Source organism: Hippoglossus hippoglossus, chromosome 5 (genome assembly GCF_009819705.1).
Source record: "Hippoglossus hippoglossus isolate fHipHip1 chromosome 5, fHipHip1.pri, whole genome shotgun sequence".
Lineage (NCBI taxonomy): Eukaryota > Metazoa > Chordata > Actinopteri > Pleuronectiformes > Pleuronectidae > Hippoglossus > Hippoglossus hippoglossus.
This window is the reverse complement of record NC_047155.1, coordinates 18,110,490-18,254,038: the sequence shown is the minus strand read 5'-3', so window position 1 is coordinate 18,254,038 and position 143,549 is coordinate 18,110,490. Positions and strand designations below refer to the sequence as shown.

General features: G+C 40.0%; 8 protein-coding genes and 2 non-coding genes across 18 annotated transcripts in view; 6 read left to right on the top strand and 4 right to left on the bottom strand.

The window, feature by feature from the left end:
• The window catches only part of cpne5b (copine Vb), a 103,986-nt gene extending 80,927 nt beyond the window's left edge, over window positions 1-23,059 (top strand). For both annotated transcript variants that reach the window (XM_034585171.1, XM_034585170.1), the window contains 11 exons: window positions 2,262-2,303; window positions 2,531-2,606; window positions 4,127-4,180; window positions 4,729-4,790; window positions 8,073-8,119; window positions 9,637-9,818; window positions 10,066-10,193; window positions 11,734-11,836; window positions 17,422-17,479; window positions 18,014-18,087; window positions 19,009-23,059. In XM_034585171.1, the coding sequence (XP_034441062.1) occupies window positions 2,262-2,303; window positions 2,531-2,606; window positions 4,127-4,180; window positions 4,729-4,790; window positions 8,073-8,119; window positions 9,637-9,818; window positions 10,066-10,193; window positions 11,734-11,836; window positions 17,422-17,479; window positions 18,014-18,087; window positions 19,009-19,200 (1,018 nt within the window). In that variant the 3' untranslated portion in view covers window positions 19,201-23,059. The remainder of the gene's footprint in view (window positions 1-2,261; window positions 2,304-2,530; window positions 2,607-4,126; window positions 4,181-4,728; window positions 4,791-8,072; window positions 8,120-9,636; window positions 9,819-10,065; window positions 10,194-11,733; window positions 11,837-17,421; window positions 17,480-18,013; window positions 18,088-19,008) is intronic.
• A 23,479-nt stretch (window positions 23,060-46,538) lies between these two features.
• Window positions 46,539-54,347, bottom strand: LOC117761355 (adenosine receptor A1-like). 3 transcript variants are annotated; one of them, XM_034585166.1, is made up of 3 exons: window positions 53,595-54,345; window positions 48,090-48,384; window positions 46,539-47,953 (listed from the first exon to the last, which is right to left on the bottom strand). In XM_034585166.1, exons 1-3 carry the CDS (start codon window positions 53,933-53,935, stop codon window positions 47,570-47,572), a joined length of 1,020 nt encoding a protein of 339 aa, XP_034441057.1. In that variant the 5' UTR covers window positions 53,936-54,345; the 3' UTR covers window positions 46,539-47,569. The 3 variants fall into 3 exon arrangements, with proteins under 3 accessions (XP_034441057.1, XP_034441059.1, XP_034441060.1); XM_034585168.1 differs by lacking the exon at window positions 53,595-54,345 and adding an exon at window positions 51,270-52,919; XM_034585169.1 differs by lacking the exon at window positions 46,539-47,953 and having other exon boundaries at window positions 48,249-48,384; window positions 53,583-54,347.
• Window positions 54,348-75,270: 20,923 nt separating this feature from the next.
• LOC117761868 (zinc finger protein with KRAB and SCAN domains 1-like) lies at window positions 75,271-79,603 on the bottom strand. 2 transcript variants are annotated; one of them, XM_034586166.1, is made up of 2 exons: window positions 79,278-79,603; window positions 75,271-77,761 (listed from the first exon to the last, which is right to left on the bottom strand). In XM_034586166.1, the coding sequence occupies exons 1-2, from the start codon at window positions 79,456-79,458 to the stop codon at window positions 76,842-76,844; spliced, it is 1,101 nt and encodes a 366-aa protein (XP_034442057.1). In that variant the 5' UTR covers window positions 79,459-79,603; the 3' UTR covers window positions 75,271-76,841. The 2 variants fall into 2 exon arrangements, with proteins under 2 accessions (XP_034442057.1, XP_034442058.1); XM_034586167.1 differs by lacking the exon at window positions 79,278-79,603 and adding an exon at window positions 78,381-79,243.
• A 1,654-nt stretch (window positions 79,604-81,257) lies between these two features.
• Window positions 81,258-86,146, top strand: gnl3 (guanine nucleotide binding protein-like 3 (nucleolar)). Its single transcript, XM_034585950.1, has 15 exons — window positions 81,258-81,369; window positions 81,545-81,603; window positions 81,754-81,894; window positions 81,984-82,100; window positions 82,181-82,252; window positions 82,346-82,481; window positions 82,629-82,732; window positions 83,244-83,394; window positions 83,626-83,713; window positions 83,831-84,008; window positions 84,118-84,260; window positions 84,473-84,609; window positions 85,214-85,353; window positions 85,571-85,640; window positions 85,725-86,146. The coding sequence occupies exons 1-15, from the start codon at window positions 81,357-81,359 to the stop codon at window positions 85,805-85,807; spliced, it is 1,632 nt and encodes a 543-aa protein (XP_034441841.1). The 5' UTR covers window positions 81,258-81,356; the 3' UTR covers window positions 85,808-86,146.
• Window positions 83,038-83,167, top strand: LOC117762326. The gene has a single exon (XR_004614013.1). It is a non-coding gene; the product is annotated as a small nucleolar RNA SNORA47 (small nucleolar RNA).
• Window positions 84,318-84,392, top strand: LOC117762322. The gene has a single exon (XR_004614010.1). It is a non-coding gene; the product is annotated as a small nucleolar RNA SNORD19 (small nucleolar RNA).
• Window positions 86,147-87,579: 1,433 nt separating the features above from the next.
• Window positions 87,580-92,863, bottom strand: glt8d1 (glycosyltransferase 8 domain containing 1). Its single transcript, XM_034585607.1, has 8 exons — window positions 92,494-92,863; window positions 89,984-90,082; window positions 89,644-89,854; window positions 89,347-89,558; window positions 88,701-88,813; window positions 88,451-88,617; window positions 88,224-88,336; window positions 87,580-88,018 (listed from the first exon to the last, which is right to left on the bottom strand). The coding sequence occupies exons 1-8, from the start codon at window positions 92,507-92,509 to the stop codon at window positions 87,834-87,836; spliced, it is 1,116 nt and encodes a 371-aa protein (XP_034441498.1). The 5' UTR covers window positions 92,510-92,863; the 3' UTR covers window positions 87,580-87,833.
• Window positions 92,864-93,150: 287 nt separating this feature from the next.
• spcs1 (signal peptidase complex subunit 1) lies at window positions 93,151-94,729 on the top strand. Its single transcript, XM_034585608.1, has 4 exons — window positions 93,151-93,306; window positions 93,762-93,821; window positions 93,908-93,994; window positions 94,369-94,729. The coding sequence occupies exons 1-4, from the start codon at window positions 93,271-93,273 to the stop codon at window positions 94,492-94,494; spliced, it is 309 nt and encodes a 102-aa protein (XP_034441499.1). The 5' UTR covers window positions 93,151-93,270; the 3' UTR covers window positions 94,495-94,729.
• Window positions 94,730-95,685: 956 nt separating this feature from the next.
• Window positions 95,686-103,379, bottom strand: nek4 (NIMA-related kinase 4). 4 transcript variants are annotated; one of them, XM_034585603.1, is made up of 16 exons: window positions 102,862-103,379; window positions 101,602-101,868; window positions 101,317-101,514; window positions 101,126-101,233; window positions 100,825-100,979; window positions 100,494-100,638; window positions 99,439-100,092; window positions 99,312-99,362; window positions 99,111-99,197; window positions 98,755-98,913; window positions 97,895-97,961; window positions 97,540-97,655; window positions 97,283-97,374; window positions 96,980-97,197; window positions 96,773-96,909; window positions 95,686-96,333 (listed from the first exon to the last, which is right to left on the bottom strand). In XM_034585603.1, the coding sequence occupies exons 1-16, from the start codon at window positions 102,949-102,951 to the stop codon at window positions 96,235-96,237; spliced, it is 2,643 nt and encodes an 880-aa protein (XP_034441494.1). In that variant the 5' UTR covers window positions 102,952-103,379; the 3' UTR covers window positions 95,686-96,234. The 4 variants fall into 4 exon arrangements, with proteins under 4 accessions (XP_034441494.1, XP_034441497.1, XP_034441495.1 ...); XM_034585606.1 differs by having other exon boundaries at window positions 98,794-98,913; XM_034585604.1 differs by having other exon boundaries at window positions 98,749-98,913; window positions 100,503-100,638.
• A 1,709-nt stretch (window positions 103,380-105,088) lies between these two features.
• On the top strand, window positions 105,089-142,836 carry camk1b (calcium/calmodulin-dependent protein kinase Ib). Of its 2 annotated transcripts, XM_034585269.1 has the most exons (13): window positions 105,108-105,215; window positions 107,002-107,014; window positions 112,543-112,656; window positions 131,382-131,513; window positions 135,883-135,957; window positions 137,273-137,411; window positions 137,534-137,660; window positions 138,222-138,297; window positions 138,452-138,564; window positions 138,992-139,070; window positions 139,229-139,316; window positions 139,454-139,550; window positions 139,701-142,836. In XM_034585269.1, exons 2-13 carry the CDS (start codon window positions 107,004-107,006, stop codon window positions 139,796-139,798), a joined length of 1,149 nt encoding a protein of 382 aa, XP_034441160.1. In that variant the 5' UTR covers window positions 105,108-105,215; window positions 107,002-107,003; the 3' UTR covers window positions 139,799-142,836. The 2 variants fall into 2 exon arrangements, with proteins under 2 accessions (XP_034441161.1, XP_034441160.1); XM_034585270.1 differs by lacking the exon at window positions 107,002-107,014 and having other exon boundaries at window positions 105,089-105,215.
• Window positions 142,837-143,549: the final 713 nt, after the last annotated feature.

The following is a 143,549-nucleotide window of genomic DNA, read 5'->3' as shown; positions in this document are numbered from 1 at the left end:
TGTGCCGCTTGCTGCTATTTCCTTTGGATCTGGGCTGGTGTCAGTTCTTGTGTAAGAAGAAGTTGGAAGATAGGGGGAGACACAGGGTTGAGATCAATGTGACTCAGGAATGAAAGTGCCCAAAAAAAGTTTTTCACTCTCGCTCCCCACACTCTGCAGAGACGTTGTTTCTGCAGCATTTTATAGTCAGGATGATTTCCGTTTTTGCACAGACTGGTTTGAATCTACGTGAAACGGGCTGAACTGTCACGATGAAAGGTTCTGGCAAATTTAAAAACTAGCCTACATCAGCAACCTGTGCCCAGGGCGTCACTGCACTAAATCCCAGTTGTATTACGTTAGTAATAAGCAGACAACACAATCTACATAATAAGCCTAAGGATCTGTGTGTAGAAGGTTCAATAAGAGGAGAGACAGAGGGAAGATGTTGTTTGCTACAAAGTTCAGATCTTCTCTGTTGTGACAAGGAAAGAAGACGTGGCAGCTGGTTACATCCATACTACTGCATTTTCGTTTGAAAATTGCATTTTTAAGGCACGCATGTCCCGCCGGACATGGGTATTGCCGCAGATTGCTCGAGTAATAGCTTGTCTCAATTGCAGTTGTATCGTTGTGGAGAATGCTGGTTAATTCTTCCTGAAGGGGCCATGTGATAGGAGCCTGACAAATCAGGGAAGGCTGTTGTGACTGAAAAGACCCATTCCGCAAGCGGTCGTCAGTGTCTCTGTTTCTGCCTGTCCAGACTGAAAGGCTGCCCCAGAGTTTTCAAACTAAAACGAGACCAGCATTGTTTCAAAACTCCTCAGTTTTAGCGGCCCTAAATCGCCGGAGTAGTGTTGACGCCAGACGTATCCGTAGCAGAGTTGATGCTTTTGCAAACGAAAACGTAGTAATGTGGATGTAGCCTTGGCAATAGGTTGTATTCAAAGCCAAGAGAGTTGACTGTTGTTGTGAGAAATAAAACCATGATGTGTGGCTCAGTTGTCCTACAGACGAGGGTGCCACCTATCTGCATCTTGTTTTTATCCTGGCAAGTATTCCAGGTTTAAAACTGATTGAATTATATCAATGGACTCTAGAATAACATCTTTTGTGATTTGATTATGATACATTCAGTGAATCATTCAGTCATAATGGACTAAAACAGTGTGTACAAAGTGAGCCTTGAGTATTTAGCCATTAAACTCCAAGGTTTCTGTGGAGTTCCATGTCAGACTCCTGTTAATGCCGTCTGTCCTTGTTCATTCTGAGCTTTAACGAAGCTAATGAAGCTGTTGCTAATCATAGCACCTATTCACACATGCACTGAATTACTGAAATGCTCTGACAACCACACATTCGTCATGTGAAGGAACCCACGGTAAATGATTCTAAAACTTTGCTTTTATTGTCTATTTCTTAGCACAACATTGTCATGTGATCTGTTCTCATAGTGAGTAAGTCAATATTATAGAATGTTTAGAGGCAAACTGTGGAGCAGGGCCTGCAAGATGACCATGATGCTCCCACAAATGTGGTTAAAAGCAAGAATATCGGTGACCTTAACCTCTTTTTGTTTTTATACCATCCATACCGCCATGGTGGTGGCAAAAACGTACCAAATAAGGCAGTAAAGAAGCAGTTTTTCAAATATTTCTTAAATCAGCTTTGCAAAGGTTTTATGAAAGAGAAATTGCACGAACGCATTTGTTAGACCTCAAGGACACACACACACACACAATGTAGTTTCGACAATATACCCAACTCTTGTTTGTTTATAAAGAAAAACTCCAGAGGGCATCTGTTATTGCTGTTGTTTGAAGCAGCAGAGGACAGAACATTAGCAAGCAACACCTATTGGTTATTCATTATTACTTTACATCTGTTTCTGTGCTTACTTGAGTTTCCACTCTCACAGTCTTATAGGCAATAAGGAACTGTAAGTGAGAGGTGGACTGAAAGAGCAAACATACTTTCTCTCCATCTTGTTAAGATTAGTTCCTTTTTGATAGATGGCCATTGCATATTGTTTGTTCTCACCGGTACGTTCATTGGTCGCTGTCCTGGAGCTTTTAAAGATGTAGATGTTATAATTTCCATTTTTCTGAGGAACTATTTGAAGGCCTCTCATCCTTGTTGATTGGAGAATATTCATAGTTCTGTGTCAACTAGGAAAACTTGGCTGATAGGGATCATATGAGTTGATTGAGAGCTCCAGAACAAGCCCCTGTGGTGATATGTATTTGTTAGTTATCATGTGTGCTTGTTGCTTTTCATTTCAGAACAATCAAGGTGGAGGTGTATGACTGGGATCGGGATGGCAGGTGAGTCTGAAATCCAGCCATCACTGCTGGTACTGACATGAGGAAACGTACAATAACAATAACATCAACAATTGACAAAAAAATTGATGTGATTTGAGGAAAAACTTTTCCATATTTTCACCCAAGAAACATTTCCTGTCACAAAGTTCCATCTTGTTTTGTTTTCTGTGCCTGATATTTGTTTTTCTTACTCACTGGTGTTTCTCCGCCTTTATTCCATCTCCCAGCCATGACTTCATCGGGGATTATACGACCAGCTACCGAGAGCTAGCTCGAGGGCAGAGCCAGTTCAATGTGTACGAGGTGAGTAATTCCACTGATGCCCCTGTTCAAAACTGTGTCTGTTGATTCCCTGAACATCGGGTGGCTTGGTTCCCATTTCTGACACAAGTGACGTTTCTATCTTTGACACCGCTGTTTCCCATTTCTCTTGTGCATTCCTTCACATCGGTATCTTACACTCCTCCAACAAACAAGTGCATTTTTATAAAAGGAATCGCTCCAATATCAGGTGTTACAAAGTATTTCTGCAAGTTTCCTCACCTCCCCCAAGCAGATGTTTCCTCACCCGTGTTTTCCAAAAATCTAAAATTTGTTTCCCAACAATAATCACGCGGATGCCTAAACACATACAAATGGAGGTATTAGCAACAGAAGGTAACAGGATTAATAGCAGAACAATCCAGGGATTTCAAATGATTGCTATTTCTCAATATTTCCCATTACTATGTCTCTTGATAGCCAACAATACGGCTCTGAATGCAAACAGTCTAGCCTAAAAAATTGATAAATGTAATAAATGTGTCTTATTTTATCGAAATTACCCCATATTTTGTCCAGAAAAAATATTTATTTTGTAAATCTTTAAGGAAATGTGAGGAAATGTGGGCTTGAGTGTTCCCACATTTGAAACTTTAAATATAACTGTAAAGGAGGACATCTCAGTACCGTCAAGCCGCTGCGGTTGGATGGCCTTTGACTGAAAGACAAATACCTGTCTTTTAGATGTCAGCTCCATTATTCACCACTCTTGATTCCTTTCTTCTTCCCAGTGAAACTGAAAGGCCCTTTAGTTTTTGCATCAACAAATTGTTGAGTGTGTCAGATAAATTGCCATCTCTCCATGTTAAATTAGGGGCTGTCACTTTCATGCCTACCAGCCATACAGAATGGAGGTAATGAGCTGAGACGTCTTTGGTCTGTGGATTGACATTTCTCTCTTGTTCTTGAGCCGATACAATGCTGGTGAAGTGGATAAGTCCTGCACCTTAAGCTTGTCTCGCCCGTCAATTCTTGCCTGAGATTCATTTTCCAGGCCCCCCTGTCGAATAGTTTGCTTATAGTAAACCCATAAATAGGATTTTTTTCTACACTAAATGTTTTAAACAATCTTATGTGAGGTTTTTCCATTATACCTCTGTTATTCAGACATATAGCCCTTTCTTCCCTAATAGTTTTTCCATCAGTTAAATGGATAAACCCATTCTTCAGCCTCCAAACTATTCGTCTGCTTGATTTCTCCTCCTATCACCCATAAACACCTTTATCACATTGGATTATATTGAATTATAGAGTGTGAATGTGTGCAAAGGGGGTGAGACAAGACAAGGAATTTGAAAAAAAAATTATAAATTAGCTTAAAGAACAGGGTACAATTGGTTGGATGGATTAGAGGTTGGCTGTGTCACAGTTTGAATACAAATCTTTGCATGTAAAAGCCATAGTGTAGTACATAGTCTAACACACTTCATAATCATGCATCATACTTACATAAATATGTGAATGTATGTAAATAGTAGTTTGTCTCTCTGTATATTTTTTAGGTTATAAATACCAAGAAGAAAATGAAGAAAAAGAAATATGTCAACTCTGGAACAGTGAGTATGTCTCCAGCAGCTTATGAGGACTAACACTGTCTCTTTTCTGCTCCACATGTACCTCTACTCTATTTAATTAATTCCCTCTTTAATGACTTTAAGATTAGACAATTAATTAAATCATTTAGAAGCCAAAACATAATTCTTTTCTTTGTAGTTTTCAAATTCACCAACCATGTTATTAAAGATTTTGAAAGGAATTGTATGTAGAGGAATTAGGTAAAGATATAAAGCAGCAGTGAAATGTGTAAGTTAGACAGAAGGAAGGATGAAGAGTCTGCCGACCCTGAAGGTCACAAACTTTCACAGAACTTAGCCAGAAGTGTGGACTTGCCAGTAATGCATAAACATGTCTCATCCTCGCTTCAACTTTGTCCTGTGGCAATGTAAATAGATCAGTCATCAGAAAGCAGCCGGCTCACATCTTTTTCCAGAGGGAGAGCATCAAGTGCTGAACCAATTTGAGATGTTAAAGTTTATTTGTGTCTAAGAGGAAAAACATCAGGATCCCTATGTTTAATCAAATCTCTCCTTGTCTTTCATTTCAGGTGACCCTGCTCTCGTTCTCTGTGGAGTCCGAGTTTACATTCTTAGATTACATCAAAGGAGGGTGAGTGGACATGATCGTCTCTAGAGCTAAAGAAACCATTACTGGCCTCTTTACTTACTTGTGTGATGCAATTAAAAAATAATACGGTTAATGAGGTTTCCTTTTCAATAGTATATCAATGGAATTCAGTGAAGGAAAGAAATTGTTTGGTCAAATTGGGGAGTTAAAGGATATTGGATAGATTTTATGTTCACATTTACCTGTGCGGGATGATACAGATTGTGGCCTAGTATAGTGCACACTAATGGTGGGTGATCTTCCCAAACCAAATAATATGACGACCTTCTTACCACACTATCCCGATCCCTGACCTGAATCACTGCCTTTATTCCTACTTTTGGAACATCCTGTTGGTAATATTCAGACTTAAACCAGAAGTGTAATGCTACTTATTTAAGGATCGGAATGCACCAATGATACATGTGCACATGTCCATGTAATAATAATAATAATAATAATAATAATAATAATAATATTAATAATAATAACTTTATTTGTATAGCACTTATCTAAACAAGGTTACAAAGTGCTTCACAAAAAATCCATGGCAAAAAGAAGAATGAATTATAATAAAATGTATTCAATTCAGAGAGACCAGGAACAGTTGTTTAACCATCACATGTGAGCTCTGTAAGACTGGTGGTTGTAATGAAAATAATAATGATAGTCTTCAATCGTAACTTGGCGTCATCAGGTGTTTGGTGCTGTGGCTAATGTTGAAGGTAATGAAACCACTGTGTCTACAGTCACAAGTTTGCATACATTTGTACATTGTAACTGACCAATGAAAAGTTACTCTGACTTTATGAATAGAGAGAAATAGACCCTACGATAGAGACATGTATAATTTGGCCAATCAGCACATCTATTCATTGAGCAATCATTCTCCTGGTTTGTAACTGTAGGCTGGATCCACACTGTTAGGATATAGACTGAGTAGAGTTGGTAAAATGTCACAATCTCTATGGTTTGTTTAAGTAGTCTGTTTTCATCTTCAGGATTGATTAGATGTGTTTATCAGAATCTTTCTGCTGAAGCTATTCTGCTGTGTCTGGAAACAACACGATGAAGCAGTGGAACCAAACCTGATGTAAAGTTCTGTGCTGTAAACCTGCTTGTTTATATATAAATTGTTGATTATATAATTATTGCTTATAGCAGCATTTAAAGGATCATTCAGATTCTGAAGGCCAGACCTACTGCACTAGAATATCAATGAAATTATGAAAAAGGAAAATAATCTGATTAGTGACACATGTAAAGCTATTAGAAAGACATATTGATAGTTAATTACATGTAATGAGGATTATAAAATCAATGTAGTATTAATTAAAATGCATATATTTCTATCCCCTTATCTTAATAATGTAATGGCACAAGTACATTGTTCCACTGCAACTTTGTTGAGCTGATTTATAGTGTATGTTCTTAGAGGGAAGTGTCTGCTGAATACATTTGAAATGAGCTCTCTGAAGGTAAAGTGCCTTCAAAGGGGATATCAGTCCAGTGACCTGGGTTTAGTTTCAGAGCAGGAGGTTGTGAATATCAAGTAATTCTCAGGTGATGTGTGCCTTCCAGGCGAGATGGGCAGTGCTGTGATCTGCACTGTCCCATCACAGCGGGTAGGCTGTCAGGGGTTTTATGGGCTGTGGCAGAGCTGACAAGTGTGACAGATTCCACTGACAGTTCGGGGCTTTGGTTGATCTATGGTACAATGAGCTTAAGGTTTAGTGGCCTCACTTTAAAAATATCATCCTCATCAGTCGGCCCCCACCTGCTGAAAGACACATCAGAAACCTGCTTCTTACAAGCGTGGAGCCTCTTGCTATTTAGAAAATGGATGTAAGTCAAGAAAGTGTGTCACAATAACAGCCCGAGCCCTTGGCTGTTTGATGGTCTTCTCTATGCTTGATATTAAAGCTGTAACATTGGGCATTAGAGGGTTTTCATCTTTCATTTTTTAATCCAGCTTCCTGGCACCAGCCCTTATCAGCAAATCATCACGTGTGTTCTTGTAAACTATCGTATCACACTGCAGCTTATCGTACCCTATCATGTTGTGCCAAACTATTATAATACCATATTGCATCGTATCATACCATCGTATCCCCAGCGTTGCATACTATCATATTCTACTGTATCGTATTGTGTCATATCAAACCATGTTGTGTTGTGTCGTATCGTAATTGAAAACCGCTGTAATCAGAAGAGGATAAGAATGAATTGGATTGAACGTAACATCTTGTTTGTTGGAGTATAAGGACTGGGGCCATGTCTCGACACTGACACTGGTTCAGTGCTCTCACATTAGGTTAATAACTTGAACATTATCTTTTACTGACCTATACTCTATTGATTTGAAGTAGGATTAAGTGGTGGTGAATAAAGGGAAAACTAAAGCTGAGGCTTCATCCAAGTGACAAGAGTCGGAGATACACACACACACACACACACACACACACACACACACACACACACACACACACACACAGTAGATAGGGAATCCACACCTAAAAAAGGAGAATCACTTTTACCATTTCCTATAGCGCACATTAACAGTTTTCAAACCTCTGTTCCATGTGTTCCCATGAGATCTAATACTTTCCACAGGACTCATGAATTAATAAAATGGAGTTTAATTAATACTGAGGTCAGCAGGGTCAGGCTGTGGCATATTCTCCGTCCCCCACCCAAACCTAAAGGTTAATGTGAATCTTTAATTTGTTAATTTTATTATTATTCTCTAGACTTCCCCTCTGGTGGCTCTCGTGAGAGGCTGTGCTTTGGGCCCCTGAGGGCCTCGTCTCGTTGTCATTAATTAACAAGAAGAACGGAGTGCTTCATCAGCAGGGAAAATTGGATTATGATTTGCTCTTAAGTGCTCCCTCAGTCTAATTGCTTGTTACCAAGCTCAGGCTCTTCAGCACCTCCTGATACACCTCCTGGTGGAGCTGAAGATTAACTGAGGAGTGTAATTGTTTAAATCTGATCTAACAACTGAGCGCCTGCCGTCTTGTTGCAGATGAAGACAAAAAATTTAAATGAGATATTCAATCTTGATCTTTTTGTATCTATTTCCTCATAAGAAGTAATTCCCATATTTTATATATCGTGTTGCTCATCTTTAGTGATTAACCTGTCACGTTTTGTTGGTGTGAGAAAGTGTGTGTTTGTGTGTGTGTGCGATAGCCTGCGAGACCACTGGAATTTAATGAGGCTTGGCATGTTATTTGTTTTCTGTCGTTGAAGTTTTTTTCCATGTCCCCTCCATCCCTCTTCTAGGACGCAGATCAATTTCACTGTGGCCATCGATTTCACAGCATCTAATGGTGAGTGATAGTAACGGCAAAGTGTGTGTGTGCGTGTGTGCGTGTGTGCGTGTGTGCGTGCGTGCGTGCGTGCGTGCGTGCGTGTGTGTGTGTGTGTGTGTGTGTGTGTGTGTGTGTGTGTGGAGGGTTGGTAAGAACAGATAGGAGTGCTCTTTGTGGCATGTCTGAATTCAAAATCGATCACACCCACAAACACACACACAGATGGCGGATGGCACATTTACAAACACAATACAACCTAAATAAAGGTTATATTAGGTTGCCTACTTGTTATTAAACACTTAATTTAACATGAAGACTTTTTAGTGTGGGAAGGGACTGAACTCAAATCCAATCACGCTACTAACGCCATTAACTACCCCTGACTGCAGTCCTCGGAAAGATGTATCTACAAGGAGGAGTTCTTCAGTGTGAATCTATTAGAGGAAAGTCCAACTTTACCATTTCCCAAATGAACATTCGTTAAACCCTTACTCCACTCAGCAGATATCCAATCGCTGCTTGGGACCTGTAACTATAGCAGCTCTGTCCATCTTTAGATTTCCCAACATACTGAAGAATTTAGTTTTTATTTAGTAATTTATTTTTAGCCTTTCCAAAACCAAAAACACAACTAACAGATGAGTGGTCTGTGTTTTGGTCTGACAGCTGTCCCAGTGTCATTAAAAAAGAATGGAGCAGAAACACAAGGGAGGCACGGAGAACCTGCGAGAGAAAAGACGCCCCCCTATCCTGGGAGTTGTCCCTATAATTATCATTGCGAAGATAACTATACAATTTTCCATTGTGAAAGAAAATGCATTGAAAGCACTTGTGCTAATTAAAGATGCAACATAAAGTGTTTTTAAGTTTTGAAAGACCGAACCCACCTGTCATTTGCCTCACACTAGTTTGCCAGGGTCAATTGGTTTGTCCCAGTCCAGCCCTGTGGACAGGCTTAGTGACACTAAGACGCTTGGTGTGGATTAGCTGAACAGTCAATATATCCATTCTGTTTTCAACATGAGCTGTGGGTCAAGGAGACATAAAATCTGCTGTAACACTGTAACCTCTTGATAACATCACTTGTATTACATCTTGTCATATCTGAAACCTGACCTGGCAAACTGCAATAACAGCAATATTATCTGAATCACATCCGCAATCGCCAATCTGCGTGTTTGATATAGAAAAACAATCACCGTCGTCATTCTATCATAGAGAGGATATTTGTGAAGGTCACAGTGTCTGACAATCATTCTCAGTGCTCATCTTCATTTGTCATTGGGAGGTGTTCAGGATCTTTCCTCCCACTGTTTCTGATGGATGCCCCTGTGATACAAACAGCTAAATTAAAAGTTACGATTCATCATCTCCGGGGTTAGAAATTGACAACTGTGATCAGTGGCTGCAGCAAATATGAATTCCTTCTTTGATGTCATTTTATTGCAAAGAGTATAAGACCAACACATTGTATTGTTGGAGTCTTATCTTTGTACCCTCAACACAGACTTAATGATTGACTGATCGATCAACAGGCAACCCCTCTCAGTCTACATCGCTGCATTACATGAACCCCTACCAGCTGAACGCCTACGCCATGGCCCTGAAGGCTGTCGGGGAGATCATTCAGGACTACGACAGCGACAAGATGTTCCCCGCTCTGGGATTTGGAGCCAAACTGCCCCCTGATGGACGGGTGTCACACGAGTTCCCCCTGGTGAAGTCACCTTTAATTCATGGATTTTTATCAGCGTTTTATGTGTAGCTTAAAAAATTGTGTGTCCAATTTATTGTCTTTATTCTAATTCTAGGATTTTGTGAATGACCTTGTTATATGACACTATAAGTAAATGACGTCAGATTAAACCAGAAGACTTTGGTTAGGATCTTGTTGCTGCTTTGTTTTATGAATGGTGCTACCCAGACACTGTTATTGATTCACTGTCTGTGTTTCTCCTCTCCAGAACGGAAACATGGAAAATCCCTACTGCAATGGTATCGAAGGCATCTTAGAGGCGTACCACCAGAGTTTAAAGACAGTGCAGCTCTACGGGCCCACTAACTTTGCTCCTGTGGTGAACCATGTGGCCAGGTGAGACACTAATGCAAGCTGGTGGATAGGGTTTCACTTTTTTGGCCCCATTAAAGTCATATACGCTGTTTACTAGTAAATGTGCAGATGTATTTTCAGCTTTATTTTCTTTACAGCAGTCAGGAATCTGTAGGGGTTGCAGCAACTTTCTCGTTTTGGCTTCACACCTCTGTAGCCGTTTGATAATAAACTTTTTAACTCACAAGAGACAAAATGGCGTCATCACAACATCTCTTTTACAATTCATGGGGCCGTTACCATGGTTACCCCGCAGCGCCCTAAAGGAGCCAGTGACAGTGCAAAACAACATCAAATCAGTCCTATAACCTCACAATATGGCGCAAACCGCCAAACAAGCCATGTTGAATTGTGTTATTTTAGTGTCCGCTACAAATCCACCTCCTCTCATACTTCGATTTGTCATGTGTATTAATGTCATACACACAATAATAAAACAGTAAGAGTCAGGTGAAAATGTTTGCTTCTCGTGGTACTCTCATTATGATTTATGCATTATTCATATTTCTATTGAATACTAAAAACACTGTGATAAAAATGCTGAAACCTGCACTAATCCTCACCAATTTAATTTAAAAGTGTATAGAAAAGGAGCAGGTATTTACTGCTTTTTCAAAAGACCGGCAGACAGGGATGTAAATTGATCTATTTATCGTCAACATCAACAATTTAGAAATAATCTGTTTTTGTGCCAACACAAATTTCACATTGTGATCGTGATCTTCTAAAAGACTCAGGGAATGAAAGGACAAAATTAAACACAGCATTTGTCTTTGCTATTTTTTTGTGCCACTGCTTTTCTGACCCAGTGCACAGACAATATTTGTCAGCTGCAATAAACAGGATGTGACATGCTCGGATATGAATTTAGATTTTCGCTGACAGCTATCAAAAGAGTAGCGAACAGGCCTATAAACAATATACTGACATATCATTTGCAGTTAACCCAAAAAACCATGCACACTGTGCCATGATGTGAGTAGTTTCTCTCCCACCCCCACCTGTCATTGTCACTGCTCCCCTCAGCGTCTCATTCGTTGAGCCAAAGCCAAACAATTCTCCATCTGATTACTCCAAGGCTTTGTTGTAATTAAAAATTGTTATTCTGATAAGATGGAGTCACACGTTTTAAACTGTGGCAGGGAGCCACTGCAGGAATAACACACCGTTTGTATTTAGCATGTGAATAGGTGAAGTCAAGTTGGAAGAGATTTCAATAAAGGTGTTAATCTGTGAATCAAAGTGTGTAAACCAGCTTTGTTTTAACTCGATTGTTTGGTCTTATTAATCAGTAGGTTCTCATGAGGCATTTAATGAGTGTTAGCTCAAGTACAGCAATGACAAAGAGCATTTTTATTGGATTTGCATGTGATGAGACTGCATGACAAGTAATGTATTGTCATAGATTTATTTTCTGCATGAGTGTATAGAAATTAGATTTGTTTTAGTAATAGAAATTAAACAACTGCCCTAAATGTCTAAGTGTGTTTGTGTGCTTGTGTGTGTGTGTGTGTGTCTCCAGGTATGCGGCAGCAGTGCAGGACGGCTCTCAGTACTTTGTGCTCCTCATCATCACAGACGGTGTCATTTCCGACATGGCCCAGACCAAAGAGGCCATTGTGAATGTAAGAATGGGAAAGGCGAGAGGGCTAGACAGGGGGAATACCTTTGAAGTGAATGGTGCTGTGAAGCTGAGTACATACACTGACTGAATACAGCCTCTGTCCAGAGGTGACATCCCTGCTGGTTGCCTGGCAACCATATGGCATCAACCTTCAAAAGTTACTGCTCCGAACCTAGAACTAGTTTCTCGAGTTTGGCAATTTGACACTTTTCATATGAATTCTACAAATCATCATATAAAAGACCAATCAACATAAGACCAACTGGAGTTTTCTATATCAATATATTTTTCTGCATTTTATTTTCAATGAATCAATTAGCTCAAAGCACAGGTAATGCTTTTATCTTATTGTGAATCAAACTCTACTCTCTCAAACCGGTTCAAATGTGTTTTCAAAGTCAAATTAAACTTTATTGTCAATTCTGCTATGTACAGGACATAGACAGGATTGAAATGGTGTTTCTATCTGATCCCTGGTGTTTGCATCTATCTGAAAAAAATACATCAAAATTGTAGTGAACATAGTTTTGAACTATAGTATTTGGAAAGTTATTCCTGCCTCAGTAAATAAAAAAAACAATATTGTGCTTTATTTCTCAGAGCTTTTCCCAAAACTTGTCCTAACAATTTTTTTCTTGCGGCTTTGAATAACAAGGAGTGGGCCTCCTTTCTTTTCCCTGGTCTATTCCTCTTTTCTCCTCCTCAGCCCGCTACAGGCACAGAACACCCAGCAGACTGGATTTAAAGGGAATTTGCGACTGTTAGTCAAAACATTAGAACAGCCACACCTTCCTTTTAAGATCTTGCCTGCTGCTCTATCTCTCTACTGCCACTCTGACTGACGTTTACTGCCTGCGCTGCTTTTCCCTGCTACTCTCCACAGATCCCGGGCGAGGGAGGACCCAGTGCTGAGGTTATATAAGTCTTTCCTCATATTTATTCATTCTGAAGGATATCTTAAACAGAGTGTGCACAAATCTGTGCGGACATCTGGAGTGGGTTTACATTAGTGCATACGAGGGGATTTTTATGTGCATGAGTAAAAGTATTGGTATGTAGTGGGGAAGTCAAGATAGGGAGCATCTGCTGAACTGGAAAAATCAGTGTCATAAAAAAAAACACCTAAAATGACCATGTTTGAGTTTTTAAAAAATTGACGCGTACTTTCACTTATTAGTTTGCTCTATGTCCCATCCACTAACATGGAGTAGGTGGGATTTTATGGCCATTGCTGCAGCCAGCCCGCAGGTGGCGATCAAGCGGTTTGGTTTCCCTGTTGGGGAGCAGTCATGTCGTCCATCTTTATATACAGCCTATGAGTAATACATATAGCAATAATGTTGGCTAGTGAACTGTGAAAAATCCACAGAGGTTTTACCAGCCTCCTCATTGTGACTGTCATTTGTGGGGGGTGGGCTTGACTGCCATCTATCAAATTGGTCTGCCACCTACTAACACAGACCTATGTGGTAGAGCAGAGGGGGGGTTTTCAGTCATAACAGAATCTGCTATTCTACTGTCAATAACTCAGCATCCCCCTCCTCTGCTCACAGCCCGGGTCTATCCGCTGCCTCGCTCTCCTCGGTGCTGTGAGACTCTCACTCACAATACAAAGACGTTTGCTGTCTCTCTCCATCTCTTCCTTTTCTCTAAGATCTAAATCTCTTTGTCTCCATCTGCTCTCTCCACACTCCTCTGCTGCCTTTGATTTTTCTCTCCTTTTCATCTTCCACTTGTTATCTGTCAGCGGCTTAATGTCTTCTCTTTGTCAGTAGCAGGACCCACCAAAAAGCACTTCACAATTCTTCACTTTGTATTAGACGCTGAACTTTGTGGTATAAGAGGTAATGAAATACCCGGTGATGTGAAACCAAATTTTGGAAAGTGTCGTATCTATAATAGGATGTGTGCTGGTGAATATATCAGCCATTTGGTTTTCTACAGACTTTGTTTGTGTTGTTGTCGATTGCATGTAATAAAGTTAAGCATATTGTACAATGATTGACAGCTAACCACTCCCCACACCTTTCATCAATGTTACTATATCTGTCAAGATTTCTGTTATGCACACATGGCACAAAAGCAGTTGACTGTGATGGCAGCACACAGCTGACCATTAGAATCCTCTGATGACTGACTGATATCCCACAGTGGGCTGAAACTGTCACTGGCAAAGTTTATCACCTATAAACAGCTACCTAATTAAACTGATGTTAGCATCATGAGTTGGTTGAAAACACTGTTTCCTTTTTGAAACACGATTCCTGTGAAAAGTACTTATAAATATGCACATATGCATTCAGGATATGCTCAAAGTTGAAGTTAGAGCCACACACACAGGGTAAAAACGATGAGCTAATGTAATATCTGTTGTTGCTGAGGTTTGAGGCTTTGGTTGAAGACTAGAACACCTAAATGTGTACGCTGTACCTGGGATGGTGGTGAGAGTTTGCAGAAAACTTTAGTCTTTACTATTATTATTATGTTATAATATTATTATCTATATGAATTAACAGTATGCACTTTGTTTTTAATATTAGAACAATGTGGTTTGTTATCCTGTGTTTCTTTTTCTTTTTTCTTTTTTTTAAGAGTGATGTTGGGTCTGGACCCCCCCCCCCCCCGTCCCTTTTGCCTGGGGCCCCCAAAGTCCCTTCAATTGCTCCCGCTGGTCGCCTGGAACCATTTCACACTCGTGAAGCAGCGTAGCAACCCACATGAACATATAAATGGTTAAACGTCTGTCAGCATTAGACACTCCGTTAGCTCTGTTAGATTCTCAACTACTATTCAGTTCATTTTAATGACATCATGAATACAGAAGTATGATTCATTCAGGTTTACTCGCTTTTACACAGCAGAGACGCAGCAGGACACACACAGAGGAGACAACAAAGAGCAGGATTTATAGTTTTATTGGCATCGAAATTCTTAGTAGTATAATATTTCCAGTGTTTCACAAGAGAATAAATCATTTAGAAATGCTTTAAAGAGGTTTGGAGACTAGTGACACTACAAACCCTAAAGTCTGTAGCTCCCATAACGTTTGGCCTGGAGGTCTGAAATTGCATATAGGGGTGATTCACAAAATTTAGAAGGTATATGATGATTTCCATATCTCTTGCAGGTTGCGTGTGGATGAGATAGTCACATCTCCAAACATATATCCATAACATATCCTTTTAATGTGTCACTTATGCAGGGACACAGACCTATCAAAGCTTGCACATGCATGTTATGTGGGTTTAAGCAGCACATCCAGAGCAGGTTGCTGGAGTAATGAGTGTTGATTGACGCTTAGTTTTGTTGTCTCATTAGACTGGATCTCAGCTGTCTGTTAGGGTGACAGGAGGATGGCAAAAGTAGGGCATGGTGGATTGCCAGGTTATTTTTGGTGGCATTTGATGCTCTGATGTGTGGGTATGTCTCCGGATATGCACACGCACACATATGTCACACAAGTGTGTGTGTACGCGTGCATGCGCGTGGGAGGACATGCACTGACAGGAGCTGTGTTGAACACTGATAATCGCGCTGATGTGCTGCTGCTCTTATCCCTGTGGCAATAAGAGGTTGCCTGATTTGCCACAGTACATTTGTCTTGTGCCAGAGATAAAACTGCACTTGTTATGTGGGCTTTGTGGAAGTAGTGACTGCAGGAAACTCATTAAACATAATAGAAGCTTCTGCATTGAACATTTATGTTGCCGTCTATCTGGGAATTTCAACAACAGGCATGAACGTGGGCCGCCAGAGAGCAATGCATGTCTCTGTCACTCAAGCAGAATTAAAAGAAAATCCATTTAGCATTGCCAGTCCAACCCTTTTTAATCATAAGTAGAATTTTCTAATAAATCTGGATTTGCAGAAGTTAACAATTCCCCTTAAATGGAAAACCTTGCCCAGCATCAATGTTCTGCTACCAGCAAGACTCTAGTGATGCCATTGTTGATCTATTAGTCAGTGCAACCAGTCTCAACCACTGGATTCAGTTTTTTGCAGACATTATTGGTGAGGTTTAATTCAAATGAAGTCAGTGAAAGGTCAAAGTTTTCCCTTATGATCATAGGGTGATATTTTGGTTACAAACTGTATCCTTATGGATTTTGTGATCACCTCATTTTTCCTCTTGTGTACATTTTGTGTGAAATATCTCAATAAATATAAAGTTTGGTCATCCCTCATATTTTCATCTAATGTCACCAGGTCGAAATTTTATATTTGTCCATTTATAACCAAACAATTGTAAAATCGATAACTTTCCCATTGGACTCAGCTGTACTTAGTTTTTTACGCTAATTAGCAGATGATAGCATGCAAAATTAAAATGAGATGGTAAACATATCTGGTAAACATCAGCACAATGTGAGCATGTTAGCGTGGTAACATTACCATTTAACTAGTTATCAGCCTCACAGAGCTGCTAGCACGACCTCAGACTCTCAGGTTACAGTACACAGAATCATTTGTTTGGAAAATACATTGAGGAACATGGTGGTGGTAGGTCAGCTGGGGGGTGAGGAGGGAGGACATGCGGCAGGGTAACACAGCACGGTACAAGGTAGCCCGAGCCGCCGCTGCAAAATGAAAGGAGTGGAAACCAACAGTTTGTGAATGCATGTATTGGGGAAAGTATAAATCGACATGAGCAGGATTAAGTCGGTTAGAGATTATAAAGGTCAGTTTCGATATATATTCGGTTAGTTGCCCAGCCCTAATCCTCACAATGCAATTCCATCAAAAGGTATTATGCTATATTTGTCAAAAATATTTCCCAGCCCCCGCATGTTTTATATATGTTGGTACCTTCTGCAGTTTCCATTGATTAATTCTATAGATACTCTCACTCACTGTCTCTAAACAAGGGCGAACAGCTGTGTTATCTGACTCGAGGTGTGGCCAGGAGGGGCTGAGCTGGTGACAGAGGACGGTCGCTGTACTGACTGAAGCTGGCACCTCCTCCTCCACTACCTCCTCTCCTGGCTCACAAATGCCGTCTCTATGTCCGTAATCAGCCGACTGCACTTCATAATGTAAACATGATTTCTCTTTGTAGCTGGGAATTCTAAAGATAAATCTGATCATAACTTGTGAAATGTGTTTATATCAGTAATAAACTTGTCAAAAAAGCTTTACTGCTGATGTTGGCTCTGCCCTGTTGGCTCAGACTCTCAGAGGTGTCGTCAGTGAGTTTTATCTCCACTCTCCAGTCAGTGGGCAACGTGTCGTCTCTAGATACAAGCTAGGGCAGCGTTCACACGGTTGCTAATTGGATTCAGGAACATAAAATATCTGTGAAAAGCTGAGACAAAAAAACGTTTCTTCTGAAGATTCACATTTCGCCTTCCTGCCTTTTGATTTTTGATGTCTTGCCTCAATCTCACAATCTTGTCTCTCTCTCTGGAGAGAAAAGGTCATTCAGCTAGTTAAAGGGTGATACAGAGCGTTAGTGTGGTTGTTAAATTACCAGGGTGAGCAAGTAACTGCAGCGATGTCTGATTAACAATAATGAGCACAGCTTTCTACTTGCTGAATGATAGGTGTGTGAGAGTGTGTGCCTTCACTTCTATTTTGATTTGTGTGCAGGGTGCCAAGCTTCCCATGTCCATCATCATAGTTGGAGTGGGTCAAGCTGAGTTTGATGGTAAATACTTTGCTCATCACCTACACGATGTAATTTTACAAAAACACTCTAAAACTTTTTATACCATCTACATTAATAAAGTTAGTTAAACATCAGCGAATAATTGACAATTTAATTAATACACACAGCCAGTCCTCTGGTACTAATTCAGAAAAGTATCCACGAGGAAATATCTGAACAAACTCATATGAGTCAGGAGGGGAGGGAATGTGTAGGTGGATGTAGAAACAAATGGCTGAGGTTAATTGCTGGGTTCGCAGTGTTCAGTGGTGATTATTCTTAATTGCACTGAGACTACAATAAAGGATTTATTAGTTGATTATGCATGCAATAAAGACTCACTGCAACTGCACAGCTCAACACTCCTCTCTTTTAGTAATGCTATTGCTGAAGTCTAAGGCATTATTATGATATATAACAACATTTTTACATCAGTAGTAAATCTGTGTTGTCTCTTCTGCTAAAGGTACTAAAAAAATATGTTTCTATGTCATTGTGTTTTTCTGTGTCTGTGTGTGTGAACTTGTCTTCCAGCTATGGTGGAGCTGGATGGTGATGACATCAGGATCTCGTCCCGAGGGAAACCGGCAGAAAGAGACATTGTTCAGGTGACTGGCTGCCTTTCACAACTCTGACTGTAGATACAGGGAGACCTTAACAAGTGTTGGGTCAAAGGTCATAGAAACACAACCACATATAGATAGAATACTGGAAGAGGAATGTTGTAATATAAGTATGTGACAGTGTAGGAATCTTTGTATCATATTCACATGACTATCAAGCTGTTACAACCGACTCGTCACCCTTCTGTTTCTGTAGTGTCAAGAGTGCAGTGAGTGGTGATGCTTTGTAGTGTTTTATATTGGAGGGTGGGCCGATCCCAAATGTTCTGACCATTATCTACTAAACGTGTAAGGGTTTGGGTGGACAGCTAATGAATACAATTTTGACTTGATGTGACAAATAATCAAAAGATGGAAAACTCCAAAGCGCCGGATTAGTAAGGATGAGATCTAAAAATTATCCTTGAGCTAATTTTTCTTCATCACTCAATCCCAAGGGAAGCCTGAGCACAGGCTTAGTGACAGATCAGCCTCCTAAAGCTGGCAGGATCTGGAAAATGTTGAGTAAAATCAGGGCTTCAACATGAGCCTTTTGGATTTCTACATTTAGTACCATAAATCATACTGATCCATCCACCAAGAACGTTATGTTTTTGTCTGTGTTTGTTACTGGATGGATCACAATTAAACCTGGTGGATGGATGTGGTATTGTTCAGGAGAGAACCCATAACATTTTTGGTGCAGATGTGGATCAAGACATTTTTTTATTACGTTCTTTAAGCTTCGCATTTTTCAAATTTTTATTGATTTCTCCAAGAATAATCCATAGGTCTGTTTAGGGGACTCAATTTGTGCAATTTGATGCAGATCCCAATCAAAATCTGGATCTAGTGAAATGAAATGTGGTTTGATTAGGGAATGGTTGAGCCTTGCAGTGTGTCACAGTTTCTTTTCTGTTTCCTCAGTTTGTTCCCTTCAGAGATTATATGGACCGGACAGGTAACCACGTGTTAAGCATGGCGCGGCTCGCCAAAGACGTGCTAGCAGAGATCCCCGACCAGTTCATCTCCTACATGAAGAGCAGAGGGATCAAACCCAACCCGGCACCGCCTCCGTACACACCACCTGGACACACACACCACCACACACAGATATAAAACGCCGGCCCCTGGCTTCTCCCTAAGGACTGACAGCATGCAGCAGCCACTCAGAGTCCAGTGGAAACTCTCTACCTACTGTTTTTTGGTGCAAACAGGAGTCAACACTCCAGGAAATTGGGTGTTGAGTTTTGTGCCGTATCCTCAGAGTAATTGAGCAGCATTTTTTTATTCATTTTTTTCTGTGATATTTTGATTTGGCTGGTTTCTCTCGAGGAGAGGCTGCAGTCTTTACAGGACTCGTTGGTCAGATACTTCTATTCCACACCGAGGCAGTGACTGTTTCACGTCTAATTTGGCAGCGGGTTGGTTCAAAAAGGTCATGTTGTGGTTAAAACTCGTGCCTGTCTGTGGTTGTTTCTCTAAGTATATCAGGACATGTGAACTTTGACCTCAGCCTCGCTCGTCAGTCAGTTGTGTGCCTAATACAGTGACATTTTTAGGCACCTTTTTCCCCTCCTGTAATTAGTTTTTATATTTGGGGGATTATCTCAGAGTCTGCTAATGCCTCGGTAATGTTGGAGGAAAAACAACAGGTGTGTAGTTTACAGCGTATTACGTTAATCAGGCTTTTCATACCATGATGTATCTCCTCCTCCTCCTCTCTTCTTTATTAAGTCAATGTTTATAAGAGCATGTTGTATGAGAATTTTATTCCCCATATCCAGTATATTTATTCTCGAATGTTATTCAGAGTGGCATGGACATATGATAGATCTGTTTTGAATACCATAAACTTTATCAATTTTGAAGTGGTCAGCAATGATCCTAAAGTGATTGCATATACAAAGCACAAACTGTCTCACTAAGAATTATGATGATGCTATACCAGGTTTATCATATCTAATCATTCTGAGTGCTGCTCGTCATTGTCTCTGCAAGTCACATATCTTTGTACTGCAGCTGCATCTCAACGAGAAATATAATCTGAAACAGGCATGTTTAGGGTTCTGGTCCAGTACGGACGTTCAGATCACAGAGGATGTTGCACAGATGAGTGTTATGTAATGAATAGACAACTTTAAGCTTTTAAACCTCTTGATTTTTGATGGAATTCATTTTGTAATGTATTGTAATTACAAAATGTATTAGCACCTAAGCAAAAGACATCATACAAAGGGGAGCGAAGAAAAAGTTGCAGAATATGACAAAACATATAGTTGGTATTACCCAAAGCTGGATTATCAGCCAAGAAAAGTATCCAAGACGACCAGTGATTCCCTCTGGGCATTAACCTACCTTGTTATTTGATAAGTTGTCATTGGTTGGTAATAAACATCAAATAGCAAAATATATACAGAAATAATAACTGTATGTCAAAATCTAGTTTTCTTACCTTTATTTTTTCAGTAGATATTATACATCTCTGTTAAATCAAAAATATCACAATCTAGCTGACACAGGCCACCTCCATACTACTTTTTGAACTAAAACGATCTCTGGCCACGTGAATGTTATGGCTCCTTATAAGTTTTAATCCTGAAAACGCATATCACCTGACCATTCATATACATTAGTATTGCACAGCTGAACCCAGGAATTGTCAACATGAGCTTTGTGGTCGTGTGATAGGAGCCTGAGGAATCAGCACAAGCTACGGAGTGACTGAAAAGACCCAATCAGCAAGCGGCTGTCAGTGTCTATGTCATTGTTTCCAAACATCTCTGTTTCTGCCTGTTCAGACGAAAACTCAGCCCTGGAGTTTTCAAATTAAAATGGGACCAGCAGCGTTTCCAAACTTCTGGGATTTAGCGACTCTAAAACTCTGGAGTAATGTGGACACTCGCCGTAAACGTAGCAGAGTTGATGCATTTTCAAATGAAACAGTATGGATGTAGCCACAGAGCAAACAATGGAACAGGATGGTATTACAATGTAGAGACACTGAATGGTTTTAGGAGGTTGTTGGTAATTGAGAGAGCCCTCAGTACATTTTTGCCCCATGGCCTAACAGTGAGTTAACCCGGCCTTGATATTATGGAGTTAAATCTATGCCATAACTTGACAAACAAAAAAAACATGTTTCACAAAGTCCCCACCATTCACTTGCAAACACAAAACACATCTGACAGACAAATGCACTACTTGTTTCTAATAAATGATGCTGCACAAACAAAAAGCCTTCCACATTTCATACAAAAATAAATCCCACATCTACAAACAAAATGTACAAAAATGTATATAACTATTTAATTTAAACTCAGAAACACTGCAACCCAGTAACTACCATATCACTGCCCTCAGCCGCCGTGCATCAGCAACCACATAACCTCTACTGTCGCTTCACAAGTAAATCAGAACCATTACAGCCAGGGATCCTCCCTGGAGGCTTCATTTAATGCGGCTCTGTCTTTACCACAATGTTTTACAAGTCTCTGGTGAGATACAGTCCACAAGTGGTCTCCAGCAGTCCAGGATTTATCTTCATTACATTCAGGCCGTGCATAATTCTTTCATGTATGGTCACATCAACAATCTGCCGGGGTAAAGAAGGAGCCTTTCATGCAGAACTTTGTCTGTGGCCTCCTTCCATCTGTGAAGTCAGTTCAGTGTGAAGAAACAAGAACAAACTGGCTTCTGCGTAGCAAATCTACTTTTACGATTCAAGATGCATCAACAATCACTGTCAGTCCTGTGATGTGTTCCCTTACAAACATGCAGAAATTCATGCAAATTGGTCTCATCCTCTTTATCAGTGATCTCACAGGATTTAATGAGTAAGCAAGATTATAACAGACACAAGGAGAGGAGCTCAATGAATCACTCAGATATCGTCTCACGCTTTATTTACTGTTTGTTTTGTTTGGCTTTGATTCAACTGCTATTGTACATTGGCAGTATTTCTACTTTAAATTTTGAACTCAAGGCCCAGTTGTGTAGAATTATGAGGGGTCTATCGGCAGCAATGGAAGATGACGTTCATATATTGTTTCCAGTTGTGTTTTTTTATACCTTTAAATCTACATCAGGAGCAGGTCTACAGAGTCCGCCATGCGACATCACCATTATTCTTTATAATGGCCCAGAACAGACAAATCAAACATTAGCTCAAAAGAGGAAGTTTCATATTTTTAAGTTACCTGAAAGCCACGAAAGGTTCTTCTATACCCGCTTGTAAGGGGAGGGTGAGGTGAGGTGATGGGTCGTCAGTTGGTTGCCATATGGAACCCCACCACTTGGTGGCACTAAATACTTAACACTGTGGTTTTAAGGGAGAGACTGTACTATTTTTGAAAATAGTGCAAAAGACAAAGGAGACTGAAAGCAGCCATACACAGCCGATTTGCAGTAATTGCTTCAATTTGGCCTCGTCGTCGTGAGCATGTTAGCATGTTGATGTTAGCTTTTAGCTCGAATCAACTCTTTCACATGAACTTTTTCTAAATCCTACTTTGACTTTTTCCATCTTTGCAGTTCTTTCACAGCAGCCATCGTTCTCTTAATTGTTCCCGCTTCACTCTGTTTGGTTTACGAGATGAATCTTGTTCCCCTCATGCGTGTAGAGAGTAAACAAATGCAAAAACAATGCTGCAGTGATGATAATGGACTGTAAAAGCTGACAGAGGAGGCGCGAGTGGAAATAATCTGCACTGAAAAGGTAAAATTCAATGTCTAATGTAGCAAACTAAAGGCCTTAGTGACATGAGAGGCAGTCGCTCCATCTCATTTAGTCCTGTATTGAAAAGCAGTTCAGGTGGAGAAGCATGGCTCTTAAGTGGAAGACGTACGATTAGTTAATAGGTTAATGGTCAAAATGGAAAAAAACAGCAATTTGCTTGTATTCGCTAGTGAAGAGTAAGAGAATAAAGAGTCAACGGTGAAAAGATAAGAGTGGATTTCTGTTAGAATGTAAAGTGCAATGCTTACAGCCGGTTTTACATATGTAGATCCCATCAGCACTTTATCCTCGAGAGATGTGCTTGTTGTACAGCCTATCTTTGATATATTTTTGGGAATATTACTGTGTTGAAGATATCTATTTATTTATTTTTGGAGTGTGTATGAATAAGCCATCGCTCCTTCTGTCCACGACAGTACGGTTGCTTCGTCTCCTCCTAAAGCTCGGGTTTATTCTGGCGCGATGGATCGGCTGCGTGTCGTGCAATGAGAGTGTCGTCATCTGTAAAATAGGAACCAGCGCAACCAGATAACATGCATGTCAGTGCCAAACGTGGCAGTGTAAGCTCTGTGGACTATTTCTTCTCTCTTGTGCCTGGTTCTTCAAACATTTCTTATTTCACCATGTGGTTCAAAAGCTGTAGCTAATTAGCATGTTACAGTTAACACATTTCTTTTCCTTCCTTTTTTACATTTATTCTTTTTTTAGTCTAATCCCCACTTTGTTGTTTCTGTCTCCTGAGTTTTCTGATTTGCATGACTCCCTACTTTCCTCCAAAGGATTTTTACTGTTCATGATTGTTGTCATATGGTGGGTTGTGAAATGCTTTGTATTGGATTGCCTTAAATGAAAATGAATTAAAAAATGACTACTTTTATAAAAGTGGTTGTGCTTTGATTTCAGCCGTCTGTTGTAACATGTGACTCCAAAGCAGGAATGATGAGGTTATTTTTAGGCTGCTGGCTGCTGATTCGCTGAGAGGGGCTGAGCGCCAACAGCTCGAGGGAAGCTCCTCATGAATATTCACATTATTGTCACTTTCAATGGACATTTGCTGTAGGATTCCATCCTCACTTGAGTGTCATATCCACATACCACATGAAAGAGTTCTGTTTTTAGAAGAGCGAGTCAATGACATGAAGAGATTTTGGTTTCCCTTTATATGACAATGTTCATTCAATTAAGATTAAAATAAGTTTAATTTCTCTGCTTGAAACGACTCAATATTATCCCATAAAAAGAAGAAAATGTGGGAAAACTCAATAACAGCTTCTTATAACAAACATGGCTTTCATCAACTTATTTCTAACATTTTTATGTTTTTACCAGGATTCTACAAAATGTATTTTGGATATCCTCATTAAACCACCTAACAAAAATGTAAAAATGTTCATTCATGTGCGTAATTCTTTCCCTGAGAATCACAAAATCTCTCTTTTTGCTTCACAAGGACCCTACGTGTTTTTAATACTCAAACCTTTAACAAGCTGCAGTGTAAAAGTATCATTTGCTTTGCACGATAATAAGATCTTGATTTGAGCATGTCTAAGATCCGATAATGAGACAACAGAGTGCAGAGGTGATTTTGTTAACAGGTCATTACAATCAGCATAAAACCGAGTGATCAGGAGTAAAGGCACTTTGTCTCTGAACTGTAATCACTGAGTGTTAAGACTCTACAAACATCTCATCATGAGATTTCATGTTTGCCTGCGTCATAATCAGTCCTTATCCAAACTGTCTAGATCCGCTTCCAGACTGATTTATGCTGTTGCACTTGTTCACACTGTGAACCTTGATTAAAATGAACTACATGTCCCTCTATTGCAATTCACAAATGATTCCTTATTGGTGTAGAGAGAATGGAGGCTGACACAGACATAGTGAACATTTTTAAAAGAGGGATAATAAAACCATAAGTCCAAACAATAGAATAGAAATACAATGAATATATAGATGCTTCCACAGAGAACAGTGTTTGATCCCCTCAATTCCACAGGTGCTAAAGCCCACTGAAGCTGCCTTAGCAACTCATGTTGCACGATCACCATACTCAGATATTAAATGTTGGGTTTTTTTCACCCATTGGTCCGGGCCATTATTCAATGTGCCCAGAATATTTGTTATTTACATGAATAGTTAACACACTGTGTATTAAGCAGTGTGGTGAATATTTACTAAGTAAAGAAAAAGTCAAAAGAGATGCACAAAGTGAGGTTCTTTAAAAAAAAGAAAACAAAGGTACTCTTCTGAAAATGCTAATTATTTATTTACCATCGCTCTTCCCCTGACTACACGGTGTCTTTGCCGGATGTAATATACAATAGCACAATGTAAGTATAATACAGTACAGTCTCAGGAGACAGCATGGCTCAGGAGCTAGAGCGGACACAATGGTTTCTGTGTGTGTGTGAGAGAATGGGTGAACGTTACAGTGTAAAGCACTTTGAGTGGTTGACAGACAGGAAAAGTGCTGTATGAATCCAGTCCATTTACAGATTAAACAAGACTGGTGGATGTCCAACTGTCCTCCATGATCCTCCAGACTAACTTTGTGAAGAAACTTGGAACTTGCTTTCAGTTTCTGTTCCACCTTACAAAAGTTTGACCTCCTCAAATTATTCAGTTTGCATTATGTTCTATGTGCATGTCTTCTCTCAGACTATAGTGGGGGTGGCATTGGTGACAGCTGTCATAAAACTGAAACAAACCCAAAACTGACAGTAGCCTCTCTCTGCAGCAGAGCACTGCTGCTCTCAACAGCAGGCAGTGTTTGCTACCCTTATTAAAATTAACAATGTACCACACACTCATCTCATCAACTTTTTAAAAAAAGAAGAAGAAATATCTGAAAAGTGTGGTTCTTAAAGGGATAGTTCAGTGAAAAGAAGTGTTTTGTGAACTCAAACAACCCTAGTGGGGAGTAGATAATGAGTGAATTTAAATTTTTGGGTGAACTATCCCTTTAACAGCCACTGTTCAAGTATATTTTACAGTCTGAAAGGGACACACCTCAACGCACTCCAGAGATTTCTGGAGTATATTTAGTATCTGGGTCAAGAAGAAATAACAAGGCAGTAGTGGGGGAAAAGAAAAATTTCCAAAGTTTTCGGGTGCAGTTTGTTTTCTACCTGACAACTCACTTTAGCATTTCCTTCCCAGTGAGAGAATAATTCAGACTGAAATTATTGAGCATGAAAGGTTATAACTGTCATTTATCATTCCAGTGTGAATGCCACACCTGCTGGACAATACATTTGTGTGTTTAGGGGATTTTGAAAATGGCAACATAGCGGGAGCTGAAGAGGAGGAGAACGATGTATGAGATGCATTGGCAGCCTTATACCCAAATATCTACATTCGTGAGTCAGACTAGTTTGAAACTATAACCACACTATAGGGACAGATGATTGTCACAGAACTGCAAAGAGTAGTTTTACTTTTTGAGTAATACATTTGTTTGCTTTCTTAAAATGAGAACATTTGAGCTTTAGAAGAGCTGGAAGGTGAATAGAGTGATAAAAACCTTATATTAATCTCAACAAGAAGGCAAATAACCTAATTTCCCAAATTACAGGGTACATTACACATCTCTAGTCTCTGGAGACATGCACAACCTCACTTTTTATTGCAACATTACACAACAAAGTGATACATCCTCTCTGGATTGTGTAACATCTATTTCAGGTTTCGTGTTTTCTCATTTAAACTTAATTTATCAGTTCAGTGATTTCAGTTTATGAATTTAATTGCTTTGAATTAGCACCCTAAGTGTTTTCATGTTGCTTGTGAAAGAATATGCCGAACCAAATTTAGTTTCTCGGTATTATTCAGTATGTGATACCTATTTAATCAGCATGTATGTTAATATGGGGTCTGACTAATAAAGGACTTGGATAAAGATTCTTTGTTTTCAGTCTGACGAACAGAAAAGCTCCAAAAAGTAAAATCCAACAGGATTAAGTATTTACGTCATCAAGAACGACAAGAATGTCTCAACCCAAATTTGTTATCAAGGCCCCTCCAAAGTCAGAGTCCTCCCCACAGCCTCCTCTCAGACCACTCGAGGGCTCCACAGAAATTAACACCTCGAACAGTTTCATGCATCTATTTCAGGACATCCACTCCCACTTATTGTCCTCAGTGTGTGTTTGTGCATTAAGCAACACTTGTGGTTTGGCACAAGACAGCAGATTAGCCGGTTAAATCTCTCCGCAGTAGTTCTGTGGTTGATTCACTCGGGCTTCCTGGGTTTCTCTCACACGAGATGACGATGACAGAAGCAGCTGGAGTGTTAACAATTATCTGACAACTGCCCAAAAAGCAGTTTTATGATTTGGCAGTAAGAGGAGTCGTGGAATGAGGGCCTAATATCCCAGATGTTCATCTCCATTAAGCCCTGAGCATTTTAACCGAGGCCTAAACACACACTCTCAGCAGCCAAAACTCTCACATCAGTACGAACGTCAACCCGCTCAAATGCCACACTGCAAACGTCTCAGCCAAAAAGTCAATAAAAACTTTTTGTTTGGGTTGTAAACTAATCTCGATGATTGTTCAGCTGGGCAGACATCTTTCATGTCAGAGACGGAGGTCAAACCCTGAGCATTTAAACCAGCCGTTTTATTGATAACCTGTGTAATAAGTGTATTTTCAATGGTTTCCGTCAGGCTCTTGGTTTTGATTCCACTAAAACACACTTAATGTCATCATTTATCAACTGTGTGCTATTGATTCAAGTTCAACTTCAGTGCTTTCACTGATCAATTTGAGACTTTGTCAGCCATAACATTCCTGCATCATCCTGACAACTAACAACAACAGCTGCTGTTGTTATGCCTGCACAGTGGCCAGCGGCATTATGTGGCCAGGCTGTCCATCAGTACGTCAGTCCCATCCTTGTGAACATTATGTTTTAAGAACGCCTTGAGGGAATCTCTTGAAATTTGGTACAAACGTTCACTTGGACTCAATGAGGAACTGATTTGATTCTGATTTAGCCTCGACAGAATCCTTTTAAATGTTACCTTGGACTCGCAGATTAACTGATTCGATTTGGGCAGTCAAAGGTCAAAGGCATGGTAGTGATACCTCAAGTCTGCCTTAGAGAAATTCTTTACATTTTGACCAGTTGTCTCTTGGACCCAAAGATGAACTGATAAGATTTCAGTGGTCAAATGTCGAGACGACCTCATATTATTGTGAATGCCGAATGCCTGGAATACCTAGAGGGACTGAAACCGCACTGTTTTGCTGTGGCGTACGGTAATTTATGCTTTAAGTTCCTAATATTATAAGTATTAAAAATTGAGGCTATTTCACCCTTACAAAAGAGGAACAGTACATTTTCATATCTTTTGTTATAACCAGAGGTGGTGTAGCTCATGCTGAAAACCATCCTTATTAACCATCCAATTAACAAGTGGTCAAATTTATTAACAAGATTGCGACACAAAGAGTCAGCCCCCCCGAGCTCCTGCCCTTGCCTGTTGCCCAGCTTCACAGCATCCAACCCTGATGCCTTTCTCACCATCTTATGGAACGGTCATGATTTGTTTAGACTCAAGGTTTAGTGAGATGGGTCACATTATAGGACCTTGGTTATCAGGGTCACAATAATAATAAACACATGCTTGGGGTTGTGGAATGGTCATGAAACAGTAAACCTACAGCAGTCTCCTGTGTCAGGTGGATTCTTTTATATCAATCCATGCACCCGGGCCCTCCTCACGCAGACTTTGTGGCTCTTCATACCTGACTTTCCTCATTTACCCCTGTTATAATTTATATGGCAGCTAGAAGTCACTGAACAGTAACACAAGTGTGCACAAGGACAGTCTCTGCAGAACATGTAAATGTGTAACAATTGTTGGTATAGAGGAATAAATAGTCATTGTGTTGTGTGTATGAGCCGGCATCAAGGCAACAATGCTCTCAGTTTTACTCTTCTTCTATTCTGGCCAAGAGCAGATGATATTCTTCCTATCTGTGTGTACCTGGAGATATTCAAATCCCTGGTTCTCATTATGATCCCAGACACTTTTAACACATTCAGTCATACATACAACATGTTTTAACAATAATAAGACAGCAGCCAACTCTGACTAAAGTAATATTCTGATCAAGTATGTTCACAGAAAGTATTAAATCCCTACGATAATCTTTTTTCAACACTTGAGCTTTCATTAGCACAAAGTGCGCTGAAAGTTTGTTGCTAAGAGCGACTTGTTTGGTGCCCCGGTCTGTCCCAAGGCACTTTTTAAGTATGGATTCATATCTGCCCTGGGACCTTTATCACATGTCATTCCTGTCACAGTGAAGCGTCTTCCTCCTCCCCTTCACTCCAGTGTCTCTAGTCTGTCTATCTTGTGCTTGACTTTAACAATCCTGTTGGTCCTCGTTCAATGTCCTCAGAGACATTCAGCCCCCCAGAGAGGTTTGGAAAATGGATGGATAGATGGAGGTTCCATCTTAGATGACAGTCACTCCCAGTCATTTGTGAGCTTGTCTGTGTTGTTGCATGTCCATCACAGACTCAAGATTCGCTCTTACATTTATTTGATCCTGTCTGCAGTGTTCTTTGTTTGGACCTGACCAGTGTATTGATCCCTCCCTGGCCTTCATGAGGGTCTAATGAAATCTCAAGGTCTCAACTTTTTGGACAAATCAGAATAAAAATCAAGGTTTATGGTCGTGTGTCTGTGCAAGACAAATATATGAAAACAGGAAACAGTACACAAATATTATAAACAATAGAAAAACAATATGTGTGATGTAAATTATATTTACAATTTGACTTATTTACAGTGCAACCGTTATTGGCCACGGAAAGTTCAAGTTTTACAGTCACCGGTGAGGATATGAATGCAGTGGAATGATTGTTTCCCGGACCTTGTTGATGAGGCCGGCAGCAGTCAGTTCTTGTGGCGTGAAGTTTTAGTCCTTAAGCTCACGGTATGAGGAACCAAACGAGGATAATTGGGAAGCACAGGCCCTGACGGGGTTTTCTGTTGTATAGAGATGGGTGAATAACAGTATTCAGTGCAACTCCAGAATGTCACTCTCCATGCTTCTGTTGCTCTGACTATGAGAGTAAAAAAAAGATTTGTCCCTGTAGTAACAGCCCCCGGATAGCGATAAAAAGAAACTGCAAATCCAAACCGCTCGAGGTCAGGCTCCTTTCTGCATGATATGAGGAGCAGGAGTTCAGGGGTTTCATGCAGCCGCTCCCCGCACAGTCAGAATGTCAGCTGAGGTGACTTAAACACCTCGTATAAGGATGTGCAACCTTTGAAGCATGACCTACATGGAGAAGATATCAGGTAGACCCACAGCCGAGCCGGTAGTGGAGTTGAATTCTGCAGAAGTTTTGATATCACATTAAATTAGGGAGCTCCACAGCAAAGCAAAATGTGTTCGACCATCCAGAGCTACCAGCGAGCTGGTTTCTGATTTAACTGGTGACCTTTGGAGTTATATGTCATACTATACTCATAGTGGTGGAAGATATAAATAATCGTTTTGAATCATATTATATTAAGTTTTTCTCTCATGTTGTTTGTTGAGTAAAAGTGATCTCACGATGAGAAAGATTTACCTTTTCAATATTGAGTAAAAGAAAAAGTTTATGAACTGGTATCACTGAAGACGTTTCTTCTTTTGCAGCGAAATGACAGACACAACGAAAAGATAAGGAAAAATGTTTTGATCTGCCATTTGAAAAGGGCACCGGCATCCAAAGAAAAAGGGCAGCTAGTAACTCCATGTGGGACTAAATATCATAAACAACATATTACATGTGAGGTGACACCATGAGGTCACAGAGTCTGTAGATATTCACCTGGACCAATGAAGCCCAAAAAATAAGTTTACACATACACAACTGCATGCCAGAGATACAATGATACAAAGAATAAGTCACACAGCAGCCTAACTGTCTAAAATTCCTCAAAACTTCCTGTCTAATTAACTGGAGGTCTACACTGGGGTGTATACGAACCAGAGAGAGAGTGATGAAAAGAGGATAGTTAGTAAGAGCGGCAGCAAACAAGGAGCAGACAGAAGTGGGAGTCTAATCATTGAGAATTAATTAACTGACTTAGAGTTCCACGTCTGTTTCCTCCAGAGAATCAACAAACCAAAATACACAATCGGTCATTGTTCGGCCCGTACTTGTTAATTAATGCGCCGCACCCACACAGCTGCATCGAACACAACACTACGCCATGTTGAGGTGTTAAATAATGTACTTTACAGAACAGTATTTACGTAGGAAACATTTCCAGCACATGAACACCATCGGGGAAAAAATCCATCTGGTTTAAACACAGAATACAACGTTAAAAACAAAATAGCTCAATCTCCTTTAACCAGTGACACATCCATCTGAGGTACCAGTAGTATAACTTGGCAGCAGGATCACACAAACACAAATCTCAGCACAGCAGAGATGGGGCGGTGTCAGAAATAAACAAGATTAGATACAGAGTTCAACAACAGTTATTAGCAAAAAGAATGAAAACCTGAGCCATGCATGGTGTATTATTTCCCAACAAGGCACCTCCGACTGTTGTGCAGCATGTAATGAACTTGATCAATCTAAACCTGGTTAAACACCCAGTATCCTCAGCAGGCTAATATGTGTCAGATATGCAGAAGATTTCAATCATACAAAACACAAAAATGCAAGAAATGTCATGCTCAGCAATAAGACAAGGCCTGGAGGAGACTATCACTTCTTATGAAATGGTATATAGCTGGAAAAAGGAGCACCCAGTTAACATTAATCTGCTAATGATGTTAATAACACAGCTGAATATAATGTGTGTAGAGGAAGTCCAAATTCCCACAGAGGTTATGTTGAGTTTCCAATATAGACAAAATAATAAAGAAACGAGAATGTCTCTCAGTAAAGTATATTCGTCTGCACAGGCCCAACAGTCCCTTTATGAAACCACATTTAAATTCACCAGATCCAGGTTTTTATTTGGATTTGCAAAATATTTCACACATTTATAAATACCAGTCCCTTAAATGTGCCATTTTCATCATTTTCATCAAGATCCATGAATTATTCTCTGAGAAATTAACAAAAATGTTGAAAAACTTAGAAAAATTAAATGGGTTTGCCCCCTGATCCGAATCCTCACCAAAATGTAACCGACAGACAAACACAGATGAAAACCTCCATGTGAGGGTAATAATTATGTAAACAGTGTGTTAAAGACAATAGTTCATATCTCTAAACTCAATATGAAACATTAACTTTGACCAGAAACCTGAGTTTTTACCGAGCGAACAGAAATTCCCCTAAAACAAAAGCGCCAGCCTGAGGGGGAAATCAGTTCAGCCCATTAACACTCACAGAAATCAAACGTGAATATTTATATTTCTCTGTTAATTAACAGCAGGGAAACTTCCCGATGAAGAGTCACTTGAAGGTCTTTCAATACCAAACACAGCTGCAGCGCTGCACACACTGCAGCAGCAAATCAAGACATCACAACCAACAGGCGGTTTCCTCCCCTGCCTCATATTCCTGTGGACACTAAGCTCACAGAGACTACAGCAAACACCTTGCCAATGAGAAGCACTGGTTTTCTCAGAGGATAAAAACCTTTGGCGAGAACCGAAACACTCCGACTCGTCAAAACACTGCAGATACGTCGTTCTTAGACCAATAATGCAGCTGCATCATGTGACAGGAGAGTGACAGGGTGATATATTTTGATATATTGATGTTGAACTTGACCTTTGACCCTTGACCGCTCAGCTCCAAAAGGTAATCATCTGGACCCAACCAGGTGATATCCCCACCAACTTTCCCTGTGATGTTACGTTATTTTGTACACACACACACACACACACACACACACACACACACACACACACACACACACACACACACACACACACACACACACACACACACACACATAGACAGAAAACAACACCCTGCTCATGCGGTGCACAGGGTAATAAGGAGAAATAATTGAGGGTGACATGCTGGGACTGTAGTGGCAGCATTAGAGGCGAAAAAACATCAACACTGAAAAGCTAATGAAAAAGAAACAACACCTGCAGCTATTGATCAGGTATTTCATTACTTGGAGCCAAAAGAGAAGATCCCAGCTAAGCTGAAACGAATCGAAAGCCTCTGTTTCTCCTCTCCTTCTCATCTGTACTGATTCGGAAGCTGCAGAAATGACTCCCTTTGGTCCTACAATCACGTTCCAAGAAAACAAAGTAAAGCTGGTGATGCCGCTGCAAAAACATCCGCAGCCTCATTTCATGGTGACAGACACACAGTCAGGCCCCCCCCCCCCCCCGTCGTTACCACACAGCAGAGGCACTCCCATTTTACATTATACTCCATGAAGTGCTGATAAACAAGACATCTCTCTGTCCTTGTTTGTCTTTTGCATTAGTTCTGATCATAGACTGTATATAAAGATGGACGACGTGTCTCCACTTCCTCCCACTATCCAGAAATATCCTGGATACCAACGCTGCCATCTTGTGCATTTGGAACCAGAGTCAGCGCAGTAGTGATCAGGAGGATGGAGCCGGGGTAGTGAGGTCCCGTCGAAACACATGCTCGACCGGTCATGAGTCAGTCTCAGCTGTTAATTATAACATTTCTCTTCGTTTTTATAGCTTCAAATAACTAATTAAAACCAAACCTAAGGGGGAAATTAAGACTTGGACATATATCAATGTGATAAGAACTAGCCAAAATGAGAGAAACCACCAATGAGAAAAAATTATTTGTCGTTTAACTTTTTAGTTTGGCCCATGTCCCATCTCCTAACACGGATGAGGTGGGATTTATGTATACTGCAGCCAACCACCAGGTGGCGATTGCAAAGCTTTTGCTTCACCTTTGGGGAGCAGTCATGTCGTCCATCTTTATATACAGTCTATGCTAACATTGCCTCTGTGTTACACTTATAGTCGTCAATATTATTTGGATCAATGATTTATTTAAGTAATTTTTTACCTCCTCTGTTTCATCACTCTTCTTTCATTTCAGATCTGGTTTTTCGCCTTCCGACCACAAGTCTCCCTCAGTGGACTGCCCATCACTGCCAATCACAGATCACAAATATAAGATCAATATATTTTTACAGTAGCCCAAACTGGACAAACTAAACACCTTTGGGTTTTTATGACAACTGAAGTCTATACCACAGGTTCTCCTTCACGTTTGGAAGGGGAGGGTGAGGTGAGGGGTGTTCAGCTGCAACATGCAACTTCACCACTAGATTCTACACAGTGAACCTTTAAAACATTGTTCATTCGCGTCTTCTCGTCATCTACTCTACCACATCCACATGCTTTGGGAATCGGAAAACTAAATCAGTTTGGCAGATTATTTGCTCTGTAGCTTGCAGAGAGACCAGTGTTGTGTGATGTGTCAGACAGCCCACAAGTGACTGAGACATCCCTGCTGATTTCACTGGGGCATGATTCCTAATCAATTCTTTATTCTCTCTAGAACAGATGTAATTGCATGGGCGACCCAATTTTCATCTCATCTCCTGACATCCCAGAATTCAACTTGCAGATGAAACACGAGCTCTTTTATTGTTTTCATCCCCGGTGCCAGTCCTCATAAGCAAGGCAGCTGCCACAAAACGTTTTTCAGTCAGCAGCTCTTTTTTCGAGAACAGAGAAGAGCTCTTGGATGTAAGTTCTGGATAATGTGTTTTAATAAAATGAAGATCAGATTGTGAGGTTTCAATCATCTGATAGTATAAACATTGAATATATTTTTGGCGGGGGGGGGGGGGGGGGGGGGGGGGTTCTCTTTTGGCTTGCAATGCAGGTCAGTGCATTTACATCATGTACGTATGCAACAATACAAAACAATAAAACTTCATTGATCCCGGAGGCATTTTTTTTGGGGGGGGGGGACATAAAGACGAAACAAAAACAAGTTACAGACACGCACTGACAAAAATCCTCTATAACAATAAAATCAAAAAGTTAAATTTCTTTAAAAATGATACATTTCTTTAAAGATTTCAAAAATGGTGTAAATATTTGTATATTTCAATTTAAGTAAAATATTATAAATATAGGTTACAATACATACAAAATAAAATAGTTCACATGGCAGATTTAGGCATTAAAGAGTAAGTGTGTACCAAGCTCTACATGGAGCACAGAATTGTCCTGAAATTCCTTGCTCACCAGGCTGAAGGCTTCACACGTCCTTGTGTGTGTGTGTGTGTGTGTGTGTGTGTGTGTGTGTGTGTGTGTGTGTGTGTGTGTGTGTGTGTGTGTGTGTGTGTGTGTGTGTGTGTGTGTTAGGGTGGGGCAGCACTTCTCACAGTGGTCATTAGCGGGTAAATGTCGCCACCTTCTGGAGATAAAATGTAATGCAACAAATTATAGAAGTCTGAAGTGTTAGTAGAAGTGTTTTTATTATAGTTATAGTTTTTATATATCTTAGCCGTGCTTTCACGAAAATGATGAATGTTGCCTGGTGCGAGCAACACAAACATATGAGTCAGTAGCATCTGATACAGTTTATTGATTTTCTGTGACTGTCACCCACACTGTGAATTAATGTTGCCATGTTGCAGCATCTTAATACACATTTAACCAACAGAAGGAACCTATACAAAGGTATAGGCTGTGCAATGCTTCCCAATTCCCAAGCCTCCCTATGAAGCTAAAGCTCCTGATCTTCACTCAGAGCTATAGAACTTACAGTAAACCTGTATTTACCTAAAAGTGCTTCTTACTGAATCTAGAATTGTGCATTAACTTTAATTCCAAATCCATGAAGCCAGTTGGTCAAGGTCTCACACATCTGTTGAATGTTTTAGAATGAATTTAAAGATACATTCTGAGTCTAATCGATCCCAAAACAATTAAAAATGCACTCATATGACTAGTGTGTGGTAAAATAAGTTTTCAGAGAAATTCTATTGATTGCCTTCCTCTTTGTTAGCCTGTGTATATTTCTTATCACATTTTACACTAAATTATGGTTTTATTTAATTTAACATTGGTATTATTCATTTGAACATTGGTTTTAGGATTTATCACTTTATTATTTTCTAAAGTTTATTATTTATAAAGTTATTATATTTTCATATTGTTATTTGTTATTTTTAATCATTCACTATGTTTCATTTTGACAATGTATCATTACACTTGTCATGTGATACCAGAAGGACATGTTTTGTCCACGTGTTTGTAAACGATTCAGTGTTCAATAAAGGTCTGGAAGGGAAAAAAGGCAGGTACCCGCCCCTTCTTGCTGCGGCTGCGCCTTCACCCCGTTCACCGCCCGGTTCCAGTGAGAAAAGAGAAAAGATGGCTCCAACGGATACGTACACGTTCCAGTGGCAGACCAGTGCAATTATTAAATGTCTGTTAGAGGACGAGGAGGATTCGGAAAGTCGATCAATGGAAGAATGTCTGGAGACTGACGGTCCAGGTTAGTTTGATTCCTGTGTTTCCAATGTTAATGTAGTGTGTGCGTGTGTGTGTGTGTGCGTGTGTGTGTGTGTGTGTGTGTGTGTGTGTGTGCGCGTGTGTGTGTGTGTGTGTGCGTGCGTGCGTGCGTGCGTGTTTGATGATTGATGCAATGTAACCAATACAGGAAGAAGTCTTACTAAGAGATGACTTGCAGTTAACATAATAAGAAAGAGCTCGTAGTGTCGCTGATGTTAGATAATGCACACACGCACACACATGCATGCACGTCTCTCTATAGTTGTGAGGACACTCAGCCCAGCCCCTAACCCTAACCATCACAACTGAATACCTAACCCTAGCCTAAACCTAATCTAAACGTAATTCTAACCCCAACACCAAGTCTTAAAGGGATAGTTCACTGAAAAATGAAAAATTCACTCCTTATCTACTCACCACTATGCCGAAGGAGGGGTGAAGTGTTTGAGTCCAAAAAACCCTTCAGGAGTTCAACAGACATGAGCACTCACACGCTGCAGGTATGTGAGTCACCGGGTGTGGTGTTTCCTTATCACACAGTTTATATCCACTATTAATTTTGTTTCTGCAAAACCTTCATCTCAGCTGTTTCCCTGTTCACATCACATTGCAAAAATCGTAATCACGAGCAGCTCAGTGGGAAGAAACCATTCATTTCAGGGTCCTGTTATTGTCTGGGGTTCAGCCAGTGGCGAACAGCTGCAAAAACACACACAACAAAACCTGCTGACTAACTGACTTGTGAAGATGTAAGCTTCTCATCAGTTGCATCTTTTTTTTTTCATAATAATAATAATTTAAATCTTATTATATAGTACCTCTCAAAACACAGTTAAAACGTGCTTGACAAATACATACAAAAATATCATTAAACAACTTCAAACTCAGTTATAATAGATTTAATAGATTTAAAACACCAAACGTGGGACAGAAATTTAAACGTGAGTTCCTATTACACTAATAAACACTAGAAATAGGTAAAATTGGCGAATGCTGTAAGGCTTTGATTCAAAGGAAGCTACTGACTCAGCCTGCTGTATCTCCTCTGGCAGGGTGTTCCAGAGCGTCTGGGCTTTTATTTCAAACGCTCTGTCCCGCTTAGTCTTCAGCCGAGAGTCTGGCTCCTGGCAGACGATCTTAAAGTGTGAGCAGGGTTGTTGTTTTAATGTTTTAATGTTTGTTTGTTTCAGATAGTTTTGACCCAGTTCTGATAGCTGGTAAACTGAGAGAAGTGGGTGATTTCATGAATGATGAAATAACGTTTAAAGCTGCACTCAATAACCTGAAGAAAGCAGCAGCACATGAGGTACACACACACACACACACACACACACACACACACACACACAAATGATGCTAAATAAAAGTAATGCAAAAACTCTTAAACTAACCACCAAAACTAAATGGGAAAATATTTTATTCTCATTTTGCACTCTGTAAACATACGCGATTAATACAGGCTGTTTCTCAATAAATTAATTAATCTGCAGCATAGACTGTACATAAAGATGGAGGACGCGTCCCGGCTTCACCTCAGGTTATCCAGAAATGAAGCCACAGTATTGCAGATACGAACGCTGTCATCTCCATCTGGAGCCTGAGACTGCACAGTCGTGATCGTGGCGTTCAACACGTGCTCGACCAATCATGCGTCAGTCTCAGCTGTCAATCATGACGTTTTACCCAGTTTTTATATCATCAAATAACTGATAAGAAAATTAACTTGTCAAAAAACACTTTCGTTGGAGAAGTTAACTTCTTTGACTTTTCTGTAACAATAAGTAAAACTTTTCTCTTCTCTTCTTTATAAGAGCAATAGTAATTATAACAGTTAGAATATCTCATTATCCATAGGGGAATAGAGTTTGATTCTAAATGCCATCAGGACCTTTACCTACATGTCTACAGTGTTGATCTACTGGCTGTATTTTTGATTTCCTGCTCAGTAGTGTCTTGATTCTTGTCTCGGGCCTCCCCAGGCCACAGAAGCAGCGTTTAGCCACGGCGTGGAGGCCTTGTGCCAGACTCAGGCCGCCCAGAGGTCTGACTTGGCTCCAGAGATGCAGCTCATCGGGGCCTCCGTGGCCTTGGGGCTCTACGTGAAGAAGTCCTGCCCAGAGCTATTAAACAAAGTCAAGAGTGCCATGGCGGCATTCCTCAGCCGGCGTGTTGGTCCATGGGTGGATCAGCAGGGTGGATGGGTGAGTGTTTCTGAACTGCCTGTTGCATTCCTATGAAATGAAACAGCTCTGACCTTTTGAAGTTGTAAATAAAGAAGAAGTGTCTGATAAGCCTTACTCCTGGATATATTAGTGGATATATAAGTGGATTTGCTGAATCATGTTTTAGGGAGTCACCAGTACATGAAACAACACGTCCTCACAGATCAGGCTTACTTTGGTCTGAATGCAGTTTTACTCCTTTTAGAAAGTGCTACTTAACAATGTGAACGTGTGTGTGTGCATGTGTCCTGCTTCAATACTGCAGCCAATTACTACATATAATACAATACAGTGAAGCCAACCATTGTATCTAGAGCCGCACCAATATGTATTTTTCGGGGCCGATACTGATATTGGGGAGTAAAAAATATCAGATAAATAATAACCAATGTATATAATTTTAAAAAATTGGCAATGATTCCTGACATGTCGTTAAACTGTTATGACAAAGAATTATAATTGATCCTTGATGTTTGACAGTTCATCTATAAACCTTATTACAAGCAACCATAAATCCACAGAAAAACACAAGCACAACCAAATACATACTTGAATTACAAAATTGAACAATGTTTTTTACTTTAAAATATAAATATACATTCAAATAAAAGTTTACATATCGGCACATGTAGAGGTTGATACCAATTATGTCTGTGCAAGTCTCAGATCAGCCGGTATCGTCAGCCAACTGATGCGTTGTTCGGGCTCTAATCATATTGCAATACAAAACTTTTGTGTTGACAAACATCTGTAATATGCACCACAATCCCATTGTAGTTATGTGTTCACACTTCACTCATATGTCCATTTTAATTCTAAGTGACTGGGGAGTCTCATGGCAGTTTGTAATTTTGCTCGTGTGTGTGTGTGTTTTCAGGATAAAGTATCTGGCGTTTCAGTCTGAATGACCAAGTCACCCTCTTGTTGGTGAAGCACATCTCCTTGAACAACCTTATTTCACCAGGTGACATCATGATACACCCGTGTCTTCGGGGGTTCTCTCTCTGGCAGAAGTCTGATCATTACATTACACTTAGCTCCTTCATTAGACTTGAGAAAACATTGACACAGGGAATCAGGGGTTAATCCCATGTTTTATTGATGCAAATGAACGTCACAGGCCGAAGAGCTGACTTCCTCCTGACTCCTGCTCTTTTCACTGCGTTGGCTAACAAATAATTGGGATTCAAAACTTGTAGATCATTCTAATGCAATCAGTCACCTATTGAAGTAATTTAAAGTCTCATTAAATAATATGAAACATTTAATATCAGAACATGACACTACTTAATTTACTACCACAACTATGTCATTTCTCCGTTGTCCTAAGAGTCTTAAGAGTTGTCTCCTGAGTACTCTGGGTTATTGGTGCTGAGATTGATTTTTTTCAATTTGATTTATGTGGGTTATTCTATTGGGCTTGGGCATTTGTCATTAAAGGAAACATTCATTTAATGTCCATTTAAATGAATCATTCTTGTTGATGCGTCTGTTTTCTCTTGTCATGTACAATACACACCGCCAGCAATGTTGTAACGTATTGTATTTTCCACAGTTACAGCAGTAAAAACCACCACTTTCCTGTCCATATGTATGTAAACTGTGTGTAGAATAGGACATTTTGGGGCCTCAGTCAAGCTGTGAAAAGAACTAAAATTTTGTCCAAAAGAATACGGGTGTACTTATATCTTAAGCTATCAAATCCTGATTTTCTTTATTTTTTTATCAACTAAACGCATGATTTCCACAGGGTTTTAAAAAGTCTAAATTGCATTAAATAATCTGAATTTTAGGCTGTAAAAAGTCTTAAATACGTTACAATATGATGCACTATGTAGGTTGTAATGATGTTATCGTTCATTTGACACTACCTCCCCTTTAAAAATACTTATTCTCAAGAGTAATGTCTTGCTACCATACATAGTTTATTACGTCTCAGTGTGCCGTACTATACAGATATCAGCACACGTAATAAAACGTGGAAATGGTAACAGGACAAACATTCCAGTCCAAATCGATTGTGCTCAGCTCGGCTGTGGGAAAGACGATGGAGGCCTACTCTCTCTGCCTGAAGTGTTTCCAGGCTTATTCTCTATGAACCTACTTCATCTGCCTCAATTATGGGGGAGGTGTAAATAACTCGGGGACTCAAATTTCCCTTCATATATGTCGTACTTGATGTAGGTCTTAAATATAATTAATTAAAGTCTTAATCTTAACTTGATCAATCACCAAGTTAAATTCAGCTTCTACCTTTCCATCTTTTTTCACAATGTGTGCATTTAAAATGTACAAATTCAATCCCAGATGTACACGTGTCACTGTTTTTAGGTGTTTGTTCCCAACTGAAGTGGAACTATATTTGGTACCTTCATAAACTTTGATATCTTAACTACAAGTTTTAGCCTTTGATGCTGGTCCACTGTGAAGACACCAAATCATTTACACAGCCGGATTGTTTTATAGGCTGCCGTGTGTTTTTCACTTTTTGTAATGATTTCAATAAAAATGTGAAAATCATTTGTGTATCAGTAAAGTAATTTTATGTGTGGTATTTTATAAATGTTTACAATATTGTTATTATATGTATGGTTTATTTAGCATTATCCAAACACAATTTCAATGGGCTTTCAAAATTAAAGCACATGGAGATCATAACTATTAAAACATTAAAGTGAAACTGATTTATTTGTGTTTTTATCAATCTAGACTCCCCTGTATCAAGCTGATACAGGGGACGTCATATCATCGGTAATATGTAATGTGTAGCTCCGCTCAATGGTACAAGTGCAATTCTAAGATACTTGTACTTAACCTGAATATTTAAATATCATCCTATTTAATACTTTTACTCCGACAGTTCAGATGACAGTGTCTGTTTTAAATGATCCACTGTAATGAGCATATCAAACGTGATGCACTGTTACATAGTAAATATAACCAGCTCAACCAAGTGCAACATTAAAATCCTATTTGCATTTTAATGCATCAGTAAAAGAAAGCCAATAGCGTACAACAATTTTGAATTAAATAACTTTACTTGTAATTAACTGCTCAGTGGGTGCTGATGTACAACCAGTCATTACAGACCAGACTCATTTAGAAGAACTTGGGTCAGCAGTGGGAGAAATGAGAAATGCCTGTCAAATGGGTTTTGTTTTTCTGTCAGTGGAAAGCACATCTTGATTTGGGGAGATGCTTCTTTCATTGGATATTTAGGTAATTCATATAGTCAAATAATGTGTACACATAAACAGTGTGTTTGTGGAAAACCAATAACCTTAATATGGCTGACATATCTTGACTTAAACTTAACATGGTCTTTTCATGAAACTTATACCAGCCTCTCATAATCTCATTTTGAAAACCTCAGAAATACATTTATATTAAAAATAAAATTACTTTAAGTACATTTGATATTGCTATACATGTGTTGTGTCATTATACAGGATATTTCTATATTCTACAGTGGCAGAAAAATGGTTGATTGTGTGTTACATTACACACATTGTATTTGCAGTACTTTCTTTCACACTTACTTACACAGATCTGAAATATTTTGTAACTCTGCTTTTGCCAATAAGGTGATTTTGCTTTAAGGTTTCTGTTAAGCCACATGTTATTTCACTTATGGGCAGTAACCAGCAGCATATAATACGTTCATTATAGACACCAGTGTGAAAAGCTGGTGAAAAACAAACCCAGGTCCAATGTTATGTGGTGTTGGCAAGTTTCTTACCCTTTGAAACTTGCCAAATATAAGTATTTTCTATATTGAGAAAGATTTTATTGATCTGGAACCATTTAAAAATAGGTTAGAGCTCTTAATTTGCTTCTTGAATCAGTGGGCTTATTTTTATGTGAAATCTTATAAAATTACTGTTGTAGGGTTTTTTTTATAAAAGGAGACCTGGAGGGATCCTTACATAGACTTAATTAATTTGAACAGGTGGAGTATTGAGCATTTGTCAAATACCACCATGATTATATTCATGAGAAAAGCCAATTCAGCATCATGATGATTGAATACCTTCTGAGACCTCCTCTATTCTGGCTTTGAGTCTGCATTTTTCTTAGTGCACTTATGACAATCCTCACATCAGATTTTTTTAATGTGGATGGTCTTAATATAAACAATTATAAATCAACATAATAAATGTTAGTCAAAACAAAAATACAGAGTTGATTAAATGCTGAAAATAATTTGTAAATATATTGTCAATCAGTGTTGCAGATGTATTGATTATCCTAGTTGTTTTTTCTTATTTTTATTCTTTTTAATGAGAGGCATGATGTCAGAGGATCAATTAGACTCACATTTGTTAAGGTCAGTGTTAAAGGAGGATACTTATCAGATGGAAAATAAAAGCAAGGCTGATTTAACTTCTGTTTTAGTTCAGTTTTAGGAAGCAGTCAACAAAGACTGAAACTCCTCCACGCCCTTTTAGCGTCATATAGCTGTACCGAAAAGAAATCATGACTAAATCATGTTTCTGACAATGCAAGGTCTGCAAATATTGTGATTGGAGGTCCTGATTTTTAATAAACTGTGTATGTTATAAGGAGAGTTGAGCAAACAGTTATTTGTCTGTTTCAGGCGTGTCCATCCACACTTCATCATCTCTTCTTTGTGTAAAACTTGAATATTTGATATTGCTTGTAGCCAAAGTTCAGAGTCGCTGTCGCAGAACAGGAAACAAACCTGTTCTTCATCGTCTCTTTTTCTCTTTTGGGATAATCACACAGTTCATACGGTGATGTGAAGGCATATGACTGTGGATTTTCACCAATGTGGGAAAGGAGGAACATCAAGGATGCACATTAATATGTGAAATTCTTGCTGTCGGTCTTGACACACACTGAATACCTTCTTCATTTCACTCTGAAACTATAAGAATTTGCCTCCGTGCTCTGACCACTCGAACAAATCTATGACTTCAGTACATCCGATTTGAAGTATAACAAAGCTTCTTTGAGCAGATATCCACTCCCAGTTTACAGTAACACTTCTCCATGCTGCAGTTTGAGTGAATCCATGAGATGATAACTGACCTGTCGCTTGGAAACTTGAGCACTTATCTTTTCACTAAGTTGAAAAATATGGAACACTGAAATCCCAATGGCATGATTATATGGTGCAGTAAAAATGCAATTAGTGGGGCACTTACCACAGCGGTGGCAGATGGGGAGGGTGCCTTCCCCACCACTCTCCGGGGCGAGCCATCCACTCTCTGAGCTAAAGGCTTTTAACTCATCAGGTGTACCAGGATACGGAAAGTCTGACTGATATTGTCACTGCGAGTTAAACCTGTATATTGCTTTACATGTTGCAGATGTTCAGCCTTTAAACTATTGGAAATGGAGAGGGGAGGAGGCTGTGCTGCAATTTCTGCTCGACGGTTGAATTAAAGAAAAAATCACAAATAAATTAGAAAATCATGAGGTCGACCATTTCTACCCAAAATACTGAAATGCTCTTTTAGAATGTACTGCACTTGTTACCCTTTTGTCATATATATGGGAGGCTGCGGCTCAGGAGGTAGAGTGGGACTTCCACTAACCAGAAGGTCGGGGGTTTGAACCCAATCTACATGCCCCTTGTGTGATATAGAAAGTGCTGCAAATAGACACACTGTATTGTTGTGTTTGTGAATGGGTGAATGGTAGAGTAAATGTAAAGCACTTCATTTAACTCATCATTAGACTGATTTTAATTTATAACGCTTAAAAGATAAAAAATGTAAAAGCCATGGCTACATGCTCATACCTACAATCTACCAGAAGATGGAGACATCCTCATGAACTCAAAACAGACATTTTATTATTTATTATCATGTCTAATTTAAAAGGATATTTCTTAGATTTCCTGTATATTTTGCTTGTTTTTCAATGTATCCAAAGCTAGAGGATCACGTTCATGGCATTCGTGCCTTTTTACAAAATTAAATTGACCAAGACTGCACAGTGGTGGACCTGTATGAGAAGAACAAAGTAAAAATACTGAGAGTTTACCCCTACACCAAGGGACATGCTGAAGACTAGGACAACTCTACTGATACTTGCCAAGTCACAACCTCCACAAATGGATTTTAACCAAGTTCAGGCATCAGAACCAGAGATCATAACTATTTACTTATCTTTAATACAGGAATGAGATACTTTTGGAAGAAAACATTTCATTTCCGCAGATGCTTAGTGACCAAATCAGAGATAAAGAAGATGAACAGGGAAGAGGAAAGTAAAGGAAGGAAGATAAATTTGGAGAAGAACCAACTTCAGGAACCCTGAAAATGATAACAGGATTAGGTAAGGAGAAGAAAACCAAGATGCCGGTGTGACAGATGTTATTCTTCCTGAGGCCCAGATGCAGCTCCACTCTTCATTCCCCACTGATGCTGCAGTAAGTGTTGGCGCACCACTCAGAAGTGATCCTTCTGAAGTGGATGTTGCTTTGCCTCAGGAGGGATCAAATCCATGGGTCATTGTCATAGTGTGAACAGGTAATTGCCTTCCTGATCTCCTGGCATCCTTTACTAACCCAGATATGAAGAACACAGATGTATAGATGCTGGAAGAAGAGGAAGCCTCCAGTGTTCTGTGTGACCGCGTCTACAGCAAATGCACATTATGTATAGTTGCGAAAACACGATACAAGAGAGCCAAGTCCAGGAAAGGCAGACAGTTGCAAAGTTTCGTTCACAACTGAATTGAATTGAAATCCTTCCTCTGCTTCTGCACAGAAATCTTGTTTGGACACCCCATCATCCTTCAGTTCATGGAGACTTCTGCATCCCAGTGTGGACCTCAGGCACATAGACATGTCTCAAAACTACCCAGATCTTCTTATCTAGAACTATATATATATCTCATATGACTCCCAAAGCTCATATCCACTCATGTCCATCTGATCTAGAACATCTACGCATATATTTGATTAATCAACTTAGAATATCGTATATTTATTACTAATAAAGAAAGAGAACAGTAGTTAGAGTAAAACAAAATTGCTCACTACATTTTACATGAAGATGCTTTTTGGTGCTGTCCACTGTAGTTGGTGCTGAGCCATAGTAATCTTCTTTTTTTTGTGCAGCCAACCTCCAAAGTGGCAGTGGAATCACAGACATTCAAGTGTCCATACAAAAGAGATGGGGGCTGAGCCTCATGGTGAAGAGCTTCTGTGTTAACTTCCCCATTGCACATTTTATTTGATGAAAATGTTTTTCAGCACAAGGAAATAAAGCTCTCTGGGTTAACAAACTTTTTAATACTACATTAGCACATTCAGTAGCGTCGCACCATCCATATCTGATCATCTAATCGCAAGGATTCCATTGAAATGGATTTCACTTGAACGTTTTACTGTTTTAAAAAAAAACACACGAGAGAGATCAATAAGGTCACATTCAGAGGCCTCATTAGACAGTTTCAGTCTCATAATAATGTTCACCCTCACCCCCTGGAATCCTGCACCCTCCTAACCCCCGACACTTACTCAGGCATGAAGCTGCTGATGCACTTTCAGCAGAATGAATTCAAATCAGGCCTCACCACATGTTGTGGCGTGTTCTGCTCCCTGTTTGTCATTGTCATAAAAAAAATGAAATGCGGTGCTCGGAGGCTGGATTCCCCGGTGTGCTCACTCAACCAACAGCTGTAAGAGGACATTGAATCAGCTGTTTGCTCAGTGAGGTGAATTTTACACAGATGTATAAAATGTCCCATTACTATTTACACATACATTAGTTACATACAGTGCACATTGTCAGTGTCAGCAGTCCTGTGTCATTATCAGCCCTGTAGGGAAAATGACAGACAGGATGTGCTGAAAGCTACACCTTTAAACCAACTTCATCACAAAGAGTCCAGAGAAGAGGTTTGAAAAAGTCACACTTATGTGTAGTGAACAGGTCCTCATTGGATGCAGGGACATCCTTTCGATTCACAGTCTTCTATTGAACAGCACTGGTGTAGCTACAGAGTTACAATAGGATGCTGTACCATTGTCCACATCCACAGCATTTTTGTTTCAGCTGGAACTATCCAGTGTTTCAAAAAATACAAATAAACCTTCACATGTGGCAACGCACCACAGGCCACATGTGTCTGATGAGTAACTGCGTAACTTTAAGGAAAAATGGTTTTACAGAGTCTTTTACAGAGATTTGTTTTGCAACATTTTGGTACGAGACCAAGACTGGCAATCACATTTCTCTCACACACTAGGAAATATCAAACATCAACAAGCTACATCACAGTCTCTAACATGAAATCAATAGCTACACCTTTACACATTGTAAACCATTTGCCTGATGAAGGTTTGGTAAACGTTGCAAATAAATCTCTGCAAATATGAAATCTAAGTAAGTCGACTTACTTTTCTCCGACACACCTGACACTTAATAGATGTGCGTATGATTTAATCATGATGCAGCCAACATACATCCTGAATCCTGGTGACTCTCGCAGCAGGTTGTGCCAACTTGGTGTTTGCCCACAATTATTAGCAAAATGCTGAATTTCCCTTCTCGCTTCTCGTCTTTGTTTTCTTCCCTTAAGGCCACAGAACGTAGCAAATGTGAAGCAAACATAAGATGCTCAACGATGTGAGATGAATCCCATGAAAAAGGCGAAAAGAGTTTTAGTACAGAACTAATGAACAGTTCAGGATGCACTGCTGTCGTACCATATGTGCTACAGATATACAACACACTTACTGAGGTTCAACAGGTTTGTGTTGAAACTCATGAGAAGCCCCATATCCCGTAAGACATTGTCATCATTTATTCAGCCAGTGGAGAAACAGTCCTTACTAAATTGTACTGATTTAGAATGTTGATTGTCTCCATGCTGATTTGTCCCTGTCCTCTTGAAGCATGTTGGATGGAGGAAATCCTCCCTCGTCTTTTTAATCCCTCTGACATCCCTCAATGCAATTAAAGCCTTTTTTTTTACTGCTATTCCCTCAAGTGTGAGCATAAAGTCAGAGTGCTTTCCATTCTGTGACCATTTGAGTGAAAATTCACAGTTACACAGCAACACAATTAGTTGGCGAAGATCACACATCGTCATCGTCATCATCAATCTGCCTCAGCCTCCTGCCATGACTCTGTCCTCTCTGGCTCCCTCTTTGAGGAAGCCGACCGACCGGATCCTGACAAAGGAAGTACTGTTTCCAGATTTTCCGGAACGCTGTGCGGAATTTCTTGATGCGGAAAGCATAAATGATGGGGTTGACGGCTGAGTTGCCGTGGCTGAGGATGATGGCAATGTAAATGAGAAACACTTGCTCGCCGCAGGTCGGACAGAAGAGGGTGATGCAGTTGAGGATGTGGAGGGGAAGCCAGCTGACTGCGAAGAGGAAAAGAACAAGGGCGAGAGACTTAGCCAGCTTCAGCTCCTTGCCAAAGTAACGTCTCGGGTCTGTGTGGCTTGCGGTCACCTACAGAGAGATAAAGCAGGAGGATCGTCATCTTATGAATTTAACTTTAGTCTAATCACTTCATTTACGTTTGTTTTCATAGCAAACTGTCTTTCGATTGTTTCATGTCAAAGAGAGTGACCAGGTTTGTCCTCACCTTCTTGTTGAGCTGCTTGTGGATCATGTAGAAAATCTCTACGTAGATGGCCAGCATGAGCAGCAGAGGGGGCAGCACCCAGCCGAAGAAGTTGAAATAGACCATGTAGTCCATGCTGATGACCGTCTCGAACCTGCAGGTCACCAACTGGTCGTCATTGATCAGGGAGCCATTGTCACGGAGACGCTGCAGGTTATTCCAGCCGAACATAGGCATGAGGCCCACTATGATGGACACCAGCCAACACAACAACACGGCCGTGCCTGCTCGCCGAGGGGTCACGACCTGCTTGTAGCTATGGCAACAAGGGAGAAGATAAAGTGAAAAGGGAAACAAATAAATCTCTCTGTTTTACCATCAGCTCCATCATCTGCTCCATGTTACATATTATTGTTATTTATTTTATTTATCCTTAATTTGACCAAGACAGTCCCATAGAGATTCAGTATTTCCTCAGGGCCCTGGCAAAATGGGATGAATAATATGAATAATACAAGTAGAGAGAAATCACACACATCATATTACATTATATTTTTCATGGCTGTCTTGGAGTGTCGTTTCAACTTTTTAAAGTAAGATTGTGTAACTTCTGCATCCACAGTTGCAGCGTGTAACAATGATGAAACATTGAGCAACAGCTGAAGTAAAAGTGTGGAGGAGTGATGAAGTCAACTAGAAATGGCAGTTGTAGCCTACAGAAACATTTTGTTAAAGTTTGCTAAGATTTAGCAGCAGCCATAAGTCAATGCTTATCCAAGGTAGGTCAACAACACTCCTGGAGATTTAAGAGTTACGAATGAAAATGTTTGCTTTGTTGAAGGAAGAACATGCTATTTCTATTTTCAGAAGTTATACAATTCAGCTTTGAGGTTGCAATTTGTTGTGTTTGACTGATTTATATCACAAAATGTTCTGGTTACAACAATTCCTCTTTCTGGACTCTCTTGCTGCTTTCAAACACGCACCAAACCTTCAGATATTCTCCTGAAATTTTCCAGAGCGGCTGTATGTGGCAACGCAAATGTCCGAAGAGTAAGTTGCTGTGGTGTTTTTTCTGAGGTCTGGCATGAAACTCTTCATCGGGAGAATTCACTGTGAGCAAGTGGGCGTGTTTATCATGTTTCTAAAGGCAAATTCATAGTTTCTGCACCCGCCAGTCAGCTGAGGTTCGCTGGGGTCCCCTATGGTCCTAGTAACTTAAACGTAAATGCAAGGACCCTTATGCTGGCGTCTGCATGCAGCCCAAAATTTGTGACCATGATGACATGTACATGTCAACTGTGCCTGCTCCAGGTACAATATATCCACCTACTGGAATGGAATGTGGGATCAGGTACGATAGCGTGGAACACCAGAACGACGCAGACTCTCATTTTTGTATAGACCAGTGGTCACCAGCCTTTTCGAGCCCAAGATCACTTTTTAATTCCAAACTTAAGCCGAGATCTACCATTACATTACATTTCATTTAGGTGACACTTTTATCCAAAGCGACTTACAATAAGTGCATCAACCATGAGGAACAAACCCAGAACAACAAGAATCAAGAAAGTACAATTTCTTCAAAAAAGCAAAACTACAAAGTGCTATAAGTAAAAGCCATGTAAGTGCTACTAAATTGTTAGTTTAAACTTTTATTCAAGGTATAGTCGGAAGAGGTGTGTTTTTAGTTTGTGGCGGAAGATGTGTAGACTTTCTGTCCTGATGTCAATGTGGAGCTCATTCCACCATTTAGGAGCCAGGACAGCAAACAGTCGTGATTTTGTTGATATCTTCCAAAAAACCCACTTAGGAGGGTCACACTTATTATTTTTTGCAATTTCTGTTAAAGGCTGAATGTACAAGAAATAAATATACACAAAGAAAGGCAGTTGTGCAATTTTTTCTATTCAATGCACAATATTCAAATTAATATCAATTCATATTTACAATGCAAAATATGTAGCTTCTCAGTTCCACAACATGTTCTGCACTGCATTACAATGTTTTTAAATATAGGCTTTGATTTGAATATGGCATCAAATATGATTATTTCCTTGTATGAAATAAGTCCCTTGTCATCAAATAAATACCATTACTACACAGTATGAAGCCGTGCATCTTCCGCTCCAGCAAATATTTCACAATAAAAAAACCTTTTTAAACAAGGGAATGGATTCCATTACCAGAAACGCTCGAGTGCTTTTATTTTGAAAAGGCATTCAGAAAGTGTTGCAACCATTTGTTTGTGACATAAATTCATCAGATAAACATTAAAAATCAGTTGAAAGATCATCTTCTCTGTTTATTCTGCTGTGAACCACAATGTTAATCTCTCTATGACACAAACGTATTTACATCATTTCCCGAACCCGTTTCAAAGTAAAAGCACTCCAGCGTTTCACCTTCTGAATTCACTCATTTGTTCCAACGGGGCTTTGATTGTTATCGACAGACCGAAAGATGCGCATCTTCATACCGTAGAGTCCTGACATTTAGTTTAGTACATGAACCAACTTGTTCTTGAAGGAAATGCAGGAGATAAACCTGCAGCTCCGCCGCCAGTAGCGGACACACAGCGCGTGTGAAGAACAGACAACCGACACACAGCTGATCTGCGGCGCGACGACAGACAGCGAGTCGAGAGAGTTCGGGGATCGACAGTGAAGACTGCGAGATCGACCGGTAGATCGCGATCGACGGGTTGGCGACCACTGGTATAGACTATGGGGGAATGTATTTGCGACTGGAAGGAGTGCGCAACTCACAGCGGACACAGAATGTGCAAAGTATTATCAACCATGACGGACTCAAGACTGAAAAACGAGTCAAACAAGAATACAGATATCTCAAGATGAAAAAGACGAAGTTGACAAAGATGCCAACCTGGACAGACAACAATGTTCAAGAGCTTTTGGCAATAAGGGACGACTCTGTGTTGATTTGCTGTAATCAAAGACATGTGATCTTCTGCAGCATAATTTATACACCATGTCCTGCATCCTCAACCCAGACGCCCCCCCCTCACCTGAACACTCCGGACATTTTGCTGTTGTTGTGAATGTGTCTAACCCGAAAAATCTTCTGCTGCTTTCTTCTTATGTCAAAGGCAAAGTTCAGAAAATGTCCAGACCCAATTGTGTGCACCTTTTTTCGCAGTTCCTGTCTGAAAATGGCCGGCAACAGACGAATGCACTATACCTGTTAAATCCCCCTCTGGAAAATCTCTTCTGCTTGTATCTTAGAAAAATCAAAACATGAAGGCAAAACATTTCTGCCCCTCTGTAGAGTAAACAGTTGAAGTTGTTGCCTAACCGTCGGCAATTCTTTGGAATTTCAATGGGATGTCATAACTCCCGTATCTCCCACACAATAGGCAGCTCAGAGATGTAATCATTGTTGATGGGCTGACGAACTGCTGAGTTGTGAATTCAAACCTCCTGTCTAAACAGTGCGAGCTGACTCAAAGCTGACGAAAGGAGCTTGTTCTTCCTCTCGCCCTCTTTCATATGTCAGGCACATTTTTTCTCTGCTCTTATCACTTCTGCTCGCTGGTTAACAAACAAACACTGCTGAGATATGTGCCAGATCCAAACATTCATATTCCTTCTTTTTCTCCTACTTTGATTAATGTCAGCCGCTCTTGCCTCGCCCACACTCTCTCATGTAAAGTGCACACACACACACACACACACTCCTCTCATAAGTCTGTTTGTACTCTCCTCACTGAGTTTGTACAGCTGCATACAGATCAGCTGTTCATCTGACAAAAATTGCTTTCTGCTTAACCGTTGTCCGTCTATATCTACGCTTTCCTGTGGAATTCTGATCCCTGTGCGCCCCAACTGCAAATCCTGCCCTCCAGCTGAGCTCGCCGCTGATATTTTAAAATCTCACACAGACCACTCTTATCATGAGAGTCTGCTTCCAAACCACCTCTGCTATAAAAAGCTGTGTCCCTCCAGAGTCTCAGGGGTAGTTTAGGGGGGGGGGGGGGGCACACAATTTCTGAAGGTTGTACAGATGGAAATGGATTATTGGTGAGGTGGAAAAAAACATTCTCAGATTTTATGAAGCTATAAAATGTGCTTGTGTATTTTTTTTGGAAGAACCCATACTTGTTCTGCTGCTAATGCCAACCCTGGAGAGAATTCAATTTAATTAAAGATATAATGCAGCCTTTTAAAATGATAAATGGAGTTCTCTTGTTCATCCTGTTTTGGAAACAGGAACATTTTATTTTTAAAAAACAATCAGTCGATTCCCTCGTGCTGTAGCTGTACAAATTCACTGTATGATTAAAACGAGCTGAGAAACAGCACAGTACACTGATAAGTAACAACCTGTATGTATCTATTCATATATACTCATGTGTGTTCATATAATATATATTAAATGATTCCTGTGTAGCGTCACTGTGTTACTTCTCTTCCGAGTCTAGTGAGTGTGCATGCTTTTGTGTGCGTGTGCGTGTGCGTGCGTGTTATTTGCCAGTTTACAAAATTATGCAATCCATCAACCATCCACCATGAGCCCATTGACCAGTCATGCATTCTCTGCCAAACTGTGGAGGCTCATTGTCACATGAGCCACCCTGAATTGGAAACTTGAGTTTTAAAGTTAAATTATGCGTGAGGTGTCATAAACACACAAAAACAGATTCACAATTTTAAAATCTCCTGCTCGTGAGATCTGTTACCACACCAGTATATCTCACTACCCACCATGTTGTTGCCTCTAACCAATCGAGACCAGAAGGCAGAAAGATCAAGTAACATGTGTGACTCCCACATCTATCAATCTATCTATCTATCTATCTATCTATCTATCTATCTATCTATCTATCTATCTATCTATCTATCTATCTATCTATCTATCTAGCTTGCTCCTCTGCAAATGAAATCTCAAATAACATATTTGGAAGGAAATATTTAGTTGAAGGAAAAATCACAATAATATAATCTATGCTTATGTTATTTATGTATGTATTCATTTATATATATGTTACCTGGTACACATGTTATTTGTATTATTTATGAAAAAGATGACATGTAATTAATGTGATTTGTTGTCCTCTTCCTGCATCTTTTCAGCTAGGATATTTGTTTGGTTTTAGGGGAAATTATGTGCCAGAAATGGACACTTTTTAATGAAAAGATAAGTAATGACTTCATGGATTAATGAAAAAGTGATTTTTGCTTTTCCTCTATGTGTAAATCCTTAAATCGGGTACAGGCTAAGACATGTGTCAGTGTTAAACAACAGTGATTTATCTGCTGTCGTTTCCAGATTATCAAGGATTTAGATGTCAGATTATAACGCCAACATGAATGTGACTGTAAATCAATTCAAATGACCAGACAGCCTTTAACCCAACATGTGCCTCTCCACTCCTCACTGCTGGATGGACGTGTAGTTGAATGGATGACTCGTGTCCTTGGCCCCCGAGCAGCGGTCCAGACACAAAGGCTTCCTGTGACTCAGACAAGATATTTGAAAACTAGAGGAATTCACCTTTAGGCCTACCTCATGGGTATTTTCACTCTCAGGTAGCGGTCGATGGCGATGGCCAGCAGCGCCAGGATTGAACTTTGCGTGAGGACAAGCACCGTGCAGGCGACCAGCAGGCAGCTGTAGAAGTGCGTCTTCAGTCCGATGCTGATGGTGATGGCGAGGGGGATGACCAACGCGCCCACCGCAATGTCAGCCAAGGCCAGGGAGACGATGAAACAAAACGTGGTGTCCCTCAGAGACCTGTTAATGCGCACGGCCCACACCACCATCACGTTCCCGATGACCGAGGACACCGCGATCACCGCCTCCATCCCAATGTAGATGGCTTTAGCGAGAGGCAGAGCCGAAGTCATGGTCGCGGTCGGTGCTGGATGAGTGTGCGCGCAACGGAGGAACAAGCGAAAAACGTCGAGGGAGTTCCCTGTTGTAATTTGGTGCCGGCTGAGACCCCCTGGCCGAGGCTTCGCATGTTTTATGTCCCGCGAAAGTACAGAGACGAGGTCTGCTCCTCGGAATTATTGTGGGATCTGGTCCGGGACGAGGTGCTGTGTGCGCACCCGACGCAGAAGTTGGTCTCCAGACGCTGCGAGGCGGTGATTCCGAGAATGAAGCCGAGCTGCTGGCAGGACGGACGGAGCAGGAATACTGAATGAGTCACAGCGCTCCCCAAAGAGCGCACCATCACCCGCTGTTTGCTTCAATGTCAGAACATGTGTCCAGGGAAGACAAACAGAAACAGTGCCAACACACACATCCCACATGTTCCTAAACGTCCACTCATCTTAATTGCCTTTTTCAGCGAGGGCGTAACTGGTCCGGGACATGGACATGTTCATATCTCCCTTTGCGTAATTTGTATGTCTAGTGAATGAATCCCAGTTTAGACACCGTGCGTAATATCCATGAGATTACTATTAAAACCACATCGTTATCGCTCTGCACTCAATGCAGTCATGAGGTGGAGAACATCCGTTATTTTCATGAGTACTTGTATGTGATAGACATACACATTCACTGTATTTACACAAGGCTCAAAAGGTGCTTTATATAAAGAGTAGTCTGATATGTGATATTTCCCATGAATGGGTAAGCGCCAAGTATAACTATACCACTCTTGAGAGGGTGCACAGAGAGGAAGCTGGATGAAGACAAATGGCCACCTGCTTTGTGTTGGAGGGCAACAAGAAGACAAGAGCGGACAGCCGCTTTGGTATCGGTGGAAAACAGCAGGACAGATGCACACAGATACAAATGAGACTTAAAAAAACAGCTGAATAAAAGCAGGAGTTTACTTTGCACATGCCCACTGCCTCCATGTCCACAGCATAGAAGCCACTTACTTTCTCCTTTTTTATCATTTTATTTTATTTTCTCTGTGTAGGAGTCCCTATACTTGTCATTTATTACTTAGACATTCACACATAAGCCCACATTTACATTTGGATATGTGCTTTTTATATTTTTTGATAGTTCACAGGTGTGGTAAGAGAACTGGATGCCCAACAAGTAACTTGTGATTGAACTTGGACCTGATGTACGGTGGATATAGGCCATACGCTCTATGAGATAGACAGGTCTTGCTTTTATTCATGTGGTCAACAATGCTTTTTAATTTGATTACTTTCATGTTTAACAACCCTTTTTTTTTGCTGCAGCTCCTTTTTGTGTGTACAGTTGTATGTCAGTCAAGTCAATGCTATAATTCATTTAGGGTGAAGCTGATTTGGAATAACTCTCACATATCTTATTTTATATAAAAGCATTCAAATGGATTTCAAATTGGAAAATCAATTGATAGATTGAGCAGCATGCTACGACTGAGAGACAAGACAATACTCTACAAGGCTGAAGTTTCACTAAGTTGCTGCCTCTGACAAACTGACACTAAAATTTGTTTTAAATCGAATAATCACTCAATTCTACGGAAGCGTATTGCATTCACTTGAAAAGAAAAAATAAATTAAAAATTAAAATAAAAAAAAACTCTCTCCCCCAACCACAACAACCACTATCCAAACTACACATTTCTTTAATGTTGCTTCCACATTTTCTCATGATGCCTTGTATAACTTATGTACGGCACTTTGAATCACCTGTTGAAATGAAATGCTATACAAATAAACTTGACTTGCCCCATGTGTAATTATTAGACATTAATGTAAATTAAAACTATAAATTATCATCACTGAATGAGCTTGAAGGACTTCATGCGGTGGGACGTTGATGGACAATTATTCTGTTCCATTCTCAGTTTATCGGTTTGCACATATTTTTGGCCACTTAAATCGGAATCATTGAAAAATTAGGCTAATGCAACATTTAAAAAGTGTTTCCTTCCTGGTATAATGAAGGCGCTGGCTCTCCCTTATTTACTTGGGCTGTCTGTATCAGTGGTTTCAATAGCTATGACTCAACATTTACTGAGTCTCATTAAGTGGAAGCAAAGTCTGAATATCTCCATGTTTGGCTTTACATGTGCCTCTATCACCATCAATGCAGAAAGTGTGTGTGTGTGTTTGAAACAGAGTAGATTTACTTATGATAGATGATATGATTCATATAGATTCATGATCATCATAATAATATAGCAGAAATAGAAACACATGAAAACTCTCATACTCTGTGACACACACATTTTCCTTTTAACAGCAGAGTCATTGGAGGAAGATCAAAAAATAAATTCCAGCGACAAAGGAATCATGCCTTTTTGTACATGTGTCAAAAACAGTGTGTTCATGCTATTTTCTTCGGGGTTAGTTCTTTCTCTTGATGCCAGTGCTGTGTAGTGGAGTGTGAGTTTGAATCCGATGTGTCAGAGGCACACACAATGCCGTGTATTTGGAATTAGTTATTATATTTTGAGCAATCACCTTCTTTTGCACAGTATCACTCTCCCAGGAGATGAGCAGCGTTGCACTAATTACTTGTTGACAGGGATATTTATTTATTTATTCCACAGTATGTTGGATCCACGATAATATAACACCCCTCTGCATGGAAATGGCACTGGACTGAAAGCTAATATCAGCCTAATGTGAGTATGGAGACACAGGAGGTTCATAATCACTGAGACTGGTGAGGCCAGATTATTACCTCTTGCATCTCTCTCTCTCTCTCTCTCTCTCTCTCTCTATTAGTCTCATCAAATTACATCCCTTTATATCTTTAATACAGCATTGTTTCTCATTAACAGCCAGTTCACATGTTGCACTCAAACAGTTACTGATGCACTATTGTCCATAATCGTACAAAATGAAAATAATAAACACTCAACTCAGTTAGAAGTTCAAATCAGTAATGCAGAGGAACGCTGAGGATTTAGGAGGCCATTGTTCTGTCAAGATATGAATCTTGTGCATCATCTCAACACATCCATATAAACATGTATTTGTATTTATATATATTTATTTATTTGTATGCATTATTGATAAACCTGGCTGTAACGAGAACTGGTCTGACTCAGTCTATAGTTTTATTTACAGATCTGTTTAATACTGTATACATCAGTGCACTCCACATCCAAACAACACCATGTGCAATGCAACGCAAACTCTTCTCCGTCTTTCCAAGAAATGAACCTCGGGCTCGGTGAATGCGTCCCCCCTCTCGCAGTGAGACCCATTGTGTTGGATTTGTGTGGTGGCTGTTGAAGCATGAAAATTTAGGGAGAGAACGTGCAGCTCCTCACCAGCCCTCTCCGGCTCTGAATCGAGGGGATTGTTCGGTCACTTTACTGCTGGGACCAGCCTCCTATCACAAGTGCTTTGTTTGCTGACCTACAGGGCGCAACACAATACGAGCTAAAACTGAGATGAGCAATATGTGCAAATTTCCGGCAGCAGATTGCAACAATTAATCAATATGTTGAATTGTTTGTTTATTTTAATTGTAGAAAACTACGGAGGTACGACCACATTTTGGATATTACTTTAATCAATAACACCCAGAGGCCGACCAGTGGGTCCACAGAGATAATCTGACTATAGTCAGTCATGAACAGATCAACATCTGCTCAGTATTACCAATCCATTCTGTCATTCATTTTCAGTAAAAAAAAAAAAGAAATGTGCAAAGACAATTCGGCAATTCTTAAAAAAAAAGGTGTTACCTCTTATTTTACACCTCAATCCGGACCACCCCTGACTGAGTGCTCGGCCAACTGTCAGCATCCTTCCAGTGATGGAGTGCTGATCTGTGCACGGCCAGGCACAAACGGTTGCAGAAAGCACAAGGAGACGATAAGGGAACAAGAATGAAACAAAGAAACTCCATTCACACCCTCCTGTTATCTTTGTTTTGTATTCCTGCTCAGAAGTGACCTTCTCATTATAGCTGATTACAAATCCACAACAATACATATATTATTATCATCATGTTATGTTGCACTAGATCCTTTTCCCAACTGAATCCTGTTTGAACACTGCAGGTTTTGAAATTCTATTTGCTATTAATGGCCTTGTATGACACGTTCTCTGTATTGTTAATTAAATCAGTGTTTTATCTGCTCCAGGCCTTTGCTCTCTGTTTCTGCAATTTGAATCCGACAGTAAATGCAAATCCTAACATGGTCATCGTGTAGCCTTCAAACAGACTGCTGTCCCCGGCTTGCAATAAATCCTGAATCTCCCGGGACCCAGCTCCCACGTGTAGACTTGAGTGGGCTCACTTTTAAGAGTATTAGGGAAACTTACAGGAGAAAAATCCTACATTTGAAGAATAGAGTCGTGATATTATGAGAATCAAGTCATAATTTGAAGCTATGTGCTAGAGGGGAATATCAGAAGATCAGCCTGCCTGAGATGAGGAATGTGGAACATACTCAAAAGCAACACACTATTATAAGTATCAGGACAGGAACATCTGTGGGATATTCAAAGGGGTTTCAGAGTTTTGCAATAACATCGCTTTAAGATCTTTGGATCCATAAGGAGTGAACTGAGCGATCATGGGTTCAACTCGGGAAGTTGTGACTTTATTCTTTTAATAACTTTCAGCCACTGAGTATATCTTAATCTTACATTAATCTTCATTGTATATAACTTGTTGTCTATTACTGGAATTCTAACTAATTTATCGCAGCTGCTTGTTGCAACTTATTGCAAAACTATTGCATTAATCGAAGTTGTGGGTATTCCAGAGGGACACATTTTTTAAATGCCTTGGATTGGAGTTCTGTTGAAAGTGTCTTTTTTGGCAAACAGTTGTGAGAAAATACCAAGTCTACCAAAACATTATTAACTTATACCAGCACGTACAAATAGTGTTCTCGATGTCGTAACCTTTACAATATTATCATCAGTGACTGGATCAGCATATTAATGACAAATAGTGACGTGTACTAACCTCTTCTTAAGAACTTCCATTTTAAGGCAGAAACTGATAAACTCAGAGCAGATGTGCATTCGCAAAACATTTATCAACTTAAATAGACACACTAAATGCTCACTTAATCTTGTTCAAGTGCTCCAGGAACACTGCGTGACACAAATAGAAAGAAATTTACCTTTTTTTTAACTCTCTCACTCTGACTGAGAAGTCGCACTTAACCGAGTTGGAATCTCGCTAAGAAATTTGTCAAGTACCACTGTGTGACCTTGGCTGTGGCAAGTGCACATGGTGCCTAGAGCAAACACCATTCAATATTAAAGGAGAGGAGTGAAAGAACAGGTATTGTTGCATCAAGATGGATTAGAGTGGAGATGGAGACAAGATTGAAAATGTCAGTGTCGGGGGAAAAGCAAACTTGTGCTAGATTATTTAAGGATGATGCTGTTTGTCCTCTTATGGTTTACAAATATGTAGAAAAACACAATCAAGTGAATTGATTATTTATTTGTGAACATAAAGACGTGAAGCGTTGGAATGAAAGGTGTGTGCTAAGTAATAGAAACAGAGCAGAAGAGCCAGTGATGCGTGAAAGTTTGTGGAGAGGTTTGATAATCCTGAGGTATGTCTGCTGCTGTTTAGGTGATAGGAGTGTTCATGTGACTAGAACGTATGGGAAGTGCTGGGGTGAAAAGAAATGTCTGACACCAGTGTGATTGTATCTTGCTAACATGATAACACAGGGCACATAAGGAAGTTGACATTAGATGCTAAATTGCTAAATTCAGCTTCATCGATTGAGTTAGAAATTATTTGATTCAATTTGGCTATTTCAACTTTTTTTTCTCTTTTATTAATTATAACACTTTAATCAATTGATGTTATACAATTTACTTTATTTGATTGATCATACATATATATATATATTCAAAGTGAAATAGTTTTTCACTTTGACATAGTATAGCAACATATTGAACCCAAAATACACAAATAAATAAATCAAACTCGATATGAAAAGTTATTTCTTGCCAGAAAAGCCACAAAGATGCTCAACTAAGCATTTTCAAAGTAGAAAATGTAAATGCAGGTTGTAAATATAAAGATAAGTTGTAAAACTAATACAACATCAATCAATACAACTTATTTGTGTAGTCATAGATATTTTCTTTCTTTATAGTTATGCAACTTCTCAAAACAGTTTATGCACTCAGTTTGACAAATAGGTACATCATTATATGTGAGCCAGTTCCCAAGTAATCAAAAATAACAAATAAAAAGTCAAACTGCGACAAAATTAAACACGTTGCATTTTCATGGTGTGGGGTTCATTTTTGTCCACACTGTTTTTTTTGTTGCTGACTGTTTTTTCTTTCTTTTGGATATTCGGGCCGATTTTTGACCCGATTTGCCCCTTCCAACAATCGCAGGGGCATTCCATTCTGGAAGCCAGTCCGAGCAGATTATCTGCACAAATAATCTGGAAGTGTGAGGGGTCTACAAAATAATCTTAATGCTACAGATTACCGATCTCGACCAAACATGTTTGATATATACGTAAATTAGCTTTGACAGAAACTTGCATTAGCCAATGAGAGTGAGCTGACCGGGAAGCGCTACCAACCGGATGTTGGGCATATGGCTAAAAACAACAATAAGTTTCCAATTCCCCTTCACAAGTGAAGCAAGCTGACGATCGTCGATCCTCCATGTTTTTCTTCACGCTTCACAAGTTTTCCACACTCCAATTCAGAGAGTGGGGGTAATGCACCTAACAGATGTTTGCCAACCACCATTAGAACACAGAAGAATGAGAAAAAGAGATCCCAAGTCTCTGGAATGGCCACTGTGAAATCGATTCCTACAAGTGCCAAGTGTGTGGCCAAATCGTCTAGTGTGTAATTTCCCCATAAAACCTGTCATGGTTTCTGACCTTTTTAAAATCTGTTAAGAGTTAAAAATTCTCTAGTGTGCACCAGGCCTACATCATTTCAGTTCCTTGTAAGAACAACACTGTGTTTTGTGTTTTTTTAATGAATTGCCCGAGAGTAAGCAATGTCTTTGATAAAATGTTTTGGTCATGCAGAGCACGGAAGAATTGTGAGCTTTTCAAAATGCCGACGGCTCACAAGGTTGCATATAGTGTGCTTTTAATGTGGAGAGTCAGTATGGTGCAACACAGACAGCTTAACCTGCTAACTTTATTCTCTACCCCACAAATGTGCAATATATCTGAAGGCTCATAAATGACAAAAGCTATTACTGTGGATGTTAGTATGATAAACCCATGATTTGCCCAGCATCTCTCTCTACACTACAGGAGAGTATAAACCATGAAAGTGGCCATATCATCATTGGGAAGGGAACATGGCTCAGACCAATCTCCCTGCCCTGCTGGGCTTTGTAAAGACACATTTCAGACCCCTTTCTCTTTTGTATTTGTAGCAAATATGTGGTTTGTTCCAGATCCCGAGTTTAGAGAAAAATGTTTATTATAATCAGCTTGTTTCACCATTTAGCTTTGGGTTTCAAGCTTTTCATATTCATTCGTATTCACTGAAACATACAATATGTAACTTTGGCCACGAGGCTGACTCTCAATCAAAACAATTGGCCCAAACTGGCCCACTGGCTAGCAGTTGGTTTTTCCTTCATCATACGGCCATTTGGCCAGGAAGTTATAGCAGCGACAAGCAAAATCACAGGTAAAGCATATAAGATATGACGCAAATAAAAGGCGACTCACATGAAAAATCCAGTTACTTTGAATAAAACTGTGGATTTCTCTGGGTTTAACCATGCATTGTTGGAAACAATTTGGATAATGTGAGGGTACCAGTCAACAAAAAGGATCGAATAGGTCCAGTCGTTGTTTGATTTCCTATTTTATTTAACAATTGTAACATCTATCTTTAAAATAAGCAAACAGCATTTAGTTTTATACATTTTCAAATGTCTGGATGGTCTGAATTTTTTTGCCTTACATTTCCAGATACCCAGATCCTATAGGTTTCTGTGCTTCTAGCTTTATTAGCTGCTTGCATCCATCCATCCATTATCAATGCTGCTTATCCTTTAAAGGTCACAGCTGGCCAACATACAGAAAAAAACCACAACTCTCACAATCATGGTCAATACAGAGACAGAGGATAAATCTGCCTACTCCACACAGAAAGACTCCGGCCGAAACCAGGATTCGAACCGGGAACCGCCTTGCAGCGTGACTACAGTGCTAACCACCCCCACACCAGCACGCCACCCCTGCTGATTGCGTGCCTGGATAAATGAAAAAGCTTTCAAACTTAGACACCAGTTCATCAGTACTGTGGGAAATTAACTATTCTGTGACTGACCAGTGAAGCCAAAGCAACCCTGGGATCTCAACAGTTATTTCGAAATAATATGTTCTCATACTATCAAAGCTATAAATATGGTATGAGAACACACTTTAAATATCTTCTTCCTGTTAAGCAGTTTATAATTTTGCATTCTTTGGAAGGTTTTCCTTCTCTTTCACCCACAGTGAGCTATGAGGCTTTGGTTTACATTGGCAGTGTGAATCTTTCATTCTGATAAGTCCCCGAAGAAATTAGTTTGCTCACAGTAATAGGATGCTGAGGATAAGTGGGAAATTGTAAACAGGATTATGTTCTGATAGATTTTTCGGTCGAAAAAACGTCTGGGTTAGATCGACTGAAGTGTGGAGGTTCAAATGAAAATGACGAAGGTCGCAAGGATCAGATTGTGAGAAGTTTGTGTTGAAGATAATATCACAAATGTGTTGAAGTTGAGGCATTTGAAACGCCAAGCAGACTGTTCTTCCCTGGAACAACAGTACAAACAAGCAAGTCAGCTACTTAAAAGAGGAAGTCAAAGATTCCTTAAATGCCAAGTCTGTATCACTGTGTAACCAGAAGAGGTGAGAAGCCAAGTGGTCTCATATCATGTTGCTGTTTCATGGCTATTTTCTTCTCCCTGAGCCTAAATCACAAAAGCGCTCCCTCCCAGTGGTGCACTTTTATAGCCCTGCTGCTGCTGCTGCTCCGACTTATTGCCTCCAGTGTTTGTGTGAAATCCTGCTGCGAGCTTTCTCCTCCTGCAGTGTGAGGAACCCTTGGTGTATAGAATGAGACAACGGGCACTATCACCATGCTGAGTCAATATGAGATCCCTGTGACAAAACATTAACGAGCTGATTCAATTCTCTGATTGAAGAACGGTTCAAGGATGTTTATTTCAAGACGGGGTCTCAAGAGGGCAACAAAAAGCTACGACAAAAAATAAACATATCAGCTTCCGATTCCCTGTAATGTCCCGCCAGTGTGACACATCCGGTAGGTTATGTTTTTACCCCTGTCCGTATGTTGGTGTGTTTGCAGGATTGATCAAAAACTACTTAACAGACTTCCATGAAACTTTGTGGAAGTATGAGACATGAGCAAAGAAAGAATCCATAAATTTCCCCCGAAAAACCCGGCCTATTTAGAAGACTTGTAAAACTCGGTGCAGCTTGATTGAATTAAAGGAGACTGTTGGGCCTTGACGTGGGCGTGCACTCTACTGCGTGCCACACTAGTTACTTCTGGTTTCGTGTCCTGATTTCAGGGTTCAACTTATTTTCATTTTCCCTTCGGGGCAAATAATTGTGCAGCTATAGCAGGAGCCCCATAGTAGCAATAAATACATCAACAATTCGAATACGCCACAGTGCGACATTTAAACAGGGATAATAGACGTTTTAAATGGGTTGTTCCTGCATCTTGGCAGATTGAATCTATGGTCAGACAGAAACAACAGATACTCACAATATAATACAAACAATGGCTGGCTAGAATCTTCTAAGATTTACTATTCTAGTACTATTGACATTATCATTGACATTTCCATTTGATCTGGTTCCCTTACTGTTCCTGATCATTCCCACCAGTAAACACCTTATATAGATCCATTACTTCCTTTGTTCTCTGCCAGATTGTCACTGTTACTCAATGTGGATGTGGGTTTTTTTTGCCTGCTTCCTGCCTGCAGACAAACCTCCTGTGTATGAACGTCTGCCTCTCCTCTTTTCCCTTCTATGGTCTTCCGTGTGTTATCTCTATCCGTCATCCCCGTGTCCCACGATCAGAGACAAATATCCGTTTCTCTGTGGCAGTATCACTGACTTCCATTTTAATCAGAAATGTATGCAAATCAGGTGATGGCACAGATGATATTCTGCTCTGCACTGTGATGTCTCTACTCAATCACACCTCACAAGGTCATTCAATGCATACCATCTTTTAGCTGAATGTACAGACGGCTGCCAGAATATAAATAAATCAGGCACTCGCCAAAAAAATGCTTTAACTTTGAATTCCCCTATAAAGCATGTTACAGGAAGGAACTCCCCTCTTGGTTAAACATGCATATCATTAACTTTGATTATTCTTATCCAAGCTGTGTAGTGGTTGGAGCTTTGATTAATTTCTCTACCCTCTGTTTCACAGACAATCAGACTGTTTAAAAGGAAAACACACATTCAGCAACAAAAACACCACAAATATTAATCCTCTGTGTAAAATTCAGTGTTTGAAGTAAAGTAAGTTGTCAAAAATCAAGTTGTCATACACATTCACATGCAGGTGAAATGTGTGTTTTTTTCATTAGGAAGAGTCTGAACTGAGTAAAATGACCCAGAAGGTTTTAAGAGCTGTTTCTCGGAATGCTAAGGGAAGGAGTTTCACTTCTCGTTATCTTATCTCCTTCAGTATACACACTGGAGCATCATTTACGAAAGAGAAGAACAAAATGCTGTCCTTGCTGCAGCACCATTTAAAGCGTCACAACATTGTAGTTGTTTCAAGGAAGAAATGTAGAAACATAGGAGAGCCGGGTTTTATTTTTGTGGCACGATCCAAGACATACGGAGAACCTCACATGATTGTCTCAGTGCCACATCCATAAATATCTATTTCTTTCAGTCCAGACGGGAATGGAGCATATCGATTTTTTTCCACAATGTCATCATCATAACAAAATACTTTTATTTCATTACATCCTCCCCATTGTGAATTTTCTCTGACCAATGGATATATAGAAGAGGTCAAACGCGACCAGGAAACATTATTTCTCTTCTTGTATATTCTTGTCATTTTGTTTATTATTTCAACATTTAAGTCATGTTTTTTATCTATTCGAATTTATATATTTCGTTTACTTCCTATAAGTAAGTAATAGTTAAATGTTGCAATTGTATTAACTGAAGAAATCCGTTCTGGACAGGAAACCTCATTTGAGTCACTGCGCTTCTGTTCCATGTCTCCAAGTTGGTTAAAGTGCGGTCAGTCTTTTCTTCACTCCCTATGACTTCTCCTTTTTATCTTGATTCCATGACATTTTCATTTAGGGAGGAACACAGAGAAAGGGTTGCATTATGAAAAAAGTTAGATTAAAGTGACTTTTAAGCTACTGTTGAAACATTTGAAAATGAGTCATCAGAAGGAGAACCGATATACCGGCTTTGTGTGTGTGTGTGGCTGTGTATTTTCTGAATCTAAAAAGACAAGTCTGACATTTCAGGAAATATGCTTGTTCACTTCACTGACAAACGGTAGAGGAGAAGATCAATACCACTCTCAAGTCAAGTCAAAGTCCTGACGTCATGCAGGGCTCACCTCTGTTCGTCTTGCGTCTGTAATTTCCAGTCTCCTTTCATTCAATCAAGCTGCACCACATTTCACACACTTAGATTTTATTCCCCTAAATGTGCCAGATTTCTTTCATCAAGATCCATGAATTATTCTCTGGTAAAATGATAAAAATGTAAAAAATCACACAATGTTGAGTGTAAAGTGAAAAAAATAATATTGGATCTGCTCCTGATTTGGATCCACATCAAACTTTAGTATGCCCTCCCCTTACCCATAGCACATTTTATTTTCGTGGAAATGCTTAATAACTTATTATTGTGTAATCTTACTTAGAAACAAACAAACATTTGAACCAACCAACAAACAGAGAGGGGTGAAAACATAACCTCCTTGGTAGAGGTATGAGCAGTTTCCTTTTCATTCTATTCCTTATCTATATGGAATGAATCTAACAGCAAACTGTTCAGTAAGGTTAAGTCCACCAGTTGGTTATTTGCAATGTTATAAATTTATTTTGAATGAGTTTTTCTTATTTCTGGACAAAACCAAAGGTTTGTGGCTTTGCTTTGGCCAAGATAAATGTGTTTCTACAGCTGAATCAGACATTTTCCTAAAAGTTTAACTATTCCGTGAAATCCAAACAGAAACAGAATAATTTTGCCTAATGCTGAGAAAACAGTATAGGTGTGCAAAACTATCAATATGCTGACTTATCACCGTGTTTCGTAACTCTGTTATGAGATTAATTGTGAATTGCAAGCGTCTGGCAGACTCTACCCCAACACAAATCTCTGCTGTCAGTGGATAGTCTGGAGCCTTTGTTATGGCTGTTCACTGAAACAGTTGCTGTCCTGTACGTGTGTCTGTCTCCTGCAGCATCCCCACATATTAAGACCCTGACAGAGCTGGTGTGTGTTGGAAGAGTGAACCCAAACAAGATTTGATTGAGGATATTAATCCAAATATTATTGTTGACAAGAAAGGAGACAGGTCAATTAATTTTAAGAAAGGATTTAGAAAGAAATTCATTTGTGAGCACAGACTTTATGAGTGCAAACAGAAAATAGAGACTGTCTTCCTTCCTTCCTCAGTGTGCTATTTGCCTTGTTTTTATCCATACTCTTTATATAAAGATGGACGACGCATCTCCATTTCCTCCCACTATTCATAAATGTCTTGATCCCCGATGTCCCATTGATACACACGATCGATTAATCTCGAGTCACGGAAAAAATGTATATCCCACCCACCAACATGGAGGAGGCAGGGTTTATGCTCTTTACTGCAGCCAGTGGGGGCAATCAAGATGATTTAGCTTCACTGTAGGGGAGCTGTCATGTCATCTATCGATTTTTAATCTCTCAGAAAAGAATAAAAACCCCAAAACATGTAGAAGGAGAAACGATCAATACATGAATAAAAGTCAGATAGAGGGCAAACAAACTAACTGCTTCCTTCTCATTCTCTTCTCTTCTTCTACTCAGAGTTCCCAATCACTCCCAATGTACCTTTTCCTCTCTCCTGCACACCGTTATTTGACCTTTCCATTCCATTTCTTTTAATCTGGCTCAGCAATCGACTCAGACAGACTGAGAGCTGAAGCTCATTGTGATGCGGCACACAGCCGAGCTGGAACACAACAGTGTCTCTCTCCCCAGACTGCACTGTTACAGTGACCTCCACACATATCTGGAGTGAACGTGGATATTTTGATCCATTTATCTCGAGTCAAAACACCAACAGAGTCACAGGTTCCCTGTGGACAGAGAAGCTTATGTGCACTGTGCACACTATAACAACGTGGGTTTACTTTATTTTGCAGGGTGGCAATCAGATGTAACAAGCTTGATTTTGTATAAAATTACACACAACTAGAAATAATGTCATTAAGACGTAACAAGCTGTATTTATTATTATTATTATTATTATTATTATTATTATCAATAATAACTATAATAATAATATTCATTACTTTGAATGAATTATTACTCATTTATTACTTGATTTACTTGAAACTTAATTAGAACTGAACACACTCATGTCAGTCTGCACATCACATCAGCCCCACACACATAGGCTGTTCATGCCAGACTATACAACACATGAGGGGCAGAGTTTTACTATATGTGTGTTGCATGTGTATTTCTTGCACTTGATGCATGTATACTGGTCTTCCTGTACATCTTCGCAGCGTTTCTTTTTGTTACTACCTGGTTTGGTCCATTTCGTTACACCTCTCTCTGAAAAACATGCTGCTTGTGATAAGGGGCCAAACAGGCAAAGCTATTTATTTGTTTAATCCCGCCCCAATTTGCAGCTGAGATAGTGTGTGAGAAAATACAGAATGGTTCCCGTCAGACGGAAGGTAAAATGTTCGGGAATGAGAGAGCAGAGTTGGTATGGGTGGTTGAAATGTAGCAATGTTGCAACCACGTTGAAACCATGTGCGGGAATAGCAAGTACAGACAGACCAGAGTCACACACGCATGCACACACACACACACTCACTCACACACTAACAGCAGGCCCAGATAGGAGGAGGACAGAGTGAACCTACAATTTCCACACTTTTATTGACCTCAGCTCCAGACGACCCAAAGCCACATTTGTAATATAAATGTGCAGGAGGGTGTGTTGTGTGCAGTCATTGAAAATATGTTCCTTCTTATGTTCTTCACGGAAAATGAGCCATGGCCAATGAGTCTGAGGTTGAAAAAATGATTAATGGCATCATTTTTATTTTAGTAAACATTGAAAACGGGTCCCACAGACCCCAACACCACACAAGGGTTAACAAGACTGAATCTTGGAATGGACAATTTACTGTTAAGTTTACGATCCCATATTTCAAAGGTCAGGTTTCCAACAGCCTGTATTTCCAATGTTAAAGTTTTAAGATGCTGGAAAAAGTAATGGCATTGGCTTGAAGTAGAGAGTGGATATCTTTTACTGGCTTTAAACCATTAAAGCTGTATTTTTTTCTCATCATAATTCACCTCTTACGGCGTTTTAAGAACCTGGCTCTTGGCAGGATGCTGGAGGGTGTGCAATAAATTTCTTCCTTCTATTATGTGTCCTAAAGTCTTCAAACCCTTTCCTGTAGCCTGGCCAGTTTGTCTACGGGGTTGCTCTTTTAATCTTATTGATTTTGAGGGTAATTCAATCATCAGAAAAAAAACTATTTATTCAAGCCTGTCCTCTCTGAACCTCGTCGCCCCACTGGGGTCAAAGCACCAGGGTTGTTAGTGAGTATCCTCTTTTATGAAGCTTCACGTCTAATGAGGCCCACACAACCCAGTGCCCAGTGAACCAAGACTCCCTCACCCTCTCATTTGCTTTCGCCCCCTTTTCTTAGCCCATACCCTCTCTTCTGCCCTCTCCTTCTCTGTAAACACAAAAGTAGATGAAATAACTGTAATTACTGTATCTGTCTATATTAACCCCAGATAGACCTTTGTCATCGGAAAAGTTACTTCATTAAGTTACATTAGCTGTTTTGATGAAATTCACATAATCCCATGGGCACAATTCATGTGTTTATATCTCTCTCCGGGTAGGCTTGGTTCTTTCTGAAACACTTCTTGTTTTATTTGTTGAAATTCTCTGCACTGTAATTATTACGACCAATCATTTCATTCAGAGTGAATGAAATGATTCACTGGCGTCCCTGTCTGTCTCTAACCAACCCGAATGCCTGCGCGCGCACCCTGCCTGTGCTCTCACTGCACAGGACTGGAGTCTTCAGCCGTTTATATAGGTTTTTTTGCAGGTGTAGGTTTTGACGAGAGGGCAGATGGGAGGGGTGGGAAGTATCAGCTGCTTTCTTTCTAAGTGTAGCCTGCTCTTGCTATAGCCTTTCTGGAATTAACAACCGTAGCTTTAACGAGTCTAAGTAGAGCATCATAAGAAGCAATTCAACATTTCAGCAGATGGAGAAACCCGAGATTTGATGGAACTACCATGTTGTTGTTTTTGAGCTACAATTAGACAACTGCTGTTCAGAGCTGGGGTGGCAGCCCGCCGTGATGTCACCCACTGCCGGTTTGAAGCCTAGATTTTGGAGAAGCGCCCCCGCTGGACTTAAAACTAGAGATTGAGACCATTAACTGTATGAAAATTTCCACTGACATTAAATCAAGTGATGAAGTAATTTTCCCATAGACGTCCATACTTCTTTTTGGAACCAGTGGTGCCCTTAGTCGTCTGAGTGTAAACAGGTTTCAGGCACTTCCGGGTGGGCTTCACTTGAGTCTGGGTCCATTTGTATGGGTTTATTGAACAGTCAGTTACACTAGGGTTCCCTGGTATGTTTGCTATGTGAAATATGAAGTTTAACACATGAAATAACCAAAGCGTCTTACAGATGTTTAGCTTCTTTCCTTTTTTTAACAAAAAACTGTCACGCTTCAGGAGTGTTTAACATTTTTTATGTGTGGTTATAATTGGAGCCTGCCATCCCCCCAACCACATGTGTTCTAATGCTTATTTTTCATCACTCCCTGTTGATATGCCATCTGTCAAAGCATCATAAAACCCTGAAGCTGGGTGATTTATTTTGCCACTCAGAGGCGATCACTGCCAGAGGGTGGAAAGACACATATATCTAGCCTGGGTAGAGGGACCAGCAATATGAATGGGCTTGTAATCCTGGAGAAGTATGCTCTCAGACAGTACATGTCCAATGTCTAGTCCAGGCAAACGTCAATTTCAGAAAGACCACTGGGAAATGCGATGACAGGCTAAAGAGACGGCTAGACTGCGAGAGAGAGAGAGAGAGAGTTAGAGAGGAGGATGAAGTGACGGGGGAAGGGAGAGGGTGGGAGAAACAGAGGAGAGGTGGTGTGGAGAGGAAGAGAGAGAGTAAATGAGAAGGATATCACCAGTAAGATGTGGGGAAAGGAGTATAGATGAATGTGGATAAGATGAGGAGAATGAAAAGATGAAGCCCAGACTCAGATTTGGAAATCAATCTTAACTTTTGTGGCTGTGCATAGAAAATATTTTGTTATGATTATTTGAAGTATTTGTTTGAAATGCATCAATACATGGGATACATGGGATCCAGGAGGTGCTGGTGAAGATGCATGCTGCTGCATTCTTGAATTCCTGCACCCATATTTTTTGACTTTTCATTTTTCTTTCATATTTCATTACTATTTCATTACGCTTTCATTCTTTCACCTCTGCGAGACTTTTGATCGTCTCAGTTTCTACAGACCTTACCCCCACCTCTTTCCTGAACCTGGCAATAAGAGGAAGAAACAAAAGTGAAGAGGGTGCTGTACTGGGATATTTGCAAATTAGGTCATTAATCCTATTATGGACAAATTCATTTCCTGTAATGCTGGATTATGGATTTTCCAAAAGATTATATACAGTAATTAGTCCACATGGCAAATCGTAGTAGTGTAAAGCGACAACTCTTAACCGAGTCTTTAACAGTGCAAGAGACTTGGCTCAAAATCAATGAGTGAAACATTGCCACCAAGATTTTAAATCTCCACTGTGTTCAGTTGCAGTTCAACTGAGACAATATGTAAAGTGATACTGTATCAGTCACGTAAACAGTCTATTTTTGTCGCCTTATCTCTGTGTGAGCGAGGTGGCGTGGCAAAATGCAGCATGGCTTTCTGTGGAGCGTCATCTTTGGTCAACTTTGACACACAATATTTGCTTCTCATTTGCGACTGTGTGACATGTGTGACTGTGCCCAGTGTTACTGTGAAGGACAGGGGGGGGTGATAATTTCCCTACATTTGCCCAAAAAAGAAAACATATACTTTTACTTTTACTTTTCAATACTTTAACATTTGAATGTGTATTCTTGTAACTGTTGTGTGTTCACTTAATGTCCTGTGAATAACCAAATCCTTTCACTTGTTTTTCTGCAAACTTACTTCAAACCAACCAACAAACAATAAAATAAAAACTATAACATATATTGCAAATAAAAAATAAAAAAGTAAAGTAAATTGCACATAACCTATACCACACTTTTAGATCAATACATTTACAAAGTAACTATTGCACATCGAACAAGAAAAACACACAAAATATATCTAAAGCCTGATCAAAGTCTGAGGCTGCACAGTCGCCACATCTAAATCTACCACTGGAGTATAGACTGGTAGCCAACCTAGCTTCCGGACACAAAAGCCTCCTACAGCCACAAGAGAACAGTAAATTATAAGAATGCAATATCATTTAATGTCTTCTTATATATGAGGAGAGACATTGCTTCCACTTATATCGTTCTAATTGATGTCTGTTTTTAGCTTTAACGGCCGAGTCATTACTTGTCGTGACGGCGCACCACTGAGTCTACTGAGGAGGGATTACTCATGGAGGATCTTTGTCACTGGCCTTCAAATCACTTCAGCTCCATCTCACATTAACTGCAGTCCTCCCGAAGAAGTGTTGTATCTTCAGTTAAAACTGGGATCATACAGATGTGAAGAACAGATCGATGTGTGAAGGAGTGTTCAGCCAAAAGCTGCAGGATATGAAAAAAGGAATCATTATTATTTCAGCTGACTGGTGAATGTGTGTATGCATCCTCCCAGAGATAGCTGGGTAATGAAAGCATCTACAGAGACATCAGGTCTTCCCATATGTACCACAGGATCGATTTTTATTTTCACAAGGAAATAACTCATCATCAATCCACATGTCAAGATATGTATTTGTCCCTGAACATGTTTAATTAGTAAAATTGGGGTGTCTGTCAATATGTGGTGGAGGGGGGATTTTGAGAGCCAGCTTCATTTCAGTCTAAGTAACAGTTGCCACCGAACTGATATATGATTAAAAAAATTAATTGAATTCGCAGCTTGTCTTGTGTAAAGGTCACCACGCACCACTGCCCCTTAGCAAATTTATGAAACTTAATATTTGTGCCAGACTCCTGGTTTATGAGCTGCCATCTTTTCTGAATGCTAAAACCAGAGACCGATCTCCAAATCTTATCTCCTTGTTCACTTAATCAACCCGCAGCTGTCAGACACTGAAAACCTCCCTCGCTCATGAAATATAGATGCTCTCTGCTATTGTTAGATATTAAGAACATGATGATCGATCAAAATGTCTCATCCATGGCACATTATGAAACCACTGTGTGTTCTTAGAGTCGCTTTGGAATAAATGTCCTTGTCAGTCTAAACTGGCCCTTTTTTACGGAATGCAATGCAGCTGTAGTAGAGAACCACAGTAGCTGCAGGGCAGTAACATTTTATTTCTTGTTATTTCTGGTGCTGTTCTCCATTGAATGTTGATTTTTATTATTAATTTCCTCGTTAAAGTCTGGGCAAAGCAACAAATAGAATTTGAGACATAACGGCTTTTTGAAATACCAAATCACATAAAACATTATCAGACTGCAGGGACTGGTGATGTGGAAAAGCCAAATGAAATTGTTGTAATCAGTTTATATTGGAAGCACTTTCCATCAAGCAGCAGCCCGGATGAAAACTGTCCTCAGTGAGACTCACAATGATACTGGTACTGATATGTCAATGGCAGGTAAAAGTGAATCTATAACGCCCTCACATTTACTTATCTCCACATGCAAATCAACCTCAAATTATCCAGAGTTAAATATACATCCATTCTCTTATCTATACAGCTAATCCTTTGAGGGTAGCAGGCTGGAGCCAATCCCAGCGGGGCATGAGGGAGTAAACACCCAGGAAAGGTGCAGGACCAATATTTAGATGTATTTATTCACACGTAGTTTCAATTTAGAGTGTTGAATTAATCCAACCCCGGTCTGCATGTCTTTGGATGGTGGGAGGAAGCCGGAGTACCCAGAGAAAACCCACACAGACACAAGGAGAACATGCAAACTCCACACAGAAAGACTCTGGGCAAGCTGGGATTCAAACCGCAAAACCTTCTTGCTGTGAGGCGACAGTGCTTAACACTGTATCACAGCTGAGTCAAATTTAAAGGATACAATTTTGAAAGGAGTATGATTTTTTTGGGGGGGGGCTTTTCAAAAGACGACAGACACAGGGCCATTTTCTTTACTGTGAGGTAAAAGTCATATAATAAGTGACATTTCTTTTATTAGGAAAATAAAAGGTGTCAAGACAGAACAATCAACACTGATGCTCAAACAACCGACTGTGGCGGCTGATTGCACAGCAGGCTAATGATCACCCTGGGAGAGCAGAGTCTTTCACTGGGTCGTCTATCAGCAACTGAAATGATCTGCATAAAAGTGGAAGGTTACCACAATAACATCTGTTTATTTGAATAGAGAAAACAAAATATTCGAAATATATCCGCTGCACGTCTCCCGCAGTCTCCTGGCTTCATTACACCTGTGCATCCACCATATCCTGACACGTCACTGCAAATCCCAGTGACAGAAGGGCCAATTGATTTGACAACTTTGTTCTCATTATTCATGGCTGCTGGCAGATGTAACTTTATTGTCAACACTAAAACGGAATAAACTTTTATGATTGTGATAAGGTTCACAGGAATGACTGAGTAGTCCTTCACATCTCGAGAGGCAGACGGAAACATGTCATTGGAAACATATCGCAGCCGTTCTAAACTATTTTTTTTTAGGTTTTCAGACGGTCCGACTCTTCCTGATGTAGCCAGCTTACAACCAAATATGGAAATAATGCGTTGATGCAAAGTAGCGTTTTTAGTTATTTTATTTACCAACAATATCTCTGCTTTTTGTTGAGGTTTAAATGTATAGCCATTCACCTTATAGCAGTTACACGGATTAAAAAATCTCCAGATGGAATTCAATTTTAGTTTTGAGGCATCAGAATGTTAAGTTTTATATCACACCTCCCTTCATTTGTACTCGCTTGTTGACAGGCAACAACTCATTAAACTTATTTATGTGGAAAGAACCCCACCAAGTGTTGTATATATGTTACTACAGAGCAACACAGAGTGGACTCTGGCAATGCACCAATAATTTTGGTTGTAAAAATACCTCCAAGCTTTAAGCACATGATGTGTTTGAGGACTTGACTGTAGATTGAATATTTGTGGGATTTTTGAGGAAGCAGTGGGACTCAATTGCAGTAATTGAGAAAATTGTGCAACTTGTCAGGAATTGAAAACATGAACAGTAGTCCCAGTAAACCATGACAGTGTGACAAGAGACATGCACAATTATGTTTACACCCATGTTGCATACCACTGTAACATTTCAAGTTTTCTTTTCCCCATAATATCAATCAGGTCGTATATGAAAAAGATCTGTTGCTTATAAGAAAGAAAAACAGAAGTGTATTGAATTCCCTTCAGTAAAAAATTCAGATGTTTTTCTTAATTAACGATATAGCCCAAAATCCTTGTCTGACAAATCCTATAATCCTGAGGCTCCTGTGATGAGCCCAAAAAATTTAAATACCATCTATATTACACAAGTACACAGGCGGGTCATGTTTTCTTCAGTGCTCTGAGTCAGCTAAATAAGAGCTGCTCTTGGGATTTTGAATCAGATTCAATTATCATTATCGTTAATCTTTCTCATGAAAACTTTCTCCGAAAAACAGAAAACACTTTAATCAAGTAAATGCAATACACTTTAATACTCTATTTGTATTAATCTCTAACAAACTTTCTGATGAATAGATAATGGGGGGAAAAAAGTAAATCTCTACTGTCTATAACTGCAGATCGCACTCAAGTTTCATCAGATCCAGTTCATAGTAGACTTTTAAAGTTGGCTTTGTTCACACACACACACAATACAAGGCAATAAGAATTGATACTCAATGACTACTTTATTAAAAAATAACATTTAATATGCAATGATACAACACTGTCGAGTGGAGTGTGTGAGTGTGTGTGCATGGGGAAGAACTGGTGTCCGAGAGAAGACGTGAAGGGTTGCTGGTCAGCTGTGAGGACATGCTGTAGTCGTCTCATGCTGCATTCATCACACACGGATGGAGAACTTGGCCAGGATTTGGCATCCTGAGCAACGACTGAGATCTGACACAGTCTGAAGGTTTCATTTTGTTTTGCTCATCTTTATTATAAGCAGGGACTAATTCAATGGGAAACAAACTCCCAAACCCTGAGTTTCTGACTTGTGTGATAGCAGTATTTAGTCAGAGGTTAGTATATTTGGAATGCCCTTGTGTCATGAATGCAGCTTTAGTCCTGAGAGGAGAAATGGTAACTGTAGGGTCTACTGTTTGGGGGGGTCGGGGGGGGGGGGGGGGGGGGGGGGTCAATCCGTGATGGGCAGAGGAAGTACCCAATTCCATCATCAAATCAACCACAGCGGAGGACAAATCTGAGACCCCTGAAAAACAACAGATATGTTCAGCTAATACTGTATGGCCCTACTGTAGAGTGAATGTCTGCATCGTCTCGGATAGATGCCGTAGTTCATGTCATTTCAAAAATTAAAAAAAGACACCACAATATTCCTAAGTGTTTGGTAGACTGACACTAGTGGTATTTTACAAAATGTCACATTATTTCACAAAATAGTGGAGCAGTCTCACAAGAGATTTGTCCTCGTTTCAGTGGACAACATGAAGCACTGACGATGTGAGATGGCAGTGTTCAGCTCTGCAACAATGTCACAGCACCGAGAAGAAAAAGAAACAAACGTAACGACGGAGACAAGTGCGAGATCAGACTCCTTGTAAACAAGTCCAAAGTCTAAGGGGGGGGCGTTTCACGATCTTTTTTGTTTGTTAAAATTGCTACATTAAAAACAACCTCCTATTGGCAGTGTTAGACTAATCCAGATAACACACAGGCTTTACCTGCCAATCCTCTAGTTAAGTTAGAAACTGGAGATGATTTCTCATATAAACCTTAACTCTTAATTTTAGGTCCTAAAATAATGTTTATGCGGTAAATGTCTAGTCTGCAGATTTGAAACTTTGTAGCGATGAAGTGACTGGTTGATAACTGTGCTGGACATTGTTGCATTTCTTAATGCATCTCAGTTTCAAGGCATGTGTGGAAGACTTCATCATGCTAATTAGAAGACTAAGGAAAGGCTAGGTTATTCAAAAGGCTAGCTAATAACTTGAAATGTGTCTTGGAGATTTAATACTCTGAGACACGTACAAAATTAAGTAAATGGCGTACTAAACTGGCTAATACAAAGTCTACTGAGGAACTATGGCGTGGAGAAGTATTAGGATAGATTAAAAAAACAATCTTTCTCCAAGAGTTGCAGAATCCCTAGTTCTTGGACACAAGGAAGAAAAAAAAAAAGCTTCGGTGGCAGAGATTTTAGCTTTTTTGTAGAAAAGTTTCCCACATCAATATGATTCACAAACTGGGTTTTTCCAATAACACACTTGCATCATTGCCCTGAGAAATATGTTCCCTCGCGGCTATGGGTCTGGAGATGCCTTTTGATTTTGTCAGAGCGGCTGAAGCACTTGCCGCACACGGGGCAGCTGTATGGCTTCTCCCCGGTATGGATCCTCATGTGGACCTTCAGGTGAGCCATCTGCGTGAAGCCCTTCCCACAGATCTGGCACCGGAATGGTTTTTCTCCTGTGTGGCTCCGCTGGTGCTCCTGGAGTCGACCAGACGAGCTGCAGCATTTCCCACATACACCACAGCGGTATGGTTTTTCCCGTGTGTGCACTTGTACGTGCACGTGCAAGTGGCCAACGTGACTAAATGCCTCACCGCAAACCTTGCAGCAGAAAGATGACATGTGTGCTTGTAGTGGGGATTTCTGATTGGGGCATTCCACAGCATTGGCTGCTTGGTTGCGCATGTGAGAGGCCGGTGCTCTGCTAGCTCCAGTTCCAGCTCCCTTAGCACCAACCATCTGTCCTCCATTGTCCACGCCAATAATATCAATGTTGTTCTCATTTGAGCAGTTTGGGTTGACCGGTGCCAGAGGCTGGGCACCGCTGTTGGAGGAAGTCGAGCCTCTGTGGCCTCCTCCGCTCTCCGCCTTCACATGCCTGGAGGGGCCCCGGGAGCCGGGATCCCGCTCTCTGTTCTCCACACCCTGACTCTGAGGGAGGTTGGATGTGTGGGGGCCTTCCTGGGGATATTCATTTCCAACACGTGGAGGAGTGAACATGTTCTCCGGTGTGCTGCAAGAGCCGTGCCCCCGAAGCTGCTCCTCTCCTGGGTTCGCCCGGAGATCTCTTTTATCCTTGATCTGAATTGGAATACGCTCCTCGTGCCCCATGCTGGGACTCCACTCGCGTCGTGGATGCTCACCATCCTCTTCCTCCAGCAGCGCCATGGATGGACGATCTTAGAAAACAACAGAAGGAAAATGTTAACTCTACAGTATCATTGGGGTGTTTGAAGCTTTTAGGTGTTCTGATCCTCTCTGTTCAAACTTCTGTGATATTTAACTGATCCAGCACCCCTCCAAATTTTTACCAACAAAAATGTGTCCACTCAACTCTACTTGATCTACATATGCCACAAGCCCCTTGCACTTCACAGAATGTCATGGTTTGAAAAAACAGGACTATTTACTTATCAAAATGGACTTTGACGTCAACTTATTCGTAGTTAGGCACAAGTTAAGAAACTGTAAATCTAAAGTAAAGCCTCCAAAGCAAGTGCAGTATTAGGGCTGGGTATTTAACAATAGCAATATAATTTTCAACAAAAGCAGATAGCAATGTATACTGTACCCAAAGCTCAGTATGCATTGTTGTAATGCTTGATATACTGTAATGGCGGTACAACTCATAATTGGTTTACATTTTCTACCTCAGATGAGTAAAATGTTTTTACTGAGTTTAAAACCACAACCTTCACTCAGGAGCAAAAATCTCTCTTTAAACTTAAAAGAAATAATAACGTAACAAGTATCATGATAATTATGGATATTTGGACAAAAAAAATTCATCATAATAACCTTATATCACCTTATCGCCCAGTCCTATGAAGCATCCTTCTGTAAAACCCCTCTTTATCAATGGAGCAAAGCACTGGACTCACTATCAGAACATAATAGAAGAATCACAGCTGTGGTGAAACACAACATGTCTAAACTCTCACGTGCTGTCACCAGGAAACTGAAAAGCAGAGATACACTCATCACACTCATCACACCCACTGTGCGTAAAAGGCACATTTCATAGACGTGTGGCAATTTCTAAACGCTACTGTCCCTCTGTAAACAGTTGGAGAAACCCTCAGCAACTATTTGATAGTCAACAGTACTGAATGTCATGTCTACATCAAATATCCACCCGCTTGGACCCTTAAGTGTCGCATTACATGAACTTACAACACTTTGATTTTGACACAGCTAAGTTAAGAGGGAAAAGTATTGTTTACAATCACAACAACTAATGGCAGCCTGTGCCACTCTTTGGCAGCAGCTTCGGACGTGGGGGGGTGTTTTCAACTGAGAGTAAACGACAAACACAAGGAGATGGCGCCTCCACGCTGCTCAGTGATCACCAGCACGCGCCACTGTCAAACTAACTGCGATGTGGAAACAACCACTCCGTCCACGCACACGAGGAAAGTCAGGTGAAGCTGGCTGCTAACTCTGGTTGTTAGCGAGTGGGCTAACCTAGCTCACAGGCTAACGAACAAAGGTTGCTAACGCGCTAGCCGCACCACAACAACAGCGGCTAACTAGCTCGCTAGCGGCTAAAGTGAACTCTTTTTTGGGGAGTGGGCCGACGGTATGTGTGGGACTATTTGTGGTTGCGTGTGCCCCGTGCGCAGCCACTCGAGTTCCACCACCTCACAGACTCTGGCTGAGCACGAGCCAGCACCTCTAGCTTCGAGCGGGGCTAACCTGGCCATATTTCAATCCCAGCGTCCCGCAGCCTGCGCCTCAGATGGTCGTTCTCCCGCTCCCGGATCGCTATCTCCTCCTGGTACTCCAGGATCGTGTCCTCCACTGACTTGTAGATCTCCTGCGCAGCTAGCATGAGGCGCTCAGTCAGGAAGACGTTCAAAAACTGCAGCTTGGTCATTTTCTTGGGATGCACCGGGCTCCTGCTGGTATCCAAGATGGACCAAAAAAAAGATGCTCGACCCAGTCACGTGACCCGGACTTTTCTCTTCTTCTTCTTCTTCGTTCTTGACTTACACCCCCCCTCCCTCCTCCATCCGTCCATCCTCCCTCCCTCGATGTTCACTTCGGTTAATGTGGAAAGGTCAGACAATCTAATATATATATATATATAACCCTAATATATAGATCACACATAGCTGACATAATATAGTGTAACATTATATATAGATCACACAGCTGTCAGAATATAGTGTTATATTATATATAGATCACACATAGCTGAGAGAATATAGTGTAATATTATATATAGATCACACATAACTGTCAGAATATAGTGTAATATTATATAGATCAGACATAGCTCTCAGAATATAGTGTAATATTATATATAGATCACACATAGCTCTCAGAAAATAGTGTAATATTATATAGATCAGACATAGCTGTCAGAATATAGTGTAGTTTTATTTATAGATCACACATAGCTGTCAGAATATAGTGTAGTTTTATTTATAGATCACACATAGCTCTCAGAAAATGGTATAATATTATATATAGATCACACATAACTGACAGAATATAGTGTAGTTTTATATATAGATCCCACATAGATGACAGAATATAGTGTAATATTATATATAGCTCACACATAGATGACAGAATATAGTGTAATATTATATACAGATAACACATAGCTACCATTATATAATGCAGTATTATATATAATATGTATAACATGAGACCTGCTGCTCTCACACTGACACACATGCTAAACGTTGCAGTCATAAAGTCATGAAGTGGTAACATATTTTATCTTATATGTCCTGAAATCAGAAAAAGGTTTTCAGGTTTTCAACATACGATGAATTTGCTTTGGTGTTTGATGCAAAACAAACATATTTGATAGAAAACACATTAAATAAAAAAAAGTAGGGGGGATCTTAATTAAATTAAGAAGATTCAAGATTCAAAGATCATATTGACAATTTTGCAGTTGCAGTCCCTGAGGGTGAAGTGTGTGTGGGTTGTTGTGCATGCGTGTTAGTAACAGTCCTTGAGCTGTGTTTGTTATGGCTACTCCTCAGTCTCTGGAGGGGTGTTCACCAGTCTTTGCTGTGATGGAGGTCACAGCTCTAGGATATTTTGTCTCTTGGTGGTGGATGTCAATGTCCAGATGGCAGCAGTTCAAACAGGGGGTGGCTGGGGGGGTGTGGAGAAGCAACAACTGCAGTACAAAACTGATCTCCTGAACTTGTGGTAACATCCCAGTACAAGAGTTCAAGAGAGATTTGGTCCTCGATGACAGTTTCATCTCCAGTTTGGTGTTGAGTCATCAATATAAAATAATAACAATATAAAAGCATCATATAGGAAATTTGATCAGCTAAAATCATTCCGATTTTCATTTTATGAATATATGTATCTATACAATAGCAGATACTTACAGATTATGTATATTAAAGTGTAAAATGATATTTCTAAGGCTATATATTGTAATATTTACATAATTCTATACAAGTCAGTCAAAGATGCCTTAGACTTATTTTTAAACGAAAGTTCAACTCACAATGTGTGTTTTCACCACCAGTTAAACTTGGATGACTTGATTTAATGTCAAGTTAATTAAAAATATTATGCAGGGTTTTTGTTGTTGTTTTTTTACTGTCATTATATATAAATAGAATAACAGCCATACCAGCACCATCACCATCCAGAGTTACATTAAACACTCCGGTCCAGCAGGTGGCGCAGCATCAGCAGCACGCCTGCAGAAGCGGAAGTGACAATACGTCACAATAGTGCGCCCCTCCACGTGCAAGAGCGTTTCAGTCACATTGGCAGTTCCTCAGCAGCACCATGAAGCGCCCAAGTAAGTGAGCACGCTAAAATAGGCCTTACATTGCTATTTAAACGTTTTGATAATAAATATTGAGGATGTATTGTTCGCTTTATCAATCTATATTATAACCTAAGTGCTAACTGCTCTGTTTGGTCGGATTTAGCCAGCTTTTGATTTACCGTGTGTTTTCTCGTTGTGTCTCCAGAGTTAAAGAAAGCGAGCAAACGTATCTCATGTTCCAAACGTTACAAAATACAGAAGAAGGTACGTGATTATATTTAAATCATCAATTTTCCATAAAGGTTTACAACTTGATGGATTTTTGCGTGAAACGTGTTTTTATTGCTTCTAGTTTCTGTTCGCAGTTTATTGTAATGCGCACAAGTAACATGCCTTTTTTTTTTTTACATTTAGGTCCGCGAGCACCTCAAGAAGCTCAGAAAAGAGGCGAAGAAGAAAGGAGTGAGCAAACGAGTGAAGAAGGACCCAGGCGTGCCCAGCAGTGCTCCCTTCAAAGAGGAGGTGCTCAGGGAGGCAGAGCAGCGGAGACTACAGGTTGGTACAACCATAAAGTGGTTTCACACGACAAGATCAGTGTCGCATTCCAAATGTTCCCTTTTTAAGAATGATTTTATATCTTATAGATTGAAGAAGACAAGGAGAAAAAGAGACAAACAGTAATAGAGGAGCGAGCCAAGAGGAAGAAGAAGGAAAAGTCTGCAATTAAAGAAACTGAACCCAACGCCAAGAAGGCTCGGAAGGTAAAAGGACAAGGCCGCAGACATCTGTTAAACCATATTTTAATGTTGACCAACTTAAATTGGTTATTTTGTTTACACAGGAGAATGGGAAGAATTTACAGGCCGGCCCAGACAGGAATTCAAAACAGTTCCTTTGTAGTGAATTAAATAAGGTAAGACCTCCAAGTCCTGGTCAGTGATTTTACTGCTCGAGGTCTCTGTAGGAACTCGTCTATCATTGCTTAATCTGACCTCCATCTCTTCAGGTGATTGATGCATCTGATGTAGTGATTCAAGTCCTTGATGCCCGTGATCCTCTGGGGTGCAGGTGTCCCCAGCTGGAGGAGGCGGTGCTGCAGAGGAACGGCAACAAGAAACTACTCCTGCTTTTAAACAAAATAGGTAAATGGACATAAGATGGTGCCATGTCAAGTTATAGTTAAATACACACTTGATTAGCAGGCTTGTGGCCTGTTGTGAATCTTTATTGAAACTAGATGGACTGTACTTTTAACTCGTGTATTTCTTGTTGGGTTTTCTGTATTGTAGACCTGGTACCAAAGGAGAATGTGGAGAGGTGGATACAGTGTTTACAAAAGGAGTTTCCAGTTGTGTTGTTTAAAGCATCAACACAGATTCAGGACAAAACAGTGGTAGGAGGTTCACTTTACAAATATGTTATCAAAATATGTGAAATGCTTTACTGAATTGGTTGCTCAGGTCTGAATGCATTCACAAACCATTTCATGAGAAGATTTTAGCAAAAGTCTCCTAAATTCTTATTTAATCAATACATGTTCATCCCCCATCCATATTTTCTAATATATATATATATATATATATATATCCTAAAGTCAGAGTTCAAATTATTTATTAATTATTTTTTGCAAATGAGTGAGATGTAAATTTGCTTGATAACTCATAAATAATGGATGTAATGAATGCTGTCAGTTAAATAAGGAGGACTGAGAAGGTTGAGCAGCTTCTGCTGTGCTGCTATAACTGGTTATAGCCTCCAAGAGTAATTTACAAACCACATTTACCAGTTTTGTCCAAACAAAGCTGACATGTGTGTTTGTGAACAAAAAATATTTTTTCATAAATCCAGTGTTTATTTGTCAAAGGTACTTCCACTAATCTGTCATCTGGTTCTGTCTTCATAAGCAAGCCAAGAAGAGCAGGATTGTGGCCTCAAACGAAGTCCTGGACAGATCCAGAGCAGCAGCCTGTTATGGAAGCAGCAGCCTCGCTGAGCTGCTCTCAACTTACGCTACTAACACAAAGGATGAAGTTTCACTCAAAGTGGGTGTAGTCGGTAAGCACAATTTTCCAGAGTCTAAAACTACATTTTCCTCCTTTTGACAAAGTGACTTTCTTTGACATTAACTTCTATCACCTGTGGATTTAGATTGTCAATGATATTATATATGAGAACACTGACTCCTTTTCTGTCTAATGCACCTCTGAGACAGTCAAACTATTCTTTCTGGTTTCTTTGACTCTGTTCAAAGTACATATCTGAATGTTGTTCTTTTTTTACCCTCAGGTTTTCCTAATGTGGGGAAGAGTAGTCTGATCAACAGTATGAAGGGGATCCTGGCCTGTAACTCTGGAGTCAAGAGGGGAATCACAAAGTGAGTGACGGGCATAAAAAGACGAGCTCTAATCGCAAATTTAGCATTTCCTGTTTCACACATAATCCTTTTACAGCTAAATATTCACATAATCGCATGTTAACTCCAACTCTGCAGATCCATGCAGGAGGTGCACATCACAAAGAATGTGAAGCTAATAGACAGCCCCGGAGTCGTGGCATCGCCATCCAACCCAGCAGCTTCTATGGCGCTGAGGAGCCTGCAGGTGGAGGAGGGCCAGGAGACTGTGTTGGAGGCCGTCAGGACTCTGCTCAAACAGTGTGACAAGTCACAGGTAGGAAGTGTTTCCATCACGACAGATGTTTTGCATAAGTTCTGGTTGTTCTGTTCAAAATTCCAATGATAATGGTATTTAAAGTAATCTATTGTCTATGCTCTCACAGATCATGCTTCAGTACACTCTGCCAGACTTCAGAAACTCTCTGGAGTTCTTGACCATGTTTGCCAAAAGGCGTGGTTATCTGCAGAAGGGTGGAGTCGCTAACACAGAACAAGCAGCTGCGGCTTTCCTTGCTGATTGGACAGGGTGAGTTTGTTTTGACCTAAATAGATATAGAAAGTTTGGCTCTGCAGTGCATCAATGTGGAAATGAGGACAAAAACGCAATTCTAGATTTCATTATGAAGACTTCTAATCCAACTCTGATCCAAACACGGTGCTCTTGAAAAATAATAATACATAAACATAATACGAGTCTGGAGAGCTACATGTAATTGTAAAACGTTTGTTGTTCCTCAGAGCGAAGATGAGTTACCACTGTAAGGCAACAGAGTGCAAGAGCCTCCCTGCGTACCTGTCTGACGCTGTGGTCGCTGAGATGAAGAACGGCTGGGACCTGACCAAACTGGAAACGGGAAACAAAGAGTGTCTGCACGGTGCGGACATGTGATTTTAATTATTCAAACCGATATTGGTTCCAGTTTTATTTAGGCTGTCAGAGGTTTGGAAGTAGAGATGATGGATGAATGATCTTTATGCTGCAGGTTGTGGTGTTGATCACAAACTACTGCTCTTTCCTTTAAGGCACATTTCATCTTGTCATATTAAGTAACTAAATTGACTAATACACTTAAACAAGTGTGAGGTTCTTTAGACACTGTAGGAGAACTTTATAGCCTCTTATAAGCCTCTTTGTTTTGTACAGCATCACTGATGCAGGTTTTACTTCCATTATAAGACTTTGGTGCAGCACCTAAACAGAATTAGCTAGTACTCTGGAGAAAAAGAAAAGTGTATTGGCTGTGATTTAAGATATTTGTCCCTCTTTGAGAATAAGACACGTGTAAATATAAATATTTTAATGATAGTGGTCCAAAATGATGACAACCCACAATTCAGAATTCCAAACATTGTTGTAAAGAGTAATATGACCTCTAGGGGCCACCACTGAGCTTTATGACTCAAGACTTGTCAGTGCAGTGTTTAAAATAATTTAGTCACTAATGTGAATGAAACTGAAAATATTTTTTTCTCTTGCAGGTGTGAAATGTCCAAACCAGGCCAGCAGTATAGGCTTCACGACTAAAGGGCCGACTGCAGGTCTGCTGAGCATCAGTGAAGTCAGCGAGGTAAAACCTCATGCTACAACCACAGAGAGCGAAGCAATGCAGAATGATGAGGTAACTATAGATGTCATATTAGTGTTTGTTTTGGAGAACTCTTCATAATAAAGGCTATAAGCCTGGTCAAGCATGGAAATGAGGACAAATACGCAAGTCTGATTTGTTTGTGAAGACTTCTAATCCAACTCTGATCCTGCTGGCTGGACTTTTCTTTTTCCAATTCTGTGTATCTTGGGGATTGTTGGTATTTAAATTGAGACATCTTCTCTTTTAGCCTGAACAAACGCCTGAGGAGCCAAATAAAACAGAAGGGTTGGAGAAACCACCGGCGACGTCACTCATAAGTAAATTCAGTTTTTTAAAAAAAGTTTTTTACTAAACCCTGCACACAGTTGTTCATGTTTTTACTTATTGCCCTCTCTTTGCAGAAAACCCCCTCAAAGTGCGGTTTCCCATCGACATCAAAGCTTCAGTAAATGACGCCTATGACTTCAACATGGACTATAAATGAGCTTCACCTTTTCACTGCTTCTAAGATAACTCATGGTCTGAGGATGTAGACCTGGACTCGTGGCCTCCCCCAACTGCTGAAACCTGGAGGACAGTGGAAGTTTACCATACGAGAACTGACCTTTATTCTAGACAACAGTTTTCATTTGATAGCATTGAATTGTTTGTCTGGGGTTTATCTGCTGTCCAGGAGATGAAATGATTGGTGCCTATGTATTAATCACTGACTTCTCCTTTTAAAATGTCATGGGGTAATTAGCAGTATCTTGTCAATACAGAATCGTGTAAATAGCTGACTTACTATAAATGTAATAAATCCTCTATAAAGCCCTTTTTCCCCCGAAACAGTTTTAATAGTCTTTTTTTTGCTAATATTTCTATTCAATTAACCAGAGTGCTTTACAGTGCAAGTCACATTTACACTTTCATACAGCGCATCTCATTACACAGCATTCATACAGGGACATCTGTGGGGAACATAAGGATCAGTGTTTTGCCCAAGGGCACTTCAGTATACAGACTGGATGTGCTGAACCACCGACACTGTTCAGAGGACGCCCCTCCACCTTCTGAGCCAAAGGATATCTTGTTTTGTTTGTAGAACTTCATAATTTCAAGTCAATAAGTGAAACTGCCATGTTCCAATTTTGGGTTTCATTAATAAATGTTTTTATTTGTGACATTAGGTTTGACTTGTGCCTATTGAGAGCAGGTACTCAAATCAGAACTTTTCATAAAAAGATGCCACATGGCGTGTTCATGGATGTGGATATGAAGGGATTCGATCTGTGGCCCTGAATTACAGGATCACTCACTACTCAAACACAATACTACTCAATACACAAAACAAAACTGATCAGAGGCAAATTAATATCAACTTTAGTGGCTTTTTAAAAAATCTTCCCCCTCTATTTTTCCAAAATATTTATTTCCTGTCTGAACCGATCACCATCCTCCACACTCCCACCTCAGTCAGGAGTTGGTCACAACCACATGCAGGTAACTGACCAAACATTGGCACCAAAGGATCTGCTCTGGGTTTTGCAGGTGCTGTGGGGGGGATATATCATCTCACTTCAAGGTGCTTTTATAGGAAGCTGGCCCACACGTAATTTTGAAATACACTGGTTTAAAACAGGTGCTTGGGAATGAAAATCACAAGACAGAAAGTGCTTAAAAATGTATGTTTTATTTTCCGCACTTTACAAAAGTATTTACACCAGCAAGGTAAATGCTTTTCAGCATATATAAAAAAAAATCCTGATAATTGATCAAGCATAGGAATATTATGCAAACATTATGTTCTTCCATTTCTGCTGAGGTGCAGTTTGCTTAGTCAGCTGCATATAAAGTTATAAACTAAGTGTTAAAACAAGGCGCTGATATGTGCTTTTGATAGAAATAAAATTCATGACTTTTCCACAGGAAGTTTTGAGCTGAGTTTAACTATGTGAGGCATTAGCAAGATTAGTATGATGCCATTTTCAGACTGACATTTGAAAACGGCAGAGAACATTTTTGAAGTAGGTATAATAAACATTGCTGCGCAATTAGATCTGAGGTAAAAATGCATTTAGTATTCAAATAAAGTTAGTTCACCATCCAGCTGCTGCAGGTAAACATACTTACTGAGATTAAAACGAGCAATGTTGTACAAAGAGATCTTGAAGTGTTGTCGCAGATTTATTACTGCTGGATATTTATTTGTAGTCATGTCACAGTGGTGAGGTGCAACAGCCTAAAGTTGTTCAGGGTGAAACCCTGAAACACAGCGTGTGCCTCTTCAGCAAATCTCTCAGGTTTTAAAAGTTAATCAAAATATTTAGAGAAATGAGACTCAAAGCTATTTCAAGGGAAGCGATAAGGTGAGCTTGGTATAGGCAAAAAGTGGGTACACAGGTTAACATGTTCAGAGGATGGTCTGGCAGAATTCAAACGGAGGGGTGGCTAGTGACAAGGCCTTACGTATTTCCTGAGGTATCACAATGCGTGGTCTGAGCTGACATGGCTGGTCCCATTTTTTCAGTCTAGCTGTCCCCCTCGTGTCGTCGCACAGGATGAAATTTGCCCGTGGGGTCTGGAATAAACCACTTGTCCCACACATCAGAAAAAGAGGATGTTCTGCCCCAGGGCTTATAGTGTCCGTTCCAGTGGAGGAGTTTGGCAGCTTTTACAAACTGTGGGGAGTAGCGGTTCCCAGCACCTGTATTACCTGCAAAACAAAGTTCAGCCATATTATGATCATTTACATTCATGCCATACCCTCCATAATATTATGTGTCAAAGGCCGTGACATGTATGTGTGGAGGTGTCCCACAGACCCCTCAAAGAAACAGTAACTGATTAGGGTTGTCCACATGTGAAATCAATTTGATCTACTGCCTGTGGTCTGCTGGCTCTTGTTGACCAGAACTCACCGAGGTGCCTGACGTGCCACATGGGGTCAATGTTGGAGTGACGTTTGTAGAAAACAATGAGGAGAGGAGGAGTAATGATGCTCTCTGCCATTGTTTCACCGTACAGATCCTCCCTGCAGAAACAAACAAATGTGTGTTGAATTACAGTCAAACCAAAACTTAAAGAATTTTTTCCACCTCACCCCTTCTCCCATCCAACCTCCATTTCACCACTGGGAGTAACTTACTGTGTGTTCAGCTCCATCCAGTGCTCCAGTCGCTGGGTGATGTTCTGGTTCTTCCACTCAGTCAGGTTGGCGATGATGACCCCCGGGTTGAAGGAGCATGTGTTGGCCCTCATGCCCAGCTTCTTTATTGACGCTTTCTTGAAGTCCAGGAAACCCATATAGTTGTTCTGTTGAAAAAGACTCATTATCAAGTTTCACCATACTCACTTTAAATAACAGAAAATATTCAGTTAATGCGAGACGTGCCTACCTGGTTTCCAGCCCCTCGCACAATCCCCTTAGCAGAAGCTGAATCACAGTCGTCTGAGAAGGCAGCTGCATGTCCTGATTTGAGGTTGGTTTCATAAAGCTCTTGAATGTTCCCTGAGATCCAAAGAAGAGACACGATCCATTCATTAACTCTGATCCAGAAAACATTTCTGTTATTCTATTAGAGTCCAAATAATATGGATTTTTGGAGGCTGATGCTGATATTAGGCCGTAAAAATGTTCTACTGCTACTGATATATATCGGCCGAAAGATTCCTAAGATGTCGTTATCAAACCACTCAAACAAAGAAAAGTAATTGAGGCTTGATATTTGATGGTGATATTTAAACATAACATCATTATACAGAGCTTCACAAATACAACCAAATATATACAATATGAATTAAGAAAATAAATAGTTTTTTACATAGAACTGCATCGTTTATTCTGTAAAACAAAAGTTTTCATATTTGCAAACTTAAACACAGAAACCAAAGTGTCTGTGAAAGGCTCAAATCGGTCGGGCTCCAGTCGTACCATTGAGAATTTTGAGAGTTAATGAGTGAAAATAGTGAACAACAAGAAGCTGAAAAATACTCATTAGTTTTATTTCCTTGTTTATTCTCTTCCTCCATACGGAGTCTTACCTTGTGCAATGATGTCATCATCCAAATAAATGGCTTTCTCTGCCTCAGGTAGGAACACAGGCAGGTAAAACCTGGCAAAAGTCAACGGTCTGACCAGTTTTGCAGCCTCCTGTGTCTGAGGATCTTTAGATATCTTCCCACTGAGAAGCTCAGGTTTGAAAACAACTATCTTGTAGTTGATGTTTTTCAGCTTGGTATCACTTAGCCACGCTCTGTTGGTAACAAACATTGAATGTGTCAGACAAATCTGACCTCCTCAAGGAAGTAGAATAATATGAATGCATGACACCGTCTTACTTTAGGTGTTCCACTGTGTCATTCAAGGTCACAATGGTGAAGACAACGTTGGCTTTACTGTTCTGGTTAACACTGTTCATGGCAGCAACCACGGCACCGAGTCTCTCCTCGGCAGCAGTGATGAGGACAGGAATCTCCTCTCCTGTCCTCGCCGACTCCAGCTTAAGGGCCGGAGACAGCTCGGCCTCGAAGGGAAGAATGGCCCCTGCATCTGGGGGGCGCAGACGTAGTTTTTATGAGAAAGTAGCTTCATGGGAAAGCACAGAATACACACAATAGCAATAAAGTAGATATTCTAGGAGGGATGGGGGGGGGGCACACAGTAGTGAGATGAACATACCTGGGTTTTCCTTGTGTAGAAAGTCGCTGAGGTTGAGGAGATTTCGTTGGACTATGATCAGGAAGGCCACAGCCAGCAGCAACAGGACGACCGCGTTTACTGAAACACAAGTCGAACAATTTATTTTAAAGGGATAGTTCACCCCAAAATTGAAATTCACTCATTATCTGCTCACTACTTTGCCGATGGAGGGTGGGGGGTGGGGGTGAAGTGTTTGAGTCCACAAGACACTTTAGGAGTTTCAGGGGTAAATGTCCTCTGATATCCTCCTCTGGAGCCGTGTCCATGCGTGGATCACAGCAGACATTTAGGCCAAAAACATGTCGGGGCTTGTGGACACTTGGATGACACCTCAGGAGCAGTCTGGAGGCATTTTATTAGGGCCCGAGCACCGACGGTGGGAGGTCCTATTGTATTTCGAAGGATTTGTATTTCCCTTTTGGGGCTTTTTCAGGGCCTAGACATGCTCAAATTGTTACCAAAGTTTGCAGGGAATTCAAAACCCCAAAAAGTAATTGTATTCTGGAGTAAGTTGAAATGGGCGTGGAAAAATGGCTCAACAGCGCCATCTAAGGAAAAGCCCCTCAGTTAGCTTTCACCGATCTTCACAAAAATCGTAGCCCAGGTGTATCATGACCAGACAAACAAAAAAGGTCAGAGGTGCAATGGGAAAAAAGCAACAGGAAGCCTGCCATTTTGACTTTAGTGGCCATATTGGCCATTTTCCACATTTTTACTTTGTCTTGTACTTGTCCCAGGGCTTTCATCAGATCAACTTCATATGGAGATGAGTGTCATCACAACAAGATGGAGATGAAAACTACCTCAAAGATCGATTTTCCGTCACACGGTGTGACCGTGGCGTGGCGTCATAGTTTGATTACACGCCATCAAATCACGAGGTTCTGTATCTCGGACATACATGGTCGAATCGAGTCCAAACTAGACATGTAAGACAAAAGTCCCGGCCTGATGACATCTACACAGAAATCATGACTTAAAATCACAGCGCCACCTGCTGGCTACAGGAAGTGACATGTTTTTACTTTGATGAACTGCTCCTGGCTGCTTTACAATATACAGCTCAAAAGAGCTCAGTCAAGTCATTGGACCATGGTCAGAATTGTGACATTTCCTCAAACCGTGTAAACATTGAGGTGCGGCGAAGGTTCATCCTTCGCCAAAGGAGACGATGTTGTCATAACTCCAGTGTGCATTGTCCTATCACCGCCAAACTGCTGTCTCATGATCAGAGACCAAGCCTGAACAGCTCTATGTGTCAATATTTCCTCAGTGTCATAGCGCCACCTACTGATTCGCCATGAAACAGGAAGTACTTTGTAAATCCACTCTGCATTATCCAACCGGCTCCGAACTACTGCCCTATGATCACAATCCTGACCTGAACAGCTCCATATATTAATATTAGTTCAGGGTCATAGCGCCACCTACGTTACGCTACTTTACGTTACTTTTCGTTACTTTGTAACTTTGTTACTTTTCGTAACTTTTCGTTACTTTCGTACTTTTCGTTACTTTTGTACTTTTGTACTTTTAGTTACTTTTGTACTTTTTAGTTACTTTTGTACTTTTAAGTTACTTTTGTACTTTTAGTTACTTTTTAGTTACTTTTGTACTTTTAGTTACTTTTGTACTTTTAGTTACTTTTGTACTTTTAGTTACTTTTTAGTTACTTTTGTACTTTTTAGTTACTTCGTACTTTTTAGTTACTTTTGTACTTTTAGTTACTTTTGTACTTTTTAGTTACTTTTGTTGTAACATTGTCCAATTGACACAAAATTGCTCACGCTACATCAGAGCCCCTACTTGAACAGATCTATTAGTCTGTATGTAATAATAGTGCTGGCGCCACCTACTGGCAACAGGAAGTAAGCTTTGTTTTACAACTATCATTCGATTTGCATAAAATTTTCACAGTGTGATGTGCAATTGATAGCGTGGACCGTAATGAGCAATTAGCAGGCAAGGATTGACAACACGTGACGGACGCAGGAAGTGAAGCGTTTGTCCTTGCCACAGTGCGCAAAACGCATGCAACGCGGAGACGTGCGCTTGGTCATTGATTGCTCTCTCCACTAACCGCAACAGGCTTGAAAATGCCTGTGCTCGGGCCCGTTAGTGATACAACGTAGCCCTAGTGTTTTTTTTGTTGTTGTTTTTTTTACGTTTGAAGAAGTGGTCACCAGTTACTTCATTTGTATTGGCTGCAACGCTGTTTACCCCTGAAACTCCAGTGTTTGAGTGTTTTGTGGACTCAAACACTCCCCCCCTCCATCGGCATAGAGCTGGGTAGATAATGACTGAATTTTCCATTTTAGGGTGAACTATCCCTTTAATAACAACAGAGCAACAAAATCCGAGACTGAACATCTGTTTCCTGGAAAGCAATGTTAGTTTTCTAGTATTATATGATCAAAGAACCGTGATTAGTCCACACTGTCTCACCAACAGTATAGACATGTCTCAGGGATGCAGATCCACAGACTCACCTCTCCTCAGCGTCATGACGACCTCCGTGTCTCCAGCTCCTCTGATGAAGCTGTGGAGGTGCTTCGGGATCGCAGCCTGACGGGACGAGCTCCCTCTGAGGACTGAGGTGAACCCAGGCTGCAGCTGCACCGCTATGTGGCTCCAGCAGCAGCAGCACAACAACCACACGCTCCCCGCACGAGAGGTGACGCTAGATGTGTGTTCGGACGCTTAGGTCCGAAACGTCCGCAGCGCAGTTGGAGTCAGCTCTATGAAAAAAAACCAAACCCGGCGGCTAAAAGTAAATTACGCTGAAGCCAAAGTGCCAACTCAACATCAATAAGTTCATCCTCCAGCACGGCTGCACGGAGTCATAGCTGCCCTGGCGTTTGCCTGATTTTAAAAATCGCCATAGTTTGCTGTTTTAAGCCTGAAAAATATATTACGAGTTGCATTTGGTGATTAATATATATTCATAACGCAGCACAGAGTAATAATACTGTATTCTTGAAATATAAGTGCTAAACATACTTACAGGCAAGTTATTTAAGCGGACTTAGCTTTTCACTGACAACAAATACATTTTCTCAACAAAGCGCAGCACTTCAGCCTCATCCTGGTACGTTATAGATCTGTGCGCCTGCGCAGCTAACGCAATTTATAACCCCTGCGAGTACCCGGATGGGTCCTTCATAACGTGACGTCTCTTTTCTGAGACCGGAAGTTGAAGTGCATCATTTTGCAGGCGCTCGGACCGAAGTCTCCTCACATCTATCTTCTTCACTCTAAGTGCGAAGATGTTGTCTATATTCAAGTCCATCCCCTCGCACATGGTAAGATCTCAGTGGCTCATGTGCCGTGGAGCGGCGTTATGCTAGCCGTGTTTCATCCATGCTTCTCCGTCGAGCTAACGTTAGCTGGTGGATGCTGTGGTTACACTGGGAACAGATGTTAGATCAAGTTATGTTTCATCAGCAGAAACCAGCCAGCGCAGTCTTCTAACTCAGCTAAGTCACGTATTAAACACACAGTCGGACTGGCTGTTAGCTGTTGGGTGATATTTAGTGTGAAACACCGGAAGTTCTTCAGTAAACATAACGGTACTTGTAATGCAACCTCGATATTATGGGTGAATATCACCCAGGTGTTATTTACTGGGCAGCTGAGGTTAGTGTAGCTATTTAAATAAACCCATTAAATGTCAACAGCTAACCATTTGCTCAAACTGACCCACCATGTTTACTGTACTGACTTGCTGCCATGTGTTTGTTTTCTTGTTGTGTTGCAGGATTACAAAGGCCAGAAGTTGGCTGAACAGATTTTCCAAGGAATCATACTCATCTCAGCGGTAACTAACCGTGACCCATGCTAACCAGCTGCTGGAATAGAATAGTCTTAGAGAGTTAACTGTTATCCTTTGTTCCTTCTCCCCAGGTGATTGGCTTCGTGTACGGTCTGATCATTGAACAGTTTGGCTGGACAGTGTACATTGTCTTAGGCGGCTTTGCTGTGTCCTGTGTGGTAAGTTGTTGCTTTATGTTGTTGTAGGTCAGGGTAATAAAACAATAGCAATAATTATCGTAATATAATTTTCATTATTAGCAATATTACAAAGGTTAAATGTATATATCGATATATAATGCTATTATATAAAATAACATTTAATTGTTCAGATTTGTTTATGAAGTGTTTGTCTTTCCCTGCCTATAAAGAAGAGTTCAAAACCACAACCTTCACTCAGGAGCAAAAATCTGTATTTAAACTTACAAGAAATAATAATTTGTGAGGACATTGATGTGTTTTAAGCCTAAGATGATAAGATAACAAAATGTTTCTGTCAAGACCAACAGGCAACATTATATAATTTATTTTTCTGTATCTGTCCTTGACTGTAGTTGACCCTGCCTCCGTGGCCCATGTACAGACAGAATCCTCTGTCCTGGCAGCCAGCATTACCAGAGATCTGCGGGGAGTCCAGCCAGAAGCCTCAGGAAAGCCTCAAGAAGAAGAAGCACAAGTAGCACAAAACTGTCCGGGGCCCAGTTGTTAATACATCTTTTTATAATGGATATGATTTGACGCATTTAGGATGAAAACTTTGTTACAGTGTTTATTAGTCAGTCATGAAATCCTTGTGTCCAAATAATAAACATCTGATACAGTCAATATTTTATAAATGCAGTGTTTTAATTTGTATTTAGTAGAATCTTACAGAGACTGTATTTTAGGGAGTAAAAAATCCGACATTGATATTGACCAACATTTTTCATATATTTGTATAAACACACACGTCCAGTGGAGGTAAAAAATTTAAAAAAAAGCCCAGGATAATGTCAGTGTTACTCCACTAGCTGAAGATCAGTAGCAGTTGGGTTCTGCAACAGGACAATGACCCTAAAGACTGACGTAAAGCTACTACAGAATTATTTGAAACAAAGAATGGTCCAGTCAGAGTCCAGACTTTAATCTGGAAGAGATGCTGTAGACTGATCTCAGAGCTGTTCACTCCAGATTAACTAAGAATATGGCTGAGCTGAAGCTGGTCTGTTTTGAAGAATGGTCCGAACTTCCTCTTGAACGTTGTGCACATCTGATCCACAGCTTCTGGAAAACCTCAAAACATTTGAGGTTGTTGCTGCCAAAGGAGGTTCCACCAGTTTTAAAACATTTGGCACCAGCACTGTGCATGAGTTAGTTCAATTAAAACATGATAAACCTGTTCATGTTCTATCAGCTTAATCACTCTGTTTATCTATACTTTAATTAACACTGAAAACCAGGTCATTTCTGAGAGTTCACTTTCTTGACCCAGTACATATGTAATATTGAAAGAGGGAAAACGTTGATGTTGTTCCTTCTTAGCTTTTCAGTAATGTATTACACAATCTAGTTAGCTCAGCTGTGACGTGTTCTCTGCTTTATGTCCTGAGATTATTGTAAACAAGGAGTCAGAGCGAGCTCTGCTGGACAAACTATGTGAAGACACCATTCCTAAATTCCACCGAGCCTCTTTTCCTTCAATGCATTCTATAAAAAAGTTTGAATGATCAGTGCATACAGGACATGTATTGTGATAATGATGCAACTGATTGCCCTATATCAGTCTGGTATTTATATTTTTATTCAACAGGACTTAATATTGTCTTTCACTGTGTTATTTGCATTGGAAATGTATTTTCTGTCACAGAAATGCTGGTGTTGACAAAACAATATTTAAGATTTGTAGGAATTTATTTAAACATTAATATCTACAAAACATCTACATTACAGTTTCTTGTGTGTAAGAAAATACAATAGAGAAGCAGAAGTGAGATCTCATGTCTTCAAAGATGCAGTGTAGGTGAAACAATATCAAAATTCTGGTTTGCATTATAAATAAACAAGTGAGCATCCAACCACAGCAAGTGGAGAGTCAAAGTGTTAGAACTTGACCAAAATATTTGCATAGGCATCCTGAAGAATGCAGGATTCAAAGTGTGTGTTTATACTGGAGTTAAAAAAATATATACAATTAATTTGACATGTCATTTCATATGACTAATTGCTAAGGTTGCAATCTCATGATTAAACCTGCTGTCATGTTAGATGCTAGCAGAAGGAGGGAAGTGGCTTTATGCCACAAACCAAGATCTTTTGGTAGGAACTTAATTCATCTTTGAGAATGTTGATCTATTTACAGTTGAGAACAACTTTCAATGCTATGCAAGAATGGTCAAAATGCAAAGGTCTTTGTTCCCATAGCCTCTGTGCTCCTATATTCTTTAAACCTTGAAGGCAATGTCCTCAAAGAATTTCAGCTGCCTCACCATCACAGCGTACGCTTGGTATTTCTCATCACCCATCTGGTCACGAAGGCAAAGCTGCAGTACAAATAAAGGAAGGAAGAACCAACTGACGTTACTTGGGAAACAAATTACATGAGAAGTAAGTGCTTCAGTTTTAGGTAAACTGAGTTTTGCTCTTTACAGAAAAATGTATTAACACTGCATGGTCAAGCAAGTCTATGATGAGCAGGGAATATTATACAAGTTGATCTTAACTTATCATGAACTAAGGAGTCAGTCTAACTTAACAAAATAATACAAATAAAAATCTGTGAGGCATACTGTATGTGTGTGTAACTTGTATACCTGGCCTCTATCTTAATGGCTCCTAACCCTAATGTATTTAACAAACCAACAAACACACTGCCCCAGCTCCTATTAATAGTAACTCCTCCTGACCACTTAATAATAGTACTGGATGTTTCAAGCTGTAGCACAGTCACACTGTATGTGATCTGGTATGAAGTGTTTTTACTTCTCGTATGGCGTCATCCTCCTCCTCCATGATTTCCAGCACTTTGTCCAGCAGCTTGACCCCCAGGCCCTTCACCACATCTGTCCTCAGTTGTTCTATGGCTCTCCTTATCTTGGCTGGGCCAGATGGGGAGCCCTCTGCAAACACAAGGAAGTTAGTGGCTCACAGACTGACTGATGACAAATGAGTTTGATTAGAGTGTCTTACCCATTCGTATTTCACCGACTGACAAGTTCTCTGCTTCCTCTCGTGCCTTCCCATGAAGCATCAGGGTGTCCCGATACCGCCTGTTCAGTTTAAATTCTGGCAGTGTAGTAGAACCAAATCTGCTTTTGTCCACCTCGCTCACACCATCTCCGACATCCATTCTCAATGTTTGTGTCATCATAAGGACTAAATCCTGCATGTCGCTGGACTCAGTCTTCCTGTAGATGATCCACACATCATGGATTACACATCAGGTGACTCTAATTGAGTTGAGGTGAGTTGCAATTGATGTTATTGACTCACCTCTCCCTGCAGTCTCCCTCCGAACGCTCTGTGGAACTCGTGGATGAGCTGCATTCATCATCATCTGACCTTTGCTCCTGCAACTTATCTTGCTGTAATGAAGCATGGACGACAGACTAATGATTAAGTTCCCTGTGACATAGTAACAGACCAGCCTCATGAGGTGCATTCGTATTGGTTAACGTTCAGAAATTACAGTTTTGTTTCATGGCTGTATGAAGCACAGTTAAATGTGACAGTGCTGGTGGTGTCAGTACCTTACTGATGGTCCCAGGCATAGTGTCTGACACAGATCTACTGGTGACTGGGGCATTGTAGCACTCAGCCTTAGTAGAGGTGACATCATAAGAAGCTCTTCTTACAGGATCAACACCTGGGAACAAGCATTAAAGTAACCGAGGACGAAATTTAATAACTAATCTCTTTGTTTTTATAGAGCTGAGATAAAAAAAATATTTCCTTTAAATTCTGCACATTCATCCTTATTCTTAGTGTGATTAAGGGTAAACATATGTATGTAAGCCACTACATTTTCATTCATTGCTTTTTTTCCTGTAACCTAGTTTTTTTTGTTAAAGGTTCTGGCATCAGTTGGGAAAAGACAGTTAGTACCTGGTTGAATGGAACATTCATGGGACTGTCTCAGTCTCCTTCTCTCTCTGGCGGACAAAGGACGATCCTGAAATAATATCCAGTTCATGTTATTCAACTCATAAGCTGCATCTGTTGACTTCTGGGAGGAACTTATTTTAAGGGGGGTTTCTAGTAATGTGATAACAACTTTTAATTGGATAAAAAATAAATTCTAAAAGTAAACTTGAATCTGTCTTATGTACAGGACAGAGGATTGAAATTCTGCTTGTCCCAGACCCCAGTGCAGACACATACATGTACAAAACAAAACAGGGTTTAAAAAAAAGGTAAAAGAGGTTAAAAAACCCAGAAAAAAGGCTGAAAATACCACATTGAAAAAATGTGAGGTGAAACAATAACAAAGCACCGATCAAGAACAAAACTCTAATGATAATAGACAAAATAGTGGATGGAATGGGTGAGTTATAGTTACAGGTGGCAGGAGACTGAAGAGGAAGGGGTGGAATCAACCATTGCTGGTTGTTTTGCAGGATAAGCAGGTGTAGTAAATGTCCAGGAGGGAGGGGAATGAGGTAGCAGTGACATTCCCAGCCATGTTCAACATGCGCTGCAGGGTATTACGTTTCAAGGCAGTTCAGCCCCCAAACCACACAATGACGCAGCTGGTCAGGATGCTCTCAAAGAGGCAGCACACACCAGTCGCTGCTAGTTCTCTTGCTCTTTTAAGATTCCAGAGAAAACTGCAGAGAGCTATTTCGTTGTTTAAGATTTCAGGAATGTTGATAAAGTTTGCTAATTTAAGTGTCTTAGAATGGTTATTCAGCCATGGATACATTTTAAGCAGTATTTATTTGTAAGGGGAGGAGCACTACCCTCACCTGTGGCAGTGGTAACAATCCCTTCTTAAAGGAACTCACTGGTGTGGACGTCGCAGCCACGTCAGGTTTCTTGCCCTCTGTGCTCCTCTTGCTCCTCTTCCTCTCCTCCACAGCTCTGCTCTCAACAGGAGGTGGAGGTAAAGGTCTAGAAGCAGCCACCTTGGACTAAAAAACAAGATTACTAATTAACTACTGAATTTATCTACATAAATCTAGTACACAAATCAATGAAAATAAATCAGGAAAATAAAAGAGGTTTTATCATTTGTGTTGTTAAATAATCACAATAATATGTAAAAATAATAATTTCAACCACTATAATTAGTTATAACATTAACTCCTGTACTGAACTTTACCTTGTCCTGATCCCCATGTGTCCCTCTCGTGTCCTTGATCGGTCCTGGCTTTTTCACTGGTAAGGGAGATGGCTCAATCTCGGGCTCCTAAATAAACACAAATCATCTTTTTTTCCTCCAACGTTGAAAGAAATCTCACCACAACTTTGTTGTTGCATTTTTACACAGTCAGCAAGACAGTGCAAGCATTATAATTCTTACCAGTGTTGGATTGAACGGCTCTAACAGCTTTTCAGTAGATTCTAAATTTTCCTACGTGAAATAAAAATTAATTAATTAAGACTCATGATAACAGCAAAAATAACGCTCAGTTGTTATCAGCACTTACTTGGGTGTCTGAGGCATGTAGGTGTTGAGTTGGATCCCCCTTGAGAAGATTAATGGTGTCACCTTTATTGTCCATATTCACTTCCACACCCACTCCGACAGTTTCTGTTTTAGATTTGTGTGCAGATCTGCTCTCAGTGACAGAAGGAGCAGCCTCTTTCTCGACTTCTAGTTTTGGCTTCTGCATGTGAGCCTCTTGAAGTAACTCCATGGTATCATCCTTATCATCCACATCTGACATCTGCTTCTCCCCCAAAACAGAAAATGTATCCCCGGGCTTTGGCGTGGCCCGTGGCTGAATGTCTAACAATCCGTTGGGTGCCCGTCTCTCGTCTCCTCCCCTGCTGACAACACCTGATACAGACTTCAGAGGGAGCTTAACGGGGGAGACAGGGGGAGAAGGATCTGGTTTCCCTCTTCTCTTGCTGTCTTTGTGCACGCTGCGAGTCACATGTTCATCACCTGCCGACTGCGGCCTGTGCACCTGCCTCTTCGACTGGTCCTCATCCTCCTGCCCTTGGAAATCAATATTGATGTTGCTGATAGTTGCCAGAGATGCATCAGGTGAAGGAGGTTTGGGTGGTGGAGTTGTTTGGCCTGGAGTAGAGTCGGTGACGCCATTATAAACTTCAGACTGCTGTGATTTATCTTCTTTCTGTGGATGCAGAGTAACAACAGAGACCATAAAACACTGACGATTCCCTGCTTGGCTTGAAGTAAACAACTTCAGCTGTTTAGTAATCAATGAAACCCACAAGGCTGTTTCTGGCATCTTACTACATTGAGAATGAATACACATGAATGGAACTTACTTACTTAAATACTTAAGTCATTGTTGAGTACAACAACAAATATGTATACGGTATATTGCTATTGGCTTAATATTCATTCATAGATAACAAAGAAAAGAACACTATATATTTCAGTGAGTGAATACATATTTCTAATTTTGAATGACTAAGAAAAGACACATTATAAAATAATATTAGTGATGATGTCAAACATTTAAGAAGTTCAAATTTAAGAGCTCAGCCTCGCTATTGTTGAGTCACGCACCCGTTTCACATTGACAAGAGGTTCCGGCTGAGGACTCCGAGGCTGTCTCTTAGATTTTGGCTGAGATGATACCACAGACGATTCACTGTTGTTTCTGCAAACACCAGGGCTGCTGACAGCTTTCTTTCTTGACATGGCAGTTTTCCTGGTGTGGAAAGAAATAAAACAACTCAATCTGTTTTGTAATGCTAGACCCAATAAATATGGTGGATAGAGATGACTATGAGTGGACAACGATTCCAAAGAAAATGAGAAGATGAAAAGAGTAAGTAAAAATGACCATTGAGTAAAGGTTTGGTACAAAATGGTTAACTTTATAGAAATCACCTACTCTTTGGTGGCCTCAAGGAACATGGCAATTTGTCTTTTGATGTAGGGCTGGCGGAGGATAAGTTTGACATCAGGCCGATCTTCGGGTCTCTTACACAGCATGCTCTTGATCAAATCTCCCAGCTGGGGGTCATATCTACTGGGCATCTGTGGCAGCTGATGAGAAAACCAGAGGGAAATTGTTATGTATTATTGTCAATGTACTTTTCTGTATCATTTCTAGATAATGAGGGTTCAAAAACACCACATACTGTCTTCATCATTGCATACTTTATTTAAAAAATACAAAAGAAGAAACCCACCTTTCCTTCTACTATGCGATAAACCAGTGAGTTCATGTCCTTGGCATTGAAGGCATGTTTAAGTGTGGACATTTCATACACACAGCAGCCCAGGGCCCACACATCTGACTAGAGACAAAAAAAACATCCAGTGTGAAGAAGTTCTTACTGAGAAATAAAGTATACAAATTAAGAGGAGATGAACCAAATACCTTGTGGTTATAGGGTTTATTGGAGAAGAGCTCAGGACTCATGTAGTATGGCGTCCCTATGAGCGTGCTGGCCATGTCATTCTGGTTCTCCAATACTCGTGCAATGCCAAGGTCCCCGACTTTGATGATGTTGGTCTTTGTCAAGAAGATGTTCTGTGTTTTGAGGTCTCTGTGGAGAATGTTCCTCTCGTGCAGGTACTGTCAAGCAAAGTGACTTTAAACATTTTGAACTTGTGTATATTAACCTAACATGGACCTCACTGTCATTATGACAATATACTGTACCTGGAGTGCCATCGCTATCTGGACGAACCACTCCACCACCTGCTTCTCGGGGAGCAGCTCCCCCTTCTGCTGTTTAAGTCGGTGATAGAGGTCACCACCTTCACAGAAACCCATCGCAATGTAGAGCTGACAGTCGTCTCCTTCCCACGACTCCCTGTAGGTCACAATGTTTGGATGTCGCAGCTGGGACAGAAGCTGCGCCTCTTGCTCTGCAGCACGCCGCTCCCGCTTGGAGGAGGTGGTTAGATTCAGCTTCTTAATAACATACTGAAACAGAAGGAAAGGACATATTTACTGTAACTTACAGTCTGTATTAACCTACTGTATGCGTATGAACATGACAAATTCGCAAACCAAAGCACAAGAAAGATGGACAAAGGTCAACAACCAGATGGCAATGAACTGAACTCATTATATTGACCGTTAGAGATCTGGGATTTGAAAATCCTGTCAGTGTTAGTTATGCACACATGAATGAGCACATTTCTAAAGCCATGAGACGCTGACGTTAGTGTGTCTTAGTTTTTCATTTACGACAGAACACCAGTCAATGTATCGATCAGTATTAATCATTTTGCAGCTACAGTTTCAGGGTTACTGGGAAATCATAGTTCCTCCAACCCTACAAGAAACAGCTTTTGTTTACTGTCAAAGAGTTGCTGCCCTGCAGTAAACAAAAACTGCTCAAAACCCATCCATCAAGAAGTGCTTTTAATGTGTGATATGGGTATTTTATATGTTAATGTGCGATTAAGTGTTTTTTATGTTTATTTGTGATTATGATGTGTATTTTTTACAAGAACGTGTTATTGTTTTTGTATATTTGACTGTGTGATTATGATGTTTTTCTTATTCCATGTATGCTTATGATGTGCATTTTATATTTCAATTACTAGCTCATTAGCTTATGTGTGCTTCTCTGTTTTAATTAGTGTCTTTGAGTAGTTGAAAGCGTTACATAAATAGAATATATTATCATTATAAGTAGTAGTAGTGGTAGTAGCAGTAGTAGTAGCATTGTTAACATATATTGACTTAACTAACTGTGATTTTGTTACATTATGTCTAAACATTATTATGTCCAACATCATGTCAAACAGCGTAAACAAACCTGTGAGGTTTTAGTTTGGCTAACTTTAGGCTAGCTGTTAGTAGCGTCGGGTACATTCTAACATGTGCAGGACGACACAAGCCTTTGTGAACAACACGACATATGTTCACTTCTGTGATTTAGCTCCGCACGCTCTCGTCGTTTCTCACCTGTTTTCGGTCGGACCTGTGTTTCACCAGGTGCACCTCTCCATAGCTGCCCTTCCCCACGACCCTGATGAAGATATAGTTATTCATCATTCATCAGGAACTCCTCATGACGCGGCCCGAGACGCTGAACACGCAACACGACCCTCCGAGGTGGGATCTACGTGTTGCCCCGCACCATGGTCCCGCTGTGAATACCAAACAAACAGATAGATGTGTTTGGGGAAACTTGGCGCAAGCTGAGTGGCAGCGACGAGATTTTTTGAAAACGCAGGAAGCCAGCAGCCGTCTGGAGTTTTTCGTCACTAGGCAACTGTCCGCTTACTGCCGACGATGGTGGCGAGAGGGTCCGTCTGGGCCAAAACACCGCAGCGGTTACAGCACAGCCCCACCCAGCGTCCACACCCTCACACTGCAGCTGCTTCAACACAGGGGCAACTGTGATACATTTAAAGACAAGAACTCTTCTGTGGTTAATCATCAAGCTACTGGTTGGACTCGCAGAACTGGTTATGATCTGTGGGGTGACGTGCATATTTTAAATTGTTATGGGTTAGTTTGTCTTTAGCTCTTGTCTATTGTGTCTATTTTTGTTGTGTCAAGTTACTTGTTACTTTTTATATGTGCACATGGAGCTGGGAGAAACACAATTTCGTTCTGCTGTGCACTTCTTGTGTTGTATGGTCTGAATGAAGTTCACTTCATTGACTAAAGCCTAAAGTTGAAACTAAGTCAATCAATCTTGTAGGCTAGGTTTATCCCTTTCTGAAAACAGAACTGAATTCTTTAGAAATGCACTACATTTCTATTTACAAATGTAAAAGTGACAACAGGGAAATACATCTTTGCGTACCTGCCTGCCTATATAATGCCAAATTATTTAACGATTTAAGTAAGTACCCAGTCTAGTGGTTGCATCTGAACTGGTGGATATTTGAAATGTGTTAGGCGTCACATAATCCGCTAGATGGCGCACTAAACCACCACAAGCTGACGCGTCACATAATCCACTAGATGGCGCACTAAACCACCACAAACTGACGCTACACAAACGAACTAGTGTAACTAATCGCTGAAAAGCTCTCACCTTTGGAGAAGTCGTGTTGGCAGTAATTTGAGCCTCATGGGCTTTGATTATACTGTTTTTACTCTGTTCAAAAATGATATACACACAGTGCACTTTAAATATACACAATATACACAAGTTACAACACACGCACAACGATGACCAACACAGATTTAATGGGCAGAGAAGAGAGAGAACAAAACAAGAACATAAATGGAATTCATGAAATAAATTCAAATAATTGTATAAATTCAAGTAAAGAAGAAGCACGGGAAAGGTTAAAAACTATAAATGAATACATATGGGCCTTAAAGTGTTTCTTAAAGGGATAGTTCACCCAAAAATGAAAATCCACTCATTACTTACTCACCACTATGGGAGGAGTGGGTGAAGTGTTTGAGTCCACAAACCATTTTTATGAGTTGAAGGGGTAAATCCAATACAATTGAAGTAAATGGTTTGTTTTCTGTTTTATTTATTTTTTACGTTTGAAGAATCTATCTCCAGTTACTTCAATTGCATTGGATTTGGCTGAAGCACTGTTTACCCCTGAAACCTTTTCCGTGATTCTTCTTTACCTTGACTTTATACAATGATCTGAATTTATTTCATTAAAGACCATTTATGTGCTTGTTCTGTTCTCTTTGCATGCCCATACTACATGCTCTGCATAGTGGTGAGTATATAATGAGTACATTTTAGTTTTTGGGTGAACCATCCCTTTAAAGTGTTTGTTAAAGGAGTACCTGTTATAATGTTTGTAGAAATTAGGACTTAAATTAGTTTGTTAAAATCAAAACAAAGTTTGTCATAGAAGTTATAGAAATCTGTCGTCAAGCTTTTCTTCTGTCAATGGAAGAGTCATATAACAATAACAATCTAAAGCCATTATAAACTGTTATGTGATCGTAGCTCCAGTCCCAGCTGCTGGCTGTTACCCGGGTGGTGCGCCAGTTCTCACCAGAGGGGGAGTGACACGCACCTCAGAGAACTTCCATCAATCTGCAAGTGCAGCACGCGGGGAGTCACGCGGGAGGGGGGCGGCGACCAATGGCGTGGCAGAGCCGTTTACCTGGGCGCCACAGCTCGGGCGCTGATTGGCCCCGCGCTGCGGTGACGTCGGGAGGAGCGCAGGCTGCTGGTGGTGAGGCTGCAGAGGAGAGTCATGTGTGAGAGGAGAGGAGCTGTACACACACACTCATACACACACTCACTCACTCACACGCTCACAGACACACGCGGAGCGACACTAGACTGTGGAGCTCGCCGACAGCTCTCTGCTTCTCTTCAGGTAGGTGTCATGACACACACTCGGGGATGTTCGCTGGTTTCCGTGGTTTGACAGTCTCTTTCAGCAGCAGGTATCACAGGGAGTTCACAGGCGCGTCAGGGTTCCGTCGTTTAGAGTTAAGCGGAGAAACCTTTCTGTCACTTTCAAACTAAACGTCGCGGTAAAGTTCGTCGTGTTCTGCAGCTGCACTTTATTTCACACAGGAAGCAGCTCAGTGAGAGTGATACTGACATCACTTACTATATATACTTCGTGTCAGGGACGTGCACAGACATTTAAGGGGCCGTTGTTCTAACCTGAAACCCCCAAACCCTCCATTATTATTGCACAAAATTATGCAAACGGTGCCAAGCTGATTTTTGTTTCCAGGGAATCACAATGACTGCACAAAAGACTCACAATTCACATCGCACACAACGGAGCCTCAGCAGACTCCAAGTCCTAATGTATACAGAGCTGTTTGGAATGTTGTCACATGACAGGAGGCACAGTATGCCGCTTTGCATCCTTTTTTATTTTTTTATCTTCTATGACTGGGTTATAACGCAAATTATTTGGTCAAACTTTAGCAACTATTGGACTACTTTGCAATAATACATTTTTCTAGTTTTTTCTCCAATGTGACAGCTCAATAATGAATAATAAACGTTATTTATATAGCACTTTTCAAAACACAGTTTGTTAAAGCTGAGGAAATGAGAAAACAATTAAAAAGCAATTAGACAACACTGGAGCACCAACATGAGGATACAAATGTCCAAGATGAGAAAGAGAGTAAAAACAAAATGAAGTAAAACATAAAATGATTAAAACAGATCTGAGCCAGATTCAAAGTAAATTAAAGGTGAATTCACACCTCAAGCACACCTGTAAACATGTGCATTTAAGAGAGATTTAAAAGAGATCATTTTTACATATCTCTATTATATGTCTTGGTGAAAGCCCTGGTGGTTTTATAGTGTTGTTATTCTTTAGAGCAGAAATGGTGGGAAGGTTTTCTCAGTCAACTCGAAATGATGTAATTTTCCACTGCTTTCAACCACCGCAAGTGCCTTAAGTATTTTTAGTTTCTCATTTATCTTGCTCTAGCCACTTCCCTCTCAAATCTCTCTCTCTCTCTCTCTCTCACACACACACACACACACACTACATGGGATCTTGTGAGGATCACTCGGCTGATCAATTAATAGGCTCACTTTGAGAGGAGATTTGCTGTGCGTCACCGGCAGCAGCGGCCCAATCAGACAGCCTGTTAGTAAATCTCTCTCTCTCTCTCAGCCGCTGGGTGCACACAGGCACCATCATGGGATCAGTTGAGGAAACATTGATGCAAATTAGTTGGACCGTTTCTCATACTTATAATTGTCCATGTTGGTTTAATATGTAAGTGAACTGTGACTCACAAACGGGCTTTGCACTTCACTGTGTGTGTTCGGGCTTTTAATAACACGCTACAGCCCTTTGATCTTTGTCTGTTCAATTGTTTGATGAGTCATTTCTATTCGGTGTGTGTGTTAAAGATGTGGAATTTGTTGTGCAATTCAACCTGGTTCACATCATCTCTACTTACCGATTACTGAGAACCCCCGGTTTTAATGAAATATTTCTTTTCAGCAGAAGCAGAAGTCTGTCTGTTTGTCTCTGTGTGTTTCCTGTTGCCAAATGTTTTTTAACGCCTTTGCACTAAATTTCACACTCAGCTACACACCATTTTGTCACATTTAACTGTGGTGGTGTGTTTGTATGTGTGTGTGTGTGTGTTTCTTCTGTCCACTGCACATCACAGGGATGGGAAACCAGTGAGTACAGCGACTCTCTCTGTGTATTTACCTTAAACAAGGGTGAATGCTGCATGTCTCATAGTACCGGGAATGTGGTTCATGGTATCGTGCACCCCCTTCTCCCCCTGATCTCCAACCTTATCAGTCCTGTTGCTTCTTGAATTTTAGCAGCTTGTCCTTACCTGCCGGCCAACGGTCATGTCATGAGTGGACATGGAGGGGCTGTTTTTTGTTTTTTTTTGGCCTCCTACATGCTCATCCGATACCTGCATGTGTCTCTCCTCTATACTTTCTCACATTTTTCAAACTCGACCCCTATCTGCTCCTGCGTGTTTTAAACTTCAACCCCTATACTGCTGTTTATAGCATTTGCTGGTTTGACTTCCTTGCTTGACTTCGACAAGCTCCTGAAAGCTCCAGTAGCTCGAATTGTGTTGTTTCAAATGTGATATGAAGTTGCCCTTTATAAACCACATCCAGATGTGTGCGCCATTGAATTGTTATGACAGAGAATAACATGTTTGTACAGCAGTTACCTGTAGTTTTCTCAAATGAACAAGCAGAGGTTGATGCATTTTAAATTACGTTGACGTTCGTTATCACCCGTTCTCAGTGCATGAATTAACATGAATCTCCATGAATCTCCATACGAGCAAGGTGAGATGCTACAAACAAGCAGTATGTCAGATGTGTTTACTCCAGCCCCAGTTTCCTCAAAACCTGTGCTGTGGCAGTTGTGTCTGACCTCAAAGTTGCATCTTTTTTAAACACGAGAACCGTAACATTCTGCTGAAATAATTCATGTCAAACAGTGGAAATAAGCTTCATTTATCCTTGTAGATACATCTGTTGTGAAGAAGTGAAGAAATTCCCAAACTTGCCACCTAATCTGGATCTGCATCAAAACTGAATGGCTTGTTTCCTTCAACCAAATTCCGTGGTAATGAGTCCAGTAGTTTTTGCATAATCCTGTGAATTATCAAACAAACGAGCTCTAACATTCCCCTCGAAACCACATTTAAATTCACCACTCAATCCGGATTTTTATTTGGATCTTCACCAAATTGCAAACACACATAAATATTAGTCCCCTAAACATCTCAGTTTTTTTCATCAAGAGAAATCAAGTCAAATGTTGAAAAACAGCCCATCTCACCATGTCAAAGAAAGTGAAAAACAATCCTGGATCCGGCCCCTGAAATCAGATCCACCCCAACATTGAATGAGTTCTTTCCTGACCCATACCACACCCCTCCACCAATACTTACTGATTAATCATTGATAGTTTGAATAAATATTATGACACATCTGTGTAATCTGTGATCTCATCGATTGGTTAATGTCCCCTCACAAGAGAGACTAAAGAATCCCAGAAATGCTTCAACATTTAAAAATCACAGAACCTGTTTTTTGTCTTTTGTTTTTTTGCAGCCACTGCTGCTGTCACAATGACTCGTACTCCAGATCATTTTTCAGTGAAAACATTGGAGGGAAAAAAAATCATGCCGGGTAATGGATCCTCAATTTCCACAGAGAGAGACTGGTGTCAAGTTGAAGATGTACTGGGGAATAGAGTTACAGACGACTGTGTATTGTTTGTTTGTCCCCTACAGTAGTTATTAGACTCCAGGAGGAGCAGAGGCCACCGGACGGCCGATTTATCAGCAAAGCTTTTCACTCATTTGACTGGACTTCCTCTTTCTGCTTCCCCTCAGCACAAAGAATTACTTCCTTGTACGTTAGGTGCTTTAAATGGCAAAACACAGCAGAGGAGATGATGTACTGGACTAGATAAGCATTTAAATTTGAACGGTGTGCCTAACATTGTTCCGGGTGCTTTTTGTTTCCACGGTTCAGTACATTTAAATCAGATACACACAAAGTTGTTCCTCTGATTGCACAAAGCTCGAAGTACTTAACAAAACACACTGTCTGTGGATGGACCTGGCACATGAGAACGTTTTATGTACCCACACACAGATCAGAGCCGAACTTTGAATGAGATCGCAGTAGAGCGTATTTCAGGGAGCGAACCAGCAACTGTTTTTATCCAGGAAGGATAGAAGAGCTTCGGCACAAGTCAACACATACTGTACTTGAAATAGCTCAAAGCAGCCTTGTTGAAAGCTGCTCCTCTCATCCAACACAACAGCTTGAGTGTTAAGAGCTAAAACAAGATCTCCCAAATTGTTAATTTTACAGGCAAGGTGATGGCAAGTCACAAAAACAATTTCACAGTATATTTGAAGGTTCTGTACAGAGGAAGGTTGAACACATAAGTTATAACTCCACATACTTCACACCCATACATGTAGAGTCTGAGCTGCTCCTGTTTGCAGACAGAGAATATACCAGAGGACTTTTATTCCCTATACTTCCCTATAATTTCTTCTCAGCCAAAACCCACTAAAGATAGAAAATATTCCGGAGACCCTCTCATGTATGTCCCTTGAAATCATTTTCACACTTCTACTCTACACCACGTCAAAAACTAAATATCCCGGGTGTCCATGGACCCCCTTTGCAAACCACTGCCCTATTCCACACTGACATTGAACACTGAATGACGGCATCAGGGAACTACTTGTTATTTAGTATGATTTGTTAACACGTTTGCTGCTACCTGTTGTTACTCTATTGTGGATTTTATATGTTATATGTGTTTACTTGTGTGTGGTCATGTGCATATTTTACCGTAATTTGGGATAAGCCAAAGACAAAATGGACAAAACAATCAATTAATCAATTTAAAATCAGATAGCACTGCCTCCATGGTCATCTGGAAGTGTAGATAATTGTTTTCACCTGTTCTTGTGTGTGATGTGCTTTATAATCCCATCTGAAAATCCTTTTGTGACAACCTTTTCTAACCAAACATAAAATACTGCCAGCCATCGAAGTGACCAAAATGATACCCACCGTAGCTGCCACCTGCCATTAGAAACTGAAGCAATTTAGACTCAGATAACATAGCAGCTCCTTTGGGTTTCCATGACGACACTTATGAAGCCCGACTCCTGACATTAGTGAAGGCAGCCACCGTGTGTGCATGTGTGTGTGTATGTGTTTGTGTGTGTGAGTGTATATGCCTCAAAGCAGCTACAAGAGGCCATGTCCTATTTGTCCTATTAACATTTACTGGGAGATAACTGCAGTGTTGAGCCAACCCCTGTCTATCACTTGATGCCTCTCATATACACAGCTCAGCATCCAAACGAGCAGACTGTGAACTAACCGGGAGAAGATTAACTGATTAACTTGTGCGATTATTTTGTCTTTAACACAACAGCACTTGTGCCATCCAGAACAATGTGTTACATCATCTCATAGACAGACTGTGAAGTTGCCAGGCAAGCAGCAGGAACAGAGGAGGAGTGAGGCATGCTGATATGAACAGGGCTATTTTAGTCTCTGAGGTCTTGAGTTATAGGCACTTTCTGGGTTTAGATGATGATAGCTGTGACAGCAGGGTCCTCTGTGATCACTCCCACTCCTCAGAGCATGTTGAGGACAAACATCTGATGTTACTTAGAGATATGAGCAACTGAGACAAAAATGTGAGAATGGGAAGCAACCAAAGAATTAACATTGGGTTAAACACAGCAATGTATTTATACCTGATTCCTGTACATATTTGATTATGAAGCTGTCGCACCTTGCTTAAACTCAAGCATTATAGAAGCTCAGGGAAGTTACAAACTAACAAGGTGGTAGGGTTGTGGGTTAGGGTTAGTTATAAACAGATAAACGGACATGTCATAGCTAGAATGACACTCAGTGCAGTACCTCCACCATGGGCCCAACAATCCTACACATTATTGTCTAATTCCTATAGTAGAAATATACAAGAAAACGTGATCCGTTAACCTGAATTGTTTATTTGCCATAAAAAGAAAGAGAGACAAATTCCTGGTTCTACTCCTTAATCCGGATCGGCACCAAATTTATATAAAATCTTCCCAGGTCCCATCAATCTCATCAAAAAGTTTTACTCAATCCTGCCAACAAATACATCAACAACCAGACACAGATGAAACTAGAAGGGCACTCAGAGAGAGTGAACTCCACCATGGCTGATTGGCCACTTTATCACCATATTGTATATGTATTGAGATCAGATACATTTATTACCATGTACTTGTACTTTTTTCTTCAAAGTGTTTACATAAAATGCAGCAGGCAAAAATATCTGATATAGTCTGATATAGTTAAATGGAACAAACCTAAAGATTTGAACATATAGACACACAAATATTTCAATGGCTCTTGGCTCTATTTGCTATCGTGTAGTAACTGAATAAAGATCACCATTATAAGATTTTCAATACATTCACAAAATCTTTGGAATCTAAATAATTATTAACCGAATATTAGCACACAAGAATTTCATTAGTAGTTGAAAATTGTGTAATCTTGCCAACAGACAAACAGCAATGGCAACATAACCTCCTCAGTGTAAGTTAACAAAATGCTCCTTGCTGGAGGTGAGGAGCTTTGTTTAGGTTCTTTTCAACAGTGTAGAAGCTCGTCTGAACCGTTGAGTCATCTACGCCATTTGTGCAGCAAACATGACAGAACAACACTTATCTGCTGTTCTTAGGAATTTATGATCCTGAGTTATGTTATCTGGACCCTTAGCCCTTTGCTTTATGCAGCTCAGACACTGAACTCATACCTGGACAGTGGTGTGACAGAAGAGTAGTTTACTTATTAACCTAACATAATCAGATGTTGACCATGACTTTTATCCTCCCTGACATTCTCTTGTTGACTATAAAGATATTTGATCAAGACTTCAGGACATAACTTCATTACGAGTCTAAGTAAAGAAAAGTCTGTCGTGTTCAAGTAACCACAACGTGGTTGTATGGCAAAATATTATTTAAGAGGAAGCAGGGTTTACCACAATCTTGGGTCCTTTGAGGGACATGCAACTGATTGTGAAACAGATTGTTGCAATCCTCTGCAATCACAAATGCTGATGTAGTAACAGTTTGGGATGATTCCTTTCCTGAAAGTGTGAAATAGAATCAAATTAAATAGATATAATTCTTTTCATCATGAGATTTGATTGGGCCGAACATTTATTCCAGCAGTTTTATAAACTGTAGCTGACTGCAGGAGGTGCCGCTCCAGCTCAAATTTATACTCACAAGGCTGATGCAAACCGTAGCTGAGCCACACATGTATAAATAGTCACAATACAACACTATTTGCATTTATTACACATGGTTAAGTCCAAAGTACTTTCATTTGCCTATGTATGTGAAAGATTTGCTTCACAAATAAACCTGCCGTGTTTTACAATGAAGGGTTATGTGGATGTTTTTTGCACTGCAGCTGGAATCACATATTACGTACTATTGCAATGTCAACACAAGTGACTAACGCCAAGGAATCCAGCGGTGTCATTTACAAATAAATCTCAATTAAATAAAAAGTGAGTGCTATATTTGCTGGATTTTATTTACTGCAGGTAGGGGGCGGTTTTATTAATGTGTTGGTATTAATGAGCACCTCCTCCTTATCCTCTTCTTCCTCACCAGTATTGTATCTGACCGTAACAACAAGAAGATGCCGCTGGGTGACGAATGCCATGCGTGGAAAAAGAAGACCACAGATGTGAAGGAGAACTATGACTTCAAAGAGATCCTGGGAACGTAAGTGTGTCACTGCCAGTGGCAAAAATCTCCTGTGTTTCTGCTTCACATTACAGCGTTTTCACACTCTGGGAAACATCACCTTGGTTTAAATAATGGGTGTGTGGTTTTCAGATATTTGATAATGTATATCGTGCATATTTCTTAAATATTATCTTGTTTTTGTTTCTGATCCCAGTGAATAGAATTTATCAAATCATTATGAAAGTATTCGTGTGGATGGTTATGGCCGGTAGTTGACTGGCCATGAATTTGATACTGTGCATATTTACTCCTGACAAGGTTATTTTTTTAAATGTGTTGGAAGTTTATTTAAGCTGGGCTACCCCTGACTCTGTTTGTTTTTCTCAGACCAATTCTTCATGGAAGAACTGGTCGGCTATAAGGTCACAGCTAGTTTTGTGCTTTAGTTGAAACTCAAAGAATCATTATTCTTATTATCAGCACATTAAAACAATCATTAAACCCATTTAGATGGTCTTTTCAATACTGGTAAACTTTCCTTTTACATTCTACGTTTATCTAGCACAATGCTTTTGAGTACAGGAGTTGTCTGCAGGGATGTGTCTGGAACATCATAACAGATCTTATGACATTTGTCAGAGTGTCAGGGCCAGGCACAAGAAAAATGGGAAGATGAAGATGTTTTTCTTTCATTTTGTATTTTGAGAACAAAGTTAAAATGCAAAATCAAACAAAATCAGAGGAAGATTTGTTTTGCATTTCCAAAATAAAGTGGTTGTGAATAAAGCCCACTCCTGGTCCATGATGAAATCCAGCTGCCAGAGTTCCATCCCTCCAAGTTTGTGTGATTTGCTTGTGGCACAATCTCTTCAAAGACCCTGTGTTTATTTGCTAAAAAGAAAGAATATTCTTGTTACTAAAACTGAAACAATTTCATTCATTCATTTACACAATACATTTTGTAAAGGAAGTCATACACAGTAACATTAGTAGTTTGATATATTCTCATAAATTGAACTTTAATTTTACAATCTGACTGTAAAAATTCCTCTGGTTATTTTTTTCTTACGCTCGGCCCTAATCCTCAAACAAATTTTTTTCGAATCAAGTTAACAGGATTATTTAGTAGTGTTCAGTTTGTGCAGCCTAAAGCAATTAAATATTATAGCTCTGTAGTAAATTTCCAGTAGTAAAATAGCACTGCAGTATATCTTCATGAAGCTTGTAATGCTCCACTTTTTGTTTGAACTTTCAAAATTCCTCTTAAGGAAATGCGGTTCACAGTGAAGCAGCACGCCTAAATATACAACCTCATAAATTTACCACAGAGTCGAGTCAACACCTCTGACACAGCATCAACCAAAACTGAACATGAAACAGTAGATAAAGAAGAGTTATTGCTGGGCTGCTGCACTGATTATATTAGACTCTACTACGTTATTATTAAGGACAACATTTCATAAACCAGTATCACAGGATCTTTAAAGGGCAATGACACATTTTATTAGACCTAAGAAATCAACAATATGAAGCAGATCAAAAGAGCAGTGTCACTGTGATAGTTATCAATGTGAAGTTTTATGATTCTAATCCCTGAGTGGTGCTGGTAAGTGGGGGGGAATGGCTGCTTTGTTATTGTGAGCACGAGTTGAATTTTCGCCATAAAATATTGAGAATGTGGTTTGGTATGTTGTTTCACACAACTGCAAAAGGCTTGACTGGGTTTTCACATAGGACAGCTCTGTTGACCTCTTTCCGTTCTGTGGCTTTTTAACTGGGTTGTGGCTTTTGCATTCGTGTTTTTCGATTAATGGGCTCGTATGAGGTGGTAGTTCAATATAATGACGCATTTGGGTTCATCTTTAGTTGTTTCCAATCTTGGGTGTATGCTCGGACAAGTGCTGATCAAAACGCTCCTGTTTAGGTTTTCAGATGCTCTTCTCTTCTACATTAGAGCCACAGATTAATACTTTCTTCATGATTTTCTACTTGGGTTCACTTGTTGAGTTGTTGAGTTTTTCCATTTTGATTAAAGGGTTTCAACATGGAATGAGTCATAAAAGGAAAATGAATAACCCGTGTGAGACCATGTAAGACAGTGTTTGCCTCATGCAGGACATTTAGCAGGTTAACTCCCACATCAGCAGTATTTCTGAGGAGAATGTTATTGCTGAATGCTGCTGAGGTATTTTGCCCTGACTTCTGTGTCTTTCTGTTGTGTCTCCTTAGTTGTTGCTCTTTCTAAATCTGTTTACTCTGTCTCACGATGGGGACAAAAAGCAAGTCTCCATAATGTAAATCAATACATTTTAAGATAGGGGGTTAGGTCAATAGTAGCTATGTCTCAAAATGGTCATGCTTAGTTTTTGGAATGCAAGATATCACCTTAACTCATTCCTTACATCTCCCAAGCCTGACACACTGTATATGGCAGTTTATGCTGTGTGCAAGTGAGTAGGAAAACCATTCTCGGAGCTATACAGTTCACTTGTCTAAATCCAAGACTAATTTGGCACTAACAACAATAGAGCACATTCCACCACCAATACATGTCTGTCCTCGTGACTTCCTGCTGGGGTTAACTTGGTCCTCATGTCCAAATGGTTCTATCCCAAAGGGAAACGTCGGCCCAGTTTTACCATGGCTGGCAGAAGCAATTTGGATCCTAGTTTGTTCTCTACGAACACAACGCACATTCAAATGTCACTTTTAATCCCACTACTCTTTGGTTTATTGATCCTAAATCATGGATGAAGAGGGCTATTAGGCAGGATGTTTATCAAAGGTGTCTGACACCAAGCACCTTTTACACACACCCACATCCTGGTTGGTGTAGGATTAAGCTTTGTGAACAATAACAGAATCCAAGATTAAACCCATGCTTGTTTTGTGAGGTTGTAAAACCGGTAGCCTCTTAGACACAGATGACACAGATGTATGGCCACTTACCATCTTTTAATGACCATTTCTTTACTGTTAAGATTTTTTATAAAGGCTTAATCCCTCTCAAGAAAGAGCTGCAGAGGCCAAATAATCTGTGGAAAAATTACAGGAGCCTTGTTCAAAAGTGCATGATTATTTTAGATTTAAGGGAAACCTAACACAGACAAACATCATTATAGTAAAAGTAATAGATCAACAAATGGACAGCGATCATGCTATATATTTTTTTTAAAAAATGAAAAAAATATTTCCAAATTCAAATCTGATCCCTTAAATGTTTCTAGCTTCCTATGTGCACAATGACAAAAAGTGGAATAGGAATATCACATCAAATTGATCTGATAAGTGCACACATGAAAACTATCATTCCTCCTGTTCTCCACCTCGGTGCAGAGCTTGTTTATAGAGAGATCACCAGCTCACCGCATCACTCAGCTGTGTGCCTCATTCCTTTTTGCCATTGCTGGATTGTTGTCTTGGTAACAACAGGAGACACTTTCCATAATGGACTCAAACAGTCACTATGGAAACAAAGTTTTTGATTTGCTATTAATAATCCAGCATCGGGTAAATTGTGCAAGAGATAAACTTGCTCTCTTTTACAGGAAAATACTGTAAAAAGAAACGGACACATGTTTCTCTAGATATGCGTTCATGTGTCAGACCTCCCTCACGGACCATGAAGGACTATAACTGCTACAAATCATCTCATAAGGACAATTTTAATTTTGTCTTAAACATAGAACTCCATAAAACTCCTGTCCTGAAATAACACAACAAATTCAGGTATGAATAACCCATAGGGTATTTATGTTATGTTTAATTAAGATTAATGCACATTAAAAAAAACAGCATACTCACATTCTTATGACTCATCACGTACTAAAGTATGCTATAAGATTTGTATTTTTTTCTACAATAATATGCAATGACAATATTGTCAGTGCATGTTACCATGTGAAAAATACACCATCTGTAACAATTACTTCTCACGTTTCATTACTTCTTTCAAATGTCTCCAGTATAGATGTCCATCTATACTGTCCATCATAGATGTTGGCATTTTAACTTGCATACCACTGACATGTCCGGGTTTGTACGGTGAATCTCCAGCTGCTGCCACATGTCTTTGTAATTAAACCAGATGGGGATTAATAATGCACAAACAGGCGACAGCACTTTCACTGCAATCAACTCAAATCCTCTCTAGCCGTCCTTCTTTCCTCATTTCTCTTACTTACGTTAATCTGTCTATCCGCCCCCACACCTCTCTTTTTCTCTCTGTGTTTGTTTCTGTCTCCGTCCAACCCATCTCTGTCAAAACTACGTCCCTACAGCCAGAAATCCAGCTCCATTCTGGCTCCCCATCCCTGTCACCTGCTCTGTTTCCTGGCTTCATGCTGTGTTCACTGTGGAACAGACATCCCGGTGTGTCCTGCCGCCCTTTGATTTTCAGCTCAAATTAAAGCTTTCCTACCGTACGGGTACACAACCGAGGACACACAACTCTAAGACTGAACCACTGATCCTCCTCTGGGCTATTGTAAATAAGACAAGTGGGTTTATTTTACGAACCTAAGCACATGATCTAAAGGACATGGTGCGTTTAGGGTGTGTCCTTATCTACTTGAAATTTGTTTTTGTTCTGCACTACACGCTATAGATTTGTACATTTACCCTGGGTGTGTTTTGCACATGACATGCAATACAACTCCCATTCCCTTAGAAAACCAGGTGTATTTGCACCTTTGCAGATTTGCTATTATAAAGCCAGGTAGTAAGTGAGAAAGCTTCTCTGCAGAAGAAACATTTTCACTATGTATACGAGCAGATCATTTGTGTGTGTGTGTGTGTGTGTGTGTGTGTGTGTGTGTGTGTGTGTGTGTGTGTGTGTGTGTGTGTGTGTGTGTGTGTGTGTGTGAAGCAGTGTGTTGTGCACCAGCTACACTGTAGCAGATATAACACAGTCTGTACTGTCAAACTTAATCTACTCTTCCAGTGAAATTGTTGGTCTCGATAAAATAGTTATGTGACTTTTATCTGCAACAGCAAAACCAGCTTTTTCTCATCAACTTTAAAGAAAGGATCGAAATGAACCTATTCTATAACTACTTTAATTTTCATACGGCTTCTCTGAACTTTCCTTGGCTTTTTTTCAAATATTGATTTACCATGCTCTCTCCAGTGTATGATGTTTAGTGTGTCATCATGGCTGGTTGTAGCGCCACTGGTCACATGATCGGAATACTGATATTTCCTGTGTAAATGCTGTAGCTCTGTTATATGTCACCACAAACAGTTATTAGTGTCCACTCTGTCCCATATCCACTGCACAAATTCATGCTGTGTTTCCATCTGTGAACAACCAGCTCACAGGTCTGTGATCAATGTAGCCACTGTGGATACATAGAATGTCTGTCCTTTAATATTAATGTAATGATTATAATATAAAAACTAATTTATATAACACTTTTCTAACAAGACAAGATGAAATGATAAAAGCGACTACAAAATAATGTCAATCAATAATATATCAAAATAAGCCACATATAAGTGAGAAATAAAAAATTACTAATCGAAAATAATTAAACGAATCTGATAAAATGGGGGGTTACAAGAATGCCATTGTATAAAAATGGTAGAAAAAATATATTTTAAGAGTGATTCAAAAGAATGTAAAGAGTTCTAAATTCAATAAAACAATTATAAGTAAATCGTCTAATCGTTTAATTTGGAAATGTTTTCTAATAAATGAGATTAATGTATACTGCTTATTTGCAAATCCCTTTTCAATCCCTTTGCCCTCATTACTTTGTCACAGCTGTATCGATTTTTTTACATCAGGTCTGTAAACAGCTCTTGAGTTTTCCTTTCACTGTTCCCACACTTAGCAGCAGACGTCAAGATTTCTCGACCCATGACATGGGCCATGTTGCCTTTCCGGACTTTTAAATGGCTGCACATGTTCTCATGCCGCGAGCAGTAAAGTGGGAAACTCTCTACAGTTTTAACCCAGAATGCATTTTAAAACCCATTGGGGACGGGACAACATGGGAAAGAGTGCGGAATCATTTAAAATCATTAGGGCTGATGGATTGTCCCCTGCCTGTCTCTGTAACTTATGTTGACCCTGGTAGCCCAAGCACTCTCGTATGACCAGCTATTGATTTGGGGAGAATAGTGTGTGCGTACGTGCATGTGTGTGATTGAGGGAGAGACGGACCAAATGAAAGAGCAAATAAAAAAGATATGTTTTTGGTATAGTAAATTTGTAACTGATTGTTGTCTGTCATCTCTCTCCCCGTCTCTCTGAATGAATCTCTGTGTTATTTTTGCTCGCACACACTGAACATCTCTCATTCTAAACTTTCTCAGACATCACGAGTGAGCTTATCGTCCTCATGCCTATATTCAAAATCCATTGCCTCTATTCAGGAAAGGAATGAAATAGAAATGGTTTTAGACCTTGATATTTTCATTAGACAAGCTGTGTTTGAGTATAGGTGTTTCCTCGCTGATGGTTCAAATCTTGCGTGCGAGAATCCAGCAAGGTTTTTTTGTTTGTTTATGACACGGAAATGGTCGTCTGGGCTGGAGCACAATCTGGTCGTCAGAAGAGGAACCTTTTGCTCCACTTGTTCCCTCACGCCCGTGCCTCTCGGCTACATTATAAAGGATTTAACACTGATTCGCCACTTTGTCTGAGGGCTCTCTGTTTCTGAGTGGAAGGTTCGATAACTCTCACTGGTGTGTGTGTGTGTGTGTGTGTGTGTGTGTGCGTGTGTGTGTGTTTGTGTGTGTGTGCGTGCGTGCGTGCGTGCGTGCGTGCGTGTCTGTCAGTGTGCACAAGACTATAGGGAACACTATATATAGGTTGTGTGATGCTGTGTCTGCCTTAGTGTCAAATGCATTGAATTACAATGATGACATAAACAGTTATTTATAGACTGCACTGAAAGATGTTATAAAATGTCCCGTTGCTGTGACAGTTTGTCGAAGGTGTTATATACTGTATGAACTGTATTATCTTAATTACAAAGATGTGTGTGTACAATTAGTGGAACTTGCTCAAATACAGACCCTCTGACCAAAGATACTGCATCATTGAAAGGGTTTTAACCACAAAAATTGGCCTGTTTCCGAATTTAGTAAACTCTCTGTTTTTTTGTGGTCGAATCGGTTAAAGCAAACTCTCATATCAGGCTACATCAGGACAAACTTTTACTATCAGGGCTTTATAATCCTGTCTGACTTCTCTATATGTTGCAGCTATTCAACAAACAAAACACACAGTTCATTTATACATGTCTCAGTAGTGTGTTAATGAATTGTATGTGTTGGGAATACGTGAAATGCATGAAAACAGTCCGATGTTACAGTCAGTAAACGGAGGCACAAGACGGAGCAGCGTTTGCTGTGAGTCATCTACAATAATCAGGCATTTAAAGGAAAATTGTAATTCAGTGCAGCAGCTTGGGGACGATCTGACCTTTTCTCATTTTACATTTCACTTCATTAAAACCACCATCTACAAATGTCTGGAGTCACTGGAGGGGATCAGCACAAATTATCCTTCATCTCAAAGTAGAAGTAATGTTTCTCCTGCCAGAGTTTCCAAAATTTTTGATTTTTTGTTGCAAGTTTCTGAGTGTCACATCAAGTGAAACAAGTATTTAGGAATGTGCTGAAGGTTGTACACTATATGAACCTGGTGTTTTATTACTCCTGCATTTGTTGTGGACCAACATCCCAAATCATCCCAAAAAATTGCACAATAAATGCATGATATATGGGGCAACACAGCTTTTCTGTATGGAGTAGGCATGTTGTCCCCGTGTTCACATGGATGTTCTCTGGGTACTCCCCCCACAGTCTGAAGACATGCAGGTTGGGGTTAGGTTGATGAAGTAAAGAGACTCATAATATGTGTGAATGGTTGTTTTTCTCTATCAACCCTGTGATATAGGGTTTAAAATGCCTCCTGCCCAATGTCAGCTGGGATTGGCTTCTGTCACCCCCCCCCCCCCATGACCATTACAGGATAGAGGATCATGGGATATAGATAATGGATGGATGGATTTGCATGATATGTTATGTTTTAAGCAACATCTTTATCCCATACCAATCAGAAAACCACATTACTCTGCACTATACCTCTGAATGCTTGGTTGCTTTGCTTCCTGCTTCCCAGATAGTGAGCGTCCCGCTGTCAACATGCTTTCATTTCAGCACGCGATTCAAAAATGTAGTTGAGGTGTAGCCACTAAGGAATTCAATGCTTTTCTGGGTGGTATTTTTATTTCTTCTTCATTATTCAGTGCTTGTCTGAGTGAACCAGAATCAAATGAATTCAAAATGATGATGAATATAGTTCAAACAAAAGGAAACAGCCACCTTTCTGGAGCAGATGAGTCTCTCAGCATGAGAGCTGTCCCACTTCATCTATTTTTCATCTGTCTCTTCCTTAACTCTCCCTCTTTATCTATCATTTAACACTGTCATATTTATACAGTTGTATTAGTGACATGTCTTATCACAGTCTCAGTTGTCTTCATCCTCCCTCGAATGGCAACGGCCTGTCTAGAAATCTAAAAATAAATACTTTTTCCTTGTTTTACTTTTCTTAATTTTTTTCGTTGTCTTAAAGGTCCAGTGTGTAAGATTTAGGTGAAAGGGATCTACTGGCAGAAATTGAATATACAATAATCCTAGTGATGTTTTCACTAGTGTGTAATCAAATTGTACAGATTGTTGTTTTCTTTACCTGAGAATTGGACCTTTATATTTAAATACTTTATACTTACATCGTGAGCGGGTCCTCTCTAAGGAGGCCGCCATGTTTTTTACAGTAGCCCAAACAGGACGAACTAAACACTTTTGAGTTTTTATGACAACTGAAGTCTACCCCAGGTTCTCCTTCATGTTTGGAAGGGGGGGTGAGGTGAGGGGTGTTCAGCTGCAACATGAAACTTCACCTCTCGATCTCACTAAATTCTACACACTGAACCTTTAAGGTTTTATTGTGACTGAGCTGTTGGATGAGAGGGAGAGAGAGAGAGAGATAATACCTCCCTACATTAGAGCGGAGGAGGCACACACTCCTGTGCGGGAGCTCAAAGCACAGGACAACATGTTACTGTGTCTGCCCTCGTAATTCTGTCCCAGACACAGATAAGACCATACAGGTTATGACTAAGACTTGTGACAGGCTACTCTTTCTCTTCCTCCTCTTCTTTTTGATTCAGTGCACAAACATTCTTATGCTCATAACCATAATAAGACACGTTCCAGAAATAACAATCAAGAGAGCCGCTGACAGATTCTGAGAATGACTACACATTATACACTCTGAGGCTGCAGCGATCGACAGAGTTAAACCATTCTTTGGAAAAATGACAAGTTGGAACCGTTACCAAGTCTGACCCAATCCTGAAAATCCACCCCTGCTTACGGTACCCTCAGCCCTTCAGCTCTGCCCTGACCTAATTCTCAGCACAGCTCAGCTCAGCATGGCATAGCCTGCAGTTCCTGGAATACACACACTCACACACACACACACACACGTATATATGCCCACTGTCTGGCCCACTTATGCAACTCCATCTGCACACAGCAATATACCCCTCCCCTAAAATTTTTAAGTCAACTTGCAGGCTTATCATGTCCATCTTCCCACAGTCTTTATCCATTGTCATAATCCCTTATCATCCATATCCCGTACTGGAAAAGGTTTCCACATATCAGCTAACTGTCTGGAAAAGACATTCCCTGTTTTGTTTTTTTAATCTCCACTCACAGAGATCCTCAGGGAAGCATCCTCTTCACTTTGCAGCTTAATCACACCAATACACAATTTGATAGGGACTTTTTTCAAGTAGATTCAAAACTGAGGAAAGTTGGATTTATTATTTTCTTAGAATACAGTGCTTGATGTTGTATTAGCTAATCTTCGTTAGCAGACAATTTACTGAACATTTACCAAGGAGCAACATTCTCCTTCCATTTGTTGTGTCTGCTGACAAATTCAAGTCAAATGTCTCCACCAATCCCTGAGCACAACGTTTTTGTTATGCTTGATATTTATAATTCAGTTGCAGTGGTGGGAGGTAATGAAGTACATTTACTTAATTACTGTACTTAAGTAAATTTTTCATGTATCTGATTTATTTTCAGGTACTTTTTACTTTTACCCCACTATATCAACAAATATCTGTGCTTTCTACTCTCTACTTTTTATTTAAGAAAATATGTATATTTGTACTTTTACTCAATAAAATGTGTGAGTACTTCCTCTATCACTGTTCTTTAGCTGCATAGTGACAACAGCTGCCTGCTGCTGGTAGAAATCAGACTGGTAAACATCGTTATAATGAAAACCGGTGTCTCACACTAACCGAAATCACAGTATAAAATGTGAAAATGTGCTCACAGTATCTCACACACCAGATGTCCAGATGTAAACTTGCCACATTCACCGTCTACTTTTCCATATTCTCTTTAGAACTGATCATAGCTGCCATTTTTAAGGGTAATATTTGTGTTTTCACTTTATATCTGCTAATGCATCCCCTATTTTGTTCTTAGTGCAGCTGTTCAGCTGTCTAGATATGGTTACGCAATTTCCTCTTGGTGAGCCAAGTGTGGAGTTCACTGAGGTCTCCAACCAAAAGTCACTGGCAGTGAGTCAAATACACCAGCACCATGGCAACACTCATATGCAACGATTATTAAGATGAAAGTGAACGAAACATGATGGTATCAGGAGATGATATTTGTTATCAGTAAATTAAATAAATCCTTTTTTTATTACGGTTGTGATTTTTAAAATGTCATTATACATGTATTCATCCTGAACCAGTTCAGTAGGCCACATACCACAATTACATATTGTATTATCATAAACAAATTAAATCATATTAAAGAATATCTCTTGCTTTCATTTTACTGTACCACAAAATGACAGGAGTTATATTTAGAATCAAACTATGTAAATGCTTTAAAATAAGTGTTTTTCGTAAGTGTTTCCTTAAACCTGCTTTGCTGGATTTTCTTTTGGCACTTGGGGCGATGCAACAGACTTTAAACAACATTGAGATATCAACTGATGTAGCAAACGTGTCAGTAAACATTTGCTGTTTTACATATTCAACAGACAGGGGGGGGGGGGACATTAGCATTCATTTGAAGTCTTGCCTCTGGCCTCCTGACAAATCTTAGTCTAAATCTCACTTTTCTTTTTGCTCTGTTTTTGTTTCGAAATCATTTTTGGCTACTAAATATTCCACTATATTCACGAGACAGTAGCTAACTGTCTGTATGTCACTTTGCGGGGCAGGTAGCATACAGTGAGTCTCTGGAGCTTGTTGGTAGAAAACAAGAAGCTTGCGGCTTCTGGAAACTGCTGATAAGAGCCGAGAGAGTGAATCGAAGCAGTGACTAGACTGAAAGACAAAAACAGTCAGCTTCTGAGGATAATGGTTGAGTTAGGTTGATGAATATCTCTGTGTTCACATAGAAACCTCTGTCATTTTACACATGGCCATTTCATCTATTTTAAACATAAAAATATTGATAAGCAGCTTTAAGGTCTTTTACTTAAGATCTCATTCTCTTACAATTCTATTTCTTAATAAAACCAGTATCTTGCTTACTTATACAAAGCTGATCTCGGATAATGGAAAGGATTTGGTTGCGCAGCTCTTTATGTTTGGAGGGCCCACTGGGCAAAGATGGTCTTTTATGTTTCAGGGCCAGTATCCCAGTTGGGCGTCTCTCAGCTCTTATTGGACCAGATGGTGCTTCCCTATGTCTCTCTGCCCTTTCCACAGTTACCATTTTGTCATCTGTTTACATAACTTCTTGACCAATTTCCCAGCAGGACAGATGGCGCGGTTGGTTGTAGCTTGAGAAATGTGGGATTTATAGGAACACAAAATACAAAGTGAAGGGAGGTTTCAATTCTGGAAAGACCACAATATATGAGGCATGTTTCCTTGCTTCTTTTTAAAAAATGGGTACATACCTAAACACGGCATATGTACTGTACATATTTGCATTGGCACAGGCACCTATGTAACACAGCAGATGGTGAGAGCAGACGTTAAGAGTGGGGACTGAGACCGAACTCCCATTAATAGCGTTTCTTAATGAGGCTGTTATAAGAAATAAAAGTCATTGGAACTCATTAGGTGGCCTGGTTTTAACTCTGTGCATGTCATTATTTTATGATTGTCTGTTAAGCTCTTTTATCTTGGTTTTATGTGCCTGTGGGGTTAGCACAAAAATATGCATGATGACATGTGAAATCCTTATTCCTTGGTTTTCATTTCCTTGGATGCACCATGTGAAACATTGTGGGATAAACATCTAAAAATTAAGACCAGACCACAATCTAGTATTTGGCAGGAGTGTGGTCTGTGTGAAATCGAGGATGTAGTTGAAAACTGTTTTGTAAGAGCAGTTAAGAACTGACATTATTGGGTCATATTCACATTTTGCCTGGTGTCAGCTGGTTTATTTGTTTTTAACATAGCCACGCTCCATATAAAGCTGTTCTCATTTGCATTTCTTTCTATTTCGCGTGAGACAACAGAGCGAGTGCGAAATAGCGACGGACACGCAACCCATCAAGACTACAGCAGCAACTTTACAATTACATAAATGCATAAATTAAAGATGATGGCACTATAATCTTGGATGTTTTTACAAGCAAAATGTATTTTCTCGTTCAGAGAGAAAGTTAGAACTCATTCAAGTCTACGTTATCTGCCATGAGGTTAAGTGAATTTAACGTGTGAAGAGGTTTGCCTGCAGAAGGAAAGACTGTCCTTGCTCAGGGGAAAGACTGATGACTCTCCTCCACAGAAAGAAGCTCAGGTTTGTTTAAAACGTTGCTGGATTGGTCTCTAAGTGCTTTTTAAATGAGTTAGTAAAGGGGCCTGAAATGTTGAGTGACAAAGGCGCTAAGTTGACAACACTGCCTGTAAATGCTCGCCTGATGCTTCAGAAGCTGTTTGCACAAATTTGAGTGGTGAGAGCAGTTCCGAACTCACTCACAGCCCAAAAGGTTGTTTGTAGCGACAGAAACTAAGCAACACAAAGTCTGAAAGTCTGTATGTTCAGAGACAGAAACTGGTCTGAAAGGTCTGAATACAGATTTTATACACAAAGGCACAATGTTGGGTACTAAAGTTCATGCTGTCTACAATTTCATGTAAATATTTACTCTGCTAGAGGCTCCCCACATTTAAATTTTGTTGCTGCTCCGTGTTTAAACACTTGTGTAAAGTATTTGCACAGTGTCTCTTCTCTGAACACGCCCTACTGTTTGGATAGTAGCAGTGAGCGTGTCTCTATTGTGTTAAGTTGCTAATAACTGTGCAGTAGTGTGTGTGTGTGTCTGTGTGTTTGTATCCTCTTCCTGGACATGGGCCCACCACTGGTGACAAGAACGTCCTGTTAGGAACAGGAACTGCTCAGTAAACACAGTTGTTTACCTAAGAATCCAACCGAAACCATTTCTGTCATTAAGCTATCAGCCAACTAACCACATGACTCTGCATCCATCAAATAGTCATCACAATCATACTCTTCATATTCTGAGCCTGTGCTGTGTCAGTGACAGGCAGAACATTGACTTAAGGTATGTTTTGCCCTTGCTTTCTACTAGAGATTTTCCTTTTGACTAAGCCATTTGGACAAGACATATTGAGCAGTTTGCAGCACTAAGTTTACTGTAACATCCATCTTCTTAATGCCTCTTGCATAACTCACAATAGAAGTATTATTCTTTTCTACAGGACAGGAAAATGGATGAGTGAGCCTTTGCTGTCAATAGGAGACAGAGGACAGGGTTTAATCATGTTCATCAGGACTGTTTCTCCCTGCAGTGTGTCAGCATTTCTATCAAACATGAACAATTTGCTTTATTCTCCTCTGCCTCCTTTCAGCTTTTTAGTATCTTTCTAATCTCACAATATCTCACTTGGATAAACAGTGACTTGTTATTGTAAAATTCATTGACAGAAGAACTAAGCAAACCAGTTTTGCATTGTCAACAATTTGTGACATTTGTCTGGTTTGAAGCAAGCTTTATATTAATAATTTAAAAATATTTGTATTTCTATAAATGGCAGCAATAAAATGTACCCTTTAAATTTGATACACTCAGAGATCTTACAACTGTGTTATTTGGTCTGCTCTGACCATAGACTTTATATAAAGATGGACATGACAGCTCCCCAAAAGTGAAGCCAGAGCATTTTCATTGCCCCCTGGTGGTTGGTTGCTAAATCCTGCCTCCTCCATGTTAGTGTATGAGATAAGGACCACATTAAAAAATCGAATACATTTTTGTCAAAGATGGTATCTGTCATTTTAGGTAGACACTGATGTTTCTACAAGTTCTTTACTCCCGCTAAGTTTGCAGACATGGCTAAAAACAAGCTGCAAACACAGCCTGTCATAACCTCTTTTTTTGTTAATGCGACAGTAACTGGTCCGCGCACAAAATCCCGAACAGATAAGCAGACTATGCATAATCAAAGACACATTAGTGTTCTCAGATTTTCTCAGGGTTTGTGTGAACCACTGTTGACACTTCCCCAGAGCCCCTTGGTCTGTCACTGGGTGCATGGAGAATGTCAACTAAATCCCCCAGATGCGACAGAGGAATTTGCAGCACTGACACCCTCCTCCACACCGCTGGATTCCTGCCATAACTAATGGTCTTTCTGTGGCAGTTTTACTTTCTTGTTGAAATGTGACCACAAGGCCTCACTCCCAGGATAATTGCGAGTTTGATCAGTGTTCCCTAAGCTTTGAGGTTAACGACAAAAGAAGCAGAATGTAGGTCACTTTGGATGAAGTGCGTTATGGAATCAGAGATTAAATATGCTTTTGGAATACTTCAAAGTTAGACGTAATTTCCAATTTTGTCTTTATCAGCACCATTCTAAGTACCGTTCTATGACACCTTTCACATCTGGATTGAGCTGATCAATGTTGACTTGTAGGATTCCTGTGTAGCTGATCATGAGACATTTGTAAAGACAATAGGTCCTTATTCTGTATATTTTAAACAAAACCGGCTGCACTGAAGGATAGAATACAAACTGATACAGTAACACAACATTTTGAGACACCCACAATGATTTGATAAAAATGTGTTACAGGATTGTCGGCAATCAGAAAAAAACAAGACAACATGTTTGATGTATTTCGGTTTGGTCTGCTATTGGCAAACTGTGTTGAGCCGTGGTTACGTGAGTTACGTGTCACTCAAGGAGCGGTCCTGCTTGGTAGCAAGTGTAGTCTCCTTCCTGAACCGATGTCTTCAGCAGATAAGTCAGTTGTGTCTTTGCTGGAGACTGCAGAGAAAAAGCTTTGTGTTCAGATTAAAGTGCATTTTTAACTCCCACCTGGATCACAGTGGTTTGGAGTTTAGTTATAATGCTGTGATATGTTGTTTTTAGAGATCAGCCGTATTTTACAGTTAACTGTAAAACGTCACTTTTAGGTGTACCAGAGCTGTGTGCCTGCCAATGCAATCATAAACGTTTTCTAACTTAGTTATTTAGCAGATTAGTGGAAATTCATTAGTGCCATTCTTAAATAAAACAAATCTAATCAACTAGACATGGACATATGTTTGACTATTTGACATATGTTTGACTGTTTGACATGGTCAGGTTAGTTTTAAATAATGAAGGGAGGAATAACAAACAGAACAGAGCTGCAGGTGACAGGATCTTACTGTGGTTTGTAATCATCACACCTCCTAGACCATCAGTCTCCACTAACATCTGTAGTCCTTCCTTGTTATAATTATAATGACTCTGCAGTCATGGTTGTGGTTCCTCTGTGTCCGCTCGCTGCAGAGAAACTGTACAAACTGTCAGCTGTCGCCCGTCAACATGTTTACACTTACCTCAGTCTGTCTCTGCCAACATACTGACTGTCTTGTCACGTATACTGATTAGATAAAGGCCTGTTCCAAAATAAACATGCATTTGTTCACTGTGCGTTGAGGTAGAGTCTGCGAAGGATGCAGAACCTGAGAAAGTGCATTTATTCAACTGTTGTTCTACTTAGAATCTCCTATAGCACCCACCCCAGGCTGTGGCTGTTCAACTAAAACAGCCACAGTTCAACAAAAAAATATAGAAAAGTTACTGTAGCTTTAATCTGATTTCAGTATATGAGCTTGTTGTCTATCAATCCAGTGTAGTACATCTGAAAAACAAAGGTTATAGTATGAAGTGGTAACTTTATTTTGATGAACTTGTGAACATTTTCTGATATGTTGATCATATTTATTGCACAATTATCAGGCAGTTGTAGTAGCATTTGTTTTATTAGTTTATTGCACATTGCAGTTTGTTACTTATCTTATCTTCACTGCCTCAGACTTAGTTCTGTAAACTTTATCCATCTATGTTGGAAACTTACTTAAGTGTGATGTTGCATTGATTCAGATTCGATTTGTTAATCCCAGGAGGACAAATCCTTTCCACTGCCTTGCCCATTCATATAAATGAAACTCAAAAATACAGAATTAAGAACACAAACTAGTAGCAGCATCCAAACATCAACATCAGACATCAGCAAGTTTAACATGTCTGCATGATAATAAAGAAGTGTCTTACATTTCTGTGACGACTCAGCATTCAATAGCCGGAAAGTGGGAGGAATGAAGGAATTTAAGTTTTGGTTTGTTTCCTGTAGGGCCGCATTTTATCTTTGCCCTGAGGGGTTTACAGAGAACTCCCTGAGTACAAGTTCAGACTGAAGAATAATACTTCCTGCTTTTCCGGACCACTTGCTTGATCCAGAAAGAGCACAAGTAATGTTGTATCTCAGTTATTTTATTTACAAATGTCTAACTTGTAAATAGCTTTTACTCCAACGTCGTAGGTGCAATTAAAACAGTTTAGCGCTTAATAATATCAAAGTGTCTGAAAAGCAAACAAATATACTACTACTACTTCTCAGTATTTTTTTCATCTTGAGTGAACTGGTGACTTGAAAGCTTGCAATTCATAGGAATCTTCTTCCATCAAAATACGTCTGTGATGACGTGAACGCAGCTTTGAGTGTTGTTTGTTTGATACACATTATACATTGGTTCTAATTACTGGAACATCTCTCTCTATATATATCTTTATCTATATATATATACACACAGTTGAGTGGTTCTTCACTCTGTTTGCTGTGTACGCCTCAAGGGTCTATTACCAAAGGTGTATGTATGAGAATAGAGTAAGCAGATCCCAGTGTGTGGGAGCTCTCCCTCTTGTTTATTGTAATAGCAAAATATTGCCAACCATATGGTATAAGAATAACAATATAAATTGTGTGTGTGTGTGTGTGTGTGTGTGTGTGTGTGTGTGTGTGTGTGTGTGTGTGTGTGTGTGTGTGTTTTGTGTAATCCTCCAGGGACGTGCACACGTATAGTGCACCTGAGAATCTTGTATTACCGTCACATCAATGCTTATTCTGCTTTACCTTCAACAAACAGTGTTCCGTCTTACGGATGTTCGTTACTTTCCATACAGTCTGTCACTGCTGTTGTATTATTAATCACTAACATAATATTGATTTTAAAATCTATGATTCTAGTCTTTGTACAGCTTTGGCTCTGAGTCAAAAATCTCTTGACAAATGGCTAAAACACCAGAAGCTTAGAAGTGTCTGCCTCTGTTGAATTGTTCGCAGGAAAAATGATTCAACTACTTTGAGTTCTGCTGTTGTACTTTTCTTGAATTATTTATTTGGTAGGGAGACACACGCAGAGAAAACAGAAAGAAGTTTAGTGGTTTATGCCAGAGGCCATCAGATCCAGTAGCTGTGGTATCGGTACACATTTGACGACAGTGCTATATGGTTAAATATACATTTTAAATAACATTTAAATGTCTTAAGTGTCTTTAGATAAATGGTAAATGCTGTTTATTTATATAGAGCTTTTCTAGTCTTGATGACAAGTCAAAGTTCTTAACAGTACAGTGTTGCCATTCCTCCACACATTCATACAGTGCATCTATGTGTCTCTATTACACATCACTCACACACTGTCGGCACAGCTATCAACCTTATGGTTAGTGGACGACCTGCTCCACCTCCTCCTCCTCTACCTGGCCGATGAAAAGATAATATCACTTCAACCCCACCAATGTGCAAAAAAGGACTAAAGCATGGAGTTGCTCTGTTATGTTAATAGGAGTTGTGATAAATGTCTGAACCTACAATTTGTACATTCATACACATACATTCATATATAAACTACTGTCCTAGACACACACTCAGACACATTTATGAAACATCACTTATTGTAAGTTTAAGGTGTTGCAGTATTATCATCACTAACCTTAACTCCATAATCATGTTGAAAGCTAACGTGACACAGAAAAAAAATACCTTTTACTACATTACCATGCCAGAATGTCAACTGTGGTCATACAGTTGATTGATGCATGGTTGAGACTTTTAAATTTAAATTTAAATCACTCTTTGGCTAGCATCAAAATTTGTCCCTCAGATAAACATCATATCTGTGTTTCCAAATCGTTCCACCACGTTGTAGCTTCTCCAAAAGCAGCAGCAGCAACTCAAAAGACTTCAGGTGGAGGCTGAAGTTAAAAATAAACATTATCTGGCATCAAAAGACCAAAATTCTTCCAGCACTTACATGTACGTAGCCAAGATATCATGAAAGCAGGAGTTATTTTTTCTCTATGTCACACATGCACATGAAAAGCTGTGGCTACACACATGCAGTGATAAATGACAAGAGGCTGACCCGTGTGTTTGTGTCTCAGGGGAGCGTTCTCTGAGGTGGTCCTGGCCGAGGAGAAGAGGACTCAGAGGTTGGTGGCTATCAAGTGCATCCCTAAGAAGGCGTTAGAGGGCAAGGAAAACAGCATTGAGAACGAGATAGCCGTCCTGCACAAGTAAGTGGACTTCAGAAATAAATGACGCTGTATTTCTTTGTAATGTAACATGATGGTAACATGTAAAACTAGAATGGTACTCAGTAGAGAGCAAACCTCTGCCAAGGCCCAACAGTCCCACATTTAACTCGACTTGATCCACTTTTTTATTTGGACTCACATCAAATTTCACACACTCATAGATAAAAATCCCCTAAATATTTTCACCAAGATCCATTTCTCATTCCCTGGAAAATGTGTGAAAATGTCCAAACATGTTGAAGAGAGTGATTAAACATTCCTCTATCTGCTCCGTTGTCTGGATCTTCACCAAAATGTCATGGGTTCTTGCTTGGCCCATGTCCCATCCTTCCATCAAGTTACATGGAAATCTGTTCAGGTACTTTTTTCGTACTCCTGCTGACAAAGCAAATGCGGGTGAAAACATAACCTTCCTTGGCAGAGGTAATAACAATAACAATGTTCAGCATTAGCCTGCATCTGAAATACTATCTACAAGGTTCAAGATGGTTAATTTTTCATCACTGTATCGCTGTTACTGCATCAAGTATGTTGTATCACATTACTGGATATGATACATGTCGTATATGACTGTTGTAACACAATCTATTTTGATACATGTAATATGCATCATATTGAACTTTATCTAACTTGTCACCTGAACTCTGTAAAATTTGCATGTTTCGATCTTTATACTCCAGCATTAAGGACTTGGTAGAGTTTAAGAGCCAGGACCCCGCTGCCAGTGTCTCGTCCGTGCTGGTTTTATTTTCCTCTGTCCTGGTTAATCAGGAAAATCTTCAGAAGTCACGGTGAATAGTTTTCACTGGAACTACTTTCTTTTGAAGAAATAGTTTGTTTCCTGACTAACAGCCTTGAGACAAAGACACAAAACTGATGTTTTTAATTATCATTATTATAGCTGTATTGTTCCCGTAGAAACTATAGGCGGCAAAATGTGGGAGAACTGGCCTTGGTCTTTTATACCAAAATGAACGGGTATATTCAAGTGTTTTAAACACAGATAACCTGCAATTAAAAGGCGATTTACTCCTTGACCATTGCCAGTGAAGGGGTTAAACCCCCCCCCCCCCCCATCTTAGAAAGTGAGACGTGCTATCACCTCGCTGTCTTGCCAGAGTTGCATTTTGCACAGTACGATGAAAGAAAATTGCATTTTGTTCTAAAAACAATAAGTACACAAACACTCCAAAATAAAGAAGAAGAATAAATGTGCGCATTCGCACACTGTCTGTCTACTGCAGAGTCATGTGACCTGGGAGTGAATATTGATTATTCTCATTGCAGAAAAAAGCCAGATGTTAAGTGGGTTTTTTGACCTGTGGAAAAGGAGCTCTCTTATACACTTATATTCTCTTTCTGAGATCATGGTGTTGTATAATCTGACCTAAAACCTGAAGGTTTGCACCTTTAGCCCTTGTTTCTATAATATGCAGTCATATCACACTGATAAGAACTACTGCACACGCTCTCTCTCTCTCCACCTGCACAAGGCATTTAATGTTTATTATATTAAGACAAAGGCAAGTGAGGATAACACAGCTGGTGATTGTGGAGCAATTCGAACTTATTTCTCTTTAGATGTGGTGGAATTACAGGCCACAGTGAAAAGGGCTGATCTACATTGGGTCCAAAGTTATTTTTAGAGCTCTTGTTGCCTGGGTTACAGGAGACACACACACAACTCAAGCCAATATACAGCTATGATCCCTCCTGAGGTGAGCGTGGTGGAATGAAGGGGGGGGTTAGTTTGCAGTTTGGATACCGTTTTGACGAATGGAGTAAAACTGAGGAAAAGTTGGCCTGAAAAACGTGGCCCCCTCTTCATCTGTGTGAAGTTCGTACAGACTCATGATTCTTCATGATTCTTGATGGAAAAAAAATCTGATATGTTTAGGTGACTGATATTTATGAGTGTGTGGAATTTGGTGAGGATCCAAATAAAATCTGAATCTAATGAGTTTAAATGTGGTTTCATGAGGGGCTGTTGAGCCTTGGTGGAGGTAAATGCCCTGTCATTCTAGTTACATTACACTGTTCCATCCTGTGAGGCAAGAACTTGTCATCTTCATGTTATTTTAAATGACTTGTGTGTGTCACTGTACATCGACTTGTGTTTATTTGATGTTTCCAAATTGCATGTTCTTTTATTCAAACTCTATAAGAAGATTGAAATATAGTACCTGATGGTTCCGTTTGTGTTGGGACAGATGGAAAGCCAGATGATCCTCAGTCTCCTGACTGTTCTGATTACTGTCAGATGGCTGCCCAGCCTAGTGGTGGTTTGATAAAGCACAAATAGCCAAGTGAGATCATCACGTTGATGCGCTGGCTGCTCGTCTTCCTCCAATGAATCTAGACCAAACATTTACTCAAACGCTGATGTGCAAATCCAGTGACTAAGCTCACTCTGCTGTAGTCATGTGTAGCCATGTCCAATTAGAGGACTAGCCTTTGAGAACCTGAAAAATGTCAAGTTGTTCTATCTCAGTAAAGATGAAACTGGGAAAGGTTTGTATCATAATTATTGTGACCAAAATTATCACAATTATCAGGGTATGTTAAAGTGTGATTAAATGTAAGTTGAATAATATACACCAGATTTTTACTGGATATTATATTATTTGTTTATTATATTATTTGACTTGCTAACTTTTTAACTATCAACCAATTAACCAAGGTACTTACAGTTAATCAGGATTGAAAAGGTATAACTATTCATATAACTACCTTAAAACCAGTAACCCTTTCATTTCTTATCTCATTTAGAATTTTTGTTTTTCTCACCACACGTTTCTCGTCAAGTTATTGACTCAGTTGTTAAAAAGTCGTCTAAAGTCTTCTAAGGAAGGAAGTTGTGGAACTTCTTACTCACTATCCTTAGAATGGTAACATTATGTCATTCTGTACAAGCAGTAAGTAATAGTACTACTACCTGAATGAAGCTGAACTTGTAAACATGTAAACATGCTGAACATGTAATGTAAATCATCATTCTAATATGGTTATGGAGGTTGAGTTTTTTAAATGGAGATTTCTCTTGGACGTTTATGGTTATATCTCCTGAAATGTGCATGATCTCTTTTGTGTGAAGAAACATTTTACAGAAACCAGATTTTAGAAAACACTTCTCCCTCCACAGGAGGTTTAAGATCCAAGGGTATGATGCATTCATTCGTTCATTCATAAAGCCCACTAACTGATCTGGGGATAACAAAATTGTGCATGATAAATCTTAAAAATACAAATTTTCAAAGGTGCAAACAAAGGAAAATAAGAGTGATGCTAGTTGACCTAAAGGCTGGTTAAAAAAATATAATATCTGAGACAAAGCCAGGCTTATCCAAAAGGTTAATTTAATGTGTGTGTCATTATGTGAGAACCTCAACAGACTATAGATTTAAGAATCAGTAGATTTGCTGGTTTCACCCACGTGTCAGTTACAGATGTTACAGGGTCGACACTGCTGTTCTCTAATTTGCTGACATCTGGGCTCTGATGCCTTGTCAGACTCATGGGTGCTGACAGAGGTTAGCAAATGACTCACCAGCCCTCAACAGACATTTCCGCTCTCTGACAATCACTACGGCCACTGTCCACTATCTCTGTGGTCATCACCCACACAAACACATACGCTCAGAAATCCATATCAAACACAGCGACTCGGCTGCATCATGCATCTGACCTTATCTCATTGTGTGTGAAAAGTGCACGCTCGAGCTGGTTTCACATGCGTCTGCTCACTGGGCAGGTTTAATCCATCATTCATCCTCCACTGGGTCCATCTCTAAGCAGATGAATGAAGGTGTCCGTGCATTGTTACAATCTGGATCAGACTCATTGCTGTAATCCAGCATGAGCTGAGTCCGACACATACTGTACCTGAGGTACGGCTCAGACACGTGGCTTTTTGTTGCCTTGCAGCTCAGCAACTGTCACATGCATCGTGGGGTAAATTAAACACACCGCAACGCGGCGTGCATGATGAGGGCAAAAAGAGGAAATCATAAAAGAGTAAAAAAGTCTTAAGAGTTAAAGGCAGCCTGTGGAGTTCCGATCTAAATCTGGGGAGTCACCTTCTCACCCCTGTCAATGCACCCACGGGTCTCAGGGGGGCAGCAGCTCACAGAGTTCAGCCAATTAGGGAGCTGCATGCCACCACACAGTGTAGCCTCGCCTACAGCCTTTAAACAGTACACGTGACTGGTGGAGGAAGCTGCATGGTGGGTGCATGCACAACCATGTATCTACTTTGTATAATGGAAATGACAAGTCAAAATGTGGTAAAACATTAGAAGAAGAATAAAATGAACAACTCATTGTCTTCCTCTTCTCCCCCTCCTCGCAGGATTAAGCACGCCAACATCGTGTCTCTGGAGGAAATATTCGAGAGTAAATCTCACCTCTACCTTGTCATGCAACTGTGAGTATTCACATATGTGAGGGTTTGTGTGATGTGTGTTTCATCTCCCACACACTGCATGTCACACGCCATTAATTGCACTCTGTAGCTCACTAGCGTGTGCATGAACACAAACACACACACACACACACACACACACACACACACACACACACACACACACACACACACACACACACGCAAACCGTGTACTATGCCTACTCATGAACACCAGTGGGGAGTTTGCCCTCACACCTGCAGCCTGACAGCCTCCCACCCACCTCAGCTCCTGAAATGTCAGAGAGAGAGCATGAGAGAAAGAAGAGATCAGGATCAGCAGCATTATTCACCCAGAGGCTCCTGACAACATCAATCATTCACAAATGAATCACAGTTAGTGGGAAATCAGAGAAATAAAAGCCGGAGGCAGAGAGGAAGGGGTGTGCATTCATGAGAGAGAAGGATTAGTGGGGAAATTCTCTTCTTTTATATTTGTGTTTATTTTTAATGACTGTTCAGACCCTTTCAATAAAATGTGTTCTGTCATAAAAGCATTTGTGTGACCTTGCAATACTTCCCTTATTTAAGGTTTCATTAAACACCCGGTGCCTCTTCAGTTTTATGTCAACATCATAAATTCAAAAACACGTTTCAGTGAGATGTAAAACTAATGAGGGGAACAACGCTGCGTCATGAGGGAATAGAAAATATGTGGTCGAGGTGACGTAAAGGATATTTTTGTCCTGACTGAGCTGTGACAGAGGTTCAGTCACTTTTTGAAAACACCTAAATGTTCAGTGATACTCAGTTACTCTGCAAGATTCCTCACCTTCCCTCTTCTTCTTCTTTCTTTTGCTTTTATCCTTTCCTTTTCTCTGTAACTGTCCATCTTCTATAAATGTTTTTTTCATTAGTCCCCATAATGTAAATCATTAAACTCTAAGGTGAAGAGGTGTGTGTGTGTGTGTGTGTGTGTGTGTGTGTGTGTGTGTGTGTGTGTGTGTGTGTGTGTGTGTGTGTGTGTGTGTGTGTGTGTGTGTGTGTGAGAGAGTGTGAGAGTGTGAGATTAGAGGAAACACACCCTTTTAGTTTAGTAGATGCGCAGAGCGAAGGCTCCCTCTAGTGGCTTCAAGCTTGATCACAATGTGTGTCTGGTTGTCTGTGGTTTCATTCCTTCTTCCACTTTCTTAATACATTAGTTTATTACTCCTACAGTTTATCCTGCCATTCGGGAAAAGTTTTGAGTTAATATCTCCTCTCTGGCCTCCTTAAATACATCTTCAAATCTGTGTTTGATCCTTCACATTGATACACAGATGTCTCCCTCTCTGTGCAGGGTGTCTGGCGGGGAACTCTTCGATCGCATCATAGAGAAGGGCTTTTACACAGAGAAAGATGCCAGCAAACTCATTCAGCAGATTTTGGATGCAGTCAAATATCTCCACGATATGGGAATTGTGCACCGGGACCTCAAGGTCAGTCAGGAGTCAGAGATATATATTTTTACACCCAAACAGAAATGTTTTTTTAGTATCTGTAATTTTTTTTACTATACTATAGTATTTGCTGAAAGTAAACTCAGATGTTGTATTTGCAGCCGGAGAACCTGTTGTACTACAGCATGGATGAAGACTCTAAAATCATGATCAGTGACTTTGGTCTGTCTAAAATTGAGGGATCTGGCAGTGTGATGTCGACTGCCTGTGGAACACCTGGATACGTCGGTAACGAAAAATCAAAAAAATCACTTTGTAAACAATCAACCCGTGTTCCATGCAGTATTAGATAGAAGCACAAATTTGTTGATCATGGGTTTTGTTGATATAGCGGTTAGGATTCCTGGTTTTCACTCTGGTGGCCCGGGGCAGGACATAGAGCGAGCTGTCCTCTAATCAGAGAGTTGGTGGTTCCATCCCCGGCTCCTTCACTTTGCGTGCCAAAGTGTTCTTGGGCCAGGCTCTGCACCCCAGATTGCCCCTGCCAACAGTGTGTGATAAAGTGCTGCAGATAGATTCACTGTATGTGTGAATGGGTGAACGGCAAAACTGAAATATTGTTATATACATAAAATAATTCAGTATCTCATAGACATTCAACAGATTCAGCAAGTTAGTTATGGCTAATTTTGTTCTAGAAGATACATGGATGTTGGTTTTGGTTTCTGTGGACTTCTGTAGCTGGTAGTAGTTGATTTAAATAGGTACGGTCTAGATGCACATATGGAAAATCGTGCATATTGGTTTTTATTTTATCTTAACCGCATTACCTTGTCTTTGTTCTCTCAGCTCCTGAAGTGTTGGCTCAGAAACCCTACAGTAAAGCAGTGGACTGCTGGTCTATTGGTGTCATAGCCTATATTCTGTGAGTACACATTTAAGACACAGACTGAAAAATTCTGCACTGACACAAGATTTGAATAGTTCTAAAATCTTTATTTATGTTCCCAATCAATCAAGATGCTTAACCTTAATGTGTAATATGAAACATGACACCTGTCCTGTGTCCTGTGTCTCAGGTTGTGTGGTTACCCTCCCTTCTACGATGAGAATGATGCCAAACTGTTTGAGCAGATCCTGAAGGCAGAGTACGAGTTTGATTCTCCTTACTGGGACGACATCTCTGACTCAGGTATCAATCCAGTTTTCCATAGGTGTTTAGTTAATAATGTAACTCTCTTTATTACTCTTTTTTTTGGATGACTCTTATTGTTACTGAGCTCTTTATTTATATGTGTAACTCTCTTATTAAGCTAATCAGAAGAATGATGCTATCTGAAATTGATCATCTGTGACTTGATCCTTGTGTCATTGCTCTGGACGAGGATCCGTCCAGATTTTAGGACAAAAGATACAGTTAATGGAGGCATATGGGAATTAACTCAATATATGTTTTGTCTTATTTTTCAGCAGTTAGACACTGAATTATTTTTAAATTAATAAACTGTATCCATTCTTTGACTGATGTCACATTGTAACTCCTTCATAGATAAATAGACTGTACCAGATCTGAGCAGCCGCTGACTCATGAGTGTTATAACCTTTGTCCTTCATTACAGCTAAAGACTTTATAGTCCACCTGATGCAGAAAGACCCGGGCACACGTAACACTTGTGACCAGGCGCTGCAGCACCCTTGGTACTGCTCCTGTACTCAATCACACATTCACATTACAAAGAGCTCTTATTAAAATCATCACTCCTTAACTTTGGGGATTTTCCCATTTAACAAATCTAGTGCCCTGTGTATTGTACTGTACTACACTCATGACACTCATTGTTTCCTCTCTTTGTCAGGATTGCTGGAGACACTGCTCTGGATAAGAACATCCACGAGTCCGTCAGTGCTCAGATCAAAAAGAACTTTGCTAAAAGCAAGTGGAAGGTGAGTCAGACCTCCGGTTTATTGTTGACACAATTTGTTGTCGAAGTATATACTGCTTTGTGAAGATCCCATTCGTAATTACGATGAGATTCTACTGTAATTAATGTTCGGTTGTTTGTGCGGCCTTTCCTCTGCAGCAAGCGTTCAATGCCACAGCGGTGGTTCGTCACATGCGGCGTCTCCAGCTAGGCACCAGTCACGAGGGACCCAACCCCACCCTACCAGCGGAAGAAGGTATCCGCCATGTCTCACTTTCCGTCCTCTGCATTGTTTTGCTTATCTCACCCACACGTAGTTGTGAGAGTGGTAAATATAGCGGTGTCATGTGCAGTGTCAGCAGCACTGATAACGTGCCTGGTGTCTTTCTCTCTCTCTCTCTCTCAGGGGCTTGCTGTGAGGGAGGCTGCTCCCCGAACGTCGACGGTGGTGCCGACCCCCTGTCCAACTGCACGTACCGCTGCCACTCGACCAGCAGGGTGTGATCCCTGCCCCTGCTCTGCTCACCTATCTAATCAGTCCCACTGACTTTCCAATTTTAACCCCCACGGTGGAACCAGAGGCACCATCTGCCCCATTATCTGGTTAGGAATACAGTGTCATTCCAACCTGTCGCCTGCAGGGGGAGCAAGCCTGTCCAGCCTGTGAAGGAAGACATAGAAGGTGAAAGAAAAGGAGGAGGAGGAGGAGGAGGGAGACTTGATGACAATGATGATGATGAAGCACCACAGTGAATCGTTTTTACAGACTGGGCTGATAGTTTGGGATGAGTTGAGATGGGGAGACAAAGCTGAGGAGGTGAAGAAGCTCCTCCTCAACCAGCTTGTCAGGTGACATGTTTTTGCTGCAGCAGGACAGAGCTTGTTGGACACGGTTTTTACTCATCTTTTTTTTTTATTCAACCTGTCTCTTTGTTTGTTTTATTGTTCCTTGTTATATATTGTTATATATTTTTGTGTTGTCTTTTTAACCTCTAGCTGTTAGACTTTGTAGTGTAAATCCAGAAACAGCATCTGCATGATTAGAGACATAGATTCCCCACATGCATGTTTTGTTATCTATTGCAGAAATGCAGCACAGCAGTAAAATGCAAGTGATGGAGTGTTGTGTGCAGAGTTTATCAAGGGTTGATAAGGGCAGATGTTGTAGTATACTGAAATTAAACTGGGTTTAGTATACAGAACTACAGTATGTCTTCAAGTCACGCTTTTAGACAATCAGTGACATCATAGTTTATGCAATGAAAACTCCATCCATCTACTATGTAGCCTTTCTTCTGGTGATATGGTGTTCCCACACAGTGGTTGTGCTTTTTTCAAAGTTTCCCCCAATTTCTGACATTTTTAACCCAGAACCTCTTCGAACACTCCAGCACAGGGATATATACCTTTGTCTAAGGTGCCTTTAGGATTAATATATAGTACAATGGGTTAATTTCCAGGTAGCTTCTGAAAAGTGTTGTCTTTTTCTGCAGAGTTCTTGCAGAACAGGCATTTTTCTGTAACTTCAGATTTTGTATGTGTCACATATTCAGCTTTAAAATGCAGTTTATATGCTTTTTTTGTCTCAAAGTTATGTACTGTAATCTCAGACAGGAGGCCCGTGCACGTACAGTGCCGGTTGTCATTACAATCAACCGCATATTGTTTTTCACAGCATCTACTTTAAATTTAAATAATATTCAAATAAAGACAAAAAAGCATTTGAAATTATGTTTTCAAGGCTCGTGAGCTTTACCGAGAGCAGCATTTATTTAGAAACAAAATGTGTTCATGTATCTAAATACAGTTTTTGCAAAAAACAAACAAACCTGAATAGTTTGCTTAGTGATCCTCCTTATCCTCAAAACTAGTCTGACTGTGGGATTGTGGGAATCCCAAAAAAGAAAAGCAGCCAAAATTTGATATGCATCTGCTTTCAGGATTATGAAAAAATGTTAATATGCATCTGATTGAACCACTCCGTCTTTACAATGGTGAATACAGAGAGCATTCTTTTTTTTTTCATTCACTCTTCTTAAAGGTGGCGCAGTGTGGGTTATTGTATTGGTTTTTATAAAGAATCCTATGCTTTGAATTGTTGTAGTGCAGAAAGGCATGGAGTAACAAATGCAGAGGAGCTTAATGCACATTTGTTGTAGTCCTCTGGGCCTTTTACAGACATCCTGCATGAGGACCCTCCATCATCTGATCACTCCATCCTAAACTTTGTAAGGATAACCGTTTGTTTTTATACATTGATGGATTTAAAGCATTGGTGTGTTCTGGGTATATTTGCATGATGTAGCTTGAAATTTCGTAAATCCCATGATTAATAATGAATAGTGCTCCTTGTGATGATGTTACAGTGGCCAAGAGATGCTGAAGGTGATGGCAACAGGAGACATGTTTGTCAGATTGTCTTTAAAACATCCTGCAGATGAGTAGAGCAGCACAAGTGGTAATATTATTCCAACATGACAAAGTATTTCTCAGTGTTGCTGCTTCAAAAAGTACTTTCCAGCTTTATTCAGCATCAGGTCGGCGTTGTAGTGTATTTGACTGGTGACTACAAACTGTAAAGCATATAGTCAAAAGAGTGGTCGTCAGTGTGAACTGTTTGTACGTCCTAACTGTGACGATGAGACACCCAGTCCAGCACAGGAAAGCTCCTGCATAGGGGCAGCTGTCATCCACAGTCCTATGAATGTTGAAAGACTGATAATATATATGGTTAATTATATAATATGAGTAATGAAGACAACTTGATTTGTTGCCACAAACACTGATCATTGGCTGAGTCTCCTGCACTATCATTTAGCTCCCGTACCTTCTGGAGAGGATAAACTTATTTATTGCAATAAAAACAAAGTCTTTACCTACTATATACACAGGAATGCACTATATCCCCCGTAGACCAGATTAGAAATATGTCCGACAAAACTATTTCAAGGTAAAAGGAAGAGTGATATTTAAAGATATTCGATTCTGAGGTGAAGAACCAGGAAACGGAAAAGTAAAGGTTTTTACATTCCAGTGTGATGAAACAAGTGATTATGAAATATATAACCATATCCCATGACCTCACCTCTCAACCACCTCGGTATGGAAATAGCAGCGGTGAAATAGAATTATAGTTGAGGAGAAGTTACACTAACCTTGCCCTCACAGTTGGATAACTACAGGGTATATTATGATCAACCGCCACAGCTTTTGCATTAAAAAGTGATCATTTTTACAGCATTATGTTCCTGGGTTTTGCAGAGAGAGCAAAGAGATTCTTTGTGTGAAGGCTTCTCCTTTAATCGCTCATAGAATTACCAGTGTCTGGTGAGATTTGTTGTATAAATGAGTATTTCTACCATAAATATGTTGCCTTTGAAATAAATGCTGTTTGGGGCTACAGTACCTCCTGTATACACCAATGCAATGCATCAGGGGTTTTTGAAAAGTGAATATTGCTCAGTGTGAAAGCCAGTGATTTGTGCTTGGATCATATTTGTAAGTGAGACATACAATAAAATCCCTGTCTATGCATCATGGAACCGACCAGAGTCCTTACCTTCCATTTACGTCATGTACTTAATAATGTCTACATATTATGCAATACATGATGAAAGAAATATTGAGCAAATGGCTTATGCCCAAACAGAAACAGTGAAACAACTGATAGCTAGGATGATGTTATTGATTTTTATATCTTTATTCCCTAACATGTTTTTTATATATATTATTTTACAACACAAAACAAAGCTGTTTAGAAACAAACTCAAGGAAACAACCTGTAAATGAATATAACTTAACTTGCACTTCAATAAATTTAAATGGAGAGTTTAATAGGAGGCTAAACCGCAGTAAAATGCGGCTACTTAGCTCAGATAGGCTTGTTAAATCAGTAGGGACTAGTTAAAAAGGCTGTTTTTCTTCTTTTTAAGATTTCCGTCACATTTCTGGCTATTTCGAAGACAGGAAACACCGAGAGGCAAAACAGTTTAGCATCAGTCAAAGTGCTTTTCTCCGTCCAACTTTAAATGAATCGGCCGTTTGGTTTTAGCTGTTTTGTTGTAACTGCAGACTTGTTGTGCGTCCAATACTCGGAAAGTCATCAAAGAGTTGCTGACGTCATCATTTATAAACCGATTTCCATAATCAAAATAGGAGCTTTTAATATGAACTTGTTGTCAATAAACTGCATAGATATTGGGAAAAGGTGTCATGGTGTTGTCTATTAGCTCTAATCATAAAAATACAAGAAACT

What these genes read in the sequence shown, in the direction of transcription:
- LOC117761355 (XM_034585166.1), bottom strand. Translation starts at nt 53,935, where the DNA reads ATGACTTCGGCTCTGCCTCTCGCTAAAGCCATCTACATTGGGATGGAG. An exon ending in AGAGTGAAAATACCCATGAG is followed by an intron (nt 48,385 to 53,594) that starts GTAGGCCTAAAG and finishes TTGTTGCCATAG; the next exon opens with CTACAAGCAGGTCGTGACCC. An exon ending in ACAAGCAGCTCAACAAGAAG is followed by an intron (nt 47,954 to 48,089) that starts GTGAGGACAAAC and finishes ATCTCTCTGTAG; the next exon opens with GTGACCGCAAGCCACACAGA.
- LOC117761868 (XM_034586166.1), bottom strand. Translation starts at nt 79,458, where the DNA reads ATGACCAAGCTGCAGTTTTTGAACGTCTTCCTGACTGAGCGCCTCATG. An exon ending in TGGGATTGAAATATGGCCAG is followed by an intron (nt 77,762 to 79,277) that starts GTTAGCCCCGCT and finishes TTGTTTTCTAAG; the next exon opens with ATCGTCCATCCATGGCGCTG.
- gnl3 (XM_034585950.1), top strand. An exon ending in ACTCAAAGTGGGTGTAGTCG is followed by an intron (nt 83,395 to 83,625) that starts GTAAGCACAATT and finishes TTTTACCCTCAG; the next exon opens with GTTTTCCTAATGTGGGGAAG. An exon ending in AACAGTGTGACAAGTCACAG is followed by an intron (nt 84,009 to 84,117) that starts GTAGGAAGTGTT and finishes ATGCTCTCACAG; the next exon opens with ATCATGCTTCAGTACACTCT.
- glt8d1 (XM_034585607.1), bottom strand. An exon ending in TGATGACATCATTGCACAAG is followed by an intron (nt 88,814 to 89,346) that starts GTAAGACTCCGT and finishes TTTGGATCTCAG; the next exon opens with GGAACATTCAAGAGCTTTAT. An exon ending in GTGGCACGTCAGGCACCTCG is followed by an intron (nt 88,019 to 88,223) that starts GTGAGTTCTGGT and finishes TTTGTTTTGCAG; the next exon opens with GTAATACAGGTGCTGGGAAC.
- spcs1 (XM_034585608.1), top strand. Translation starts at nt 93,271, where the DNA reads ATGTTGTCTATATTCAAGTCCATCCCCTCGCACATG. An exon ending in GAATCATACTCATCTCAGCG is followed by an intron (nt 93,822 to 93,907) that starts GTAACTAACCGT and finishes CCTTCTCCCCAG; the next exon opens with GTGATTGGCTTCGTGTACGG. An exon ending in GCTTTGCTGTGTCCTGTGTG is followed by an intron (nt 93,995 to 94,368) that starts GTAAGTTGTTGC and finishes CCTTGACTGTAG; the next exon opens with TTGACCCTGCCTCCGTGGCC.
- nek4 (XM_034585602.1), bottom strand. Translation starts at nt 102,951, where the DNA reads ATGATGAATAACTATATCTTCATCAGGGTCGTGGGGAAGGGCAGCTAT. An exon ending in TGAATGTTCCATTCAACCAG is followed by an intron (nt 97,656 to 97,894) that starts GTACTAACTGTC and finishes GCTTGTTCCCAG; the next exon opens with GTGTTGATCCTGTAAGAAGA. An exon ending in GAGGGAGACTGCAGGGAGAG is followed by an intron (nt 97,198 to 97,282) that starts GTGAGTCAATAA and finishes GATCATCTACAG; the next exon opens with GAAGACTGAGTCCAGCGACA.
- camk1b (XM_034585269.1), top strand. An exon ending in GGACGACATCTCTGACTCAG is followed by an intron (nt 138,565 to 138,991) that starts GTATCAATCCAG and finishes CCTTCATTACAG; the next exon opens with CTAAAGACTTTATAGTCCAC. An exon ending in CACCCTACCAGCGGAAGAAG is followed by an intron (nt 139,551 to 139,700) that starts GTATCCGCCATG and finishes TCTCTCTCTCAG; the next exon opens with GGGCTTGCTGTGAGGGAGGC.